Below are 141,868 nucleotides of genomic sequence, written 5' to 3' on the forward strand. Positions count from 1 at the left end.
GGAGACGGGTGGGGTCACCAGAGGATTTGGAGGCAATTTTCCGAAGGGCAGAGAAAGGGAGCCGAAAAATTAGGATGAGCCAAACACACACACACACGTAGGCTCTTTATCCTGCTAGCAAGCTCCATTCACATGCCTATGGTCACTCTTACCTGGCTCCCCCTTCTACCTGTCCATTTGCTCATGCCCTTCCCTGGGGCTCCCAAGGCTCCATTTGCCATACAGACTGCATATAGACACCCATCTGCAGCCCATCCCCCTCCCCCAACCCCAAGGAGCAAGGCGTTGCCTTCAAAACTGAAGATTTCAAAGATTCTGAAATGCAATCCCACGTCAGGGGGTGGGGGGGATGATGTGATAGTCTCTGAGCAGGTAGCTGACCCTACATCATTTAAGGTGTCACCTCTCCTCTGTGAAACTGTCCCTGATTCTCCTGGGCACAGTTAAGGGATTCCTCCTGGAAGTTACCTTTGCCTTGCTAAGGAACTCTTCCTCTGCACATCTCTCTCCCTGGGATGCTGACCTGCATAAGAATGGGGACTGAGATTTAAATCCCAAGGATCCATCCGGTACAGACCTTGGCACGTAGCAGGTGCTCAGTAAATGTTTGTTGAATAGATAAACAACAGTAATTACATCTCCTATTTATTGAGTTCCTGTTACAAGCCAAGCCCTGTGCCTTGGCATACATTATCGTTAATATGCACAAGCACACACATCGATTTTAGTATCTTTGATTACAGGCTGCAAAACTTGGCTCAGAAAGTTTAAGTCACTTGCCCAAGGGCACACAGCCAATACAAGGACGTTCTGGGAATCGAGGCATCCCTAAGGAGCTCCCAGCTTGGCCTATCACACCAGTGGTTCCAACCTTGACACTCTCCACTCCCTTAACTTCTAGGTGCGAAGTTCCGTGACCCTGTCTCCTAACTATCTCTCCTCCTCTCCTCCCTGCTGCCACTGCACTAGTCTAAGCTTGCATGATGTTTCACCAGATTCAGCCTTGAAACTGGGGTCCGCATGTTCAGATCTGACCCCACCATCAATCCTCCACTTGACTGCCAGAAGGATCATCCTAAATCACAGACCTGGTGATACCTCTTTCCTCTGAAATGCTCCAGGTTGCCTTGTATTGTCAGGAGAGGGTCCTGGCTCGTTAGCCATGGTGTACATAGAAGGGTCTTCAAAATCCAGCACCTGCCTCGCTTTACGAAGTCACCTCCGGCCCCACCAACTCTAAGCTCTGGCCTCACAGAGCTGTGTAGCCGTATCTTCTCACCCCTGCACTGTGTACATCTTATCCCTGCTGGAAAAACAGAAAAGCCCTTCCTCCCCCCATTGTCCTCTCATCCTGTAACCCTCAGTTCAAGCAGAGCCACCCCTCCAGGCAGCCACAGCTCTAACCTTGGCCCTCCACCCCGGAATTGGTCACTTACTGCCCCATGAGACGGTGAGCTTTCTGAGGGGGAGGGCTGCATTTCATTCTTCTTTCGTGCCCAGTAAATTGGCCGTTATTTGGCATATAAGAGATGTTCAGAAAACTTTGTTGAAACCTCTTGACCTCACCCATCCCCCTGGTTCCTTTGGCTTCATTCTCTCTAATCCTCTAAAATACAGTTGCTTAGCATAGCTCCTTCCCTGCCTCTGCATGGACTCCTCCCTGCAACCCTAGTATTCTTATCACACACGTGGATTATGGAGCCAAGAAGGTTGCTTCCTTTCCTGAAAGCCTGGAGACTCTGGATCCATCTGCTCTTTGCAACGCTTCAACACTCGGCAGTTTTATTCTCAGAGTGCATGTGCCCAGGAAATCTGCATGCCCTGGCAGGGAAAACATAGGTAGCAAAGAGTTGGGAGGCCCTTTGCCAGGTGGCCCTGCAGACTACCCACAAGTCACTCTCCTGATGGGCCCAGTGTCTTCCTTCTCCCTCCCAAGTCCAAGCCCTGTGGAGTTGCGAGAGATCTTGTGCTACAGGTTGGATGCAGGCTGATGTTGGAGGGCAAAACTCAGGCCCATGTCTTCCAGAAAGAAAATTTTCCTATCCTCAACAACTCATTCTCTCTAGGGAAAGGGCCCCAGGCTCAAAGCCTAGGACTTAAGAAGTGGCATTCACTTTTGATCAATCGTCAGAAAGTGTTCAACAGAAACACATCCCCACTGTAGACTACCCTTCCTCAAGAGACCCCTGACAGGTCCCCCAGACTGCAGAGGCCATGTCCACTGGCAGGTCAGAGGCCACAGACCTCCCTGATTTGGTGCCCATCTCTTCTTCAGGAGGAAGCAGGGCTGGGAGGGGCCCAGATGGGGCCACTTCATTCCATCCCAGTTTTCCTTCGATCCCTGAAGTCTGATGGTTGAGGGAGAGGAGGAGAGGCCACTGGCTTGGATCCTAATCATGGCTTGCCACTAACCCTGTGGGACTTTGGGCCAATCCAATATCCTTTCTGGGTCTCAGTTTCTCCTTCTCTAAAATGAAAGCTGGACTAGAACTAGCTATTCTGTAAGGCTTCTTAGATGATTCTCAGTTGGCCTGCGGGGTTTAATTCCAAAAGGACAAACTGCATTTCTCATCAGGGGAGGAAGTGGGAGTGATGATTACCTTTACTTACCTAAAGGTAAGTGACAAGTTCCACTGGACAGGACAGAGGGACAGCCCTGCCAGGAATACTGTTGTCAAGAACTCTAAGGGCGAAAATGACCAACAGGACCTGGCCACGCACATTAGCTCCTGCGGTGCCAGGTGCTGGGATCCAGGTTCAGACTCAGAAGGTTGGAAGGGCTACACCTAGGGGTGGACACTCAGCAAATCACCCCGTGCCCTGGCCCCAGTCCTGGGTGAGTCCGGAGGGCCTCATCCCCTAGTGTAGGCTCTCAGGGCCAGTCCCACAGGGCTGGTAGAAGCCAGGCCTAGGAACGAAACCGGAAGAGGCACTTGGACCCTGGTTCCCAGAGTGGGAGAAAGGGGTGGGCACCCGGGCAGAGGGAGCCCTGGGGATTGGCAGCGGCAGTGGGCAGGGCGGGAGGGACGGGGGAGGAGTCAACTTGTACGTGTGAAAAACTCTGGCGGGGGCCGGGCTCTTCCCTTCCTCTTCCTCCTCCCCCTCCCTCCTCTTCCCCACCTTCCTCCACCCCTTCCCTTCCCCTCCCCTTCTCCCTCCTCCTCCTCCTCTTCTAGCTCAGGTTGCAGCTTCTCTGGGGAGCCGCTCACCTTTCCGGAGCTGGGGAAGCCGCCCCGAGCCCGGGCAGGGACCCCAGCAGGGCGCAGGGCACGACGCCCAGACCCGCCGCACCCCGGCCGTCGCGGGCTGGAGCTGGCGCGCCGCGGACCCCAGGACACGCGCGGTGAGTCCCGCGGGCGGCGCGCTGTGTCCGGCCGGCTGGGCGGGCGGCGTGCCGGGGGAGGAAGGGGAGGTCGGAGGAGGGGGCACCGCGGCGCCGGGTGAACGAAGCAAAGGTAAGCGGAGCGGCTCTTAAAGGCGCCGTTCTGCTTTTGCCCTGGGGAGAGAGGTTGGAGGGAAATACCGGAGCGACATGGAGAGGTCCGAGATCACGAGGCGAGTGGACAAGAGTGTTGGGGGGTGGGCGATGCCCTGCAAAGGCCAGTCCCATGTTCCAGGTGCTTAGGAGGGAGGACTGTTTTGCCTTCTCAGATCCTCCGCCCACCCCACCCCCACCCCCCCACTCCCGGGAGTCTCCACCGGTACTCACTTTGGCCCCCGGGCTCCTAGGAAGCAAAGTTTTCCACCCCATCGGGAACCAGGCGCTTTCTCAGTTCCCTTCCTTATGGGAAGGGCAAGCTTCAGGAGTCTCCGGTAACGGGAGAATCCGCCAGTGTGGGACCACATCCCGCCTTGAAGGCCTTTCTGGGCTCCGGTGAACTTTCCAGAGAGGCAGACTGTGGCTGGGTGGGAGGCCAGGGCCCCGGGGTGAAGGTGGAAGGACAGGACACGTGAAGCCCTGCAGGTGCCAGCGCTGAGGGGTGTGTGGGGGGCTGAGTGGGGGCCTCTGGGGTTTACTGTGCCTCTTCTCTCCCTGCCCACCCGGGAGCCCAAAGGGGCAGTACCACCTCCCCACCCAGCAGCAGCGGGCAAAGGGTTAACGCAGCGGTGGGAAAGGGTGGGTGGCCTGTTGGGAGATGTGGCTTGAGGATTCTTCTGTCTCTGGGGAGATGATCAGGAATCAGAAATCTGAGGTCCGCTGTGCTGGAGGCCTCTGTTCTCTCCCTGTTAGGGGCGGGGGGTTTCGGGAGCTGTCTGCAGGCTTTGTGGTGGGAGTCCGGTTGTTGAGACAGTAACTGATCTTCTGTGCTTGGGGTCAACGCCCTGCTAGGCACCAGTGACCTCTTTCTCATTCTCTCTGAGCCCCTTCCCGACAGCAAGGGTGGGAGAGTTGGGGCTGTGAGGAGTGGGGGTCAGCTTCCCAGAACCTCAGCCCCACCCCCAGCCCAGCCCTCAGCAGTTCCCCAACTGTGTCCTGGGCCCTGTGACTCACTGACACCACCAGCCTGCCCCTCCTTTGTCAGCGCCCTGTGAGATTCGGCATGTTCGTGTGACGTTTTCCACTGGGCACGGGCACACAGCACATTCCCGGACACTGGACTGAGGGAGTAGAATCCTCGAGGACGAGGATGCCTGGAATGTCTGGCTGACAGAAATGTCCTCAGAGATCCCCTACCTTTCCTCTGCCTTGGCCAGGGGGCTGGGACCACCTTGCTTAGGGTTGGGGGAAGGCGAAGATGGTCCCAGGCAACACTGGCTCCTGGGTTTGGGTCTGCATCTTGAAGGTGTTCTGGAGAGAGGGTCACCTTGCTACAGCAGAGCTACTGTCTCGGGTTACCCTGCCCCAGTCAACCTCCTGTGCCGCTGATGTGCCCGTGAGGCTGACCTCCCCCCGGCCCTGCAACCTCATTGCCCACTGGGACTCTCCCCGCTGGCTGCCCACGCCCCACCAGGAGCTTTCATTCTTCCCAAACTTCCTGGGGTTTCCAGAGCCAGAGTAGACTTCAGTAAGTTGCATCCGATTTCTGAATGCCTCAGTGGCTACCATTTTTTGATTTTATTTTTGACTGGGCATTTATTATTGATTGGGTGCCACACAGCTTTATGAAGTAGGTATTATTATCTTCATTTTATGGTGAGGAAACAAAGACTCTGAGATACCAACCTTCCCAAAATCCACAAAGGTGGGATCCAGCCCACTTCATCTGACCTCAAGCCCCCTGGCTCTTAGTTCCTGCCGCATCAAGGGAGATGCCAGCCTACTCTGGAGTTGTCTGATTCTATAGCAGTCCTTGGAGAAGGAAGGATGGGGCTGGTGCTGTGAGTAAGGAGGCTCCCCCTTATCCTGTGTCAGGCAGAACCAAGCTTCTCCATGGATCGCAGGAGAGAGGGTACCTGGTCTGAGGAACAAGTAGGTTTTTGGTCTAAGATCTCATGGGACTGATTGAGCTGCCTGCCTTGGAAGCCTTCCCATCGGGCCTTGAGGAGATGAAGCTGCCTTTATGGCTGCATTTGTTTTCTTGACAGACCCAGACTGTCCTCTGCCAAGCTGGCCTTCCTGTGCCCACGCAAACAAGCCCCATACTATAGGGCAGAGCCTCGCTTGGCTTCTCCCAGCTCCTACTCCAGCTGTGCCTCTACTTTCTGGGGTCACCCGGTTTTGGACTTTTGTCCAGCATCTCCATCCATCCCTCCGTGGATTTCTTCTTTCCTTCCCTGAGTTTGAGGCCTAAAGGAGAGGGCCAGCCCAGCTCCTGCAAGTATCAATACCAGCTGTGTGACTTCTCTCTCCCCAGCAAACTCTTGAGCTTCTCCCAACCTCAGTTTCCTCATCTGTGAAATGGGGATCATAATAAGGAGGTTTGTTGCATGAATTAAATGAAGTAATGCATTGGCACACGGCAAATACTAAATAACCGGTAGCTGTATTTGTTATTTGGAAGGGAATTCCTAGTTATCACACTGTACCTGGCTTTCAGTAGAGACGGAGGCAGGCTTTCCTGATCCCATCAGGCCAGGCCCTTAGAGAGTATCTTTCCTGTTCCTCCAGGTTGGGGAGGAGGGCTCTGTGTAAGAGAATGGCGGGTGGGGTGGGATACCAATTGGATGAGAACCTGCCAGGAGAGGACCAGGAGTCTGTGCTGTGGGACTGTACCTTACCCTCTATCCCAGTTTCTAGGATGAGTGAGGTAGGACCTGGAAACGCAACAGCTCCCTTCTCTGAGGGCCTCTGGCAGGGCCTCCTTTCCCTGGGGTAAGAAGACCCTCCCCCAGTACTTAATTAATTGCAGTCCCTGCTCTGCTCTGTTGTCCGGGAGGGAGTGGCTGGCCTGGATCCAGACTCACCTGATTAGCTTCACCCTGTTGGGTGTGAGTCACATTTCTCTTCCCCCGTCCACCCTGGACCCTTCGCCCTCCTGGCATTAGCTGCTGAGTAGGCATTTTCCCATCTCCAGGGGGTGGGAGCAAACCGAGGTCTTGTCCTGGTCCCCACAGCGCATGTGTGCGCACACACGGAACCCAGCTCTGAGGCTGGACTCCTGGCAGCTCAGGCGGAGGGTCTGGGACCCAGGATCATGACAGAGCCAGTGGCTGGGCCTGGCAGGAGCTGGCCAGTGGCGCAGCAGCAGATCAGGAAGAGGGAAAGCTGTAGGCGCATCTCAGCCAGACCTCCTGTCTGAAGGAGAGCGCATCTGTTCCTGAAATCTCCACGGTTCTGTCTGCGGAGGAGGAGCAATGAGGAGGCGGGTGTGAGAATTGCCTTTGAACTGAAAAGGGTCTTGAGGCTTCCTGACAGCATGAATTACCCTGGTGAGACAGGACACCCTGGTCTTGGAGACATTGGCCCAAACTTTTGAAGGGACAGTGGTGAGACCCTCTTTCTTGGAACTCTGGATAATGGTTTTACCCTGTGCTCCCACCCCACCCTTCAAACATTAAATAAAGTCTTCCCTGGAAATAGAGGGGTCAGTGTAGACAGCATGACCCGACAATGGCCAGCTGGTGCGTTCATCAATTTTTTTTTTTTTTTTTTTTTTTTGCGGTACGCGGGCCTCTCACTGCTGTGGCCTCTACCATTGTGGAGCACAGGCTCCGGACGCGCATGCTCAGCGGCCATGGCTCACGGGCCCAGCCGCTCTGCGGCATGTGGGATCTTCCCAGACCGGGGCACGAACCCGTGTCTCCTGCATCGGCAGGCGGACTCTCAACCACTGCGCCACCAGGGAAGCCCCTCATTCATCATTTTTGTGTGTGGAGTGTGTGTCTCCTGCTCACCGTGGGTGGGGGCAGTGTATGGACTCCAGGGTCAGTGCAAATCCTGCCGCTGTCGCTCAGTAAGTGGTTGCCTTAGGTGAAGGAACTTGCTCACCCGAGTTTCAGTTTCCTCATTTAGAAAATGGAGAGAGTAATAGTATTACCTCATGTGGTTGTGAGAATTCCAATGAGATAATGTCCACAATATTCCTTGAATTTTGCCCTGCCTGGTGTCATTATCCAGGGTGGTGGCAGATGGATTTAGTGGCCACATTTGGCAGTTCTCAGGACCCTGGCCTCTCCTTGATCCCTGTAGAAACCAGGGCTCAGGCCCTCATTTGGGCAGGAAACTCTGTTCTTAAAGCATTTCTACCCTCCCTTACCCTGAGCACCCTCTCCATTTTATCATTATTGTGGGAAGCTCTGGCAAAGTTCCAGAATGATTTTTGTCCTCACACCTTGCTTCCCTAAAGGAGCCTCCCCTTTCCTGCCTTTGGGGATCCCCTCAGGAACTGGGGCTCCTTCTCTCCTCTGGCCCTAGCCACCCAGCAAAGGAGATTCTTGCTGGGTGACCAGGCCCAGGAGGGGACGTGGCTGTCCTTCCCCACATCCTGGCAGGATCCAGTGCCTGGAAGCAGGTAGGTGGTAGGTCCTGCACTGGAGGGCATCACACTCATGACATCAGCGGTGCTGGGTCTCTAGACCCCCTCTGCTAGCAGGGCATAGGCTGAGGCCAGGAAAGGGGGCCCTGAGCCCCTCCCTGTTCCTGGCATGGAGCCCAGCTGGCAGCACCCCTTGCCACGGCTGGGCCGGGTGCCACATTCTGGGCTGACGCCAGACCTGCCTGGCTCCTTCCCTGTGCAAGGCAGCCCTCCAGTGGGCTGCTGATTTCCCTGATAATGGTGCCCGGTGCGGAGAATGCCGTCTCCGGCCGGGTCCTTGCCATCCTTTCCATCCCTGGGTGAGCAGAAAGGGCATGGAACTCAAAGTCACGAGCCCTCAGTTCTAGTCTCGGCTCTGCCCCATCAACCCAGTGGCCTTGGGCAGCTCGCTCCCCTTTCTGAGTCTTCCGTTCTTCACCCGAAAAACAAGGACACAGACTAGGGGATTTCTAGAGCTCCGTCCAGGATGGCTGGTTTGTGGTTCCAGCTTTTGCCAATCCTGCTGGCAAGGTGAGCTGTGCTCGGAGACCCCAGGAGGGACTCTGCCTCTGATCCCCCAAACTCTGCAGCACAGGGCCTTCCCCCAGCTGAGGCCAGGGCAGCTGGTCCTTGCTACAGCTTCAGTGGATGAGAAAGGTCTGGAAGACCTCCTCCTTGTCAGATAAGAGGAAAATAAGTACTTCCCAAAGGAGTGGGTGCCGGATTCAAACGCCATCCAGGCACTTATGCCCAAGGGCAAGGCTTGGCGAACCATGGCTCTTGGCCAAATCCAGCCTATATTACTCGACCCGTGAGCTAAGAATGATTTTTATAGTTTTAAGTAGTTGGGAAAAATTCAAAAGTTGAAAGTAATATTTTGTGACACTTGAAAATTACATAAAATGCGAAGTTTCGTGTCCACAGTGAAGGTTTACTGGAACACAGCCACACATTCATGTACATCTTGTCTGTGGGTCCTTTATGGGGATAGAGCTGTGTAATGGCAGAGACCATATGGCCACAAAGCCTAAAATACTGACAGTCTGGCCTTTTACAGAAAAGTTTGCCGACCCTGCTGAAGAAAACCATAGTTCTCCCAATGTTTGCACTAAATAGTTCTGGAATCTACCTAAAAATACTTTTTTTCATTTAAAAAGAAGCGTTACTTCTTCTTTTTTTTTTTTTTTTGTGGTATGCAGGCCTCTCACTGCTGTGGCCTCTCCCATTGTGGAGCATAGGCTCCGGACGCGCAGGCTCAGCGGCCATGGCTCACGGGCCCAGCCACTCTGTGGCATGGGGGATCCTCCCGGACCGGGGCACGAACCTGTGTCCCCTGCATCGGGCAGGCGGACTCACAACCACTGCGCCACCAGGGAAGCCCCGTTACTTCTTCTTTTAACATTAGCAGTGAATGTTCATTATGGAAATATTAGAAGATGCAAATAAGCAAAAAGAAGGTATTAAAATAACCCATAATTCTGCCACCCTGTTATATAACTACTGTTAGCATTTTAACTTAGATCCTTCTGGAATATATATATGTGTGTATGTGGGGGGGGTATATATACACACACACACACACACATATATATATATTTATATCCTTCTGGATTATATACAGTGTATTTACATATATTTATATAGTGTACATGTATGACACATGTATATCTAGCACACATACAGCTTTTACAAGTGGTACACAAATGCCCTTTTCATTTAAATACACATCTCAAACTATTTGCTGTCTCGGGGACTGTCCTAGGCCCAGTGGGGTAATTCTAGGATCTCAGACCCTAGGGGAAGATCTAGACCGAAATGCCCAGCAGGCAGTTGGGCCTGTGTGTGTGAGGCTCAGGGGCTTGGTGGGGCCAGAGCTGTGGATCTGGGAGTCATCAGCACATGGGTGGTGGTTTCCACCGCAGGAGAGCATGAGGTCACCAGGATGAGTGTAGATGGGGAGGAACAAAGGGCCAAAGAGGGAACTCTCAGGAACACCGACATTCAGGGACAGGTAGAGGAAGTAAGTCCACCAGACAAGGGAGGGAGAAAGAAGCAGGAGAACCAGAAGGCTGGGGGAGGGGAAGACAAGCCAAGAGCCTGGGACAGTGCCTGGTGCTGAGTGGATACTTGTGAAATGAGAGAGGGTCTAGGAGAAACCAGCGCCACCCCTGAGCTCTGGGCGGTGGGTGCCGCTGATGGGACGTTTAAAGAACAGGTGAACAACTGCAGGATGTTCAGAGGCATCCCAGAGGGGGCCTTGGAGACAGAGAGGAGCAGGGAGGTGGTCCCGGCCGAGGCGGCTGCCTGGACCCAGCCTGGTGAGAGGGCGGCCATGCTGAGTGGCCCACTTGCCCTAAAGGATGGAGAATGTTGGCCAGGGTCCTTCAGAATGTGGGCCTGGCGTTGTTGGGCCAAACTGGTGGCGGTGGAGGCCTGGGAGTGCAGTATAAATAGAACTGTGGTCTGGAGGTGCTGGGAAACCCTCCCCTCCTGCCCTCCCTGCTCATGTGACTGAGCAGTCCCCCGGGATGCCAGAGCTTGAAGGCCCCTGCCGTTCTGTTGCTAAAGTTGGGCATGGCGAGAAAACCAAAGAGATGTTTACAAAGATCCCATGAGAGGTTCTTCAACCTGCACAAGGGAAGGCTGAAGGAGAGGTGACCTGGACGCTCTTTATTTCTCCTCCTACTGATTGTATAGAGGATGGTGGGCATCAGCAGCTGTCCTTAAGCAAACAGAGAGGGAACAGTTGTGAGCTGTTTCCATTGGGATTCAGGAAGAAAGACCTAAGAAGAGGTTCCAGACTCTGGAATTTTAAAAACACTGTGTAGTAGGTGAGGGACCTTCCTTGAGGGTCTTTAATGGATGCTGCTAAGAGGAGTGGAAAAGGGTCTTCTCTGTCTGAGAGGTGAGGCAGGCCTGGTCTGGAAGCAGACATGGGAGACAGAGATCTTGCCTGCGCTGGCTCCTTGCTCCAGCCTCTGGCCTGGGATGTTATGCACGGTCAGGACAGAAGGGCACCTTGTCCCATCATATCACTTAGAAATCCAGAGCCTCCACAGAGATTACAGGCCAGCCTTAGCTGGGTCTCCAGAAAAGGCTAAAAAGAAAATACCAGAAGATGATATATGTGGCTTCATTCCTTGAGCCTTAGGAAGCCAAAAAGAACAGAGTATCAGCGGGGCTGATGTGGGGCCCACACCAATGGGGCAGGGGGGTCAGGAGGGGTCATCTGTAGGGGTCGAGGCCAAGGTCTGAGCCTGGGTAGTGCACCTGACCTGTGAGGCCATGGAAATCTGCCCCTAGGGGATGGGAGCCCATGAGGAGGGCCCCAAGGTCTGCCAAGCCCCTCTCCACAAGCCCTGGAGGCCCCAACTCGGTGCATGTTCAGTTGGTACCTCTCTTTAGGATCATTTCCATCCCCTGTCCATCCCTCACTGTGCTGTGGCACCTGCCAACCCTGAGGCCTCCACAGACCTCACTGGGGGAGTTGCTGCTGGGCAGGAAGCTGCCCCCTCTGCCCCAGCCCACACTCCCCCCACTACCATGGGGAAGAGTTGGCTGGAGAAGGAGGGCTAGGTTACAGATGAGGCTTGGAGTCCAGTGGGCAACTGACAGTCTCCTGGCAGCCCTCTTACCTCCAAACAGCTCCCAGAACCAGGAATTTTCAGCTTTTATAGATTTGCTCACTGATCATTTGAGGGTTTGCTTGGTGCCAGGCCCCATGTCAGGCACATGGGGGTGTAATGATGAGTCAGACCCAGTTTTTGCCCTTAACAAGCCCGCAGGCAAACTAGGGAAACAGACAAGCAAGCAGTTACAGTACAGGGAGCCAAGGGTGCTACTTGGGGACGTCCAGAATGCCGTGGGAGCACAGATGAGGGGCCCGCACCTGGCTGGGCCAGCAGGGTTTCAGGCTAGAGAGGACATGAGGGGCATCGTAGAAGGCGTCCAGGAAGAGGTCATGCCTGACTGGAGCCTTGAAGATGGGAACACTTTTCTGGCTTTCCCCTTGTCCCGGGCCCGCAGGTCCCTGGGTTCCAGTTCCCACTGAGAGCCAGGAGAAGCGAGGAGGAAAGATGTCCCAGAGAGTCCAGGGCTGGTTGACGGACCCCCGGGCTTGCTCTAGTGTGCCCAGAAAGAGGGCAGGACCAGGCCATCCCCGTGGGCTCAAGTCCCACCTGAGAGTGGGGCTGGCCTGACAAGGAGAAGATAGACGTAGGAACAGGTCCCTGGCCTGCCTGAGAGTGGAAGGGGCTGCACACAGACAGACAGTGTTCTGGAGGTTCAAGGTGCCAAAAGGCCTTTGTCTTCAATGGCCCTAATGTTTAAATGTCTATAGAGGAAAGAGGCTTGAACGAGTCATTATGGTGCACTGGCTACGGTCTAATTCAGCCGTGTGTTCATTCATTCCACAAACACTGGCTGAGCACCTGGTAGGTTCCTTCCACCGTGAGGCGCTGGGGAAGCAGAGCTGCCTGAGACCATGCTCTTGCCATGAAGACATCACCATCTAGTTACGAATGTGCACAGGCTGCTCTGGAAGCATCTCATTTTACCTTGAGGGAGGACGGGTGGCCACGTGCGGCTTCCCAGGGGAAGCAACACTTGAGTTGAGCTTGGCAGCGGTTTTTACCTAGGGAAAAACGAGGAAGGGCATCCCAGGCCAAGTGAAGGTTCATGTGGGCCGTGAGTGTGGTTTACCCTGAGAACGCCAAGTACATTTCATAAAGCTGGACCCCCCGGGGAGGGGTGAGAGCTGAGACAAGGAGGAGACAGGGGTCAAAACACAGGAGGCCTAGTCTTCTGGCCACTGGAGTTTGGACTTTTTCCTGAGGGTGGTGTTAATATTGAAGGATTTAAAATAGGGAAGTGACATCATCAGAAAGCAACTGAGAAAGTTAGGTCTCGCAGCCAGTGGCAATTGGATAGGAGGTTAGGCATTATCCCCATTTAGCAGAAAAGGAAACTGAGGCATCGGTGTCTTCCCAGGTCATAGTGCTAGTAGGTGGGAGAGCTGGGACTTCTTCCATGACTCCAAACTGCGGAGGATTTTGGAGAGCAGGGCTGGGCAGCACGTGGCCCTCACTGCGGGACTTTTGCATCAGGTAGGACGCCGTGGAGGCTAGTGGTGCATTTGTCCAGGGCAGGGGCCACCCTGAGCCCCAGACGCTTCGCCTCCTGACCGGCTTCTCGCAGGTTAGTCCTGCCTGCTCCTGGAAGGCCTTCCCCGCCTGCTTCCCGCATTCCAACAGGGGCTGTGAGAATCTTCCCTGAGCTCTGTCCCTGTGTCCAGAGCATCTGTTCGCTGGCAGAGTGACCACAGGCCTGCCTGTCCCCTTGATTCTGACCACTCAGAAGGCCCCAGGCTGACAGCCTCTCTCATCCAGGCAGAGCTCGCGGAATGAGGCGAGTGATGAGGGCTCCGGGGCTTCTGCTTCTGCCTCTGCCTCTGCCTCTCAGCTCCAGCCAGTCATGCGGTGACTGGCTTCTCCTGAGGTTTGTCGCAAACTAGGGAAACTAAAGCCTCAAGCTGTGCAAAGCAGGGTCAGCTAGAAGATGAAGGAAGAGATGGTATCTGCCGGCTCCCTGCAGGCACACTTCTACTGCAAGGAGGGAGTGGCTCTGAAGTCTCAGCTCATGACGTCTGCAGACTTGGTCAGCTGTGGCCTCTAGCTGTTTTGTAACCCGCCCAAAGGCCCAGAGTGGCTGAGTGGCTGAGGTGGGGGCAGGAAATGGGCAGCCGAGAATGTCATAAGGATCCTAGCTGATGGTCAGCCTTTGGGACCAAGGGTCAGACCCTCTGGGCTTCAGAAAGTGGGCAGCTGGAAGTTACATCCTTCCTCCCCTGTCCCTGAACTCACAGAGACTGAGCGCTGAAAGAAAAGGAAACAAAGCCAAAAGAGGGACTTGGAAAAGTATCTGACATGTGCCTGGAATGCAGCAGGTGCTCCATGTGCTGGTGAAACAGCCAGCCAGGCCCGCTGTATGTGGCCAGCTTTAGGCACTGGAATCAAAGCACCCCTGATGAGGGAGGCACGAGGGAAGTCCTCACTGTGATCCCGTGGATGATGCACTTGCATGGAGTGTGCCCATCAGATGGGCACCCTGCGGTCCTAGGGGCTCTGGGAAGCTTCTGAAGACCCAGGACCTGAACTGCATGCTGTGTTGGGGAGTGGGGAGAGCAGAGCCCGAGAGGAACGGGGGGGCAGGTCTTGAAGGACCATGGGTTGCAGGCTTTATTGTGAGTGGGACTTTATTCAGGAGGAAGGCAAAGGGGCTTCTCATAAGGGTTCCCTGAGGAATCTCAGAGCCTGGCTCCCTGGAGGTTAGGAAGTGAAGCTGCCCTCCTCCCTCTGCACCAGTCTGCAGCCAAACTTCTGTGAGAGGGAGGCTGTGGCCCAGCTTCCCTGGATGCTCTTGTCAATCTCCTTTTCTGCCTCCATGGTCTCCCGGCCTGGGTCGCCCAGGTGTCCCAGCCTAGAGGCAGGTATTAGTTCTGGGGCCTGGCAGAGGTCGTCCAGGGGGTGGGGAGCGGCAGGCCACCTCTGCACTACCTGGATGGTGGGCCCGTGGGCCGGCCTGGCCTGCCCCGTGGATAAGAGCAGTCAGCTAGGAGGCCCAGGTCCCCTGCCCGGCGTGGCCCTGCCGAGTTGCGTCAATAATTGGGGGGACCCCTCCTGCCTGGCCTTTCCGTCTCCATCTGGTGGCTCAGGCCTGCCGATTGCCAACCATGTTCCCTGTTCCCTGGTCCTCTTCCATCCCAAGGCTTCAAAGTGCCTTATGGGCTCTAAGAACGTCTGTGAGGGATGTGTCTGATGCGCTTTATATGGGCCTCTTTTCTGGTACATTTTTACATCTGTGCAGGAAGTCGAGAGAAAAAGAAAAAGAGAAAAGAGAGCTAACATTTTCTGGGTGTCTTCCTTGTGTCAGCTCGCTCAGCATCCCCACTCAGACATCCACTGGACATGAAACACATGCCTAAAACCCCACCCAGACCTCCAGTCCTAGCGTCCCTCATCCCCACTATGGCCACCCATCCTTCCAGTTGCTCAGGCCAAACCCTTCAGAGTCCTGCTTGACTCCTTTCTCACACACCATATACAATCTGTCCGCAAGTCGCTCTGGCTCCACTTTCAAAATATACCGAGAATCCGGCCGCTTTTCCCCAACTCCACTGCTCTACGCTCCCCCCAGCCGTCACCTCCTGACCGAGCTCCCTGCTGCAGCCAGAGGGAGCCGATTAAAACCTAGATGGGATCAGATCACTCAACCCCGCAAAGCCTCCCAAATCCCGAGGGGCCCCAACACGATCAACTCTCTTCTCCAGCCACACTGCTGTTCCCAGACCGTACCAAACTCACTTCTGCCTCAGGACCTTTGCACCTACCGTTCCCTTGCTGACATGCTTCCCCCAGATTCTGTATGACTAGCTCCCTCCCCGGTGCCTACTCAGAATTTTTCCCAGAAGATGTCACCTTCTCAGGGAAGACTTCCTGAACACCCTATTTAGAACTGCAACATCCCACCTCTCACACCCCATCCCTCTTTCCTGTTTTATTTTTCTCTGTTGCGCTTGTCACCATCTAACATACCATATATTTTATTTACTTATTTTCTTTGTTGCCTCTCCCCACCCCTTTTAGAGTGTCAGGATTAATGAGGGCAGGATTAATGTCTGTTTTGTTCACAAGTGGATTCTCAGGGTCAACAACAGTGCCTGACACATAGTAGATGTTCAATAAAGAATTGTTGAATGAAAAGCTACGAGCGATGGTGTCACTGAATCTCCGTCATCAGCCTGCTAGTGGTGGCACGGGATTGGAAGCTGGGGTTGTCTGACTTTAATTCAGGATGGCGGTGGAGGAGACCTGGAAGGTAGAAAACCGTACTTACAGCCTAGGCCGCAGGGAGGGGCAGGGTGGGAGAGTTCCAGTTAGGAGAAGAGAGGAGCAATGTGGTCACTTGAGTCTGTGTACTTGGCAACAGTCAGGAAATTGCTGCATGATTCTGAGCAAGTCAGTTCCCCTCTGGGAGCCGCGTTGTCCTCCACAGGCGAGCCAGGGAGGATTAGAATGGTGGCTCTGTGAGTGCCCGTTCCTGCTAACACTCCAGGAGTCCAGCCCTTTCTTGCGGGGCACACGGTGGCCTCGGGGCAAGTGTCAGTTTCCTCTCGGTCTGGCTCCTCCTTCCTCCTGAGCTACCTGCTTCTCTGGCACCAGCAGGAATTGCTGGGCTGGCTGGTGTGTGCCCAGGAGGAGGTGATGGGAGGTAGGCCGAGAACTCTAGGGACTCACCTGGGCAGGAGGGAAGACCTGGTTGGGGGTCTGCCTGCCCACACCTGCAGCTCCTGAGGGGGCCTTCTCCTTCAGCATCCCCCCATCCCACCCGGCCAGGCCAGCGTCCTTGGACGCCCGTCTCCCTCTTCCCCTGACACCAGTTGCACGGGGACAGCCCCAGATGGCTCCCTGGCCCTGGGGACAAAGGCCACACTGTGCCCAGCCCTGGGCTGGCTTCAGGCCGGGTCACACTGAGCCCTTCTGTCCCCAGATGGGGGTGAGGGGCAGACCGCACGAAGGTAACAGGCCTTTTTCCTGTCGCCCTTCCCCCCTGACCCTCAAATCTGAGGAACTGACTCTCCCAAGAAAGAAGTCACAGAGGCATCTTGTGTCCTGAGGTAGGGAACAACAGACCATTCACTGCCCAGCCTGCCCTGTCACACCCAGACCCTGCCGGGTTCAAGGCCCCAATTGTCCCCGTCCGAGAGCAGCGTCCACTCTCTGCGTGGTCACCACCCTTGCCGCCTGCTCCCCTGCCACCATCAGGAAGTCCATCCCTACATCTGACCGCCATCGCTCCTGCTACAGTGACAGCCACTTCCTCTCGGTCTCTTCTCAGGCCGGGTGCAGAGCAGCTGGTTCCCATCGTCCGCGTTGCTTGGTCCCCCATTCCGGCTCAAGTGAGCCGTCCCCAGTTTCACCGTCCACATGCTTGCTGGTCCCACTGATGTCTCCTTGCTGCTAACAAGGAGGGCAGGTGCAGTTCAGGCTGCTTCTCCTTTGTCTTGTAGAGATTGGGGGCCTCCCTCCCAGAAGGCTTTTGATGAGCTCCCCTCTCCCTCCCCTACAGGCAAATGCAAGGGCGTGAGATATATGGCCGCTACTGGTGGATTCCCGAGCCACAAACCCTATGTGCCATCCCATAAATCCCAGACTGTAGGATGGCTTTATGGGGAGGCCTGTTTTTAGAAGAGGGCGTGACTGGCCGCTCTTGGCAGAGCCCAGACCTCAGGGAGCCAAGTGCCCACTCGCCCCACCCCCTAGGATGAGCATGACTGAGCTTGGGGTATCGGTTTATGCAGGGCAGACATTTTCTCCCCTTCTGGTGGGTCTTCAGCTCCACTCAGCATTCCTCCACCTTCCCGTGCCTCCGCAGCTTCGAGGATTCCTCATCTCAGCACATGAGTGCAATCTGGAAACCTGGGCAGATTACCATCCCTTACCTAGACCTCAGATGCTTCCCAACCATGGCTCTAGTGTTCAGATCATTGGGCGTGGGTTTATTTTTTTCATTTGTGTGTTTGGTTTTGGCCACCCCCTGCAACCTGTGGGATGGGGGATGATTTTTTAAAATGCATTTTCCCAGGCACCATCCTCAGAGCCTCAGTTCCAGAATCTGAGGGCGAAGCCCAGGAATCTGAATGTTTCCCAGAACTCCCTGCTGATGCTCATGTTCAGCCAACTTGTAAACAGTTCATCTGTACAATGGGGACATCTCCACTCTCCCGTTGTGTGGGAAATATGAGTCAGCAGGCAGGGCGTGTCGAGGTCCTCTTGTCACTGGAGGCTACACGCTGCCACCATCATGAAGCCCCCCTTATGCCCCCCCATCCCCGGCTGGCTGCACACAAGAGTGAGGTGAGTGGCAGCCTGTGGGAGCTTCCTGTCCATGAGAATCCTGCAGACGACAGGCCCGGACATCGCACAGAGCCAGGAGGAGTGGCTGAGGTTGGCTGGCAGGAATGAGCTTGGAGATGGTGAAGTAAGAAAGCTCCAGGCTGGTGGGCTTTGCAAGGAAGCTGGAAGAAGAAGACCTTTCAGCTACCTTCTCATCAAAGGAGGCCTCACAGCCCCCAGGTTCCTTGAGAAGAGGGACCAGGCTTTACTCACCACTAACCCCAGTGCCTAGTGTAATGCTTGGCACTTCATTTGTTGAGCCGAACGGAGTGAGACTTCACGGCCCACTGACAGAGATAGGCTCGGCTGGCAGTGCAGACCCAACGCCTGTACTCTGAGAGGTGCCAGCCTGAGGAAGGAGTGCCTGGCCATACCCAGTCTCTGGGCTGAGAGGAGCTGGAGGGCCACAACTTAGCTGCATTTGGGGGTAGCCAGGGAAAGGACCCTTTCCAGGCTGGCTGAGTACAGAAGGATGTGATCCTTAAGCAAAGTAAACATGCTACTGACCCATAATCCCTTAAACCAGGATTCAGGAGGGGCCTGGTCGCCTTGGCAACTGGTTACTGGCCAGTGACAGTGCTGAGAGCATCCTCTGGAAATGGGCTATGCTTGGTGCATGGGTAAAAGCTGGGAGAGGGTGGCCCCCTCCCATCACAGGGCTAGCCCTGATGGCTTCACGGCAGGCGTGGGTGGGGGCCCTTGTGAGGCCTCTTGATCCCAGCCCCACTGTAGCTGAGGGAGAAGGAGGCAGAGTAGAAATGAGGGGGTGGCCACACTGGGAGCTTATGAAACCATGGAGGGGAGGGGAAGGGGGGAAAGGGGAGGGGAAGGGGGGAAAGGGAAAGGAAAGCGTGACAGCCCCACTCTGAGTTTTCAGGGCAGAACAGAGAAGGGAGGGTCTATGGGAAGAAGCAGTTGCACAAGTCTCACTGGGAGGCCAGCGGGTGTCCCCTCACTCTGGGCAAGAGGAGCCGCAGGGAGGGAACCTCTTCTCGCTGGGGAGCGGGCCCTGGGGTGAGCAGAGCAGCCCACCCCTCTCTGCAGTAGACACCCTGCCTGCTGGGGTTCTGGTGTGGGAGGGGCCAGCAGTGTTCAGCCCCTCCTCCCTGGGGGCCCCGTCTGTTTCCGGTAAATTTCTGTCTTTCCCTTGAGACATTCAACTGCTCCTGACCTCCCATATTTCAGCAGGAGGGATGGGGCTGGGCCAGCTCAGATGCACACATCCTCTCCCTTGTCCCTTTCCTCTCTTTTCCTGTCTCCTGGGGACCCAGGACAAGCCAGAGAGGGACTCCCAGGTGTCAATATTAGGATGAAATGGGGTTGGGACCAGACTGCGTTACAAGGGTGTAGGCTAAGTTATGTTCAGCTTATGGGCATCAATCAGTACGGCTTACTGGCTGTTGACATATTCAGCCTCTCCCGTGCAAGTTGGTAAAGAGCTGCTGGCCCTAGGGTCACCCGGTTCTGGTGTCTTCCCTGCCACCCCTGGCCTCCTTCCAGAACTCTCTAGACCTCCGGCAGCTGGAAGGTTACCATGTGGCCCTGGGGAGGCCTTCAGGATCCTATTGGCACTTCCAGCTGCTGTTATGAGCAGTACTTTGCTGTGCTTCTTAATATCCCCTGTGAATATCTCCCCCAGGGACAGGGAGTCCTGGGGGGATGAGATTCCCAAGGAGGAAGAGGGTTAGGAAGCTGCAACCCTGGCCCCTGAGTGCGGGGCGACAGAGCTTGATGGGAAGCTGGTGTCGACCGGACCCATTGCCCTGTTCTCACCCGCTCTTCTCACTTCTGTCCCAGGACCCTGCGGCCTGCGACCTGCTGATCTTGAGCAAAATGAAGAGCTTCAAGCGCCGCTTCTCCCTGTCAGTGCCCCGCACCGAGACCATCGAGGAGTCCTTGGTCGAGTTCACAGAGCAGTTCAACCAGCTCCACAGCCGGCACAATGAGGGTGAGGGGTCTGGGGCCCTTCCCCCGCCCCTCCCCACCCGGCATCCCCCCCCCGCCCCTCCCCACCCTCCCTGACACATCGGGGAAGGGCAGAGTGAAGTCTCCTCCCCACCCCCATGCCGGGGCAGAGGCAGGGAGGGTGGCTGATGTCTCTCCCTCTCAGGCCTGCAGCTCCGTCCTCTGGGCAGAGACCCGCAGCCAGAGTCCAGCACCTTCTCCCCCACAGACAGAGGGGAGGACCCCGGGCAGCTGTCCCCTGGCATGCAGTACCGGCGGCAGAACCAGCGCCGCTTCTCCATGGAGGTGAGGGGCTCCAGGCTCTACGACACATCCACAGATGTATGCCCGGGAAGGTGGTTGCCTTGGAGCCAGACTTCATGGGTTCAAATCCCGGCTCTGCCATTGATTAGCTCTGTGACCTTGAGCAGGCTACGCAACCTCTGTGTACCACAGTCTCCTTGTGTTAAAATGGTCATCGAGAAGATTAGATGAGAATATATGCCACGTGCTCTGAACATTCCTGGTACATAGCAAGGGCGAGACAATTTGACTATTGGTCTTATGACCCATATACATGTGCCCAAGTGTATGAAAAACATGCTTACAGAATCGCAGTGTCTGCAGGAATCTCATTCTACAGATGGTGACTCTGAGGTCCAGAGAGGGGAAGGCACCTCCTAAGGTCACACAGCAACCCCTGGATGTTCATATATGTCTCAGCACATCTTTGAAGCCTCACAGCCCATGGTTCAGTCCTGCTGGGGTTGTTCACAGGGAAAGCCAGGCCCAGGGCCAGAGGCGAGGGTCCCACAGCCCTGGCTACCCTGGAGCAAACACTGGCACCCCTGTCTCATCCTGGCCGCTGCAGGACATCAGTAAGAGGCTCTCTCTGCCCATGGACATCCGTCTGCCCCAGGAATTCCTCCAGAAGCTGCAGCTGGAGAGCCCAGACCTGCCCAAACCGCTCACCCGAATGTCCCGCCGTGCCTCCCTGGTGAGTCCCAAGAGGGTCAGAGGTCGCCTGGGTGGAACACCCTCTCCCCTGCAAGACATCAGTCCTGGTTTTGCCTGTCCCGGCTGAGGCCTGCAGCAGTTTCCAGGGAGGCTTCTGGGCCTCTGGCGCCACCTTCTGGCCGAGAGGATTCCCACAGCTGGTCCTCTTGGTCAACCTCCATTCCCTAGTTGAGTCCCACCAGTGCTGGAGCTGAGCTCCAAGCCCCCTCTGGGTTCCAGAGTCTTCACTGGCGTGAGGTCAATAAACCAGCTGGCCCGTGTTTCCAAATCTTGGCTGCCTATCAGATTTCCCTGGGAGTATCTTACAAAACACAGATTCTGGTCCCCAGTCCAGATACCTACAGAATCAAACTCTGGGTGGTGGGGCCCAGGAATCCGTATTGTTAAGGGTTGGGTACTACTGAGCTGGAGCAAGTGTGATGATGAGAGAGGCTGTAGCGAGGTGGGTTCTGAACTGGACCCCCAAGGTACAGTGGAGTAAAAGGCACAGTTCCTGCCCTTGAGGGGCTTCTGAGCAGGATGGAGACAGACAGGTGATAAAGGCCTGTGGCAATCCCAAGACTACAACCCTGGGCTCTGCACCCACCACTGCCACGGGAGAAAGAAGCTCACACTTCCAAGGCCTCCCTCCTTTATCACAGGGACAGAGAGAAGTGGAGAGGGAGGATTTGGGGCTGCCCTCACCCTGCTAGCCTCAGACCCCCTGGGGGTCTCATTCCCTTTCCACCTGGAGGCTGGGGGTGAGGAGGTGCACTCTCTGTGGGACTGCTGGGGCCTTCAAGCTCACAGAACCCTATGTCTCCCCCTCTCAGTCAGATATCGGCTTTGGGAAACTGGAAACATACGTGAAACTGGACAAACTGGGGGAGGTAAGAGGCTGGGTTGGGTTTTCTCCAGGCCGCCAGGCAGGATGGCGAGGAGGAGGAACAGGGTCTTCCCCAGCCTTCCCCAGTCTGCGGTCACACTACCCCTGTCCCACAGATCTTGCCCCGCAGTCTGGCCCAGCCTTTGGCGGGTGTTAAGCTGGGCCCAGGTCCTGGAGGAGGGCATGAGGATGGGGTGGCTGATGGGCTCTGGGGCAGAATCCAGTCTTTTTTTCCCCTGCTAATATTTCTTGTCTGGGATCAAATCCCAACTCCTCCGTTTACCAGCTCTGTGGCCTGGTGTGAGCTATGTGACCTCCCTCTGTGCCTTGGTTTCTTCCTCTGTCAAATGGAGATCCTAATTGTTCTACCTCGTAGGGTGTCGTGAGGCCTGAGTAGGTCACTGTAAGCTTTTGTGCCGTGTAATTATTAGCTATTTCCGTAAACACTGTGCTGGGCTTTGTGTTCCAGGCTGGGGGGGGGGGGTGGGCCGTGGTTTACAGAGCGGAGGAGGATGTGGCCCTTTCCTTCCAGGAACCCAGAGGAGACCTACACATAAACATCAACAGAACATAAGGAAGAACAAAACTGGTGTTATAATAGAGGGACACCTTGCCTGCTGGGGGCTTACAGGAAAGACAGTTCCTTCTGACCGGGAAGGAGTTAGGGATAGCTTCACAGAGAAGTGGGCTTTGGAAGAAACAGAATTTCAGTGAAGGGGTCGGGGGGTAGGGAAGGGCGGTCCTGCCAAAGTCACGGCCCAAGCAGAGGCACAAAGAGGAGGACGTTGGACAGAGGAGAGCGGGGCCTGAATGTGGCTGGGCTGCTGGGGTTCTTGTTCCCAGGGAACCTATGCCACAGTCTTCAAAGGGCGCAGCAAACTGACAGAGAACCTCGTGGCCCTGAAGGAGATCCGGCTGGAACATGAAGAAGGCGCGCCCTGCACTGCCATCCGAGAGGGTACAGCATCCTAGGGTCCTGTCGTCTTGGGGCTCCTGGGAGGAGGGGTTCCTGGCCTGAGCCCTGGTGGCAGCCTGGGGGCCAAGAGTCATTGCTGGAATGGGGACTCCCGAGGCTGGTCCCAGGAGGAGAGGGTATGAGGGGCATATGGGGCCTAAGGGACACAGGCAGGCCTGTCTCCCCATAGTGTCTTTACTGAGGAACCTGAAACATGCCAATATTGTGACCCTGCATGACCTCATCCACACGGAGCGCTCCCTCACGCTGGTGTTTGAGTACCTGGTGAGTTGGGGTAGGGGTGGGGTGGGGGAGAGAGGGGGGTGGCCCAGGCCTTGTTCTGGAATCAGGTTCTCAGATGCTCCCATTCAGGAATGGCCGAAGGGCCCAGGCTTAGGGGCAGCTCAGAGCCAGGGACCTGTCCCACTCCTTGGCTTGGGCCCTGCCCAGGGAAGGGCGCCTGGCCAGGCGTCAGGTCAGGGCGAGGGCTGAGCCAGGCCCTGTGTTCCAGGACAGTGACCTGAAGCAGTATCTGGACCACTGTGGAAACCTCATGAGCATGCACAACGTCAAGGTAAGAGCCTCTGTGTCATGGACCTCCCCGCTCTAACGCTGAGCGTCAGGTTCCCTCTCTGTCAAACGGGAGCGTGAGTTACCTGCCAGGATGAAGAGAGACTTCGGGGAAATTCAGAGGGATGAATGACGTCTTCTGTGTGCGTACGTCCCCACACAGGCAGGCTTCCTGGCCCAGTGTGGTGCCTCTCAGCTCCCCGGCTGGGGTACTCTCTCCTCCCCCACCCTCCTGCCTCCTCTGTACACCTGGTGCCCTGCCCTCTGGATGGCATTTCCTGGGGTGGATGGGGCCCAGGATGTGGCTTCCACGCGGGCAGGAGAACCAGGTAGCTCTCCAAGTACCTCACCTCCACCCAGTCTTGTCCCCATCCCCGTCCCAGCCACGGGGAAGAGGCGCAGGGTTCCTCCCTTCCCCCCTCCCCTCCATGGGACATGCTCCCACCTTGCACTGCTTCCTTTCTTTTCCCTCCCCCAGATTTTCATGTTCCAGCTGCTCCGGGGCCTTGCCTACTGCCACCGACGCAAGATCCTGCACCGGGACCTGAAACCCCAGAACCTGCTCATCAACGAGAGAGGGGAGCTGAAGCTGGCCGACTTCGGTGAGGGCCAGAGCCTACAGGGCTGGGGCGGGGTAGTGGAGGAATCTGACACAGTCTCCTCAGGATGTGGGCACTGTCGCGGGGGTGGGGGTGGGGGCGGTTCAGTGACGGGTCTGTCCCTAGGACTGGCCCGGGCCAAGTCAGTGCCCACAAAGACCTACTCCAATGAGGTGGTGACCCTGTGGTACAGGCCCCCCGACGTGCTGCTGGGGTCCACGGAGTACTCCACCCCCATCGATATGTGGTAAGCAAGCACTGTGGGACTGGGCGGGAGGTTGGGGGCGTGGGGCAGGGGCTTCTGCACCTGCGACTCGCTTTTGCTGCCCCAAAGGCCTCTGCGAAGGACTGTCTAATGTCTTTTGAATAAAAGCCATGTGGCGTCCTGCTGAACTGGATGTTAAAGAATTGAGGGCTTCCCTGGTGGTCCAGTGGTTAAGACTCTGTGCTTCCAGTGCAGGGGATGCGGGTTCGATCCCTGGTGGGCAAACTAAGACCCCACATGCTACATAGCGTGGCCAAAAAATAAAATAAAGAGAAGCAAGTTTAGGGGGAAAATAAATAAAAGATGCATTTAAAAAAAAATAAAATTAAGTCAGAGCTACATTGGGGTTTCCCTGGCTCTAAATAGACTCTCCTAGGCTGTGCTTCTGAAATATTCGCCCAGGGGTACATAGGGGGTTACCAGAGGGCACAGGAGGGCGCCCACAGTAAACATGATGACTCTTACCCACGCATCAGTTCTACTGAAAAATTTAGAAGGGATACTTTTTTTCTTAAAATTAACGCACATATGATTCAGTGTAGAAGGAAAAAATTGCCGAACTTTAAAGGTAAAACACAGTTTTCTGATGAATGGCTGCTGTGCCCTACACCAGGGGTTTCCTTGGAGAGTGGATTTGTGGACTTCTCTCGTCCAGAGGGGCACATGACGGGAAGTTTGAGACAACACTGCTTGAAGAGCTGCCTCATGGGTGCTGGCTATGCAGACCCAAATCCTACAGAGTGAAAGGAGAGAGATCAAAGCGTCCTAGAGCCCTGAGAAGCCCCCAGAGGGAGGCTGTAGTGGGTGGCTGTGCTGTGCTAGGAGCCTCTGCAGCTCTGGGCCACCCACCCCGGTGCCATGACCCATTTGAGTCACCGTGGCAGGGCATCGTGGTGGAGCAGCGCTAGGAAGCGCGGGTGCAAGGAGGTCCAGCCTAACGCCGCCCATGCCCATTGCTCCCTGCAGGGGCGTGGGCTGCATCCATTACGAGATGGCCACAGGGAGGCCCCTCTTCCCCGGCTCCACGGTCAAGGAGGAGCTGCACCTCATCTTCCGACTCCTCGGTCAGTGTCCTGCCGCTCCTCCCTCTCACCACTAGGGGGCGCCGGAACTCTGTCCAGCCCGGGCGCATATCCGGACTGGGAAGAGCAGCTCCCACCGGATCTCTACAGGGCCGGGGGCGGGTTGGACTCAGTCATTCTATGACCCCACCTCCTACCTTGCACCCCTCCAAGTCGCCCTCGGCCCTGGCCTCTCACCCCTCGCCACCCCTTCTCATCTCCCCAGGGACCCCCACGGAAGAGGCGTGGCCTGGTGTGATGGCCCTGTCCGAGTTCCGAGCGTACAACTTCCCCCAGTACCTGCCCCAGCCTCTCATCAGTCATGCTCCCAGGTAGCCCTTCCTCCCCACTCCCCCTCTCTGCCTGTGGGCCTGGCTGTCCCTCCCGGAGGTGGCTGTGAGCCCCACCCGTCCCACCCCGCCCCCATAGACCAGACTTGTGCCAGCTCCTTCCTCCCGCAGGTTGGACACTGATGGCATCAACCTCCTGACCGGCCTCCTCCTGGTGAGTGTGCTCCCACGCCGACCAGGGCCAGGCAGTCAGAGAGCTGAAGCCCCAAGATCCCAGCCCAGCCCTCCGTCCCACCTGCGTGCTGGCGTTCCCCACGTACCCTCCACCCACTGGGCCCGAGGGGAGTGCTGGCTTCCACAGACTTCAGAGTGGGTGCACTCCCAACTCAAACCCCAACCCAGACCCTAGCTGTGTAGCTGTGGGCAAGTTACAGAGCTCTTCTGTGCCTCAGTTTCCTCAACTGCAAAGTAGAATGAATCATTCACATTTTGTAAGATGGTCTTGAGGATAAATTGAGGTTATGGAATACACTTAGAATGGTGCCTGTCTTGAATAAGCACACGATAAAGGGTAGTTGTTAGCACTACATGTTAATATTACTGTTAAAGTTGTGATCTTAGATGCTTCAGCATCTGTATTTCCATCCCAAGAGGAGGTCATTCTCTGAAAGCCCCCCTTCTGGTTTTCTCCTGGTGGCTGGAGATCTGAGACCCTGAGTTCTGAGACTGCCTTGGCTTGAGCGGGCAGCTGACCCCAGGGGCTTCTCAGGTTAGACTCTGGCCCTTCCCTTCTTCGTCATATAACTTAGCATGGGAATAGCATTGCCCAGAGGGGTCCCTGCAGTCCCCCACCCTCTGCTTTTCAGTACGAATCCAAGAGTCGCGTGTCAGCAGAGGCGGCCCTGAGGCACCCCTACTTCCGGTCTCTGGGGGAGCGTGTGCACCAGCTCGACGACAGTGAGTGTGTAGGGGAGGTTGGGGGAAGGGGGCAGGGCCACCCCAGAACCAGAGAAAGGGAGCAGCTGGTGTGAGTGGAGGAGCCGGAACGAAGAGGCCAGAGGCCCTGGGTCTAGCTGAGCAGCCTGGCTGCCCCTCTTTGGGTTTTCGTTTGCAACGAGGGGAGGAAACCCTGTGGATCCAAGGTGCTGCCCGAAAGGCCCAGTTAGGTACTCCTGGGCCAGTCCTAACTAAGGGGGTGCTCGATGGGTGTGGGGGCCTCAGGCTGCAGGAGCAGGGCCAGCTCCACTCAGCTCTCTCCCGGCCTTTTCCCTCTCTCACCCCAGCTGCTTCCATCTTCTCCCTGAAGGAGATCCAGCTCCAGAAGGACCCAGGCTACCGGGGCCTGGCCTTTCAGCAGCCAGGTAGGGGCTCATGCCTCCCCCACCTCCTCCTCTTATTAGAGGAGGCCAGGGCAGGCGGCTCCACCCTCTTGAGGAACAGAGATAGGGCAGCCCCTCCTGCCGTGGGAATCAGCGTGGCCTCCCTGACATTGGCCTGTCTTCCGGGGGCCCGTGGGGAGCAGGGAAGGGACTGGTTTCCCTATCTCCTTGCCAGGCTTCCTCCTCCTGCGTTTCCCTCCTCAACCCCCACCCTAGACAGAACGCTGCCTCTGACAGTAGCCCTGAGGAAGGTGCACGCTTTTCCTGATTCATTCTCTCTGCAAATTCTGAGCTCTCTGGCCTCCATCCTGGGAGAACTATACTTTGTTTCTAGACTAGCTGATGGCCTCAGACATGATAAGTGCTTTCTGTGGAGTATCTCATTTAATCCTAAAGTACCCCTTGAAATTGGTACTATTAGTTAATGCTCCCCATTTCACAGGCAATGAGACTGAGGCTCTGGGAGGCTAAGGTGCAATTTCACATAGCTAGTAAGTAGCAGAGATGGGATTTGAACCCAGGGCTGACCAGCTCCCAAGCACATGCTCTTGCTGGCTCTATCAGAGTAGCTCTGGAGGACGCCCGTCCCTCCTGATCTCAGGTGACCTTCGGCCCAGCTTCTCCCTGCAGTCCCACATCTTTCCTTCCATTCTCCAGGGCGAGGGAAGAGCCGGCGGCAGAGCATCTTCTGAGCTGTGCCCACCCTGCTGTGGCCCAAGGGACGAGAGGTCACACTGAGCACAACTGCGGCAGGATGGGGCCCGTGTGGCCTCGGAGGACTGAGGAGTCAGGGCTAACGGCCGGTCCAGAAGACCTCTCGGCAGCCCTGCTGGCCACGGCTGTTTCCTCTCCCTTCTTCCCACATGCCTCCCCAGTGGCCTTGGCCTGGACACCAACCCCTCCGTCACCTTCCCTGGGGCTGGGCATGAGCTGCTTCCCTGGGAGGAGGTGAGGGGACAGGGAGCGATCTCAGACACTTTCCCACCCTAAAGTGCTCAGACACCAGCATGGAACCCACATGGACAGAAGAATCTAGAGGCCGGGCAGAGCGCTATGCCTTGAACATGGGCACCACCATGCCTCCCCACCCGGGGTACCTGCCTGCCTCACCAGTTTGGTCGAGTCCCTTTCAGGCCCCTTGGAGCCCACACGTCTTTCCCCTTTTTCCCCCGCTGAGAGCAGGAAGCAACGTGGCACCTTGTCTGGGACTCTGGAATCCTGGGTGCCAACGTGTGTGCCAAAGCCCACCCTCACCTGAGGGGCGGGTGTCCCCAGAGCAACAGAGGGAGTTGTAGCCCCACCCCCTCTTCTCATCATCCCCCACTTGTTCCCATTCCCCACTCCTCGCCAGAGGCCCCGTATGCTGCTGGACGCCCAGTTGAGTCCAGTGGTGGCCTGGTCCCGCCAGCTGCACTCCTGCCAGCTCAGCCGGGCCCGCCCGTCTCCCCAGTCCGAATGGGATTGCCTTAAATTGGCAGGTGGTAGAGCACGCACTGCCCTTGGAGCTCTGACCCAAGCTGCTACCTCTCCACCCTTTCCCGAGAGTGGTTCCTGCTTATCATTCCTGAGCGCTGGTAAGCCAGCCCTGGGCCAGGGTCCCAAGGACGGTACCCAGATATGCAGAGTCACCCTCACGCTGCTGCCAGCTCCCTGGGGCTGGCACAGCCTCCCTCGTCCCCTCCTTCCCGGCCCCCGTGGCTCTGTCCTTGCTCCACCCTATCTGGGCACCAGCCTCCCCATGCCCCTGGCCTCCCCAGAGGGCGGTCACCAGAGAAAGGATCAGCACCGCAGTCTGAGGTACAGGAAGGTGGGACAGGACGGGATAGACTTTGATCCCGAGCCCTGAGCCCCAGGCCCCAGGGGACTGGGAGTGTTAGGGCCTGCGAGAAGGCCCCGCCCCCCACCCCTATGGAGCACACCTGTCCTATTCCCAAAGTCTCCTCAACACTCGGCTGAATCTTGGATGGCGAGGCCAGGTCCCCTGCGCACCCCCCTCAGGCTGAGGAGCAGCCCTGGAGGGTCTTGGCTTCCCCACAAGTCCCTCCCCTCCTCCCCCACCGTACTGTGAAAGTCCCGTGACTCAGCGCAAAGACAGATAATATATTTAATTCATGTTGTACAGAAAGGAGTGAGCAGTCTCATGCTGAAAAGCTGGTTTTGACAGATTGATGCCAAAGATGGAGGACAGAAGGCCCCCTGCGGGCCTTCTGAGTGCAAGTGGGGCTTGCTTGTATGTGTACGTAAAGTGGAGAGAGAGTTTGGTTTGTATGTGTCCCTGAACCCACCCTGGGCTATGGGCATGGTGCCCTGCACCCTCCCTGCTGTATTCCAGATGCTGCTGCATTCAGAGCTGGAAGTCAGCTCTGGGTGACCTGGGGTGGGAGCAGAAGAGGCCTGGGACTCTGTGCTCGGGGTCCCAGCCGTGGCCCAAGTTGGTGCCTGAGGGGTGGGGCCAGCCAGGAGTCCTGGGGAAGGGTCTGGGGTTCTGGCTACTGTCGCTGACCCTTGTGCTCCCCCAACCAAGTGGCTCTCTGACTTATTGGGGGGGGCAAGGAGGAAAGTTCAAGAGAGGGTTGACATGGGGGATGGTCAAGGCCAGGGCAGCAGAACTAGGATACAAACCTCCCTATAATTCTGGCCCAGCAGTAATTGCACAGACCCGACTCCCCTTCCCGCTGCCCGGATGGCCTCTTACCTTGGGTCTGTCCATTCCTCCTTTCACACACATCTCCCAGAGCTCTCAGCATCCTGCTGCATTTTCCATTTCAGTGTCCAGGTTTGTTCTCCCCAAGACCACCCTGAGGATGTCAGGCCCCAAACCTCCTGGCCTTACCTGACCAGTGGCCTTATGTCTGGCCATAAGAACTTTCCAGTTTGCTGGCACAGTTGAGGAGGCTCATGCTGAGAGGTTGGGTGATGTCCCCCAAGATCATGGAAGTAAAGAGTGATTCTCAGCATGGATTCTGCCAGCCTAGACCTCCTCACCTCTTAAAGGCAGCCAGTCGCTAAACTGGAGGACAGTAAGGGCAGGGGCCAGGAGACACATTGGTGGGCATCTGAGTCCGGCCTTTTAGTTGAATGTGGGAGGAAGCTAGCGAAGACCTAAGGTTTGCTAAGCTCCCTACTGTGTGCCAGGCACTATGCCTCTCATTGAATCCTCACAACAAGCCCCTTTCTCCCCACTTTGCAGGTGAGGACAGTAAGTTTCTCAGGGGTTAGAGGACTTGCCTTGGGTCATGTAGCAAATTAGAATCCCAGGTCTGTCTGCCACTCCAGCCCGTGGTCTTCAAAGAGGAGAAGGAGTGAGGAGGGGAGGTGTAGACCAGGCAGAGCCCCAGGAGCCAGAGAAACAAACACACAGCAGGGAAGGCCCCAGAGCAGACACTGCTTTGCTGGCGTGCCGCTTGACACCAGAGGCCACCGTTGTATCATAGAGAGCAGTACCCACCAGTTTACAGAGGCTTCTGCCCCTTTAAGAGCCCACTCCCCCAGGGAGGCTCACTTGGGTGGGGGGACTTTGGAGGTCTCTGTGGAGACATTAAGGCACTCTGAGCTTCTGCCCTAGAAAGCTTGGGGATGTTCAGCTGGACAGGCTCCTACCAGCCCTTGTATGTAGTTAGTGCTCAAAGAAAAATGATGTTTCTGGAGAAGGAAGCTGGAGGGGCGGAGTAACCGGTTATGAGCTGCTGGGGCAGAAGGGCTTCGAGGGTTGCCGTCGGGCTCTCCGGTGGCCAGACTGCCGCCACACAGGGCACGTGTCCTGGAGCCCTCTGTTTCCTGGGTACCCCCAGCTTCATTCCCACATTCCTTATGGCTGGCTCTCACAAACAGCGGCCTGCCCCATACGCTGGAGTCCCGGGCCAAACCTGCCAGCCAGTCATTTCCCCCTCTGACCTCACTTTTGCCATGGGCTCCTGGGATGGGTCAGGAGTGCCTGGGGCCCCCGACTGGGCCCACTCAGCGGGGTCGTTTGTGCTTTGCAGCAGCCCTGCAGCTGCTGGACAAAAGGTCCTATTTGAGGGTGACAGCAGCTCTCATGCTGGGCTCTGCCCCAGTCCTCTCCCACCCTGGTGGGACCTGGGGCTGGCTCTCCCCTGCCCCACCCTTCCTGTGGGCTCTCAGTCACCCTGTCCCTCTGATCTGGGCCCAGTGGTCAGGGCTGATGCCCCACAGGCCACTGCTCTCTTTGCCCTGCTAGGCTACGTGGGCCAGCCCGGTGTGGGACACTTGCCAGACCACCTTTCCTTCCTCCTCAAAGCAGCTCAGCTCCTTTTGGACCACCTTTCCACCTTCATCTTTGCTTAGACCCCTGCTTCCAGTCTTGACACTCCACAGCACCCCTTGAGCCCCTGTCTCCAGAGCAAATCATCAGCCCCGTGAATTGGTCACAGCCTGGCCCTGTGCTGGGTGCCAGGACACCGAGGTGCAAGACTCTCCACCCTTGCTTTCCGGCAGTGGGAGCTCAGACCTCCTGGCGTTGACGGCCTTTCTCTCAGCAGATTTTTATCAAGCACCCACTGTGTGCCAGGCACTGTGCTGGGCACTGAGGATGAGGCAAGACCTCCATGTCCCTGCTCTCACAGAGCTTGCATTCTAGTGAAGGAGGAAGCATCACGCAAATAAATGTGACACGTCAGGGGTCAAATGTGATGACACAGAAGCAAGCAGAGTCAGGGGAGATGTGAGGGCACAGGGTGGGGGCCTGGCACACGGTATGGTCAGAGGCCTCACTGATAAGATTGGGGAGCAGTGACTTGTAAGGGGGGAGCCATGTGGACCCCCAAGGACAGAGTATTCCAGCAGAGGTCCTGAAAGGAGGGTGTTTGAGGATGAACAAGGAGGCAGCCAGGTTGGAGCACAGCACCTGGGCGGGGTGACAGGAAGGCTGGCTCACGTGGAGTGGAGCAGTGGTCCTGCGCGTTAGATCCACCAGGGAGCATTTAAGAAGTACGGACGCCCGGCTCCAGCTCCAGTGATTCACACGGATTTTCCAGCGGTGAGGCTAGGCATCAGTAGTTTCTTAAAAGCTCCGCAGGTGACCCCAACGCGCAGCCAGGGTTGAGAAGCACTCACGTGGGGTGCTGTGGGGCATGGAAGGGACTCTGGATCTCGTTCTGAATGGCGAAGCCACTGACCTCTGTTTTTAAAGGCTCAGAGAGACGAATAGGAGAAGGCAGCCCCCGAGAGGAGGGTGCTATGGGCGGAGGAGGGAAGGACCCCCCCCGCACACACACACACACACACACACACACACACACACACACACACATACAGGCAGTAGGAGGAGGCTGCAGCTGAGGGGCGCAGGAGGGGAGGAGGAGCCTCTTCTCGGGGGCGGTGCCCTGAGGTGGGGGCTGTCCTCGCACTCACCGTGAGGCACCTGAAACTCTGGGCAAGGTAGCTTGCTGGGCCACATAGAGCAAGGGAGAGTGTCAGAGTTCAAACCCAAGTCTGCCTACCCGAGCAGTGCAGTGCTTGCACGATACCGTCTGCCTCCCAGGTGGCTGTGGGCGGGTACAGGAGGCGCCACCTTACTGTGTGCTGGGTTCCCGGGAACTGGGAACAGCACCCTCAGCCTCCGGTCACCTACAGGCATGGCTGAGAGGTGACAAGTAGGTCCCAGTGAGTTAGCTGAAAGTCACTGTGCCCACCCCACCACATGTGCCCTGCCATCACCCAGCCCCTCCTCGGGACCCTCCGGACCTCCCCACCACTTCAAAAGGCAACGTTGAGTACCGGGGGCCCAGTTCCTGTACCAGAGCTGTGACCGGCGTCCTTTCTGATGGTCGGTGCCCAGCTCCGGAGAGCCGGCGCCAGCTCTCCTCAACAGGATGGACAGGGTGGGTGGGCGGCTCCAGAGGGATCGCAGATGCCGCTTAGCCACTTCCTTCTCTCTCCTGTCCCCGCTTTCCCTCTGCTACCCCCTCTTTCTGCCCCTCACCTGTCCCTTCCTCTTGCTGGGGTTGCCCTGAGTAACACAAATGCAGAGATCGATCATCTGGCCGGGCCTCTTCCCGAGGGAAGCCTCTCCTAGCTGTCCACCCCCGCCCCAAATCCCTGAGAAGCTCTCTTGATGCCAAGCGGCATCTCTGTCCTCCTGCACGCTTGTCCGTCTCATCCTGGTGATGTCAACACGAGGCATGGCGGTGCTATGGCAGCAGCTGTGTGAGCAAGCGGATCCAGCCAGAGTGGTGGATACAGGGCTCGACCCTCTGGGACGCAGTCAGCGCTCCTCCCTGCTCAAAGCTTCTAGCCCAGCCCCTCATCTTCCCGTCTCCTTCTGAGCTCCTCCCTCCCACATTCACTCATTATTCACCTGAGACTTCCTGACTACATGCCAGGCTCTGTTTCCAGTATCTGGGATACAAACTTGACCCTTAGACCCCACTTGCAGGAGCTCAGAGCCTCAGCATCAGATAGGATGCGATCTTTGCTTCCCTCTCATGAGGTCTCAGTTTCTTGGGGGAAGGGGAGTTGTCCATTAGTCACTTTTTTCAAATTTACCAAGAATTTTTGTCTTTTACTTTTTTTTTTTTTTTCAGACACAACAAAGACTTTTTATACCATCCATGTTTTCCCTGGAGGAGAGATCAGCTGGGTCCCGGGTCCCTGGGGAGGCATCTTGCACATCCAAGGCTCCAAAATCCATGAATCTGGATTCAAATCCTAGCTCTGCTGTTTGCAAGCTGTGTCACCTTGGGCATGTTTCTTAACCTCTCTGTGCCTCAGTGTCCTTCTCTGTAAAATGGAGTTGGTGACAACACCTTTTCCATGGGATTGGAAGGATTCATGAGAGAATTCCCGTGAGGGGCCTGACACGAGTGCTCAGTGAGCGGTAGCATGAATATCACTCTGCACATGCCCAGCCCCTTCTCCACCAGCAGAAATTCCATCGCCCTCCTTCCCCCAGGGATCCTAGTCCTGGCATTTAAATTAGATCATATTTTTTCTTGTTTTGCATTCTTCACCCTTGATAAGATCTCAATTAGCAAGAATGTATTAAGCATATTCTACCTAAAAGATTTTGCAAGACTTTAAGATTACCTCATCCCAGAGCTTTGTTTCCACAGAGTTTAAAATGTAGCTGGGGAAGTAAACATGGAAAGAGAGTTTAGGATAAAAAGCACTGGGTCACAGGTATCACTCAGTGGATCAGCTGCCTTCTGAAGCAGTGAGCTCTCTGTCCCTGGAAGCATCCAAGCAGAGGCTGGGAGACCACTTGTTGGGAATTCCAGGGGCATGCACTGTTTCTGGTAAGTCCTACCAGGTTGCAGAGGAAGGAGCCGTCTTGGGATAGGCCAGATCTGCCCCTGGTCTGACCATGTTCCTTGGGTCTCTACTTTGCCAAGCAGGGCGGCAAGATACAGCCCACAGGTAAGAAGCATTCCTCAGAGATGCCGAGAGGAATGTGGCCAACGGTAGTTGCAGGCTTGCAAACACCCTTCCACTGGGTTGCAAGATGCCTGGAGCATCCGATTGGGCCATTTGCTTTGAGGCCAGACTGCCTTGGCCTTTCAAGACCTGGGGCTGACTCTCGGGTGTGGGAATTCCTAAAGCTGGAGCTGATGAGGACAGGAGGGAGGGCTACCTTGCAGCAGGGGGATGGGCCCAGTGCCGTTTCATGCCTTGAGGTGATGACTTGAAGTTTACCCTCAACCGCCTGTGATGCTACACCTCTGGCTAAATGCTCTACTCAGTAATGGAATTGACTGCCCAGCTTTAGGGCACCAGAGGAGGGGGAAAGGTTGGAATTTCCAAGCAATAGAGGCAGTGCCGTGTGGAGGTCAAGAGCAGAGCTCTAGTGCCTTGGCTCGAATCCTGGCTCCATCACTTCCTAATTGTGGGATCACATAAAATGGCTTCTCAGTGCCTCAGTTTCCGCATAGGTAGAACGCGTGAAGATTAGATGAGTTAATACATGGAAAGTGCTCAGAATTTATTGGCCACGTAGAAAAGCACCGCCTAAGTGTTGGCTGTTGTTTTGTTGCCTGTCCTCTAGGGTGGAAGCAGGCATCACTCTCTCAACGGGGGAAGGGTTGTAGGGGACACAACAGTGAATAAAACCCCTCTGTCCAGGGGAACCCACCCATCCTCCCAAACTGCCACCAGAGTTTCAGAATTCTGATGTCCCTTATCCTAACAGATGTATGTTAGGCAAGGTACCGTGAACTTAACAAACATTATTTAAATTAAAAAAAAATTTTTTTTTAATTTAACAGACTTTTTTTTTTAATGAACGCACCATTTTACTCCAAATTAATTTAAAGAAATAGTAAGAGGTTTACAACAGTTGGGGACAGAGATTGTCACAGTGGCACTGTTATACCCAATAAAAAGATGGAAGCAACATAAATATCTCACAAGAGAAGTATAAATACATGTTTTTCCATCCATTACATAGCTAGTATGGAAACATTTGTATCTCACTTTCTTCTCAAAGCCTATTTCAACTCATGGAAAACTGCTTATGACATTCTTATGAAAATTATTTACAACATAATTATGTTATGACATAGGTGAAATACACTGGTTGTAAAAGTACACAGTATGTAAAATGTATAGTCCTAATTTTGTATTTATACAAGTATCATGACAAAACAACTAGAAGTATGTATACAGATGAGTGATTATCACTTTCTCCGCCATGAATTTCTCCATTTTCTCAATTTTTCACAATGAACATGGGTTATCTTTATGGTCAATGAAAAGGACAACAAAAGCCATTATTATGATTATATTGTCGCTATCAGTTGGGTTTCCATGGCTCTAGAGTTTTTACTCCCATTTCCCCTGATGTACATGTCTGGAGAGATGCTCACAGAGAGGATGGCTCTGTGTTCCCATGACCAGGGCTGGTCCCTCCTGGTCACTGCCCACTGCGAGAAGGATCCATGGGGACCACATTGGCTCTGGGCTTGGAGGGGCCCCTAACAGACGTTTATTAAAAATCTCCTTGGTCCAGATCACTCTGTGAAGTACTAAAGATTCAGAATTAAGTAAACAGTTCTCTTTCCTCAAGGAACTCACCGGCTGGTCTGGGAGAGAGAAGCCGATTGCAGAAATGTTGACAGTAATGGGCAGTTACCTGCATCTGCAGGTAATCCCAGAGGGTGTGAGCGGCCTGCCCAGGGAGCTTGTCACTTGCCTGCCTCCCCGCCCCTTCCTCAACCTCTGCCTACCTATCAGTATTGCAAGCCTCAGAAAGTGAGTTGGACCTCTAGGCTTCATAGTTCATATTAGTGAATGAAAATGAATTAACATAGAAATGAAACCTCTGATACGTTAGGAACCTGAAGGAACCCACCTCTGCAAGTCCTTCCCTTCCTTGCCTGCACCAGTGAGCACCCCCAGGTGACGCTCTACTTTGAGCTTAGACCTCTCTAGACACAGTGCCATTTAGTCAGGTGGTAAAGCCGGTCTTGTTTCTAGGTGTTTCCATACTCCTCCAACCCCCATATCCACCCCCCACCCCCGAATACTCAAAAGAATGTGGCCCTGGGCTGCAGAGGAGCTCCTGGAGGCCTCAAGACATCCTGTTGACTGTCCCACTGTCATCTCTAAGGGGCTGTGCCCATCCCCAGCAAGTGCCCCAGCGCTGTGTCCCAGCCCTGACCCTCCTCTCTCTCCGGTCCCGTACCTGACCACCCACTGCACACTCCTTACTCCTGCTAGCAGACCAAGGACCACCTTTCCCCGAAGGTGCCTCTTCCTTCAAGCCTTCGTACCTCTGCCCGGACATCCCCTCCCACCTCCTGCAGCAGCTCAGTCAGACTCTGGGCCTCGGGCAGGTGGTGGGACTCAGTGCTCCTGTCCCTACAGTGATGGGGTTGGGGGGTACAGATGCCCTCAGAGGGTCCTCCCTGCTCCTGATTTTACATCAACCTGTCTGTTCTCACTTTAGGGTTTTGTGGGAGCCATTTTCCTCTCTCCTCCTTTCAAGCATGCCTCAAACCCTCCTCCAGGAAGCCTTCCCTGATCAACTCCTTGAGCACTATGTGCTCAGTTCTGCTGGCACCAAATAGACGTACACCAATGCTGATGCAAGGGCTTCATGGGGGCCTTAGCCCTTCGTAACCTCCATTTCCCAAAAGGCTACCCAAATATACACAACCTAAGGAAAAACAGAGAGCCTAGTGTGGAAGTGTGACCTCCAGGTAAGTTTTCCAATAACTGCCCCCCGACCAGCCACACTCCACCCCATCCTAGCCACCACCACCACCCCCAGCCCGACTGCCTAGAAATTCTCACAGCCTGTGGTCTGCGCTCATGTATCCAGGTTTCCAACGTGTTAGGTCTCTTCTCTGGGTTCAGGTTGCAAGCTGCCTGGGTTGAAGAGGGCCGTGTCCTCTTGAGTGTGCCTCCCCCAGGCGTGCCATCCCACTCCCCAATTGCTTTGTTAGGGCAATGACACCAGTTGGTGACCAAGTAATGTATTTATAGTTATTGAGGTGCTTTCATGCATGGTAGCCCATTTTGCTCTGAAAACACCCTGTGTGGTAGACAGGGCATGTGGGATGACCCCATTCAATGGATGTGGAAACTGAGGCCCTGGGAGGTTTAACACCTTGCACATAGTTAATTAAGTGACAAAGCAAGGCCTCCCACCAGGTATGCCTGCCTGCCTCACTGCCCTGTGAACTGCTTTGCTTGCCAGCTCAGGTTTTATTCCGTTCCAGTGTCAGGGCTGTTGAGCAGGGACCCCCAGGGCTGACGGGGGAGCCAGAAGAAGCAGATTTGACTTCTAATCTGACTCACGCAGCTGGTTCAGAATGCAGCCAACATGGGGGAATTTGGTCCTGCTTCCACTCCCCTTCCCCTCTTCCACAGCTGCTTTGACATCCTCTTGCCTCCCTCTGCACCCCTCCCTCCCCACCCCCAACTTTGGGAGCCGTGGGGTGGGGTCCCAGGAGGATGTGAGCCTATGGACAGGCGGGATGTTTTTCCTACTCTGTATTGTTCTGCCCATGCCCATTGTGTGGGCTGAGAGCAGGACGTCACCAAGTCGCCTGGCAAACTTTCAGCAGAGCTGGGGAACATTTCCGGAGGGAACTGACCCATTATAAATGGCTGAAGCTTTTTACAAGCTTTGGTATTTCTCTGGATCGGCCGGACTGGGGGAGCCAGGGAAAGGAAAGACTTGAAGACTTCCGGTTCCTGGCAGCCAACTGCAAGGCTGAAGGTCCCAGGGACCTTGGCAGACCTGAGGTGTGCCAACACCTAACCCCAACTTGGGATGGCTCACACCTGAGGGTAGGAATGGACCTAGTCACCTTGAAAAGCTTCACTGTGCTCACCCAAGGGGAAATGCAAGGTCAGAATTGTTTTAAAGCTGTTCCGTGTTTGCTGTGGGGTGAGTAATGCTCAGTGTTTTCAACTCACAGCTCTTCCTTCCCAGGGGAGGCATTTATTTATGCATCTCTCTTTACCACTAGACTGGGTGTGCCTTCAGAGAGGTTCCTGGATGCCAGGTGCTTTGCATCAGTTTTCTCATGGTTTGACTGAATCCTGGCAGCAAGAGGATTATAGGCAGGTATAGTACGCCGCTTCTTACAGATGCGGAAACTGAGTCTCACCAAGGTTAGGAATTAGTTCCAGCCCACACAGCTATTTCATTGCAGAGCTGGGATTTGAACTCAGGTCTGTGACACTCCACAGTCCATGATCTGCAGCAGGATTTCTCAAACATTCACTTGCATAAGAGTTGACTGTTGTGCTAGCTAAGAATGCAGATTTTGGGGCCCTGCATTCTCCCCAATTCTAATTCAATAAATCAGGGTGGGGCAGGAAATCTGCATTTTTGCCAAATAACAGGGGATTCTGAAGCACTTGAGCCGCAGGTTGAGAAACACTGCCTTGGGGGTTGGTCTCCGTTTTATGATTTTAGCCAAGAGAGCAGCATCCTGGACTAAAAACAGAGGCGCAGCCCCAGGCCCCTACTGAGACCTCAGGAGGTGGCCCTGTCCCCTCACTTGTCCCTGCCTATGTGTGAAACCCAGGAGAAGCAGCCTGGAGCCTCAGAAGACAAAGGGAACCCGTCTGCAGCATAGAAAATTCTCCCATCACCCTTTATAACATTTGAAACACACAAGATAGGAAACTGAGCAACAAAGTCAGAATAAAGGGGCCCTCGTTCACCCCTCAGACTTTTATGGACCCCTGCTATGGGAAAGGGCTTGGGACAGACTCCTCTGAAGTTCTGAGGTGGCAAGTACAGCTGGATGCATCAGGAACCTCCTGCTTCAGAGTTACCTGGGGGTTTGCTAAGATGCAGAGTCCTGGGGCCCATCCCAGACTTCCATAGCCAGAATTCCTGGGGGGTAAACTCTAGGTGAACTCATTTTGCTTTAAATGTGTTCCCCAGACAATTCTGAAGCAAATAGAGGTTTGAGAACTGGTGGCCAGAGGGCCTGGGAAGGAAAGGAATTCCTGAAGCTGAGGACCCCAGGAGGGCCCCAAAGCTACAGCCTGGGTGGGAATCCCTGGGGTGAAGCTGTGGACTAGTGAAAGAGGTACCACACTTAGTGTGTGGAATTCTGGGTTTGAACCCTGGCTTGGCCACTCTGCACTCCTGGGCAAGTGACAACCTCCCTGAGCTCAACTCCTCACAGGTCAAATGAGGATAATCCGGTCCACCTCTGCGCCTGGCTATGAAGACCCAGTGAGCACACAGTGGGCACTGAATGGACAGCAGCAGGTGAGCGGTGGAAGAAGCTGATTCTAAGTTTTCAGGCAATGCTGACAGGGCTCCCAACAACATCCAGCTGCCACAGACCCACTTCACTCTCTTGGAGAACCAAGGACTGGGTTGGGCGATGGGGGTTAGAATTCAGAATCTTGACTTGTGGACTCTGATGGAGTGGCCTGGGACACCCTCAGAGGGTCAGAAGCCCTGAAGCCCTGAAGCCCTGTGGTCTGAAGGACCCTGAAGCCCAGGTCGTGTCTGGAGGGCTGTTTCCACCACTCCACTCCCCTGTCCGCCCACTTCCCAAACCCTCAATTTCACACCAAGAATCACACCATAAGCATGGGCTCTGAGAGGTCAGCCCAGGGGCCCTTCCCCGTATGACCCTCACTGCTACTCAGTCTTGTTTCCCTGGAGTTGTCTCTGTTGAGCTGAGGGACCTAACTGTTCCTCTCCTCCTTCCCATCACCCTTGGGTGCCTCCAAGGACCCCTATCCCCTCTTCCTTGACCATTATGCCCTCTTTAGAGACTCCTTTTCCCCCTCTCCCTCTCAGGAAGCCCAGGGGTCATCCTCAGGCCAACTGCTAACTCCCTCCGGGGAAAAGATCTGAGAAACCAATTCATACCCAGTGGGTACACTAAGCAGGCCAGAGGCCCTCCCCTGGAATAGGTGCACTTTACAAGCAGCTGTAAGAAAGCAGTCCAGGGAGACCTGAAGAGGGCCTCTCCCCTGGCAGTACCGCCTTGAGGTTAAGAGTACAAGCTCCGGAGACAGAGGGTTCGTCCTGGCTAGACCATGCATTAGCTGAGTGACCTTGCGCCACCTGCTTCATTTTCCTTATGTATCAAACAGAGAAATAGCAAACGTATCCACTTCTTTAATGCAGGCACGTATTAAGTCTCAACATGTCTGGCACATATTAAGTACTCAATAAATGTTAGTCATTATTGCTCATTAGTGGAAGGATTTGGGACATTTACTATTCTAGATTTCATAGGTTAATGCCTGTGTCCATCCGGGGCTGTGTGCCCACCAAGTCCAAGCTCAGCCCTAGCTGTCATCTAAAGGGAATGCTGCACATGGGGCCAAGTGTCTGAGTTCTTGAGCTGGGATTCATCCTCTTGGTAAATCTCCTTGGGAATAAGGATGAGGGCAACAGCGGCTGGATTAGGGGAGAGTCTCTATTAGTATCTCTTAAGCCAGGGCTTAAGGGAAAGCATAGGTGGATATGAAGGGAATTTGACATCTGCTTCTCTCTTAAGGTTCAGTTGCCTGTGAACTGGGGGTAGGGCTTGGTAAATCACTGGGTTTCTGCACTCTGAGATCCTGGGAAGGAGTGGGATTCTCTGACAGCTTTGTTCTTCTGTACCAGTCTGTGAGTCTGCGAAAAGGCAAGTAACAGGCTCAAATCCTCCAAGAAAGGGGATGGAGGGTGGGGCCTGTTCTTCCTGCTCCTATCATCTCCTTCCCTTCTGGCTAATTTCCCTCTCGATAGGAGCAGGCAAGAAGACTCAGAAGGCTTCTGGAAGAGATTGGAAGTCTTCAGGGCAAATGTCACCTCATCTCCCAGCCCCACTTTTTCCAACAGACATGAGAAAATACCTCCTCTCCCTTGGGCAGACCAGCCACCCTGGGGAGAGCCCTTTCTCCTCAAACTGGACCACTGGGGACTAATCCTTGCCCACCATTGGTTTGGAAGATGCAGCTCTCTGTGAAGAATGCCGCTAGGTAGAGGGCCCCACCAGGATGGGAGCAAAGACTGCGGCCAGGTCAGGCAGGACAGCAAGATCATGCCCCAGAAACCCACGAACAGAAAGGAGACACCAAAGTGAAGTGAGCACTGCAGCCAACAGTAACTCTCTTAGCACCTCCATCTCACAGAAGGTGGAGGAAACCACAAGAGAGCCGTTGGGCCCACACTCTCCCGACGTTCATCCTGAGTCAGCGCCTGGGCTGCTCCCGGAGGCTCAGTGACTCATAAGACAAGGGCCACAAGCATGAGGAATCCAGTCCAGAGGGAGACAGCGTGTCACCTGGGCACAGAGGAGGGCGCCACTGATTCTCTCTAGGCGGGAGAACATTGAAGCTGGACACTGAAGGCTAGGTTGCATTTCTACAGGACAGTGGGGAACAGCAAAGGGGACTTGTTCAGGGGTCACAAAGCCTCCTGTGGGGGGCAGGGGGAGGGGTGATAGGAGAGGATGGAAATGTAGGCAGGGCCTCGAAAGGCATATTGAAGGCACTGACCTTTACCCTGTGGACTGAGGGGAGTGGAAACACATAATTTTTTTCCTGATTATTAGGAGCAATATACCTTTGGCATAAAAACCAGAGAAACAGGGCTTCCCTGGTGGCGCAGTGGTTGAGAGTCCGCCTGCCGATGCAGGGGACACGGGTTCGTGCCCCGGTCCGGGAAGATCCCACATGCCGCGGAGCGGCTGGGCCTGTGAGCCATGGCCGCTGAGCCTGCATGTCCGGAGCCTGTGCTCCGCAATGGGAGAGGCCACAACAGTGACAGGCCCACGTACCGCAAAAAAAAAAAAAAAAAAAACCACACACAAAACACAAAAATCCAGAGAAACAGAAAAAGTATAAAGAAGAAAATTAAAATCACTCATATGTCAACTACCCAGAAATAACCACTGAGGTTTTCCTTTCAGACTCTTTCTTATAAATAAGAGACCTTTAAAAAGGGTATATGTAGGATAGATACAACATGTAATATATAGTCATATTAATATAGCAAAATGCATATTTCATATTAAAAGATTATGTTATGTTAGAACATAATCTGAATTCAGAGAATATATCAATTAACATACAAGTTATTATATAATAACTTAGTATAATATAGTTCATTTTAAAGAAAACTAAATTGAGATGTTATAAAGAGGGAGTTTTCATTTTTATTTGTTTATTTTTAATAGACAACACATTCGTGTGCTCCATAATTCAGAAGGCACAAGAGGTTATATAGTGAAAATGTCCTTATTGCTCCACCCCCTACCATCTAGCTCTCCTCCTTGGACTCAATAAATGTTGTTGTAACCTTCCAGGAGTTTTATGCATAGACAAGAAGATAAACATATTATTTTCTCCCCCTTTACACAAATGTTACACAATTGTTAGCCACTTATTCTGCATCCTTCAGTTTTTACTTAGTATATCTTGGATACAATTTCCTATGAATGTATAAAAAGTCCTCTCATTTTTTATGGCTACATACTTTTCCATCATATGAATGTATTCTAATTTATTCAGCAAGTCTCTACTAATAGTCATTTGGGTTTTCTCTAATCTTTTGCATTTATAAACAGTGCTGCCATAAATAACTCTACATATGTCGTCTTGCACAAGTAAAACTCCATATGCAGCATAACTTCCTAGAAGTGCAGTTACAGGTCAAGGGTCAGGTGCAGTTATAATTTTGATGCATATTTCTTAACAGCCCTCTGTAGAGCTGATACTAATTGCTTTAAAATGTCCCTCTTTTGATGTAAATGAGGGATAAAATCAGGTCTGAACTTAGAGTATAAGGAGGCTGGATTAGAAGTGGGCAGGCAGGAACCAGTTTGGAGGCCACTGCAATAGTGCAGGAGAAACCTGCCTAGAACTGAACTATGGGTCAGGACCATTGGACAGAGGAGCCGGAGCCCTGAATTCAAGAAACATTCTGGACTTAGAACTGATAGGATAGAGACACAAACTGGCATTTGGATGTGAGGGTGCAAAGGTCTCTAACAGAGTGACCCGGTGGGTCTGGAAATGGCATCTGAAGTAAAAAGATGAAACAAAAGCTGCAAACAGAGAAGGAAGGAGCCCCCTGGAGTCTCGAAGTGTAGAGACATTTATTATAATGATAATGCTCTTACTTTGTTTCTCCTACATCAAGGAAAATGACCTTCACTCTGGAAAAGGTAAAACAGACACATTAAGAGGGAACTGAAGATTCCCCTTTAAAAAGACAGATTATTGGTCACATGTGTTCGACACTTCTCCTTCCTGACCCCACGAAAATGATTATAAAGCAATGAGCAAATGTTACCCTCCCAGTGATGAAGAGAACAGGAGAGAGGCCACCGCGGATAAACGTTCTCAGCAAATATATAGGAGCTGAGAAATGGAGAAGAGAGTGGTCATTGATGAAGTGGGTGGAGGACAGTGAACCCAGAGGGGCAGGCAGCGAGAGAGAGAGACGGCTGCACATTACCGCAGCAGAACCACAGTGGAGCTCAGGCCTCCGAGATGCTATGAGGGTGGACGGTGTAGAGGAAGCAGGAGACATAGCCACCGCTGAAGTGAGGAGGACTGGCCAACGGTACATGGAACAGTCAATTCCCAAGCAACACACAGGGCAGCCAGGGATCCATCTCCAGTCGGAGGCTTCAGTTCAATGGTCCCAAAGCAGGGGCTTCCACCTCTAATACTGGAGTCCTCGTGTGATGCAGGCTCACTGCCGAAATGAAATGAAATCTGCCACCTGACCAGCCCAGCCTCACTCTTAAATATGAAAAGACAAAGATCATCAGACATTTGAAAAAAAGCCTCTGGCATGAAAAAAAATAAAGATAAATGGTGTGGGGGGGTAACATAATGTCCATAATGGACATATTCCATTATTTCTCTTTAGAGAAATAATTTAGGAAACAGAAGACTAAAGAAATTTTCAGTAACTAATAGGTAATCAGGGAGATTTGAGGAGGTGTTGCATCCCTAAACAAGTATAGGATGCTATGAAAGGAAGACCAGAAAATAAATGTGAGCTCCTGGAAATAAAAGATAGGATTATGGACATTGAAATTTCAATAGAAAGTGTTGGGACGTAAGAGAATTAGAGAAGTAGTTTCACATCTGGATAAGAGAAACATCCAGAAAAAAAGTAAAGAGAAAAGCAGAAGAGAAGAAGTTCTCAAATAAGAAAATAAAATAATTCCCCAAAGCTGAAGGACAACTTGTAAAGGGGACACCAAGAATACAGCGCAATGAGTGAATAAGGGACCCACATATGAGCACCATCATGGTGAAATTTTAGAATAGCAGTGATAAAGACAGGATCCTAAAATTTCCCTAGAGGAGAAGAAAATTTACCTCTAAAAATATAAGAATCAGACTGGTCTCAGGGCTCTCATTAGCAAAGACTACACTGATACCTTCAACATTCTGTGAAAAAAGCAATTTTCAACAAAGAAGTCTATATCCATCCAAATTATCATTCACGTGTGAAGGTGGAGCTATAACACTTTGAGAAGCTAGGGACTCAGAAAAATCTATGACATACCGCCCACTCCTTTTTTTCTTTCTTTCTTTTTTAATAACAATTTTTAAAATTGAAGTATAGTAAATTTACAATGTTGCGTTAGCTTCAGGTGTACTGCAAATTGATTCAGTTACATATATATATATATATATATATATATATATATATATATTCTTTTTCAGATTCTTTTCCATTATAGGTTATTACAAGACACTGAGTATAGTTCCCTGTGCTATATAATAGGTTTTTGTTGTTTATTTTATACATAGTGGTATATATACATTAATTCCAAACTCCTAATTTATCTCTCCCCACACACATACACTCCTTTTTAAGAAATTACCTGAGATGTGGTGTAGCAAAATGATAGCCTAAACAAAAACAAAACAAAAACAAAAGGAGGGAGGGAGGAAGAGAAGAAGGAAGGAAGGAAGGAAGGAAGGAAGGAAGGGAGGGAGGGAGGGAGGGGAGAGAAAACAGTGGGACCCGTCAAGGGCATTAGTGAAAAGAAGTCCCCGACCAACAGCTATGTAAGAGAAAAGCAACACGCCCAAATTAGAGCATATAACGGAGAGGGCCCCGTGTGAGGTCCCTGGGAAAAAGAGGAACCTCGGAAATAGAATACTCGATAAGCTGAAAAGTAGGAAACAAACATGAAGAAATAATCATGGCAAGTAAAGAGAAGAAGAGGAGGGGGAAGGGGAAGGAGAAGAAAGGCAATCTGAAACTATGAAAACTAAAACAAATAAAAGAAGGAAACATAATTATAGGACATCGCTGGCTCTGCAATAAACAACATTTACATTGTTACAAATGTAAACATTATTTATTGGTTTTAAACTTTTAGAACCAACTAATAGGCAAAGCACAGAAGACTTAATTATGGTTAGAAAATTATATATACAGGTAATCAACTTTGAGCATTTAAAGTAAATGTTCAGAAGACAGAAGCTGGGAAGGGGAGCTAAAAGGGAAAGGTAGGAGTGATATCCTTATCCTTCAAAATAGTGAGTCAAAACTACTATCCATAGCTGATGGTATGAGAAATAAAGATATAAATATGTTACTTAAAGCAACATACGTAATCAACAGCTTTATTTTTATTTTATTTAGAGGAATTAAATAAAAACAGTTATACAACCATGTTGTGAGTAGGGTGGGGGAGAGTTATTTGGATGATATATATGAACTAAATCCTTATTTTTCATAGTTATAAATAAAGAAAGGATGTTTTAAACTGAGAAATCCAGAAACGGCCACATAAGCACATTATTTAGAGATATAGAAGTCATTCCCAGAATAAAGAGCTAAAAGATTTAGAAGCAGTTGCCTCTGGGAGCAGGACTAGAGGGGGAAGGAATGAGGTGGGACTGTTCCTTGCAGGCTCTTCTGTTCTACTTTATTTTTAACCATGTACATGAATTACTTGGATATAAAAATTTAAGTACATCACAAGATAGATGAGAGCTTATGTGGCTGCAGATGAATTCTGGGGGCCAGATTCAGATGAATTAGACACAGGGTCATGAAATACCTTGCAGGTAGGACTGAAAAACAACCTGGGTAAATGATGAGGACATTGGAGATAAGAAAATGTTCATTTTCACAAAGAGACAGAAGGTATTTCTGGAAACTATATACCAAATGGCTCAATATAGAATCCTGGCAAAATTCTAGCACAGATTATTAAACAGATGGCTTGGGAGTGCTTTGTGATTTATTTATTTATTTATACTCTGCCTCCTTCCAAAAAGAAGGATTTGTAGTGGCTTATAGAGAGACGTACAATACAATAAGATTAAAAAAAAAATTTAATGAGAAAAGAGTCTCAAAAAGTTAAACTTAAAAGTACTATATGATCCAACAAATCCACCTGTAGGTATATACCCAAAAGGACTAAAACATGTTCACATAAAAACTTGTAAATGAACGTTTGTAGCAACATTATTCATGATAGACAAAAAGTGGAAACCCAAATGTCCATGGAAAAACAAAATGTGGTACATCCATTTTGAACAATGGAATATTATTAGGCTATGAAAAGGAATAAAGTATTGATACATGCTACAATGTGAGTGAACCTTGAAAACATTATGCTGAATTAATGAAGCCAGACATAAAGGGCCACATAATTATATGACTCCGTTTATACAAAATGTCCAGAATACACAAATCCATAGATAGAAAGTAGATCATTGATTGCCAAAGGTTGAGGGGAAGAGGGATTAAGCATGGGTAATGGGGTGATGAAAATGTTTTGGAATTAGGTAGTGGTGATGTGAATATACTAAAACCCACGAACTGTACACTTTAAAAGACTGGATTTTATAGTATGTGAATTATATCTCAGTTAAAAAGCATTATTATGGGGAAGACTGAGGAAAGGAGGATGAAGAGAAAAGGACAGAAAATAAAGAGGAATCAAGTCAGTAGACAACACATATACCGTAAAATTCCATATAGGTGATAAAGGTGGATCACGACTTTGACCGTGAGCTTTCCAGCAGCTACTACAAGCTTGGAAAATAGTGTTAATTAAATGATTCCCAGCATCCATAAGACATACATGAAATGGTTGCTCAGGAGAATCACAGCTTTTCCTAGTGTCCAATAGAAATTTCTGTGTGTCTTTGTATAGTGGTCCGTTGGCAACAGCATCCCTACCATAACTCCAGTCACATATCTTCAAGTTGCTCAGACTAGGCATAAAGTCCAAGGATAATTCAGTAAAGGCACTTTAATGAGGGGCCTAAATGGTGTGGGATATGCAAGCAGCTCCTGTTGATAAAATGTGGATTCTCTGGAGCAGTGGTTTCCAACCTTGGCTGTGCATTAGAAAGCCCTGGGGAGCTTTTGCAAACTACCAACGCAAGACTCCATCAACCAGAAAGTCTGACTTTTCTGAGATTCCAACATACATACTGTCCCCAACTTATGATGGTTCAACTCCTGATATTTTGACTTTACAATGATGTGAAAGTCATATGCACTCAGTAGGAGCCATACCTGGAGTTTCGAATTTTGATTTCTGGGCTATCAATATGCAGTACAATATTCTCTCATGATCCTCCTGGGCAGTGGCAGTGAGCCAAAGCTCCCAGTCAGCCAGGGGATCATAGAAGTAAACAACCAATACAGTTACAACCATTCCTTACCTGTAAGACCTTTTTGTTTTTCACTTTCAGTACAACTTTCAATCAATTACATGAGATATTCAACACTTAATTATAAAATAGGCTTTCTGTTAGATGATTTTGCCTAATGGCTAATGTAAGTGTTCTGAACACGTTTATGGTAGGCTAACCTAAGCTATGATGTTTGGTAGGTTAAGTGTATTAAATATGTTATTGGGGGGTGGGGGGGCTTGCAGGATATCAGTTCCCCGACCAGGGATTGAACCTGGGCCATGGCAGTGAAAACCTGGAATCCTAACCGCTAGGCCTCCAGGGATCTCCCTATTAAATGCATTTTTGACTTAATGATATTTTCAGCTTACAATGGGCTTATGGGGACGTAACTCCATGGTAAGACAAGAAGCCAAGTCTGAGAACTACCGACTAAATACAATAGATGAGTTGAACATCCCTCATGGAGTCCTCTATGAATATCATTTCTTCCTCAGTTTTTCATAAGTTCAAGGTTATGACAGTTAAACATATATTCGCATGGCTAATATTTTCTGAATGCCTGCTATGTGCCAGGAAGGTGCTGTATAGTGCCCCTGAGAATTAATGTGTGACTCAACTTCTATCCTCGAGGAGCTGACATTTGATCCACATTATGAACACCCCAGCTGGTGACCACAAGAAAGGGAGGTAAGTGAGGAGATGGGGGGAACACAAGGCAGGCAAAAGAGGCATCCCTGAGCTGGTGGGGAGCTCCCGGTAGAACATATAGCTCATCTGAGCCCTGAAGGAAAGGTTCATTAGGAAAGAGGAGGGTGGAGAATGGTGCAGTGCGTTCAATATTTTTCTCAGTGGTTTGGGTGAGTACAGTCATCCCGTGGTATCGCAGAGGACTGGTTCCAGGACCCACCACGGATACCCAAATCTGTGGACGCGCAAGTCCCATAGTCAGCCCTCCATATCCCAGGTTCTGCACCTGAGGATTCAACCAACCTCAATACTGTATTTACTGAAAAAAAGCTGTCTATAAGTGTACCCACGCAATTCAAACCCATGTTGCTCAAGGGTCAATTGTATTAGTAAATATACATTATGCATGTGAGGTGCCATCTTTCTCTGGAACAGCTGGAGGAGCAGCCCTTCTGCTGCATGGCTGAATTGGAACCCGAAGCATGCTGGCAGGGAAGAGGAACCCAAAGAAAAACTAAATGAGACACGGGAGCAGGGGAAGGCAACGGAGAAGTGTGAACAGCACCGAAGAGTGTCTACCAGCGGCTTTGCATATGCTCTAATTTCATCCCACCATAACACTGTAAGAATTTGACATTTTACAATTGAAGAAAATTAGGTTTATCATGTCAAGCCCTGAGTTGTCATGGCCAAGTGTGGGCCCAGAACATAGTCCAGGCCTGACCCACTCCCAGGTCCAGATTCTTTCCATTATTCAACGTATACCAAGGCTTATACTTGGATTCGATACATCGACTGCTCATAAATGAGATGGGAAGACTTGGTTCAACAGCAGCTCTTGTGGGGGAAAATGTTAATAGCTATAAGCTCAAGCACAAGTCTTAGGTGTGTAAGTAGGAGTGTGAGGGGCAGATGGTGTCATGGGAAGGATCCAGTGTTTGGAATGGGGATACCTGGGCTCAAAATTCAGCTTCAATACTTACTAGGTGTGTGATTTGGGGCAAGATACTGTGCATTCCTGAGTCTCAGTTTCCCAATCTATAAAAGGGGATAATAAGGCCTATATCACAGGATCATTGTGAAGGTTACAGATAATGTAGGCACAGAAAAGAAGATATTTACATTACTCAGTTATTACACATAACTGAGAAAAGACATACCCGGAATAGATCAAAAACTCCTAAAGAAGTTTTTAAAAGACAGACAATCCAATTTTTAAAGTAGTCAGAAGACTTGAAGGGGCATTTCACAAAAGATGATATTCAAGTGGCCAATAAGCACACGGTAAGATACTGAACAGTATTTATTGTGAGGGAAATGCAAATTAAAACCACTGAGATAGCTTCTTTTCGTCTGGAACCGCCATCTTCCAGTAATTCGCCAAAATGACCAACACAAAGACAAAGAGGAGGGGCACCTGCTACATGTTCTCTAGGCCTTTTAGGAAACACAGAGTTGTTCTTTTGGCCGCATACATGCGAATCTACAAGAAAGGTGATATTGTAGATATCAAGGGAATGGGCACTGTTCATAAAGGAATGCCCCACAAATGTTACCATGGCAAAACTGGGAGTGTCTACAATGTTACCCAGCATGCTGTTGGCATCCTTGTAAACAAACAAGTTAAGGGCAAGATTCTTGCCAAGAGAATTAATGTGCCTATCGAGCATATTAAGCAGTCTGAGAGTCGAGATAGCTTCCTGAAACGGGTGAAGGAAAACGACCAGAAAAAGAAGGAAGCCAAAGAGAAAGGTACTTGGGTTCAACTGAAGCTCCAGCCTGCTCCACCCAGAGAAGCACACTTCATGAGAACCAATGGAAAAGAGCCTAAACTGTTGGAGCCCACTCCCTATGAATTCATGGCATGATGGGTGTAAAGAAAATAAAAGACCTGGACTGTAAAACAAACAAACAAACAAACAAAAAACCACTGAGATACTGGTATACTACCAACACGATGATTAAATGAACATGGCTGCCAATGCCAAGTGTTGGCAAGGAAGTGGAGCAACTGGAACTCTAGTAAGTTTGTACTCTGATACAATCACTTTGGGTAACTGGTAGCATCAACTAAAGTTAAACCAACCCCACAACCTAGCAATTTCACTTCTGGGCACTATCTCAATAGAATGAGAGCTTATGTCCACCAAAAGGCAAGTACATGAATGTCCACAGCAGCTTTATTTATAATAGCTCCAAACTGGACACAACCTGAATGTCCGTCGATAGCAGACAGGATAAATAAATTGTGGTGTATATGCATATAATGTTCTCCTATATAGCAATGAAAAATAATGAACTACTACTCTCATAGACATAACATTGAGCAAGTACAGTACTGCTTCTGGGGTGGGTGCTGGAAGTGTTCTATATTTTGATCTGGGTGGCAGTCACCTGGCTATGTAAATACATATGTAAAAATTCAGTGTGTTCACTTAAGACTCATGCACTCTAATGTATGAAAGTTTAACCTCAATAAAAAAAAGTAAACAGAAAGTTATTGTATGTCATGTGCTTGGCACAGAGTGGGTACTCAATAAATAGCTGTCAAAACTCTCCTTTTCTAGAGAAGAGGAGGCAGCAAACTCATTGCACTGTGTGCCGAATAGGCCACTTGGGACCCCCGGGTGTGGTGCTGGGAGCCTCCCTTTTTAAGAGGGTCACTGACAATCAGAGCATGACATGATGGGGAGATAAGGATGGCAAGGGGCCTGGAACACATAGTAAATGAGGAATGGCCTAAGGAAGTGGAGAGAATGTTGGGGACAATAAAACTTAGGAAGAACATGAAGAATGTCTTCAAGTAGTCAAGGGCACTCTGTAGAATGGGAATTAGACATTTCCTTTGTGGTTCTAGGGCAGTGATTCTCAAACTGAAGCTGCAACTGAATCCCCTGGAGGACTTATTAAAACAGATTACTGAGCTGCACCCCCAGAAATTCTGATTCAGCAGGACCAAGAATCTGCTTTTCTAGCAAGTTCCCAGGCCAAGCTGCTGCTGGTCCAGGGACACACTTTGCTAGTGTAACTGAGCAGGGCAGAACTCTCACAGCAAGTGTTTGCAAGCAAAGTAAGTGTTCGTTGCAGGGCACCAAGCAAGGAAGTGGAAGACAAGCCTAAGATCCACTCCCTCTTGGTCCTTGAGTTAGGGGTTTTTAAAAGGGAAAGACAAAGAAGCTGGGGTTAATCACCATCTTGTGACAGTTCTTACTCATAGTTTTGGGAGTCAGGATGCCTAAGGCTTATGAATCTCTTGTCCGGTGGTCCATGACCCAGGGGTCTTTTAGCTCATCTTGCCCAGGAGAAACTATCTGAGTCTGAACATTAATGACATTATAGACAACAGCAATTTTAGTCATCTGGCTCTGGGTGATCAGTGTTCAGTTAGGACACAACTGAGGTCAGAGGGGACAAGACAGGAAATAAAGTTTTGGATAGAGAGGTTAATCATAAACTCAGCAGGGGAACTTGGTTTGGGGGGACTCAGTTTCAATCCCTGCTCCTGTTTTGACTTTCTCCAAATCTTTGAGGGAATGGGGCAATGACTGCTCTGGCTACTTTCTGCTGAAAAGGGGCATAGTCCTGCCTCAATTTGGGGAATGGAAATATTGTACACCGAGTTGGAAATATTCCCACGTTCCAGGTTTTGGATCTAAATCTTGCATAATTAAATTCTTAGTGCCTTGGTCTACCCATTTTGGTGCAATAGCTTATAGCACATTTTATGCTCAGGTACCCAATTAGGAGTAGGAGGAAGAGTGACAACCTGAACTTTTTTTCCCTTTTTGTAACTTGAACTTTAAGAAACCTTGGAAAATAGATCTCCTTCCCTGAGAAATTCAAGAAAATAAGCCTGAAAACCAGTCTGAACCTGGCACTTCTGGAGAGACTTATAGTAAAGAGTTGCCTAATTTTATCTAAGTAGGTTTTAACTTCAGTTGTAGTATTAATGTACAAATAACAGGAGCTATTAGCCACTACACATATGACTCCCTTTTCTACTAAAATCTAATCTAAAGCAATTTTATTGTCTAGTACTATTCTGGCTAAAGAATCTAGTGCCTTCTGCTGGGAGGCTATGACTTGAGCTGTTTCATCTGTTACTATTCCCAAAGACGTAAGAGGAGAGTTTGAGACCGTAGATTGCAGTTGCTAGAAGATACTGTTTTTGAGAATAGCTGATGATGTCCTTGAGTCTGATACAGTTCAGAAAATTCAAGTTTCAATAATACAGGAAAGTGTCTAAAACCATATCCACAATGGCCATCCAGCTCTACTTTGGATGCCTGAACCAATGTTAGTCTATTTTTTTTTTTTTTTTTTTGCGGTACACAGGCCTCTCACTGTTGTGGCCTCTCCCGTTGCGGAGCACAGGCTCCGGACGCGCAGGCTCAGCGGCCATGGCTCACGGGCCCAGCCGCTCCGCGGCATGTGGGATCTTCCCGGACCGGGGCACGAACCCACGTCCCCTGCAACGGCAGGTGGACTCTCAACCACTGCGCCACCAGGGAAGCCCTGTTGGTCTATTTTTTATTTCAAAATGCATTCTTTTCCTTGATGGTTAAAGCAGACGTACAATGCGTGTTTGATAGGCCACAACACAGGTGGTTCTAATTAGCATAAAGTTTAAGTTAAATCATGTATAAGCCAGAATGACTTCCCTATTCTTCAATATGTGAAAATTTCTTCTATCATTTCCCCTTGTGTTTGCAAATCTTTCAATAGAAAGCATTGATGATCAAAAATACTTGTCCCCCGATGCCAGGGTGGTTGTTGCCTGCCCTAGGTTCACCATGTCCCTTGGTGCCTCCTTTTGTTTATATATATTTGCCTAGTTATCACGTTGAGAGAAAGCTAATCAGACACAGTGAACAAGCTCAGAGGTATGCTAATGGGGAAACATTTTATAGACTCTACATTTTTACCACTTATACCAAATTGTCGCACAGATATCGTACATGTGCTTCTAGCAGTAGACTTAAAGCAAGCAGTGATATATGTCATGGGTAGTCATACTCTGTGACAACTTCACTAGAGAATTTTCTTTCTATCCTGAACAGGGGTCTCCAAACCACAGGCCGTGGACTGGTACCGGTCGGTGGCCTGTTAGGGACTGGGCCGCACAGCAGGAGGTGAGCAGTGGGCGAGCGAGCGAGCAAAGCTTCATCTGCCACGCCCCATCTTTCCCCATCATTCATATTACTGCCTGAACCATCCCCCACCCATCCATGGAAAAATTGTCTTCCACGAAACTGGTCCCTGGTGCCAAAATGTTTGGGGACCACTGATCCTGAACATTGGAGGCAATAGTATGGTTACAAGTAAAATAATAGCTTCCACTTTTGATAAGGAGACATACGTTTGGTAAAAAGTTCAACTGAACTAGTAGGATGCGTCTTACGGGTCTGGTCTGGATTCTTGGGTCAGCTGTCTACTACTGCTGTCATTATCATTTTTTTTTTTTTAAGATGTTGGGGGTAGGAGTTTATTCATTAATTTATTTATTTTTGCTGTGTTGGGTCTTCGTTTCTGTGCGAGGGCTTTGTCTAGTTGTGGCAAGTGGGGGCCACTCTTCATCGCGGTGCGCAGGCCTCTCACTATCGCGGCCTCTCTTGTTGCAGAGCACAGGCTCCAGACGCGCAGGCTCAGTAGTTGTGGCTCACGGGCCTAGTTGCTCCGCGGCATGTGGGATCCTCCCAGACCAGGGCTCGAACCCGTGTCCCCTGCATTAGCAGGCAGATTCTCAACCACTGCGCCATCAGGGAAGCCCTGTCATCATCATTTTATGCTGATGTCACTTGGGGTTATCAGCCCTTTCTATAGATCTGATCAGGGCAGAGGCCCTTCTTAAAGGAAATATGAAGTCAAAAGTCAATTCCCTTCAGTTTTACTGAGATTGAGCTCCTTAGGACTACCTATTACGGGGCCTTTCTTCTAAGTTGGAGCAGTCCTTTCCCATATGCATAATCTCTTGGTTGCAAGTTCTGGGGTATCTGATCTTCATCCAAAGATAGATTGCTGTGATAAGCTTCAGAAACAAACAGAGTATCCTTTTAATAATTCAATTAAACTTTACAATAATGTAACATACCAAGAAGGAGCTGTCTGGGAAGTGAGTCTTAAGCAGTAAACACAGACCTCGATGAACAAAACTAGAATTTAATATCTACTGAAACATAATCGTTTTTTCTAAAATTACCCTAATTTCTACCAAATATAGCCAAATTAAGACCAATTTTTTTTGCAACATAAGTCTGGTTTCAAGCTTGGCTTGATTATTTACATACATGTAATTGATCACAAAGGCTATTTTATTTTATTTTATTTTTTTGGCCACACCACATAGCTTGCAGGATCTTAGTTCCCCGACCAGGGATCGAACCTGGGTCCCTGCAGTGAAATCACCGAGTCCTTACCACTGGACTGCCAGGGAATTCACAAAGGCTATTTTAAATTAGCTGTGTTGGAATTTTTCATAAGATACCTCAGATTGAACTTTTAAGAAGGCTCTCAAGACTGGGAAAGCTATGCCAAGGACTTGCCATCAGGTTCTGCCTGTGATATCTACAGATTTGGGTGAATTCCTCTCTTCTCAGTTTCCCTAACGTATCTTGAGATTCCTGCACCAGTAAGGAGGTGGCCTTTCTTGTTCACCTGTTAAGGCTATTGGGAACTTAAGCATTTCCAATTTCTAGAGGGATCAGGTAGAGAGAAAAGGTAAATGTTTCGATTCTGCTTACAAATGTATAATTTACCAAATTGCTGTTAAGTCATGATTAGCTTAAGGGGAATGTTTTCCTTACATTTGGAAAACATAGATTAAAAGCCAGCCGTATTTCAGACCAACAAAACATTAAAAATTATAACCATATTAATCAGATCACTCAGTCCTATGTAACTAATCCTTTTTGTTAACAGTTTTATGAAGCCATCAGGTTTTCCATTAGAATTCTTTAATTTCTTACTCAGTTCAGCAGTATGATCTGAAAGTTATCAGAAATCTGGACTTGTCAGAAAGTCCTTTCTATGAATCTTCTTGAAGATGAAGCATTTTTGCAAAAGCACTAGTGTAAAACAATAACTGTCCATGAATGACAAAAGACTTAAAAAGGCACAAAGATCTGATTACATTGCAATGACAAAGAAATCTGATTATTTTGGGGACATACGATATTAAAGGAATATAACATTATATCAGGACATATTCAAACCTTAGAAATTTCATATAATTTCTAGAAAATTTATATTAATGCCATTTTACCTACGAAATATAACCTAAGAATGTTTATTACCACTCATTTGACAATGTTTCTCATGTAATTTAACATTCCAAGTAATCCTAAATTAGTTTAATATCTCTCTCTCAGATGCCTCAGAGGTCCTTGGAAACATCCCAAAGTTAGCTGGAGGTCAAAGGAACTTCAATTAGAATTTGATATTTGGGAAGTTTGTCAAAAATATTTTTTAAAAAATTTAAAACACTGGGTGAAATAGAATCATGGGTCACTGTGAAACAATACTTATTCACTTAACCAAAGTGATAGTAAATGATTTCAAAGGCAAATACAGAAAGTTACAACATGTTGCTTAAAAGGTGAAGAAACTTACAGTCTGTTATCAAAAGCAGCTCAATATTCCAAGAAAACTTTGTACTCTTAACACAGGGGAAACAAATTCTAGTTGTGCACCGTTTTATCTTTAATATTAAAATTTACTCAATCAATTAAATGTACTCTAATTTTAGTCAGTCCTGACCACACATGGAATTCCCTTCTAAAGACTCTTTTTTTCTTATAAACCTTGTACACTTCCTATATTCATATTAATTTGTCCCTTATTTTCTTTCCCATTTAGAAATAATGAGGGACTTCCCTGGTAGCCCAGTGGTTAAGACTCCACGCTTCCACCAGAGGGGGCACAGTTTTGATCCCTGGTCAGGGAACTAAGATCCCACATGCTGCATGACGTGGCCAAAAAAAACAAAGTAAAATAAATTTTAAAAATTAAAGAAAAAAGAAATAATCACCTTTAGGACAAAATTATTCTCTTTTCCCTTAATAAAATGCATTTCCATTGCTTATACCTTCTTTTCCCTCACATACAAAGATGTTTTCCTTATTAATTTTTAGTAGTTTTTTTTTTTTTTTTTGCGGTGCGCGGGCCTCTCACTGTTGTGACCTCTCCCATTGCGGAGCACAGGCTCCGGACGCGCAGGCTCAACGGCCATGGCTCACGGGCACAGCCACTCTGCGGCATGTGGGATCTTCCCGGACCGGGGCACGAACCCGTGTCCCCTGCATCGGCAGGCAGACTCTCAACCACTGCGCCACCAGGGAAGCCCTATTTTTAGTAGTTTTAATTACATATATTAATTAGAATTCTTAACCTTTAAAAACCTTAGTTTCTGGTGAAAACTTAAAAGGAAACAGTTATGAACTGTCTTTTACATTAGCATTCTATCCATACTCATGTGTCTCTTCAGGTCATATAAATCTTTTGCCTTTTACATTAGCATTCTGTAGATTGGCAAACATAAATAGTACTTATTGTTTCAAAAAACACATGCTTTCTTATAGAAAATATCTTGTTGTGGCACCAAAAATATTTATTAATAGTCCTAAATATCTTTAGCTTTCTGTAAAAAGAAGCCTACATTCAGTAATTAATGTTCCAGTATCTTATTTTATTTGGAAGTGACCTAGATATTTAATAAACTTCCATCATTTAACTTAATTTAGCAAAACTCTAAAGCTTCAAGCTACCAAAAATCTGGAGAGACTTTTCTTTTTTTTTAACAAACACTGGTGAAGAAGGATCATATTTCAAGTCAGCAATATTTTCTCAAGGACATTTTATATAGAGATTTTTTTTCCTCATAAGTTTTTATTTTCTCTTAGATAATTCTATCATTTCAAGACTTACCACTTATTCTTTTATTTTCAATTTAATTTTATTTATTTTTTCTACAGCAGGTTATTAGTTATCTATTTTGGAGAAATTATTTTTAAGTAGACATTCCTAAAATATAATTATTCCTAAAGAGTTTACCTAAAAACTCTCATTTCATTTACATTTAATTTACTTATAAAAATTTCATTATATCAAGTTATTTTTCTTGATGAGAAATTTTTGTAACAGAAATAATAAGATCCCTCACAGATACAGAGAACAAACTTGTGGTTACCAACGGAGAGGGGGAAGGGGGAGGGGCAAGATAGGGGTAGAGGGTTAAGAAGTACAAACTACTATGTACAAAATAAATAAGCTACAAGGGTATATTGCACAGCACAGGGAATATAGTAAATATTTTATAATAACTATAAATGGAGTATATCCTTTAAAACTTGTGACTCACTATATTGTACACCTGAAACTTACGTTATATTATAAATCAACAATACCTCAATAAAAAAAGAAAAAACAGAAAGGAAGAAATAAGATCTTTTTTGACTTTCAGTAAACCTAGGTATAATAAAAGTATTAATGTTGATGCCTCTAAAGACATGTCTATGTTAATTAAACCAACAAGCTTAAACTAACTTTTTAAATTTTTTTAAATATAAATTTATTTATTTATTTTTGGCTGCGTTGGGTCTTCGTTGCTGCGCGCGGGCTTTCTCTAGTTGCAGTGAGCAGGGGTTACTCTTCATTGCGGTGCGCGGGCTTCTCATTGCGGTGGCTTCTCTTGTTGCCGGGTGCGGGCCCTAGGTGCGCAGACTTCAGTAGTTGTGGCACGTGGGCTCAGTAGCTGTGGCTCACGGGCTCTAGAGCGCAGGCCCAGTAGTTGTGGCGCATAGGCTTAGTTGCTCCTTGGCATGTGGGATCTTCCTGGACCAGGGATCAAACCCGTGTACCCTGCGTTGGCAGGAAGATTCTTAACTACTGCACCACCAGGGAAGTTCCTTAAACTAACTTTAATACCAGATAATAATTTAATACTGAATATTTTGCAGATCACATGAACCTGAAATTAATTTGGGTTAGTTTCTTTTCTCTTTCTTTCTTTCTTTTTTTTTGGATTTTTTTCACATTAGTTTTTAATTGAATCATATTAATGACAAAATAAATATGTGCTTTTTTTTATTAGTTTATTTTATATCTTTTCTATTTCTGAGAATTTAAATAAGTGCTTAATTTCCTTTCAGCCAATTAAACAGAGTTCACTTACAAATTAATTTTGATAATACCATCCAAAGGAAAAGACATATATTTGTAATGCACACATAGACATATAGACAGACACAATCTCATAGCTTCATTTTAAAACTTAGTCATGAATCAGGTATTATAATATAAAACTCACTAGTTTATAAATAACAGTTGGAATAAGTTAAGTTTAAAACGGTCTCTTTTCTCTTTTTTCCCTCAGTCTGAGGAATTGGAAATGGTGTAGATAAGAGGAAGATAAAATTTCCTGAGAGCTGTGGTAGAATATTTACATCTCAAAGGCACAGGTAGAGAAAAGCAAGTTTTTCCTAGAAGCACGTGTTCCCTTAGGGTCAGAATTCTGAAAAGATTTTTTATCAAGTCAGCAACCCAGTTTTGGGGAACTATAACTAAAGGTGGTCTAAATTTGTAGTATCCTACAAGGCTATTTTTAGGAACTGAAGTTTTGTTTGTCATGTCGGCCAATTAAAATACTGCATCTTCTTTGACAGAAATATACTTTCTCTCTCTCTCTCTCTCTCTCTCACACACACACACACACACACACACACACACACACACACACACACACGATAGATGTCAAACCAATTCCAAAAGGTTTAAAGCCAAACCAATTCCAAAAGCAACCTTAGGCTCATACTTTTATCAAACCCAATCCCTCCCCCAATACCCAGCAATGGGCCTAGGAGGGCATCAATACACAAACCTAAAAGTTTTTGGCCTACACCATTGTGCTGGTTGTTTACCGGTAAATGTCTTCTAATCCAAAAACCATTCCTTCACTGCAAGCCTGGAATACTGCCTAGGCTGATGCTTGGTCAAAAAAGGAATTCCCCAGTTGGATCTCCTGGCCAAAACAGCCTCAGCTGCCGGATCTGCTAAGGGAAGACTGCACTGGCAGAGGGCCACAGACCACAGGCACTAACTTCAGAGGAACCTGAGAGGTCCCTTCATGGTCGCCAAATGATAACCTAGCAAAAGGGCTCATGAGCCCACCATGTAGAAAGCCAAACTCTGAAAGCAGGTGTTGCAGCAAACTGAGTTTATTGCAGGGCACCAAGCAAGGGAGTGGGAGGCAAGCCTCAGATCCACTCCCACTTGGTCTTTGAGTTAGGGGTTATTAAAGGGGAAGGAAAAGAAGCTGGGATTAGTCATTTTACGATATTTCTTAATCATAATTTTGGGAGTCAGGATGCCAAAGGTTTATGTGTCTCTGGTCTGGTGGTCCATGACCCAGGGGTCTGTTAGCTCATCTTGCCCTGAAGAAACAACCTGAGTCTGTACATTAATGATGTTATCGACAACAGCAATTTTAGTCATCTGACTCTGGGTGATAAGTGTTTAGTTTGCACAGGATAGAGGCCAGAGGGGATAAGATGGGGAATAGTTTTGGACAGAGAGGTTAATCATAAACTCAGAAGGGGGACTCAATTTTAGGGGGATTCAGTTTCATTAGCCACTGTTCTAGCGTACAAGACCAGGAGATCATTTTGAGTTGTTGTTGATGATAATAAATATAATATTAACAATAATCTATTGAGAACCTAGGGTACTAGCTCCTGTGTTATACACTCTGTCTACATTTTCTCTCAGTAAGGGAGGAATTATTCTCCCCATTTCAGAGAGGAGAAAACTGATGCTCAGTTTTTCACAGGTCTTATAGATTCTTCTCACTAGATTCTTCTGACTTCAAGCCTGAGCGTGCTGAAGCTGTGGCTACCTGCAGGGATGCTATAAATGGAGTTCCGTTTCTGAGTGGGAGGTTGCACTAGATAATTTCAGAGAGTCCTTCCAACTCTCAAATTTAGACTAGCTTCAACTAGCACTTTTAAGCACCAACTAAACGCCAGGTGCTATGCAACATTCTCTCCAGGATGCGTGTGGCCACTGGTCTAACTCTTAAGATGCTTCTGGGCCATTTCACCTGCTCCTATCCCTCTTGGCATCTGCAGCGACCACCCCACTCACCCTCCATGCAGATAAGAACTCAGTTCACCTGGATATTTGTACACACACCCATCTCTGCTGTTTGAGCTCATGTGTGGTAGGGTGGCTGGGTCATCTGGGTGCAGTCCTTGGCACCAAGCTGTCTGCAACCTACCCCATGCCACCCCCAGACAGAGCCTGCCAATTCACTCTCCAAGTCTGGCCAGCCAGGCAACGATGTGGAGAACACAAAATCCGGAAGTAGGGGAGGGGCAGCCTCACGCCCTAGAGAGGCCAGAGGAACCGCAGGGTATGCTTAATGATCTTGAACTGGAGACTTCACTCTACTGCTCCTGCCTGGCCTCCTGAGAGTCTGGGAAGCAGAGATCAGAGGGCCCTGGGGACGAGGGCAGGTCCATGGTCACTTAGAGGATCCTGCCAAGCATGAAATCAGGCCCAAGTCCAAGTGACTCCCCTCTAGGCTGCTATAATCAGACCTTTTCTTTTTGTACATTTTCCTAACATTTAAGGTTTTCAATCCTAACAGAAACAGTAACAAAACCAAAATGCACATCATGTACATTTCTACACTCAGGAATCTGGGCAGCCGTGTTGCATGTAAAAGAATCACGGTGAGGGTACCTAGTTCTTATTTCACTTTGTGTTACATTATCTTGTTTGCTTTCTCCTTGAGTATTTCCAGGATGTTGATCACCTATCCATAGTCCAAGACATGCAGTTGATTTATTGCTTGTAAACTTCCAGGTGTTAGCAGGAGTCAGTGTAGTGCAAACATCTCTCACCAAGGAGTCAATCCCCACACCCAGTGAAGAACAAACCCCATGGCCCCTGCCTTGAAAAAGCAGCAGTAAACAGGTAATTAGCAATGATTTACGTTGGGAGCCCCAAGGAGGGACTCTAGGAAGGTCAGGGAAAGCTTCCTGGAGGAGATGATGCTTGAAGCAAAAGAACAGATTTCAGGAAAGAGCTTGAGAACACTTCTCTCCTTCAGATTCTTTCTGCCAGTCTATTCAGTCTTCCATATTTTGGGGTCTCAAACTGCTTTCCAGAGCTTGTGAGAGGGAAGGGTAATTTCCTTCCAATTTAGAAGGAGGTAAATCAGAGAATGGCTAAGGGACTACCCAATTTCTTTCAAATTTAAGAATGACCAAAGGGTGCCCAGCTAGGGCTAGACGTTTGAATACACAGCACAAAGGCAATATAGGATAGACTCTGCCCTTGGGAAACTTGTTATTACTGGAAGATATGGTACGTAAATGAAAATCAAAAATAATTGCAAAGGTGTTATATAAATAATTCAGTTCCCAGCTACTTATCCAGGACTTGCTATCTGCAAGGTGTTCTGTGAGGCACAGGGTAAAGGAAGGGAGTTAGAAATACAGGTAAGTATAGTCCCAGCCCTTTCTTAAGGAAGAACCCACAGTTCAATTGGCTGCAGGAGAGGCAGGGTGGCAGGAACAGGAAGCTAACACTTGGTTAGATGTAATAGCTGACACTTTGAAGACTGGAGGGTGAAAGGAGTGGAGGGGGCTTGCTGGAATTTGGGGGCTGGATAGAATTTTGCTGAGAAAGCTTCCTGGAGGAGGTGGACAATGTGATTCTGGAAAACAGAGGAGATAGAGAAAGAGAAGAAAGAGCACATAAGCAAAACCTTTTCACATACTTGCCTTTCCTGATTCAGTACAGTAATCACCTCTTCCATGACGCCTTCCCAGGCATAATTAGACACTGCCCACCCCCCCTCCAGGCTCTCAAAGCATGCCTATTACAAAATGTACCTTATTGCTTGTTTCCTTATCTGTTTTTCTCCGATCAAGGGCCCCACACCACCAAAGGAAGGAAGGAAGGAAGGAAGGAAGGAAGGAAGGAAGGGAGGGAGGGAGGGAGGGAAGGAAGAAGGGAAGGCCTTTCACTATAAGGTGACTGGGTACTGCATTCACAGTGGGGTGTCTCACTTTGTTTTTGTTTACTTATTTTTACTTTTTACTATTTTACTGAAGTATAACTCACATACAGTGAAAGGCACAAATCATAAGCATACAGCCTAATGAATATTTACATGTTTACAGCTGTGTAACCACCACCCAGATCAAGTTATAGAATGCTTTTAGCATTCCAGACATGGTGGGCTTCCTCACTGACCTGAGTCACTGCCCCTGTGGCCCGAGGATCTGAACCAGTAGGGTGATGTAACTGGGAAGCACCATCCAAGAAAATTATGAAAGAATTTCAGGAATTTGGGCTGGAAAAGCCAAGTGTGGTGGTGGGGAGGGGGGGTGGTGGTGGGTGAGATCACTATGTGTGTGAAGGGCTAACACGCACAAAGCAATAGTCTTGTCCTGTGGGTGGCAGTGGGGAGCCACAGGGAGAAGCATTTCAGTTCCACATAAAACCTTTCCTACAACCAGAGCTGAACCACATTGGAGGCAGCCCCCCAGGAAATGATAAGTAAGGTCCCCATCAGTAAGAGGTATCAGTCAAGAACAATACTGACAAGCATTTATCAGCAATGATGGGGTGGGGATACGGTACTGAACTGGAGATGGCTCCTTCCAACTCTGAACCTTCTATGGTTCTGGAATTCTTTGAGTGGCAGAGAGGACTCAAACATTTGTAGTTATTACTTAGTTTTGCTTTTTCCCCCCAGAGGATAACTTTTTACTTAATTGCAAGTACTGTGCAGGCCCATCATTATCACCACTGAATAAGTAACTGTCGTCACCTATAGACCAACTGAGCCAGAGGGACCCTGGGGCTCTCCTCCCTGGTGTTCACAACCTAGGGGAATGGAGCAGGTGCTAGGGTGCCACTGTGAGGGGGGAGGGTACCTGCAAGAGAAGCTGGTTGCCCCACCACATGCCAAGCTGTCATGGGGACACCCACCTACCTATCTCCTCAGCCCTTTCAGCCCTGGTCCCCTTGGTGGGCAAGTGGTCATGATGTCATGGCTCCTGCTACTACTAGGACACTCGGGCAGAGTGACCCTGAAGGACCTTTCTGCTCTGCTTCCAGGTGTCAGCACAGGAAAGGTGTCTGGCAGCCTCATAAGCAGGACTACACGGGACCCAACAGCCCCGTGGCCATTTGGGGGGAGTAACAGCCTGTGTCAGCTGCAGGATCCTGGAAGGACTCCCAGTCTGGCATATAGCACCCTCCCACTCCACCCTCCATCCAGCTTTTTCCAGCAACAAAAAAACAAACAAACAAAAAAAAGCAATTTTCTTCAGAACTCTTTTTTTTTTCTTTTCCTAGAGGGTTATTTCAGAATTCCTTCAAGTCACTGCCCTGCTCTTCCCGCCCTCTCCTCACCCCTCCCCCAACTAGGAAGAAGGGAGAGAGATGGAGTCTGGAAGAACGTCTACATCTTCCTCCATCCCGCACCTGTACAGGGCGCCAATGCGATGGGGCAGGTGAAGACCGGCTCTCAGGCCCTTCTGTGGAGCTAAGAGTTAGTACCTTTCCGGTGAAAGCCATGAATACTCTACCAAGAAAAAAACGTATGTATGAAATTTTGCCTTCTATTCCAGGGTAAGATGGGATGCTGTCAGACCCCGAAGTCCATCAGTGAAGCCCCTAGGTTTAAGGGGGGAGGGCTCGGTGTTTCCTTTACCGCCAAAGCACAGGCCAGATCGGTGTCTGGGGAGGGTTTGCAGCTGCCCCGAAGGAGAAGCGCTGGAAGATCCTGCTCCCCAGCCTCTCGGTGTACTTACAGGACGTCTCAGGCTCTCAGTTTGCCCAGCTCTAAAATGGGCGTCCAGGCCCTCCAACCCTGGGGGGCTGGATAAAAAGGCTGGAGAGACGCGGAGCTGGGTGGGAGCGGGGGTGGCGGTGAAGAGCGGCTCCCGGTTGGTCTCCCGAGGCCGGGGGAGGGTGGAAACGTGAGTTCAGGAAGGAGGGGAGGCCGGCGCCTGGCACCGCACGAGGAAGGCGCTGGCCCGGACGCGGTGCCCACGGGCGGCCCAGGCGCCCCCGGTGCTCCCTGGGCCCGAGGGCGGGGCCCCTCGCCGGGCGGCCCCTCCCCGCCCCTCCCGCCCCTCCCCGGCCCTGGCCTCTCCAGCCCTGCTGGCTCTCCCGCGGGCGAAGCGGCACTCGGCACCGCGCGCGCCCTGACCGGCAGCCGCCAGCCGGGACCATGGGCTGCGACGTCCGCGTGTCAGGGCTGCTCCGCCGCAACCTGCAGCCCACGCTCACCTACTGGAGCGTCTTCTTCAGCTTCGGCCTGTGCATCGCCTTCCTGGGGCCCACGCTGCTGGACCTGCGCTGCCAGACGCACAGCTCGCTGCCCCAGATCTCCTGGGTCTTCTTCTCGCAGCAGCTCTGCCTCCTGCTGGGCAGCGCCCTCGGGGGCGTCTTCAAGAGGACGTGAGTGCCCGGTCCGCGCGCCCGAGGGCCGCAGCCCCCCGACCCTTCCGACCCTTCCCGCCACGCTCGTCTCTGCCCCCGCGGGGCTCGGGCCGCTGGTTGTCCCTGCCTTCTGGAAGGCAGCGACCACCCCTCCCCGCTACGCTAGCCATGCGCAGCCTTAGCTGGAGGGCTGCCTCCCTCCCCCACCCCAGCTCTCCCCGCAAAACTCTCTCTGGAGACTGAAGGTGACTTCTGGATTGTTTATTCGCCTTCGCTCGCCCCTGTGAGGGCATAGACTCAGCTCTCACCCCTCTTCTCCCGCCCACACCCCGAGGGAGAGGGGTGAGGCAGTTTGCAGAGGTGGGAGGGTCGCCCTCTTGCACGGCAGACCTGAGGTTTGTCTGCAGCCCCTGCTGCCGGGGGTGGGCGACGGAATTGGAAGTGAGGTGGAAGGAGAGGGAGTGTCACCTCAGGGGCCGTGCCCAGTGCCAGAGCTGGCTGCGGCTGGACAGAGTGCCCTGGGGTGTGCTCCACTCAGATCCTCAGCTCCAGATCAGCTGACACAGGGTGTCCCTTCCCCTGGGCGGCCACAGGGCAGGTGGGTCCTGTGTGGTCCTGCTCCTGAGGGAGCCAGGGTTCCTGCATGGGCCCCTGGAGGTGGCACCCTTCTGCCTCTGAGACAAACAGGACCTTAGCACTTGGGTTCATGTAGGGGAGGCACAGGGTGACTCACCCATAGCTTAGTGAGGTGACACTCCAGCTCTGGTGCCAGGATCCCCCTCCGCTTTCCCCCACCCCATGTTACTCCTCCCTGGCCTCTGCCTGGCACGGCCCCCAGAGATGCCCCTTGGGATACCATTGCAGAGCCTCAATCTCCCGCCTCAAATTCGACAGGGCCACCTCCACGGAGCCCTTTGGAAAGGCAGTAGGATTCACTCTCCTAGTGCAACTGGGAGAGCAGACCCAAAGCAGGGGCTAGATGACTTGCAAGTCAGAGGCTGCTGGAGGTTTCCCTAATCCTGGCTTCTGGCTGGGTGGTTTCCTGGACTGCATGGACTCAAGCGAGCAGGCGCCTGGGAACAAAACCACAGTTGAAGCCTCTGGGGAGCCATTCTGCACCAAGGGCTCTGCCCTTTGGCTCACTGCTAGAGGTATCTGTGAGGTGGGTTTCCCCCTCCACCTCACTTCTGGAGCTGATGGAGAGGAGCATAGGTGTCTATACATATGGACCCGACATTAAGCGACCCAGCTGACAAAGCATCAATTAGGGAGTGATTATCCCCACTACCAAAATCCTCGTGTAGACCCAAGTGTCCTCTTGAGAAGCAAGTCTCCTTGTGTACAGTAGTGTTTCTGTGGGTTTTGTACAGGATTGCATGCATAGGGGACTCCGAAAATCTTAAGAAAAAGCTCCAGATCCTTTCTGATTCTGCCTAGAGGTTTAATTAGAAATCAGTCAGGGTATTTTTCTGGTTTTGTTTTCAAGTATTTTGACTTACAAAAGCTCCCTTACCTGGAACTTTTTAGGAGCCTGTGTAGTGCAAAGAACAGGAAAGGGAATGAGGATCATTCTAAATGGCAGGTTGGCACGCCAGGCTTTGTGAAAACAGCAAAGATACACAACAAGCTGGGCCAGCTCTTCCTTGCTTGCTTTGTGCCTCCCTCAGGGCTCCTTACTCAACGAGGGGCTCTGAACAGGCAGTGGAAAGGGTCTTGCCTCAGGAAACTGGCTCACAGAAAAGAATGATCACGGTAGCAATAATAACTAGCTTTATTGAGTGTTTAGGCGATGCCAGGCACTGCTTACTTAGTACCTCACTTGTATCAATTCATTTAACCTTCACAACGACCCTGCAGAGTAGTGCTATTGTCTCCATTTTGTGCATAAGGAAGCTGAAGCACAAGGAGGTTGAGAAACTTGCCCCAGGTCACACAGCTAATAAGCTAGTGAGGATATGAACCCGCACATTTGTGTCTAGAACAAGATACTTTGGAAATCCCTCTTGCTTTTTCATAGTAGTCAGCTTCAGCTCTGAAGGGTACAAGTTATAACCCATACTCACCAGGCAGAGGCATGGCATGAGTATCCCTGTGTGTACTCGTGGGCTGGGTATTCCTGAGCTGACACTCCTGGGAAGGAAACTATGGGCCTCTGGGGCTTCGGGCTGGGATCTGAGGGGTGGGGGTAGGGTGGAGTAGGGGGAGTAGTCCCATCAGTGGTTCAGGTTTCAATTCTGAACCTCAGTCCTCCCACCGAAAGACAAAATGTCTTAAAGAACCTCTTCCCTTGGTTAAGAGCAAAGTAGACTTCAGTGGAAATAGAGGGACATCACAGGGGTGGCCTGTGTGTAGACAGGAGTCGTCACCCAGCTAGGGCTGGACAGCTTATCGCAATCCTCCATCCCCCAAAGCAAACAGAACCTCCACCAGCCCTGAAACCAGCCTCTACAGCTTGATTCCTTGGGGCTTCACCACAAGTTAAAATGCTAATACCACTGCTAGTGCCTTCAGCTTACGTGATTACTGCTGGTGCAGCTAGTCTGGTACTGCGGGAGGAGGGTTGGTTTAACAAATTGGGACGGGAGGGCCAGCTGTCGCGCGGGAGTGGGGAGAATTGCAGGATGACACGCACCAGGCAGAGGAGAGCCAGGGGAGCACTCTTTCAAGTCCTGCCTACTCCTTGGCCCAGACTGAGTTCCAGGGCTGAGCAGAGTTTCTGGATGCCTCCAAAGGGACATGCATTAGAGGGACTGGGTGTAGAGAGCCTTGATGTTAGAGTGGGTGCGGAGGAGGGCAGGAGCCCTCCACTCAGGATGGGACCAGCTCTCTCTCTCTCTTCTGACATTGACAGAGATCTTGAAGGAGGCCACCACATGCAGGCCAAGAGGGAGAAGGGTGCAATTAGGGCCAGAAAAACGTGGACTAGACCTTCCTTAGAAAAACCTCGCTTATCGAGAGCAGGAAGCCTTTCAGAGAAGAGACAAACCCAAAGCCACCTGGTTGGCAGGGTGTATAGATATGTGCTTTGTCAGATAGGAAAGAGGAGGGGTATTTAGACAAAAGTTTAGGGTTTTGTTCCTGGTTTCATGGGGACCTGTTTAACCACCCTGGGCAGGTTGGGAAACCCCTTTATCTCAAAGGCATCAGGGCAGATAAATGGCTTTCAGAGTTTCCCCAACCTTTTCCCAGCCTCACCTGGGCCTCTCCTCTGCACACATGCTCTTAAAGGAAGGCTTGAGTTATTCTCTTTGCTATATTAACTATGTCTTTCTCTACCTTTCTTTTTTTCTCAATTTCCTGCAGCCCTGCCTTCCCAATGCCCACCTCCGACTCTCTCCTGCCCACTGCATGAAACCCAATCTCCATGCAGTGTTCCCCAGGCCACTATCTGACCTACTTCCCCAGGATGCTGGCCCCCTGTGGTTCTGGGATCTCAATACAAAAGCCAGTTCCCTTCTCTGAGCCAGACCCTGGTTAGTCTCCCATCTAGAAAGCCTCTGCCTCTCCCTCCAGCAGCTTGTCCACCTTTCAGCATGTAGCAAACGTGGGCTGAAGGTCTCCTAGGGGTCTGACACCAGACATGGTTCTTGCTTAAAAATCCATTTCTTCATGGGAGGTAGCATCTGACCCAGCAATTTCACTCCTAGGTATATTCCTCAAAGAACTGAAAACATGTCCACACAAAAACTTATACAGGGGCTTCCCTGGTGGCGCAGTGGTTGAGAGTCCGCCTGCTGATGCAGGGGACACGGGTTCGTGCCCTGGTCTGGGAAGATCCCACATGCCGCGGAGCGGCTGGACCCGTGAGCCATGGCCGCTGAATCTGCGCGTCCGGAGCCTGTGCTCCGCAATGGGAGAGGCCACAACAGTGAGAGGCCCGCGTACCGCAAAAACAAAAAACAAACAAAAAAACCTTATACATAAATGTTCATAGCAGCATTATTCATAATAGCCAAAAAGTGGAAACAAACCAAATGTTCATCAACGGATGGATGGACAAACAAAATGTGGTCTCTCCACACAATGGAATATTATTCAGCCATAAAAACGAATGAAGTACTGACTCATGCTATAACATGGGTAAACCTTGACAATGTTATGCTAAGTGAAAGAAGCCATTCACAAAAGACCACATACTGTTATGGTGTCATTTATGTGAAAGGTCAGAGTAGGAAAATCTATAGAGGTAGAAAGTAGATGAGTAGCTTCCTAGGGCTGAGAGTGGGGTGCAGAGAGGAATGGGGAGTGACTGCTAATGGGGAAGGGATTTCTTTTGGGGGTGATGTAAATGCTCTAAATTTAGATTGTGGTGATGAGTTCATAACTGAATATACTAAAAAAACCCCATTGAGTTGTACACTTTGAATAGATTAATTTTATGGTATATAAATTCTATTTCATTTTTTTTAATTAAAAAAAACTCATCCCACCCTTTAATTCACTCATTTAACAATTATCTCTGGAGCCAGACCCTGTTTTTGGGGTGAATATGACACAGGTCCCTACTCTAATGGAGCCTACATTCTGGAGGATCATTTTAGTGAAATGAAGGAAATAAGGCGGGGTAAGGATGGAGAGTTACAGAGTTGGGGGTTACTTTAGCTCAGTGGTCAGGGAAGGCCTCTCTGAGCTGACACCTGAATGACAGGAGAGAGTCATGCAAGCAAAGAACGTGGGGAGAGGTGTTCCAGGCAGACACTGGAACTGCAAGTTTAACCAGTGTGTAAGGAGCACTCCCTGCAGGTCCAGCACCCATTGAGCCAGGGAACATCGTCATGCGAGGGTGCTCCCCTGATCTGAGTCTAACAGGGATCCCCCAAAGACAGGCTTCCTTGCTCCTCCTTCTGGGTCCCCCCAGCCTTAACAAAGGGTGTCAAACAAGCTGGGGTGTCAGTGTGGGGGGACCCAGTTAGAGGGGGACCTTTCCGCCTGCCCCTCCCTCAGTCTGTCACCCCTTCCCTCTCGCCCTGGCTTGCGCTGCAGTCTCCAGCCTGCCCTCACTCCCAGCGGGTGTCCTGTCCCCTGGTTCCTGTCCCGGGCCCCGCTCCTCTCTTGGGAGACTGCCGGGCCCTTTTGGGGTGGAGGGGAGCTGGGGATGCCTCTGACCCCTCCTGGTTCTGCATTCTGCCCCTTTCCCTGGTCCTTCAGGGAAGGAAATTATCCAGGGTGGACAGGGGGAATCCCCTGAGGTAAAAATGTGAGGAGCATGTGAGTGCCGCCCTGGGGTCGCTCACCCCGGTGGCACGGGGCTGGCCCTCAGCAGCATTCTTCCCCACCCCTGGGCAGCGGAGGGCTGGACAGCTGGCTGACATCTTACTGTTTTGCTCAAGCCCTTCCCCTGCTTTGGAGCCTAGCAGCCCCTCCAATTATCACAGAACCAGGAAGGCCAGAGCAGGCACCCATGGCAGGACAAGGTGATCACGTGTGCCCTCTGGGTAAGGCAGAGCACCGGGGCTGACAGGTCCGCAGTGTGCTCAAGGTCACACAGCCAGCTGGCGGGGCAGGCACCTGGCTCCCTGCTCTCCCTTGCCCGTTTGCACCTTCCGTGTGGAGCCGTTACTAATAACTAACACACCACTGTAAAGCAATTATACTCCAATAAAGATGAAAAAAAAAAAAAAGTAACCTGGACGTTTCTCAGGCTTCCTGAGGAAGGGTTCCCTAGACTGTCTTGGGGGAGTGGGGCCCTTCCTGTCATTGGCCTGAATTAACGTCAGAACCCAGGGCCAGGGGAGGGACGTTCCACGACACCGCGCTGGCCTTTTCCTGGATTGGGAGTCAGAAACTGGGTCCCCACTCAGCATTACTCGCTCTCTTCCCTGTCTGGGCCGGCTTCCTGATCTGTAAAATGGGGGGTAGGACTCTTTGGTCCTCGATACCACTCTGGCAGTCAGAGGGCCCGGCATCAGGAGTGGGCGGGGCGGGGGCGTCGGGCAGGAGCTGGCTCCAGTTCTCTGACCCTTTCTGCCCAGCGAGCCTACTTCTCTGGGCCTGATGGTGCTCTTTGGGGCAGCCCAGGGCCTGCAGGGAGGGGGTAAGCTTCCAGTGAGTGAGCACAGGAGGACCGATTGTAACATCTCGCTCCCTCTGCAGGCAGCCTCTCCAGGCACTGCTTCATATCCCTGATTTAATAGCAGAGCACCTGAGGCTCAGAAAGGCTAAGTGTAAGTGGCTTGCCGTGAGCCGCCCGCTGGGAAGTGGCAGAGGTGGGCCTAGGACCAGTCTTCAGGTTACAAATCCCACCACATCCGTGCTGCCAAAGCTGCGATAACATTATTATTCTATAATTTTCAATTACCCACTTTCCTGGAAGGGGCCATTGACCAAACCATTAAGTGACCAAGACAATTAGTGTATTTCAGTCTGGCTCTGAGATGTGTCTAGGACTCCTTTTTTCTTGGCAACAACATACCATTCTAAAGAAACTTGTTCAGACTGATTTTTGGAATGACCAGGCACAGCCCTACTGAAACAACTGGGGAGGGTGGGCAGCCTGGGATCCAAACCCAGGGTTCGTTGTGGTGTGGCTGTCCCCATTTACTGGGAACAGGTCTCCATCTCCCCTGCCCCCACGACCTTCTCACCCCGCCCGATACCCCAGGAACGCAGCTGGCAGGCTGCAAGGTCAAACCATGGCCCTGGGGTTGGCAGGAGTCACAGGGAGGGGACTTCCCAAGCCAGCCTCCCTCCAGCCTCTCCTTTCCTCCTGTTCTCTTTTTATCCCTCCCTCCTGCCTGTCACTGGGCCTGGGAATGAAAGAGCCCCCTTTGGGCACCGAGTGTCCTTCTCTGGAATAACAAGGTGAGAGGGTATCAATTGGAGAGAGGAGAGGCCTGGACAGGGCTGCCCACTGGCCACCAGCCCTTCCCAAACCCCATCCCTGTCTCCTGAGCCTCCTGCTGTTCCAGTCAGCACCTTCCTGGCAACTTGGCCCACTAGATTCTTTATCTCGTTACCTCTGTCTCTGGCTCTCTCTCTCTGTCACCCCCATACTATCCCACATCAGCCTCCGAACAGCCTCTAGTCCCTTTCTCCAGGCCATGCTGTGTGGGGTGATGAGACAGGCCTTTCTCAAGCATTCCCATTTCACTAGCAACATCCAGAAACCCTGGGTCAAACACCTCAGGGCCAAACACAGTCCAGACGTGGGGTCCCACAATGAACAGGATACAGCAGATGCCTTGGGAAGCTTGCGACAGAGCCAGCAGTTATCCGGAAGCAGTTGGAGTTCCCATAACACCAGCAGAGGGACCACCGGGGGACTCATGTTCTAGTGGCTACAGCTGTTTGCCATTGCTTCCTAGGACCAAGGCTCTGAAGAATCTGGCCTCATGCTCCCTGGCTGCTCCCCTCTCCAGCTCGGCTGGGTCCGTGGCCCAGCATCAGCCTTTTTACACACACATGCACGTGCACACTCCATGGAAAAGCAGCATGGCACAGGGAACAGCAAGTCAGAAGCCCTGGGTTTGGGTCAAGGATCTGTCTGCTACTTTCTTAGCCCTTCTCAGCCTCAGTTTACTCGTGGGTCACACGAGGCACAATTGCAAGGTCTACCTCACAGCGTTGTCACGTACACCAAATGTCTTGGACCCTGTAAACAAGTATTCGTTGTTTTCATGTACCCTGTAATGTTAGTTCTCCTTTCTTTTCCCACACCTTCCCACAGCTCTTGCCTATCTCAGTTCACTGATCCCAGGTCCCGTGCCCTCAGGACTGTGCTACAGGACTGGTTAACCACTGTCATCCAGGTTTTTCAGGGCAATAATGATAATGTATTAATTCTTCAAGAGAGCATTTTTGTACCTGGGGTGTCGGTGCTTTACCGCGAAGTGGTGAGTGAGGTTGTGGCAGTGTCAGGCCCATGTAGCAGCTCAGTGGGGGGAACACTTGAGGGGGAGATGGGGACCCTCTTTCTATCCCTGAAGTCAGGCCACCTAGGAGGCTGCCTAGTCGATCTTGTGCAGGGAAAGGAAGGGGAAAGAGAGAGCTATTCTGAGAGGCCTGTCGATTGTAGCAGCCTGCAGAGGTGTGGGCATCGCCTCTGTGCCAGTACCAATGAGACAGGCCACCAGGTAGCAGGAAGCAGAAACGCATGAAGCTCGGTGAGCAGCCCAGGCTGTCGGTGCTGGAAGCCGGCAGAGCAGGGATGCTTGGGGAGCGGGAAGGGGGTGCTGGGAGGGGCCTGAACAGCCCTCTCCACAACACGAGCCTCTTGTTTTCCTTCCAGTGGCCGGGGTGAAGTGAGTCTCCCCTGCCCCCTCACACACAGCTCTGAGCTGGGAACAGACAGGGGTCCTGGTTGGTAATCTCCAATCAGCAGATCAGCCTGGAAACAAGAAAATGAGAAAATAAAGAACTGCTGCTACCAGCAGAGCCCTTCTGATAAAGGATTTCATCAAAGATGGGGCGAGATGAAGAGCTGAGAGCCAACAGGGTCAGAGGCAAGAACCTCTGGGAAAAGACAGTCTGGGGGGGTCTCTTGGGGCCTCTCCCTTTTCCTCGGTGAGCTGGAAACTCAGGTCTTCTTGTCACAGAAATACCAACACTCCCACCTCCACAGCTCCAGGTCCGGCAGCCAGACGGAGGCACCTGGGGCTCTCTACCTTCTCATAATCTGAGACACTTTCCTCTACAACCTCTCCCTTCCAGAAGCTGCTTGCTGCCCACTCTCCTTCCCCCCACGTTAGCCTTTCAGACTGGCCCCAGAAAATACGAGGCTTCCTTCCTTTCTCCGAGAGTCTGCTTACTGGGCGGAATGTACCCGAGAGACCGGACAGAGCCTTAGGCCTCCACCCATGTGTTCACTCATCCATTCACTCCCTCAGCCTGCTGCTGTGGGCTCCTCTGGGGAAGGTCACCACTCGGACACCTCTCAGTGGGGCCTCCCTTCTGGACACTTGCCAGGCACAGAGTCCAACAGCTCTGCCCATAGAGGGGTCACCAATTTCCCCAAATACCTCGGCTGTGGGCTTTGGTTCAGGCAGCTCAGGCCTGGTGCCTGCAGAGGGCCTTGGCGTGTTCCGTTCCTGTGTGGGGAGGGCAGTGCAGCCCGGCTCAGCAGCTTTCCCCGGCCCCCCTCCAGGCTCACGCGTGTGGCACGGCTCCCTGGAGGCGCTCAAAGCCATTCCCCTCACACCTTCCGTGAGAGAGATGGATATGTCTTTGCATATGATTATTTATAAGTAAACAATCTAAAGTTTAATTAAATGATACAAATTCACTTCTAAGTCCAAAATTAGCAGTTACACTTTGTGAAGTGTCCATTACATAGTTCTCACAGGTACCCCGTGTGGTAGGGATTGTTATCTGGGCAGACTCAAGACATCTTGCCCACGACCCATAGCTAACAAGTGACAAAGCTTCTGCCACAGCTCCCTTTGCCCTTGGACCAGAGGCGGGGGGAAGCGTCTCGGCTTCCCCGGGCGCCACCCAGTGAGTGGAGGACAGGGTGGGGGGGGTCTTTCTTCGAAGGGCTCCGGCCCCCCTCCACTGACTACACCCTCCGCTACTGCAGCCTGGCCCAGTCGTTATGGGCCCTCTTCACCTCTTCTCTGGCCATCTCCCTGGTGTTCGCCGCCATCCCCTTCTGCCGAGACGTGAAGGTGCTGGCCTCAGTCATGGCGCTCGCGGGCCTGGCCATGGGCTGCATCGACACTGTGGCCAACATGCAGCTGGTGAGGATCTACCAGAAGGACTCGGCGGTCTTCCTCCAGGTGAGCCCCCAGCAGGCGTGGGGCTGGGGGCGGGCAGGGCACAGGGGAGCTCCCTCAGCCCTCTCCCCCGGGCCAGGCATCTCCTCCCCGAGACCAGGACAGTGACCCAGAAAGAGTAGCAGGGTCGAGTTCAATGTGACCGTTTCCAGCTGGACCATACTGGGCTGTTATCTCTGGACTCAGGTCTCTTCATCTCTAAAATGGAGTGATGATCCTGGCCTGCAGGTGGTCAGAGGAATCTAAGTGCTAATGAGAAAAGGTTCTTTGTAAGTTGGAAAGGGCGTGATGGAAGGACTTGGCGTTTTCTCTCATCTCCTCCTCTCCCTGTGTTTCTTCTTCCTTCCTTCTCCCGGTTACCCAGGATTCCAGTCCAGCCCTTCCCTTTATTAAGCCCCCTTCCCTTTAGGGTGTTAACTGGTGGATGCTAACTTGGGAACAGCCCCCAGCTGGTGGTTAAGCTTTGGGAAAGAAGAGAGAGGGAGGAGTTGGCCACTGTCACCAAGTTATCCCAGGCAGGAAGGTGGTGACAGGAGCTTCATTCCTCACCTCTCTTGCCTCCCACCCTACTGCTCCCAGGCAGGGGCTCCCCAGATGGGACACAAGGTGGGGGGCAGGCAAAGCCTGAGCCATGCCTCCACCCACCCCGATTCTCTTCCCTTCCCAGGTTCTCCATTTCTTTGTGGGCTTTGGTGCACTGCTGAGCCCCCTTATCGCTGACCCCTTTCTGTCTGAGACCAACTGCTTGCCTACCAATAGAACAGCCAACGCCACCTCCGGCAGCCACCTGCTCCATGCCTCCAGGGTCCTGGCCCACCACCATACTGGGGCCCAGCCTTGGTCCAACCAGACGCTGACCCCACAGGACGGGGCAGGGGCCCGCGTGTCCTACGCCTTCTGGATCATGGCCCTGATCAATGTGAGTGCCACTGGGGCAGGGCTGGGTGGGGACTAGTGGACAGTCACCCATACCAGTCCATACCAGCTCCCAGTACAGATTCTTCTGTTTCTGAGAAGCGTACTAGGGCTGAGATATGCCTTCAGGAAGGCAAGAAGAGGGGAGAACTGACCCCCGGGGATTCATCTGAACACAGGGGGTTGCAGGAGATCACCTCTAATGTCCTTCCGTTGTGACATCCTGGGATTGTGATTCTCAAGGGAGATGAAACAGTGAGCAGGTTTAGTGCAATGAGATCAGGGTCAACTTCCAAGTCATCAGAGGTTCCCTGGGGAACCAGCTCTTTTCCTCCAAGGCCAGATGATGTAGACCCTGGGACACAGCACTGCAGGACATACCAGGCTCTTCTCCAGGGTCCTCAATCACTGGTGGGATTCTTCTGTGCCTGCTGTGAGGTGGCCCCCTGTGGAGGCTGGAGGATAGACAAGATGACCTCCAAGGGACCCTGCCTGCCAAGGCTGCCCTGGTGGGAGCAGAACAGGGGGACCACGTCACTGTGTCTGGGTCAGATACCAAGGCCCTCTGCACCCCAGCTCTCATCCTCCCCTGCTAAGTCAGGACTGACTCTGGTCTCTGGCTGGAAACCTCCTCTGGTGCCCTGCGGCCCAAGTTAGCCCAGGCTGGGCTCCTCCCCAGCTTGGGAAGAATGGTCGTGAACACCAGCAGCGCGCACTGGGGTGAGGAGTATTCCAGGTGGCCATCCACCTGGCTATGGGATGGAGGTGCCACATGGTTTGTCACCCCAACTTCGAGTCTGTCTTTGCTCTAGGCAGACTTGTTACCTACCCCTCCTGAGGCAGGCAGTCTGGGCCTCAGAGTGATGCTATACACGTAGCATCGAAAGAGGCCTTTGAGGGCACTCAGTCCCACTTAAACAGCAGGGCAGGGGTGTCATACCATCACTGGCTCAAGGGCCTGATGAGGGGCTAGTAAGAGGCTTGGCCAGGCTGGAACCCTGACCCCCAGCACAAGCCCCTAACAGCTGCCCTATAGTCACTGCTCATTTTCCCTTCTCTTTTGTAACTTTCCCTGTACGAGATTCTTCACTGGGGGCTCTGAAAGACATACCCCTCTCCCTCTGCTCCTTTTCCTTTCTGCCCATGCCCATCATTGTTTTGGAAACAATGCGGCTTTGGGCCTGTGCCCTCCACAGGGGACCTACGAAGGCAAAGAGCACTGTCCGTACAATGTCAAGGCTGAGACTCTGGGACCAGGAAGCCGGAAGGTCCAGGCAGCTTAAGCGTGAGGTCTGTTTTCTCTTGCCCCATGAGGTGCAGACTGGAGGCACTTTGTTTGCTGCAGGATTTCCGGAATTTTTCCATTGGTTTGTGTCTGAAGATAAACAGCCCACCCCAGAAGAGAATGGGCTGTGCATGCATGTGGGCAAACACATTCACACAGGCCAGCCCACCTGGCATTCTCTGACTTTTAAGGTAGAGCCCACATTCCCTGAATGGGCTTCTTATAAAGATCTGGTGTGTTCCTGCCAGCAACGTCAGCCAATCCTCTGTGAAGTCCTTCCCACCACCCACCTCCCTGGAGAGCCCAACCTGCGTGAGCACACCTCTTTTACAGCTGTTTCCCCTTGGCCTTCCCCCAGGCATTCTGCTACCACAGGCCTCTTCGTGTGGGTTTCCTGTTTCTCCCATCAGACTGGAGGGAGGGCTTCACCTCCCTCATCAGACCCAGGACTCCTGAGGGCAGGGGCTGTCCTGTCCATTCAGACCAGATTTATGGCTCTAATGCTGCTGGGGTGTGTCTGACTTATTTATAAGTGGAGGGAGGCTCCCAAGGTGCCCACAGGGAGGTGTCAGCGCAGGGGTGGCATTCAGGTGACTTGGGAAAATGTCTATGCGGGCCAGCCTTCCTCCGGGCGACGGGGAGGCTTCCCCAGGGCAGCACTAGGCAGGGGCTGGCAGCCCCTTGATGTCCGTCTACCAGGCCAGCTTCGCCTGCGAGCCCAGAGGAGCCCATTAGCCCCTGGGACACTTCCGCAGTTCCCTGGGCTTCCTCTCTTTCTGAAGCAAAAGGAGCCGGGATGAAGTTGCAGCAGGAAGGGCAGAGGTTAGACTTGATGAAGAGCTCCCTGGCAGCGAGGGTGGTTAGACACAGGCAAGGCACCTGAGGGAGGTGGTGAAGGCTTCTCCATGCAACCTCAGGAATAGGAGACATTTCCCATTACTCTGGGGAGTTCATAAAACTGAAGCGGCTTAACATAAACACCAGTGAACATGACACTGGGCTCTGCGCGTGTGTTGCTCACAGCATGCATTTTTCAATCCAAAGGAGTCCCTGTCTCTGTTTTCCCTAAGGATAGCCTCTGTACCTCCCTAAGGTATAACATCACCCAGAACAGCCCCTGACATGGAGATGGCACTGGTCAGAATCAGGTTGCCCGGGCGCCAGTCTAGCGCTGCCTCAAGTCAGCTGTGTGACCGGCACTAATGCTCTCAGGTCTCTTCCAGTTGTAACAGTTTTGACTAAGTAATAACTTTGAGCCTCAGTTGCCCCACCTGGAAAATGGGGTTAATGATTCCCCCCCAGCACGTTTTACAGAACTGTGAGGAACAAAAGCCAGACTTCTTTGTAAAGCATCACATGCTCTACCAGCATGAATGAGTGTGAGGGGCCCTGCTCCAGCCCTGCTCAGGACAAGGGTGTTAGAAAGGAGTTTAGCACCTCCTGTGCCAGCAGAGGCCCGGTGTGAGTCCAAGCTTTGCATGTGACAAGTACCTGTCTTTTCAGGGAAATGGCTGTGGTTAAAGTCGGGCAGCAATCTCACCAAGCCTGCCCAGGTGTAATTGCCCCTGGCTGCATTTCCCAGGTGGGCACCCTGGGAAAAGAGCTGTCTTCTCCCAGGACCGTGCAGACGTTTGCCACACAGCCACGTGGAGGTGTATGTGGCAGGCGAGGCAGGGGAAACGGGGACCCTAACGGGAACAGGGCTCTCCTGACCCTCTGCCCACCCCCAGCTCCCGGTGCCCGTGGCTGTGCTGTATCTGCTGTCCAAAGAGCGGCTGCTGACCTGCTGCCCTCAGAGGAGGCCCCTACTCCTGTCTGCGGATGAGCTCACCCTGGAGACGCAGCCTCCTGAGAAGGAAGACACTTCCTCGCTGCCCCCTAAGTTTCACCCAGGTGGGGGCTCTCATGAACTCTCAGGCTCATGGCCCCATACCGAGGCTTCCCTGGTAAGCCCTCCCACCCAGAGGGAGAATGTAGATCACAGGTGAGAATGGTTGGGGAAGAACCCTTGGCACTGCTGGTCTCGGGAGGCAGGAGATGGAACAAACTGGCCAAGAGGATGAGGAAGGCAGACTTCTGGCTCCAGCCTGCATTCTACCTAACCCCTCCTGTGTGACCCTGGGCGAGTTACCTGACCTCTCTGAGCCTTGCTTCCAACAGCACTGTGAGATGGACAGGGGCTGTTCCTAATAGACAGCTGGAAGCTGGAGAAGGTGGGAGGCAGTAAGTGGTCTCCCCTCTGCCAGGGCTCTCCTGACCGCCGGCCACCGTCCCTGGGTGCGCAGAGGAAGGGAGCAGGAGCTGAGACCTGTCCCTGCTCTTCTCGTATGTCATCCAGGGCACGAGGACCTGTTCCGCTGCTGCCAGAGGAAGAACTTCAAAGGAGTCCCTTCTTCTTTCTTCGCCATCCACATCACAGCCGCCCTGGTCCTGTTCATGACCGACGGCTTGACGGTGAGCCTGCCCTCAGACGGTGTCCCTTATTGGGCACCCCCTTGCGCCCCCTGAGCCTCAAGTCTGGGGATGGTAAGGGAAAGGAGGAACGTCAAGGTTTCCTAGAGACCTCACCTGTACTACAGTGGGCCCAAAAATTTAAACCAAGCACAAGTCCCAGGGGAGAGTCTCTCCAGAATTGAATACAGCCCCTTGGAACTGTGGTCTCCTGTCTCATTCAGTTGTTTTTATTTTCATGAACTCTGTGGATAGGGGCCTCTGGTTTGTTACTGAGTGTAGGCTCCCCACATTTTTTAAAGGGGCAGTGCCCTCTTCCCCCAGGTAGAGGTCATGCCATATAAACTCTAGGGCACTCTGCTTCCTGGAATACATTCGAAGCCTGGGCTTCTCAAGCCACGTGGTAAACAAACTACAGGTGGGATCTGGGCCCAGCTATTCAGGCCACTAGTGACCTCTGTTACTCTGTTTAGTGCCTTTCTCCAGAAATCTCTAAGGATTAGGACAGTTTTGAATGGCTGATTGATTAACTGGTTGCCATATGAGGGACTCTCCAAAGAAAAGGCCCTAAAAACCTAGATGACCTGGTGGAAAGTACTCGTGACGGTACTGGTTGACTTCCAACTCTCAGTGTGACCTTGGGCAATTCACTTCCCTCTGCCCTCTCATCCGTAAAATGAGACGCCTATACACACCTTTTTTTCAGCTGCAGCACCCTTTCTTCAACAAAAAACCTTCTGTGGAATCCTCATAAATAAGGCATGTAGTGGAACTCTGCTCTGGTTGAAGGGGGGAGCAGCGCCTGCATGACCAGACCCTTCGGGACTCCCGTGGGGACCCAGAGACACCTTCCCGGATCCCCTAGCTCCTGCAGGCACCGTCCGTAAGCTGTGGTGCCCAGGTTCCACTCTCAGCTCAGGCCTGTGTGTGCCGCGTGGTCTCAGCTCCAAGCCCACCCCTAAGCCTCTAGCAGCAGGACCAGTCCCTGCCAGCCCACACCACACCTGCCCCAGCTAGGCCTCCTCGGCGGGGGTGCGCTGCAGGTGTGCTCAGCAGGACCTGTCTCCCCACAGGGGGCATACTCGGCCTTTGTGTACAGCTATGCAGTAGAGAAACCGCTGTCTGTGGGGCACAAGGTGGCCGGTTACCTCCCCAGCCTCTTCTGGGGCTTCATCACTCTGGGTCGGCTCATCTCCATTCCCATCTCCTCAAGAGTGAAGCCAGCTACCATGGTTTTCGTCAACGTGGTAAGTGGCCTCCTTTCACTTTTTGGAGACCCAGAAGAACCCTTCACTCCTGGCCCTGGCACTGCCCCAGGACATTTGTTCGGAAGTGGACTCTGTCAGCAGGTGAGAAATGTAGAAGTAGAGGGAGGAGAGGAGAGGAGAGAGATGCTGGTGCGGAAGGGATGGAAATCCAAGGCGTGGAGCCTATCCGTGCGATCTTGGAAAAGTCCTTTGCCCTCTGTGGGCCTCTGATTTTGCACCCATGGAAGAAAGGGGCTGTAGGAGACGATCAGTGCTGCGTCTGGAGCAGATCCCAGCTGACAGCCTGCAAGGAGTAGAGAGAAGCAGGTGCTGGCCTTGATCCTCCCTTGTTCACCTTGGTGCCCAGCTGGTCAGAGCCCTATGGCCAGTGGAGGGCAGGGATCCCTTGGCCTTCAGAATCACCATCTCTGGGCTGGGGCCTGGGAATTTACATCTTGCAGCTCTCCCAGATGATTCTTTTTTTTTTTTTTTTTTTTTTTGCGGTATGCGGACCTCTCACTGCTGTGGCCTCTCCCGTTGCGGAGCACAGGCTCTGGACGCGCAGGCTCAGCGGCCATGGCTCACGGGCCCAGCCGCTCAGCGGCATGTGGGATCTTCCCGGACCGGGGCACGAACCCACGTCCCCTGCATCGGCAGGCGGACTCTCAACCACTGCACCACCAAGGAAGCCCTCCCAGATGATTCTTAAGTAGCCAGACTGGCATATAGGATGGCCTTCAAGGAACTGGTCTTCTCCGGAGGCAGGAGGTCTGGACCTGAGAAGTGGGTTAAGACTTTTACCCTCATGTGTGTCCATGCCACCATCTATGACAAAGAGGTCCAGATTACAGATTCCTGTAAGGTTGTCCAGCCCAACCTCCGACCAGGGATTGAATCACCTCTGTAATATCCCTTCCAAAGGGTCCACAGTCTGTCTAAACACCCCCGAGTGACTGGAAACTCACCACCTTTCCAGGAAGTCCAATCCACTGTCGGAAAGTACTTCCTTGAGTTGAGTTTCTAGTGGAGAGAAGGTTGGGAAATATGTAGAGGCTACAGAGGTCAAAGATCATGAGCCCCAAGAAAGGCCCTTGGATTTGGCCTTGTGCTGGTTGATGACTTTCAAGAAAGAAATTTCTGTTCAGTGTAGATGGGAGGTGGGGGGAGGGGGGGTAGAAGCCAAACTCAGGAGGTTGAGGGTGGGAATTCCCTGGCAGTGCAGTGGTTAGGACTCCGTGATTCTACTGCAGGGGGCACGGGTTTGATCCCTGGTGGGTTCGATCCCTGGTGGCCTGGGAACTAGGATCCCGCAAGCCGCACAGTGGAAGCCAAAAAAAAAAAAAAAAAAAAAAGAGGTTGAGGGTAAGAAGGAAGTGGAGGTGTGAGAATTGCAAATATGTCTGTGAAGGGAGTCTTGTTTGACAGGAGTCAGGTGGTATGAGCGTGTTTGTAGGCAGAGGAGAAAGGCAGGAAGCCTGTAAGGCGGAGGCCTGTGAGGATAGCACGTCAGAGAGTAAGTGAATGAAGAAGGCCAGGGGAGAGGGGACGGGGTCGAAGGACAGAGGCGAAGGAAGGGCTAAGCTTAATAAGAAGAGGGCCCCTGTTCTGTGGAGCTGGGGTGATGGTGACGTGATGCAGGCAGAAAGACTCCTGAGGTCCGTGAGGCGGAGAAGAGTGAGGGTACAGGGGCTGCTGGTGGCCAGACTCTCTAGCACACGAGGCCAGCTGCTTGGAGAGAAGACAGTGGGCATGACTCTGGGTTGGTGAGAAAAGGAAGTCTGAAGCCTCCACATGAGTTAGGCACTGATGATAAACTCACCCGGGGTGCTGGTTTTTAAAAAGGAAAATCAGATTTCTGGGTCCAGCTCAGACTTGGTGAATCAGAATGTCCAGGGGAGGGGGCTAGCAATCTCTGTATTCAACAAACACTCTAGGGGGTTCGTGTCATCAAGCAAGTTTGGGAAAACACTATCCTAGAGCAAGTGATTCCCTCATACATGAGACCCACTGGAGGTGCTTTTGGAATATACAGATTCCTGGGCCCCTACCCCAGAGATTCTGATTCGGGGAGCAGGGGGAAGTGTGGAGGGGAACCTGGGTGTCTGAATTGTTTTAAAGCTTTTCAGGTACTTTTCGTGGGCAGCCTGTTGGGACCACAGCTGAACAGCCCTGAGCAAGCTCCCAGATGCTGCAGCTGCCATGACTCGAATTCACTGCAACTTCTTCCCAGATTCCGCTCATTTTAAAATTAAGGGTCACTGTGCTCTTGATGTTCTCCTGGATCTCAACAACCACTTACTGGTTAATGAGTACACACGTGGGTCGGGGGGCCCTGCGGGGAACGGCTGGGGTGCCGAGTTCTATAGCATGAGGTCTCTGCCTTTAAGGAGCTTACAGTTGGCTAGGGAAGAAGATGGGCAGGGGAGAGGGAACGTGTGTGTCCCGGTGCAGAGGTGAGGATGAGGGTCTGGTAGGGAGGTGAGAAGCAGGCTGACAGCCAGTGTGCGCCACCGACTGAGGAGGGGGCCACGCCGAGTGGGAGCAGAGTTGGTTGGCAGTTGCTAATTCGCCCTTGGCATCCTCAGTCTTCTGTCATGCAGGCTAACATAAAAGAGTTAGGTGTTTTTAAAACTTCCCAAGTCTAGAGATCTTCCGGGCGACGCTTCAAAGCTTTGTTTGTAAGGTCGGAGCGGAGTAGGAGCTAAGCGTTTCTAAGGCATGCGCGGTAGGCTGTTTGCGAGATGTCTGGCTGGGCTCCCCTCCCCCCTTTCTCCTATTCTCAGGGTTTCCTTGGCCGACACCAACTGGGGAAGGTGCAGTTCCCACATATTCCACAGGGGAGCGCACGGGTCACACAGCGCTGCCCCTGCGGCTGGAGAGGAACTTTTCAAGTCTGCAGACGGACTGCTGGTTTTCCTTTCTCCGTGACCAGCCAGCTTTTCCCCAATTTCTCATCGCCTTCGTCTCCGCCATGACAGGTCGGCGTGGTGGTGACGTTCCTGGTGCTTCTTGTTTTCTCCTACAACGTCGTCTTCCTGTTCGTGGGAACAGCCAGTCTGGGCCTGTTCCTCAGCAGCACCTTTCCCAGCATGCTGGCCTACACTGAGGACATCCTGCAGTACAAAGGTGAGCCGGCGCGCCCAAGAGCGAAGAGGCACTCCCTCGGGCCGGGCGCTGCTTCCTCCCCGCAAGCCCCTCTTCCTGGGGTCTTCCAGCTACAAGGTCCCTGCCCCACCTCCTCACAGAAGTGAAGGCTCCCCTCCTGACTCTGGGGGTAACAGGCTTGTTCTGGCCCACGTGCCCCCCCCCATCATGTGATTTCAGACCACAGAGAAACAGTAAGCATCTCTTTCCCATTTTCTTTTTCCCCGTAGCGGTGTCTACAGACCCACAGCTGGCATCTTGTGTAACACCCACGTGCTGGAAATAACAAGTTCAAAGAAAAGCAAAGTTGCACAGGAAAAATTATAGCATAGGAAAGGGGTTTTATAACTTATCAGTAAAGGACCTCTGTGTTTTGTTGTGGTGCTGGGTGTTGTTCGAAACAGAGGAGTAGAACAATGACTCCACACCTGATTGAGGGTTGTGCCTAGCTTCCTTGATGTCGGAAACCTCTGATTCCCTCAACTAGTCTCCTTCCCTTTCCGTAGCCTCCCAAGGGCGTATAGCAAAGATCTTTTCTTTAAAAAAAATAAGTTAATTAAAAATAATTGTTTTGAACATTTAACGTTACCCTCAGAAGTAATCAGAGGTGCCCTAGAGTGTTGGAAAACCAGCACTAAAGATGAGTGATTTCTCTAGAGCAGAAGTGGGGGCCGTTGGTGTAGGGGGTTGCGGGGGGCGCCAGGCAGGGTCAGAGCAATGAGAGCTACATCCCGCTCATCCGCTGAGTTGCTCCTGAGACCTAGGTCCTTGAAATCAAAGGATGATCCCCGAACTTCAAATGAGTAAAGGAAGTAATGAAGTAATGTTGGTATCACCTGTCACATAGTATATCCCACAGAGGTTGAAGTGATTAACAAATGTTAGAGTTTAATAATAAGAAGAATGTTATGTTGGTTGGTTCTGCTGCAAATGATCACTCAAATCCGTCCTCTTCTTTTCTCACCATCCCCGCCTTAGTTCAACCACTCAACCTGTTTGGATTAGTTAAGGGTGCCCAGCTTTTCGTAATTTCTAATCACTCCCATCCCTGCCTTGGCAGGTCTTGGCTTGTCTCCTGGCCTTCAGATTTGCCTCCATCAGTGATTCTCACTGCTGGTTCCACATTAAAATCACCTGGAGCCTTTGTAACAAAGCCCAGTGCCTGGGCTTCATCTCCACGAAGTCTGATGTAACTGGTCCAGAGCTGCTGAGTGATGGTAATGTGTAGCCAGGGTGAGGAACACTTACTGGGCCGTCCTCTACACGGCTCCAGAGGGATTGCTTGGAAACACAGAGCTGCTCACAGCCTTCACATCTTCTGTGGAGCGCTTTTCCTTTCTCCAGCCTTCTCCCTCCCTGCTTCCCCTCAGAGCCCGCATTCTAGCCATGTTGAATTACGTGCTGTTCCCTGATGGCACAAAACCCATTCTGTATCTCCACACTTTGGCACAAAGCGAACCCTCTGCCTGGAATGCCCTCTCTCTTCTGTCCCACCTTCTCATCTGCCTGTTCAAGTCCCTCCCCTTCCACCCCCTCTGGGAAGCTTCTCTGACCCCACTGGGAAGGTGTGCCCCCCTCCTTTGTACCTGCCTCTCGTGTTTGTCCCACCTCAAGGCTTTTCTACCTATGTTATCTGTGTCCTCTCCTTGACAACACGCTCCCTGAATGCACCAGCAAGGGACAAGGGCAAGAGCATGGGCTTTGAGGTCATCAGCAGATCTGAAGGTCAGTCCTGTCTCCACACCTTCTGGCTTTGTGACCTTGTGCAGGTCAATTTCCTTCCCCTTTCTGAGCCTCAGTTTTCTTATGTGCAAAACTGGGATGCAAATACCTTCCTGTGAGGATTGTTTTGTGCACTAGAGGAAATGTAAAGCTCGACTTAGCAGCGTAACTGGCTCACAGGTGCTCAGTATATACGTTAACTCTTATTATTCATCTGAGTACCCTCAGTGTTTAGCACAGTACCTGATGCACAGCAGGTACTGAAAGGTTTTTGAACGTATGAGTGGAATAGACAGTGGGTACTGCTGACCAGTGTTGAATCTAGAGATAGCTTCATGGAGGGGAGGGAACGTGAACTGCCCCGGGGTTTGGAAAGTCAGAGGAAAAAGGAAAGGCATTCTGGGGAAGGATGGGGTGGGGGGCAGTGAACAGGGTGAGAGCAAAGGCACAGAGACAGGTATAAATGTAAGTGAGGAACTTGAAGGACAGAGGAGACAATGGCGATCTCTGATTCACACACCACTAAATGTCTGCCGTGCGTTGGCCGCTGCGTTAATATTACGCAGTGGTGTACGCCACTGAACTAAAATTCAAGGCACGTCCCCTCATGGGCTTCCAGCCTGTAGAGGGAGGCTGCCTGGTAAACAGGCGGGAGGTGGGTGAGGCACGTGAGAGTAGAGTACAGGGGGCTGAGGGAGCACAGAGGAGGAGCTAATCCAGGTTCAAGGACGGGGGCTGGGGGGAGAAGATTATGATGGAAAGCTCAACCTAAAAGATGAACAGGAGTTTTCCAGACAAAGAGGAAGAGGAGGAATGTTCAGGAGGGGGTGAAGGCATATATGAGAAGCTGGCGGTGAGAATGTGTGCAGGGTCAGGAAACGGAAGAGAGTTTCTCCTGACTGGAGGGTAGATTGTGAGCATATACTGTGGCAGTCTGAGCTCTCAGATTATAGAGGGTCCTGCAAACCACATTAAAGCATTTGGACCTGATCCTGATGGCAGCGTTGAAGGGTTTAAGCGGAGAACTGGCCAGCGCTCTGCTGAGCACTCACGTGTCTTGCGTCAGAGTTATCCACACAGCAACCCTGCGAAAGAGGTGTTGTCATGCCCATTTTACCGAAGGAAACCAGGGCCTAGAGAATGGGAAGGACTTGCCTAAGGTCCCATGCTAGTAGGTGATGTAGCGGGCTTGGAACCCAAGTCTGACTCTGAAGCTTGGGCTCCGAAGGTCTGTGCCATGTTGCCAGATTGACCAGAGGTGTGGCTGGTCAGCACGATGCCAGGGCAGTGAGGACACTAGCCTGCCTGGCAGAGGAGGTCAGGAAATCTTTCTGGAAAGGTAGTTGGCATTCCGATTGGGAAGGGCCCTGAATGCCAGGCTAAGCGACTTGGAGTTTATGCTGGAGACAATCGTGAGCAATTGAAGGTTTCAGAACAAGGAAGGGATATAATGACAGGTAGGACCTAAGCAAAGTTCAGAGCTAAAGTCTGAGAAATCTCAGGGATCCAAAGTAGTCCTCTTAGGCAGCTGTACCACTTTCCAGAGGCTTCCCGGAAACAACCTGGATTATGCCAGCCGACTTGTCTCCTTAACTTGCTATTACTAAGCCAGATCCTTCTCTTTTGGTTAGGCTGTGCGACCACAGTGCTGGTAACAGGGGCAGGCGTTGGTGAGATGGCCCTCCAGATGCTGGTTGGTTCGGTATGTGGGGAAACTCGGGGTGGGGGGAGTAATCAGGGAGCGCCCCTCCAGGCAGGTGAGAAGATGTGGCCAGCCCCCGTCTGTCCCTTCCCTGAGCCTCCCACACAGCAAGTGGGAGCCCCACTCTGTCTCCGTCACCTGTTTCCGTTTCCGAGCCACCCTTGAAAGCTGAGCCTCCAAATGTGGGACCTGGAGATGTAAAGGGATGCTAGGTATTGTCCAAAGCAAACACAAGCCATGTCTGGGAGCAGGGCCAGAGGGCCCCGTGGGAATGTTTAGCTCTCAGCCTGGGATGGGTTTGGGCTGCAGGCGGAGTTCCTTTCCATCCCTCTCAATCCACCACTCCCTGCCCCACCTCTCCTCGCCTCTGGCCACCCTACAAAGGGCCCAGCTTTCCTGCCCGACTCCTGCCCTGATCAAGGGCCCAACTCACCCAGTTCTCTTCAAACATACCCCCGTTTCATTTGTTCATCAGGAAAAAAAAAAATCCACCTACTTTTTATGGAAGACAGTAATGAAGATATTGTCATGCTTCCTTTTACAAAGGAGGATACTGAAACTCAGAGAAATTAAGCAACTTGCCTTCAGTCACCCCTGTAATAACCAAAAGAGATGACGTCCATACTTACGTCTTTCAGTCTCCAAAATCCCCCTAATCACTACTCAATTCTCCTTCCCTTTTGTCCTGCTGGACAGGAGGAAGAGCTACATCTTACGCTACCCTCTGCATTGAAATGACGTGATGTCATTTGCTTCAGTGTAATCTAGTGCAGGGAAGAAGGGGTACAGAGGAAACATACTAATTACTAAAGTTGGTGATGGGTCCATGGGAATTCCATATGCCACTTGAGTATATGTTTTAAATTTTCATAATAAAAGGATATACACACACACACACACACACATCATAATAAAAGGATATGTAGATATATCTCTCTCCTCTGCAGAGTTCTGGTCAGGGCTTGAGGGTATAGAAACAGCTAATATGATTGGAGTTTTAAGGAAGATACGGAGATTTTCAAAGGTTCCAGGACACAGAGCCGAAAGGGACTGCAGGGGTCACTGGGTCCAACCTCTGCCATACAGCAGGATTTCTGCCACCTCCAGAGACATAACCTTGAAACAAGGCCAAGATGTCCCTCCTACCAGTGTTTCTGTTAGCATGCTGGGCCAGAACTTGACTGAAAAACCTGCTGAGGCCCGAGAAGGCTGCTTCCTCCAATACATCTTTATGTGAGGTTTTGATGGCCTGTTTCTCTGTGTTTTCCCCTTTGGCAGATATTCCAGGCTCGGGGCAGCTATAGTTTCCTGGTCTGTGGCGTGATCTTTGGTGGCTTGGCTTTTACCTTCTATATCTTGCTCCTGTTTTTCCACAGGATGCACCCTGGACTCTCATCAGGTAAGGAAAGAATCTGTTTCTACACAAGAGGAGGAAAACAGAGCAGGGGGGCACGTGAGAGATGCTGTGGATCTTAGCACGCCACAAATGATGTTCTGTTCCAAGTAAAATGCAAGGAAATGTTTATTTTTCTACAGCTTCCTTTTCCCCTCTTCCTGCTTTGCCCTGCGATTGTCTGTGCTGGGCTCTCAGGGCAAGAGGGAACGGGATAGGCTGACTCATGGTTTCTCCATCAGGAGAGGGGCATGGTCTGTGAACTGGCTTCCTGCATCCCACCAGACCAGGGGACCATGGGCCAAGAATCGCATTCCAGCCTGTGCTGAGCACTGAGAGGCAGAGCCTGCCTCCTTGGCTGGAACTCGGCCCAGCAGCCTAATTGGCCATTTTTTTGCAGTTTGGGACTTGACCCGAGTCCAAATCTCTTTTTTCAAAAAGAAGTCCTTCAGGCCAAGTGGCAAAGAAAAGCTCCTTCAGGGCAGAGACACCTCCTAAGAATAGTCTCGCTCCTGGAGACCCCAGGCAGGGGGAGTCCCAAAGCTGTTTTCATAACCCTGAGCCCTCACCTGCCTTTCCGCCCAGAGCTCTCAAAGTCCCAGCAACTGAACCAGCTGTGCACACAGCCAGTTCTTAAGAGAAGCTGCCCAGGCAGAAACCTTATCCTCTTCATAGAAAGTAAAATACCAATCACAAAAAGACTGAAGGGTCAGGCATCCATGGTCCTGTCTCTCAGTAGGTGATCATACACTCCCTTTAAACATCAGTGTGGGCCCCCCAGTCAGCACACACTACATCCTTGTGCCTGAGGTGGCAGGTACCAGAGTTGTTCAGTCCAGCACTCGGCACAGGGCCTTCAGTTAGGCCACCGTTCAAGAAAGCTCTGATGAATATCCAATGAGTAAGACTTCATGAGTTCCCTGTTCACAGGAGACAAAAAAAAAAACAACAAAAAAAATATTCCCCAAGCCCTAGACACTAGTCTCAGCAAACTGTCTCCACCGACTAGTCTGCCAGAACTAGTAGGTCTGACTTTCCACTCGGCTTCCTAATGTGAGCCGTTGAATGGCAGAGACACAGAAACTAAGCTGTCGGGATGCATAAGGGCTAGTTAATCAGAACTGCTCAAACATGCGACCTGCTTTTTCTCTTGTAGTTCCTACCCAGGACAAAGCACTTGGAATGGAAAGCCTGGAGTGCTACCAGAGGTAAAAGTGAGATGAAGGAGGCTGGCGAAGACTTCCAGCCTCTTGCGCACCAGCTCAGGTCAAAGGGCTGAAGAAAGCTGGGGTGGCAGCGGAGGCAACCCCTCGACGCCTTGGTTCCAATCTTCTCTAATACTTGGTTGGGTAGAAGAAATTAAATTGAGTTCTGGTACCTGGGTCCTCCCTGGGCAAATTATTAGATGTTTACCTGGCTATTCAAGTTACTCTCCTCTTCCCTGGCTCAGACTTTTGGTAAGAGCGGGCTAGGATACCCAGCTGGGAAGGAAGAAGACAGCTAGATGCTTCACTCCACTGGCCGCCTCCTTCATGGACCACACCCTGGGTTTGAAGATCACTCTTGGTTGAAGTTTGAAAAAATAAGTTGAAATTATAAAGAGCGATGATCATTGCTATATGTAGATAGACTTTAAATTAATCAAAACAAATCCCAAGTTATTCCCTGGCATGCTCAAAGGATTTATGTGCTTTTACTTATTACAGTCCGAAGGCCCTCCAACTCCTGCTGCTGCTGTCAATAGTTCGTCTGTAATCTAAAACATCGAAAGGAAAAGCTGAATCTTGCTACCTTTGGGGCACTTCAGTGGTATGCTGGGCTAGCTCATACCAGCTTATAAAAGCCAATTGTTAAGTATTCATTTTGAGAGCTGGTTGTTAAACCCAGCCATTATTTAAAATTAAATTAGAGAAACTTATTACCTTTGTTTTTAATGTAATTTAACTATAACTACTACAAACTCATCACTTCCTCACTTCTTTATACCTATGCTCTTGAAGTTATTTATTGTGCCTGCAGGATAGAAATATAAAGGTATGCTTCCGTGTATGTCTTTCCAACTCCACTTTCAGTGATAATACGTTAATGGCTTGAGATCAGCCATGGTGGGAGTATTTACACCACAGAAATTGGCAAAAGCTACAAATCATGGCTTTATTGTCCCCTTGGAGAGCCACTTGATAAACATTTACCAGCATACCACTGCTAATCATCAATGCTAATTGGTCCAGAAGTTGTCTGGGAGAATGGGATAGTTTCTGCTTTTCTTACTGACATTGAATGGCTTATAAAAGGTATAGAAACAGCATGAAGAATTTCTCAAAAATATCTAATTTAAACTTTACATCTTCTATAGGGAAAAAAACTCTTTATATCACGTCAGAATTTTCTTTAACATAAACCTGGACGACTGACCAATTCGAGCTGTGCAGTATACTGAAAGCAGTGTCTGTCAAGGAGTATCAGCTCCTGTCCAGATCAAATCCTGTAGTAATACAGAGACAGAATGCAAACTCAGCCAACTTGGAGAGGTTAAGAGTGCTGAGACTTCTGTAAGTAGTGAAATGGCTATTACAGTGGCTGTTTGTGTGTTAGTTTACCAGCACTTTCTCTGTGTAAATACAAATGTACATGTATAAATATAAAATAAGTGGATCGTGGTTCTCAGTAACCTGTCCAAGTGGAGCAGTTCACATGCCCCACACCAAAGGCTTATCCTGGAACCATCAGCGTTGTCATGTTAGCCAGCTCCATCTGCTGTCAACATGGTGTCACAGTGAGAATCTGGCTATAGAGAGAGACCTGGTTCAAGCCCTGGCCTCACCTTGTAGCTATGTGGCTGGCCCTGGGCAGATCACTGAGGCTCTTCCAGCCTTGCTTTTTTTGTATCTTTAAAGTGATATTTCTAAAAGAACCTTACCCTACCTCAAAGGAATTCTGAAAGAATTAAGTGAATTTGTGTAAAGCAATTGCCATATGCCTGACATAGAAATTTGCTTAATAACTTAGCAATTTTTATTTTTAAAACCTCCTCGTTAGCAGCTTAGAAACTGTTCATATGTTTGGTACATATTTATTGTAAATCAAACAGATCCAAATTCTTTTGAAAGCTGGTGGTCTAGGGGTATAGTTTTAACTATGCCTGTAAATACTTGAAAGTATTAGATGGCAGCCAGAGTTACTTGTGCAATCTAACCAGAGTGAGTGACTGACCTGGGGAAAAAGAAAGCAGCTATATTTTTCTTGTGGTTTTTTTCAAGAAAACATCCTTTTTATACAGATTTAGAAAGAAGAATCAATAGCTATATCTAAGGTGATCATGATTAATCTGTGAATATAGAAAACAAGATTGAAACAAATCTAAGAGTACCTTTCCTAAAATAAAATATTTTAAATTTAATAAGCATGTTGTCCATTACGAAGGACAGTCGATCCTTTTATAAAAGCTCAGAAACAAATGACCAAATGTTCCCCAAAGACAGGTCTCTCTCATACTGTAGGTTCCCATGGCTGATATTGTAGAAGAAACAAGACTCTGAGGGAGGACTGAGAACCACTGTTCCCTCTTACATATGATCAGAATAAGGGGAAGCAGGTAGGTTTTATACCACACTTCAATATCAGTTACAGAGAAAGTAGGCTTTTTTCCTGATCTTCTTTGAAGGGTCTTGACATCTCAGAGTGCTGTGGAATCACCCTGTTCCCAGATTTCCTTCTGCCACTTGGATGTGGGAATCTAACCCATCAGTATACCAGAATCTGGAAGTATACCAGATTCACAGTGACATAAAAAGTCTTTTAGAGAATTCATGTATTCATTTAAAAAAGATTTATTGATCACCTGCTAGGTTTAAAGCACTGATCCAGATGCAGATACAGCAGAGAATGGGACAGAAGTCCCTGCCTCACAAAGACAGTAAACAAGTAACGTGCCACAGGGTGAGTGATAATTGAGTGCATAAAGAAAGATAAAGCAGGGAAGGTGGATGTGAAGAGGGAATGTCAAGAGATGCTCCGATGGCCTTTCTAAAGAGGTGCCATTTATGCAGAAACCGAAATGAGAGGCAGGAGCAACCATCCAAAGACCTGAGGTATTTCCTGTCAGGCTGGGGACACAGCAAGTGCAAGGGCCTTAGACGGAATATGCTTATAGTGTCTGAGGAACAGCAAGCAGGCCAGTGTGGCTAAGTGCGGTGAGGAAGCGGGAAGAGTGGCAAATAAGTTGGGGTGGTAGCTGGGGGCTCAGATCATATAAGCCATGGTAGGAATGTGGATTTTTTTTTTTTTTTTTTTTTTTTTTTTAGTTAGGTGAGGTTATTGGGAGAGTTGTGGGCAGCAAGGGACATGATCTGATTTACATGTTTAAAAGTAATACTCTGGTTGTTGTGTGAAGAAGAGAGAGGCTGTGGAACAAGGATGAAACTGGGGACACCAGAAAGGGTATAATTGCAGTAAACTATGTAAGAGATGGTGGTGGCTTGGACAATGCCGGTAGCATCAGTAGTCAGAGTGATTGGGTTAAAGTATATTTTGAAAGTCAAACTGACAATTTGCTGATAAATCAGGTGTGGGGCATGAGAGAAAGACGGGAATCAAGGATAACCCCAAAGGCATTTGACTTGTGTTATGGGCATGTGATAAGGCCATTTAAGGAAAACCTTAAATGGTCTTCCTTAAGGAAGACAACGGGAGCGCTCAAGAGTTGTTTCAGGACATGTTCATTTTATGACGCTATGTTGGATGTCAAGAAGGCTGACAGATATAAAATCTAGAGGTTAAAAGAAAAGTCAAGCCTGAAGATACAAACTTCGTGGTCACCTACATATAAAGAATGTTTAAAGCCACGGGACTGAATGAGGTCATCTAGGGAGTACACGTAGAGAGAGATCGAAGATTGAGCCTTGGGATTCTGCAACACCGAGAGGTTTGAAAAAAAGAACAGGATCCAGCAGAGTAAATGAGAGAAGCAACCAGAGAAGTAGGAGGAAGTTCAGGAGAGAACGTGGTTTCCTGGAAGGCATGCGAAGAATATCTTAAGAAGGAGGAAGTAATCACTGCTGCTACGAGGTCCCATGTGGACTGAGCATCGGCCACTGGATGTGGCAATACGGAAGGTGACCTTGACTAGAGAGGGGTTTCTATCAAATGATGTGTATTCAAAACATACGAGAATCATAAAATCAACTCTGTTCCAGCAACCTCCTTGCCACCAATGCTTGCCACCTAACTTGCACAGCTATTAGAAATTATTGTCCCTGTTTCATTTTTCATTATATAATGCCCTCTTATTGGAAAATTATTCCAAATGAAGTCAACTTCGTGGACTCCCTTCAGTTACAGGGTGTATTCCAGTAAGTGCAGTGCTTTGTAGTGACAATCAGTGTGAAATCTTACAACTGTTAATGATTATCTCCTACCTAATAATGCCAGTTACCCAATATTAGGATATTCGTTTTATCATTAGATGCATCTGTGAAACACAGAAAGTACTGATAATTGCAAAATAGGCATTATGCCTCTCAAAAGAGGACGTGTCACCAGTCAGAAAGGTTAGAAAATGGTGGATTAAACAGGTTGGTTTTTTTTTTTTTTTGCGGTACGCGGGCCTCTCACTGTTGTGGCCTCTCCCGTTGCGGAGCACAGGCTCCGGACGCGCAGGCTCAGCGGCCATGGCTCACGGGCCCAGCCGCTCCGCGGCATGTGGGATCCTCCCGGACCGGGGCACGAACCCGCGTCCCCTGCATCGGCAGGCGGACTCTCAACCACTGCGCCACCAGGGAAGCCCTAAACAGGTTTTTTTTTACTAAAAGATTTCTTAGAGCTTTTAATATTCTGATACGCACTTCAACTCTCCAAGCGGTGAAGACCCCATTTCCCAAACTTATTCGCCCTCGTGGGACTACTGTTCTAGGCAATGCATTTTGAGAACATTGGTTTAGGGGAATCCAGCAGTCCTCACAAGTGGTTACCACCCAGTGTGCTGAGTGAACATTGCCCCATCATCTGAAGGGACATCTCACCAGGGCTAGTGAACTGTCGTCCCCTGCGGAACAGTTTTTTCCTCTTATTTTCATCTAGAGATATGAAACAGAGCTCTGATGGGATTCTGCCACCTATTAACCCGACTTGCCCCCATGTATATTTTATCAGACCAGTTCTAAAAAGGCCTAACTTCATTTGCTGAACAAACTGAAGTCTCTAGTTTCTAATCTCAAAAACTACGTGAAGAAAACAGTGCCTAGAGCGGAAATAAGCAAGAGCTGCTTCTTACAAAGGACTGAAACAAAAGAACCTGATTAAAATTTAAATACTTTTTAAAAATGTAAATAAATTTTAAAAGTAAAATAAAAAGATTTCACAAGGAAAATAATTTTTCTAGCCAGTCAGTACTCTTTTAATTCCTTTTTGTATCAACAGTCATTTTACAGTTTCCCCTTTTCACTACCTATCTCAACACAGGCTTTAAATATTTTAATGTAGATACACATCAAATAGTTGAAGGCCAGGTTTTAATGATAACCTTTGGGAAAGCGGAACTCTCCTTACCCACATTTAGCATAGACGGGAATATAATACACAAAGACTACCTCAATAGATGTGAGAGGAGGGAAATAATTCAGAAAGTCATTTTGTTAGAAATATTTATTTAAAAAAATACAATTGTCCATATCAAGTTGCACATACATCTATTAACATATCTGTATAATTTTGGACTTTAGTAAATTTGATACAGTGCTTTCTTAAAGCCAGCTTGCCATTATACAAAGCAGATTCCTCTGACAGTTCTTATATAAAATAGTTTTTAAAAATGTATCATCTTTCTAAAAAGATGCATATCATCATTACAGAATTTAACAATATTTTTGCATAAAACTTGAAGCCATAGAAAAAAAAAGATCACCTGATTGGTTATTCAGAGCAACCCCTTACTATGTCTGGAGGTGCACTGAGTATCAACTACACTTTTCCCTCCTAAAAGCAGCATATTATAAAGCCCTCAAAGTGCCAGCGCATATTCTTCCTCGCCAACCTAAACTCTGTGAAGTTTTTCTGCCACACGCATGTCGAGCTGAAGGCTCCGGCTACAGCCATACTAACTACCCTAAAACAACATCCCTTAGTTTCCCAACACGTTAAGTCAGACTGCTTAGCTAGAAGATGTGGCAGTTTCTCTCCAGCTGCATCAGCAATTAATGTGATTTTAATAAATGTTAGCAGTTACCATCATTTGAATTGCTTTTTTAGGAAAAAGAAAAGAAAGTGATTTTAATACTTCAAAGGTCTCCCTCATGTAAATTAAACAGATTAATCAAGACAAGTTGTTAATGACACTTTAACAATAATGCAGTCTTTTGAGTAGGTGTGCACTGGTATTATATGTAAGTATTCTGTTTATACAAAAGTAGTGGATACTAGATCTTATGAGAGATAGATTTCAATAAAATAAACAAGGGGAAAAATAAACAATGAAGTAACTGTCTTCTCAGCTAAATGAATCGGAGTTTAAGAAAAGCACCCTGACAAGTTCTTATTACAGAGGCCAAACTAAGACGCTGAGGTAAAAGAATACATCTCTCTGTGTTAACACCACAGCAGACATATGCTCTCTTTCTGACTTACACATTGGGTGGGCGAAAATCAAAAGTCTAACAGTAATTAATTTTCAAGTGTTATCCATACTTGAAGATCCAATAGGGCTCACAGAAAATTATTAGTTTGTTCTTCAAAGGACAAAATTGTACACTTTTTTTTAAAGCCAACTTGATTATCTAGTGTAAAGGGCAGAATTCTAAAAAACTAAGTCAAAAATTTTATTTGCCTCAAACCAAAGCCAACCAGTAGCAAAATGACTGGACTGAGTTTCATATTTAATCTTCCCTACCCACAAAGATAAATGAAACTGCTAGAAGGTAAAAGTGAAGAAATACATATGATTGTGACTAGAAAAGGTCGAATGGCCAAACCAAAAATAGGCCTCAAGTAATCAAAAATTAATTGCATTCATTTCTATCTTTACATATATGCATCTCAGTTCACTTCACTAATACTGAACAGGGAAGTTCATACAATATGCTACTTTATCACATAAGCAATGAATGTAATGTACACTTAAAGGCCCTTGGTAATACTGCCATCAAAAACAAAAAGTGTGAAATGTCTTAGAAAGGACTGTGTCCCCTACCTGACAGACAATAAGCAACAATGATTAAACAGAAAAGAAACTTAAATTTGGCGAATTCACAAAGTTGAGTGTAATCCACCAACTGCAAACCATTAAAAGTCATACATTTCTACAAAGCAGAATATTAAAAGCTTGTAAATTATTTTAAAGCATCCTAGCCAAAACAGCATACCTTACAGAGCCTAGAAGGGCTCATTGGGTAATCCACTTACCCTTCTCCAAACAGTCAAGTTCCAGAAAACATAAGCAAGCAATAAACCTTAACTTCCCTGACCCTCAATATCCTCAAGGTGAAATTAAACAAAATAATCATTAAGTGCTTCCAGTTATTAAAAACAGAACAGTGCTAATAATGGTGTCCCAAAAAGTGCCAAGTGATTTCATACCAGTATATGGCATTCCCACCCCTGAACTCTAGGCAAGCTTGAATGATGGACTGGCTAGAACTCAGGCCCAGCCACAGGGAACCTCCCCACCCCCAACCCGTCCAGAAGATCCCAGGCCTGTCCTCGCAGGGCTCATAATCCTTGGAGGGGACAAGAACAAGAATGGGCCCTTATGGGAAACAAGGCAAAGTTGAGAAGACCATTCAGCCCGAGATACTCTTGAGTTTTCTGCTAATGCTTTTTATGTACAGTTCAAAAGGATGAATAAGCTACAATGCCAGAATTCCTCCACCACTATATCAATCATGGTTAAATCTGTATTTTAGAAATACTACGTCTAGTATAAACCTCCTCTCTGAGAAACTTAGAACCCAACGTAACAAGGATTTTACACAAAAATGTAGAAGTTTTTAGAAAGAACATTCTTATTTGCTCAATAATACATGAATATAAGAAAACAGTTTAAGATGACTTTGCTTAGAGTATGTCACATGTAGCACTGTACAGTATTTCTAAAGAGTAGACAAGCAATTAGTCTTTAAGGCCTATGATTCTATGCATTTAAAAAAACAAATGTGCAAGGCATTAATTTTTAAAAAGTGACAACTGCAAAGTGCAGCCAATTTTTGTTTTTAAGTTTTAGTATAAAATAGCCTAGGATCCATCCTAGACTAGGATGACCATATGTTCCCTCTGAAAAATAGATTTATTTATACACGTACACACAAACATATACTCAGTCAATACATCAGTATATATACACACACATGTATGCACTCAGCCAATCAGAATGACTTGGAAAGAAATGCTCTAGTTTCCCAAAACATTTTAAAATAAAAACTTAAGCCTCATAAAACTTCTTGATCTATATTATACTCAAAAGATTAGAGTTCAAGAGACTATGTTTGATTGTATCCCTCATAAATTTTCTTGTTAAAGGTTTCATTGAAAACGTTAACAACAGCCTGAATTTCCTGGTTTCTATAGAAAGCTTAGAGCCAACCTTTCCCCTCTCACGCAGACCACTCTGATTTCCATCTTCACAACAGCTAAGTGTGGATGGCGGCACCCTAGAAATTGCTATTTCTGGCAGGCTGTCAATCTATCGCAACTTTTTTTTTTTCAGAAAAGTAGCTTGAAGAAACTGGCAGCTTCAAATGGAACATTTATACTACATCGATAACTCACCTTTTCAGTTCTGCTCTGTTTACAGGTAAAAACATGACTTTCATCCTAACAGGTTCCACCAAGTGCGAGAAATGAAACCAAGCCCCGCCTTCTTTTCTTGCTTAATACACCAACACCCACAAGAGTTCTAGATTCTAAGATTAAAACTTCAACTTCATGAGCAGAGTTCTGATGACACAGAGAAATAACAGGGCACCTGTTTCAGGCAACACCAGCAGCATTAAAAACAGTAACAACTGTTTATTTAATTGTTGATTAATTGTTGACCCAAAACCAAGAAGATAATTAACCAAACACCTTCCATCGAACTAATTCTCTGGTCAGAGTACCTGCTCAAGATAATTATGGCTGGCCTCCACTTCACTATTATGAATTGAACAATTAACTTCTCAATTCCATCCTGTCACACCCTCAGATCACAGACTGCGTACTTCATGAAGAGTCTAGTTTTCCCGTTGCTGTGATCCTTCACTCAGAGCTCCAGGCTTCTGCACAGAGACCTGCACTTGTCGCCATACTTGTTTACACACCTAAGAACGGCACCTCAGCACAATTCTAGATTTCTGGCATGGGTAAATAAAATACATACAATAAATGAAGTGACAGATAGAACAGACCCATCAAGAAAATACTTATTTGTTCAGATGCCAAAATGTTACCAAAAAAATAATAATAATAATAAAAAACTTACCAATGCAGCAAGAAACTGGAGGTTGTTATGTATTTTAACATAAAGCAACTTGAAATAATTCTGAAATTGTTGGTAAAATGTAACATTAATAAGGCCAAAAGAAGTTTGAGAGCAGCTAGTAAAATAAAAGTAAATTATAAAGTCACACCTAATATGAAAAGGAAAGAGACAACAGGGTGTCAAAAATAATAAGCATGAAGCTCTGGAAAACATTTGGTAATGGGCTATTTGGCAATGTATGAAAAAGAAATTTCTCATGAAAAAGAAATAGGAAATTTCAGAAAGTTGATGACAGGCTCTGCTGAAAAATTCCTAATCTCTACTGGAGATTTTACATAAAAATCAAATCAAATATGTAAAGGATTTCCCCATATATCACAACCAAAGCTTCCACATTGTATTTTTCAAGATTAGACTGACAAACAAACCCTGAGTCAGGGGGCTTTAAAGTAGAGTACATGCCTCCAGGGGGGGTGCACAAGACAATCTACTGGATGCAGGAAAAAAATATTAGAATTTCTACTCAAGATTTATTTTTATGCCATCCTTAATTTCTGTTTTGTGTTACGTCTTATAGTGTATATAGGACTTTAGTATAGCAGTATATAACTTAACATATATACATATAAATTTGCAATAGGGTATTTGTGTTCAAAGCCTTTTATTGATCAAGGTGTGTGTTCAGAAAGGTTGGAGACTGCTTTTCTGAAATGCCAGTGAATGGCTCTAATGTGCATAAATTCACTAGAAACATACAAAACTGCCTTTGAGAACTTTAGAATCATAACACAAGTTCTGAGATCAGGATGAAACGATGTCATTAGACTAGACATCACACAATGCCAAGTGTGAATGGCACTGAAGTGATAATATCAACAGCCTGCAGTTACAGTTCCAGAATTCCAAGCCTCTGATTTACTGTCTCCTCCAAGCCTAAGTAACACACAGTATGGAGAAAACTAAAAATTGTGCCATGTAAATAGATTCAACAGTCAGTGCTGCCTTTTTTGAGCTCCACTATAGTATGTAAATCTTCAAGGAATTGTAAAAAAAAAATCCAGTGTAAAAATAAATCTAGTACCCTTTTACTATAGGCTCATGGGCTTATTTTCCCCATCAAAATCTAAAGAAAAAAATTACTGTTACCTGTATTTTAACCACCAAGATGTAGAAAAATTAAACCTATATTTTAACTCAAAGTAGCATAAGGCTGACCTTTTGAGGGTTTCTGGATTCTTCCATCATGTATAAAATTTTAAAAAATCAATGGAAGTTTCCACCTTTGAACACATAAAATATGCCATGAGGAATATTATATCACAAAAGCACTGTGACAAGCCAAAAAGAAAAAATTATTTTAGAAATTATGTGAAAATCCACCCTAGGGTGAAATAAATGCAGTGGTTCGCTGGCTGAGTGTGTGGCTCTGAGCCAACTGTGCGCCCCCCTTCTCAACTCCAAGGTGGTGGCTTAAAATCAACCACAGAGGGAGTAACTTACACGACGGGAATCAGCAAATGCTACAATTTAAGGGCCTTTTTTTTCCCTTCAGAGAGCCTGGTGGTTAAACATCTCACAGCATACAACTGACTAGATATCGGCCAGAGCAAATGAAAAGTTAAGCTAATCACAGCAGAAGTCGCAAAAACTCACTAAACCTGCTCCCCTATCTTAACTTGGGCTCCTTTGGCCAACCAGCATTCATCCTGGCAAAGTGACTAGTGATGGATACCAGCTACCGCTACCAAATATAAGTCTCTCCAGTGAATACTGATCTTAAGTGGTATGTCACCTTTTGATGCTAAGAAGAACTCTGTGGATGTTCAAAAAAATACAAAACAGAGACTTTTCCAGGAAGGAGGTAGTTTACAAATAGAACGATCTGCCTCATACACACTTGCACTATAGTTGCAGTTTCATTTCACTTAAAAAAGTGAACACATACATACACACAAACACACACACCAACTTCCCCAAAACAGTTGACCTCAAAGAGAAAGCAGATCATCACCAACCTCCTAAGGCCCACACCTCTCAGAGACTTCTGGGAGAGGTTTATAGGCAGAGGACTCACTAAAACTGGTTCCTAGGAAGTTGCTTTGACCGAGTTTTCATGACGCCCTTGGTTCCAGGCACCCCTGTGCTGAGACGGTTAATTATCAAAGATACTATCTATGAAAACAAACCAATGGCTTTTCTCCTTTGACTCAAAATAAGATACTTTTGTGCTTTAAAAATTTAAAATATCTAGTTAAATCAAGCCATCAATATTTACTTATCTAATGTTCAAAATGTGAACTAACCTAATAAAAACTAGTCCAAAGTGCTGCTGAGCAGTCTAATTTCAAAGAGGCATGCAAACGAAATGATTCAACGTGGGAAGAAAATCCAGCATGTCTGCTCCCCATCACTACTGAACACTACCCTTCAACACTGCTGTTGCACGTCTCAGGAACAGAACTTTTCAGCTGATAACCACAAATGAACCAGTAACAGTCTCCAACAGTACAAATATAAAGGCAGCTCCCTGAATACTGTCCTTCTGCTACTAATGAACTAGCATAGCCATCTTATGCTAGAGTTTCTCCATACTGTATAAAACAAAGTGAACTTTATGTATCTGGAAGATGCTGGTTTATAGCAGTGTCACTTTGAGCCCTCAAGTCCTTACTACTCCCTTATTCCATTTACTTCAGGTGGTTAATTATAGGAACTATTTCTAGGGTTAAAAGGCTAGTTTAATGGGCAGGGTGGTGGTGGTGGTAGCAGCATATCATCTGATCCTGGACTTTAAAGCCAAGTTTTTCAAAAGACTCAACTGTGACGTTGGTATCAAATCACTTTAGGGGATCAACAAATCTGTCTGCACCTGGCACTGATTACTATATGGTAATATTTTATAAATTTGGTAGAGATGAAGGCCTAAGTTTTTCACTACTAATATGAATAATCCAATCCCTATGTATGAGCATTGCCAAATGAACTCTGCTCCTTTCTTATTAAAAAAAAAAAAAAAAACTCCAAGAAATAAGCATATCTTTACTTCACTACAGATTTGGAGGCTTCACTTTGCTTTTCATCTTCCTAATTACTTGTTAAAACTATCACAACCTCTAACAACCTTAAATTTAAAAGACAAATATACGGTAGAAAATGGGATAAAATGAACAGAGAAAAGGGTCCTTCATGCCGGTACCTTCCAACTGAGAAAAGCCCTACATGTTGTTTCAAGTTATTCAATTGAATCTTCGACTCAGAGATGCCTCAAAATTTCAAACCCCAGGTTCATCTCCCTAAAAGCCATCATTTACCATACTGTATTCCGTGGGTGTGTAATCATACCACCTAGAGAGCAGATGACATTTCTGTGCCAGATATGGGGTCCCATGTTCTCACTGGTTGTTCCAAATACTGTTTTAAGTCCCCGGTTTAAAAATCTCCCTAAGTGGGAATAAACTAGCTCCATGCTCTGTTGACAGGTTCAGACAAGATCACACATATGGCTAAGAGATCCACCCTGAATAAATGTAAATAAGATGCCTTTTTGTGGAGTTGCTTACATATGTTATAGTTCATAGCAAAACAGAATCTACCCAATAGTCCTGCTCCAATCTTACTTTGTGTGAATAGGAATGATTCTTTTTCCTCTACTGCTTATGCACAACTCAGTATTCAACAGAGCACATTAAAGTCCTAAAGATATGGCCAATTTCATTTAAGTAGTATTTCTTTATATAACATGCTCAAAGCATAATTTTTTTCCTGGCCAAAGGGTCCCAATAAGGCAGGAGGAGTAACTTTGTTCTTAATTCTCTTGCAAAGCATAGCTAGCTGCTAAACCCCACCAAAAATTTCTTTAACACAAAGTTCAAAATATTTTTTAAAAAGAAAGAAAAAGAGGGAGGTGGAGTCTGGACTCCAATTAAGGCATTTTTATACACAGTCTAACTTGAGTCCTATTGAAAGGGAATCCTAAAAAAGCATTTTTAATGGAGAATGGCAGAAATCACAATAGTCTATTATCAGCATTGTGATGTATCAATTGCTCACTTTAAATGTAATCATGTTGGGTGTCTCTTGGGTGTTATTCCTTGGTTCTCTCATCCCACAAGTGCATAGGTTATGTTTTCTGTAGATCTGGGGAAAATGGGCCAGGGGTGGAAGGTCCATCCAGGCCAGACAGAGTGAACGGCCCATGACTGTTCAGCACAGAAGGAAACTGAGAAAGAAAATAAAACACATTATCGTCCTATTATGCAACCCTAAATTTCACTTTCTGTCCCTATTATATTCCCTGAGGCAGAACATGACATCCACCTGCAGTGGCTCACAGGACAAAGGCAGTAATTGTTTATCATGGAAGAATATGATGTCACAGAAACTTTTAAAAAATTGTTTGTCTTATATGTTAAATATTAACACCCTCCAGCGTACCTTGATGGAATGGAAAGAACAAACCTATACTTTCCCTCAGATGCTAAGGTACACAGGTTCACACTTGACTTCAAATGAAGGTTTTAGAAAGTTCAGTAAATGACAGTATGCACTACAGAGTATAATTCAATTGTATAGCAAATCACAGACTATCAAAAAGAGGTCCAGAGGAGATGCCCATCTCTTAACTGCTGCAAGTAGTTGTAGGGTGCTCATCCTACAAAAGGGCTCCCCATCATGTATTCTGAGACCAAATGTATATGGAGATTCCAGGCTGGAGCCACATGAGCACTATGACTTTCTCTCTATAATTCAATTATCTGTTTGTGAGAGGCAAAGAAAAATGTAAAATGAAATATGGAAAATTCTCAACACTCTATTCAATAATTTATAAGATTTTGCAAAAAACAAATTGCAGAAGTAGTAAGATTTTTAATTTTCTTTCTTTTTTTGCCCCTCACCATTCCATTTCCAAAAGAACAAATGAAAATTTAAATTACAAAATCTAAGAAAATCTCCCAGGGAGTCACCCTTGAATAAGTGAATGAATCAACTACAAGAAAGCCTACAAGTTATAAAGTCTAGATGTTCTGGGCAAAAAAATGGTTTAAAGCTGTGAGACCGGGACTTCCCTGGTGGTCCAGTGGTTAATTAAAAATCCACCTTCCAGTGCAGGGCACGAGGGTTCGATCCCTGGTCGGGGAACTAAGATCCCACATGCCGCGGAGCAACTAAGCCCGTGCGTCACAACTAGAGAGCCCAACTCGAGAGAAGCCCATGCGCTGCAACTACTGAGCCCGTGCGCTCTAGAGACCACGCGCCACAACCAGAGAAGCCCACACGCCACAACAAAGAGCCCACGTACTGTAATGAAGACCCAGCGCAGACAAAATTAAATAAAAATAAATAAATAAATACCTTAAAAAGAAAAAGATTAATAATACCTGCCTTGCAGGGTTTTAATAAATAAAGCAAGCTGTGAGACCTTTCCTAATATCTTGGTTAAGAGGTAATACAATATTCATTTTTTAAAATATATATATTTAAAATGCTGATGAATATCAATTCTGAATGAGGGGGGAAATGGGAGTATTTGATATACTATTCTCAAGAGTTTTCTCTATTTTTTTAAAGTCCTCAGTTAAAAGGGGAAACCCCTCTAAAAAGAAATATATGTATATATATATACATTTTCTTTTTTTAGAAAAGAGGATTTCTAGCATTTAAAATGACCCCAAAAAAATTGGATAGGCTCAAAATCTACTACAGTTTTAAACAATTCTTGATCTAATTCAAATGTATGGGATAGTAAACAATGAAAAGGAAACTCTGCCGTGAATATTTATCTGAGTTGTCTGCTGGCCAGAAAATTAACACTTAGAAATTCAAAAATAAATCTAAGGAATACTTATTAAGTAGAAGTTTTACAATGATTAACTGAAGAGTGGATACTGCCTTTTTGCCTCTTTCTTCATTTACCACACCCCAATTACAGAAGACAAGCTTTTATGTAATTTACCTGGAAAAGTGTGTTAGCACCTTGTAGCCTGGCTGGACTTAGGGGAGCAACAGGGCTGAGAGTACTCCAAAAGTGGATACTGGAGAGCAAGGGGCTCGGAGTCAGTAAGATGGGTGTCTGCAATACACAAACCAAAAATATAACTAAATGGCTTATCAGGATTATGTTTACCCTTGTAATACACAAATAGCTCGGAATCCAAATATTGTCCTATTCTCCACTCCAAGTATCTCCAAGTAGGAAATCTTATCATGAGGAAAAACTCAGAAATTACTTTTACAACCCAAGTAAGATAAAGGTCAAAATATTTTCTAACCCGTTTTTGGTAGAATCTTTTTCAAATAGAAAAACAAAACCAATCTGAACTTTGGTATGGAGAAATTATGGGTAACTGAGTCACAAACATATTTTCCCCTTAATAATGTGTAGGTCTAGGAGTAATCTAACTATTTAAATGTTATATGAGATGAGCAAGTTAAGAAATAGCTAATGAAAATAACTGCACAAACTTGTAAGGACCTCAGGATCTGTTGTCTTCTAACTTGAGATTATCACTGTTGTTTTATATGACCCCCCCACCCCCAAAAAAAGAGAGAGAGAGAGAATATACTTATTTTCTTTAGGAGAAAGTGGAAACACCAAATACTTATTTACTTGTAGAACAATGAATTTTTTAACACAATACTCCAAACCTTTTATTTTGACAATCCTAATTGAGGTGAGGAATTGGGTTACTTTCACAGGGTCATATAACCTTCTGTAAGGCAAGCCTATGTAGCCAAATGAGAACTTGAGGTTATAAATTCTGGATTTGTTTTAAAAGGTGAGTAAAAACAAACAAAACCAAAAAAATGCAGCACTAATAAGAAAGAAAGTGTTACCTGTGAAAAAAGTGCTGGCGTAAGAGAAGCTGTAGGGAGAGATGGGCTTAATATTCCCAGTGGGCTTGGATCACTGCCCGTGATCACCAGGGTTGGTGCCAGCTCTAACCCCTTGGGTTTCTTGGACCTTGATGAATTATTTGTTTTGTCCTTTTCTGGCAAAGCCAAATCCTGGTCTTTAGGCTCCAGGGACAAGTCCTCCGGAAGTTCCATTGGCTGAGAAGCCACTGATTCCATGTCTGTGTCCATGTCTGGGTTGGAACTCAGTGGTGGTGAAGGTGTTCTAGAAGGCTCCTGCAGAGGGGACACGGACGAAATAGGTGGTGTGGTGGTAAAAGCGGCAGTTACACTAGATGCAGAAGTTGGTGCTTCCAGAGAAGGCAGTCTGGGGGAAGCCAAATTCTCCAACGCTTGCATAGTTTCTTCTGAAGATGGAGAAATACTTGGGCCAGTAGAGATGGCAGCAGCAAGAGGTTCAACTGGTGGCTTTTTGGCAGGTGTGGTTACAAATTTGATAACAGATGGTGTTGGCTCCTGAGGAGATTTTTTCTCTGCCAGTTTCTCAGCTGGATTCTCAACCTTTATAGATTTGAAAAGCTTCCTGTTGGAGGAGCTCAAAGAGTTGAGAGTAAATGAAGAATATAAGCCGGAGTGTATGTAGTCATTGCGGCTAGAGGTCTTGGCACCAGGCTGTGGTGGCTTCTCTTTCCCGCCACTCTCCACATCTTTGGAACTGTTGCTGCTGAGTTCACTGACGCTGAAAGCCTCACAGTCTCCCTCAGCCCTGCCCACTGTCATCGGATCCATGTTCAGAATCTCTGGGTACGAGACAAACTTGTACACAAACTTCTGACCATTCACTTTTTTAATGATATTCTGTAGATAAATAAAATAAACACTCTTAGACTTTCTTAAACTTTTCTTAAGCATTTCTTAAACTTTACCCACCCCCCATGAAAAAGCTGACCAAATGGGGTTCTCTATTTGATAGGTAGTTTACTTGAAAGCTTCAAAATCATCTAAATTTATCTAGCCATACCAAACACAGTTCCTACTATTATGGAGTACAAGTTAAAAACAGTTAAATGTCTTATTAACAACTGAACTAATATGTTACATAAAAGCTGAAAGATTTTAATTGCTTAACACTGTCAGCCAAGTATCTGTATGAAGTCAAAAATTTCTGAACTGCAATCTCAAATAACTCCAAAGGTACAAGCCATTCACATGTTGAGGAAGCAAAAAGGAATTCAGAATATTACTTCTGCTAAGGTTCCTACTTCCTTCAGAAACTCCAGCTGCTTCTTACCTCATCTCTCCATACAGGAAAGCTGATAACATCAACCACTCAAAGGTGAGAGAAATTAAGATCCCAGCTTCTCACTTTAATTCTACCCATTTGAGCCATTTATTTCACTTCAGTGCCCAAGAATGTATTCAAAATAATAAGAAATTAAACAAAAAAGTTTTAACTAAGAAATCACATCTAGGTACTAACAGCTATTCTTTAAGGTATTAATTTGTGTTCCAGGTTAAACTAAAAAGTAAAAATTAAGTAGAGCTAAAAAAATGAGTAAATATGAGACAATTTTTAAAGTAAATTATGATATAAACAAGAGTATTCATCCTCAAGAATCTCAAAAGTTCCTTTTCCTTATTCCAACTCTATAATCATTTTTTCTTTAAAGACAACTGTAATTAGGAATAATATATGAGCAATGGGAGCTGGGTACTGAATAAGAATTTGCAGAAATACACCTGGAACATTTACATCTTTCAGCCTAATTCCAAACCGCTGAAGCTGTAAAATAAATTGAATTAAAATAAACCAGAACAGTGATCATTTCACAATGTATACAAATATCGCATCATTATGTTGTACACCCAAAACCAATATAACTTTATGTCAATTATACCTCAATTAAAAAAATTTTCTTTTAATAAATAAATAAACCAGGACATTAGTACCTCTAACCTCACCAGAAGAGAAGCATCAATTCTTGTTTTGAGGTGGATGTGTATTACCTTCACATAATAGTATCTGAGGGCTCGGCTGAGTTTGTCATAATTCATATTAGGCTTGTTCTTTCGAATCCCCCAGAGACGAGCCACCTCTTCTGCCTGCAAAAGCTTGAACTCCCCATTATTAGAGGTCCAGCAGATCATGTGATCGTTCTGAGGCTCCTTTAGGAGCTGAAGGAGGAACTGCCACAGGGTGATAGCACTGTCCATAGCAATGAGCTGAAAGAGGCATAGGGTAAGATACACAATTAACAGCCAACCGTATATGTCAGACACTGTTTTAAGTACTCTAACTGTATTAGACTAATTACTCATTTTATCCCCACAACAATCCTATAAGACAGATACTACTGCAGCCTCATTTTAAATGTGAAAAAACTGATTCATTAAAGAGTTAAGTAACTTGTCTAAGGTCACACACGTAAATGGTGGAGCTGAGATTTAAACGCAGGCAATCTGGATCCAGAGTCCAAACTCTTAAGCATGCCACGCTGCTTAAGAGAAGTCTTGCTGTGAGATAAAGCTAGTTTCATAAATTGCAGGAGCAGACTGACGAATGCCAACCAGTAGAGTATCACTGTTATTAAATTTTACCTTAAAAACTCATTGTCATATTCTCTGAGGAGGCCACCATTTCAGCACCTATCTAAATTAGCCCAGCTGGTTTATTTGCCAGGATATGTTGTGTGTCTCAGGGTGGCCCAGAGGTATAGGGAATAATCTGCTTTTGCTCCACTGGTATTTCTCCTCCAAATAGTTTCCATTATCATAAATGTAATTTACACACAAATTGGCAGCACTGAAAATTCAGCAAAATGTTCCCTAAGTTACAAGTCCTGTCACCATTCTGTCCACAGGGATTCCACCTGCACAGATCCTCCTTTTATTTGATTAGCAACCTTTATTTGATTATCAAGACTGGAACTGAAATATCTTTCAGTATCTCAAGTTTTAGGATCTCCCTATTTAGGCCAGAGTTTCCTAAATTCAGCACTATTGATATTTTGGGCCAGATTAGTTTTTTGTTCCTGGACGCTGTCCTGTGCATTGTAGTTTAACAACATCCCTGGCCTCTACCCACTAGATGCCAGTAGCACCTCCTGCCCAATTTGGCAATCAAAATGTCTGCAGACATTGCCAAATGTTCTCCTGGGGGGACCATATCATCTCAGTTAACAACCATTGGTTTAGGCAATGGAGCAGCAAGGAAATGTTCTCACAAAGTTATTTTCCTCACAAAAACTTCCAAACACCTTGTTTATAAGGAAGAATTTTTTAAGTATTTTTAAACATCTTTATTGGAGTATAATTGCTTTACAATGGTGTGTTAGTTTCTGCTTTATAACAAAGTGAATCAGCTATACATATACATATATCCCCATATCTCCTCCCTCTTGCATCTCCCTCCCACCCTCCCAGGAAGAATTCTTTAGGGCAGAAACTCTGGCCATATATAAGCACATTCTAAAAAGTCTATAATTGAACTTTACACACACACACACACACACACACACAAAACAAAAAACCTTCCTTTTTAAATCTATGAATTAGATCTCACTGGATCAGAACAGGACTTAAATGAAATCAATTCTGTTAAAATGCTGTAAAAACAGGTAAATTGACTACAACAAAATTTAAAACTTTTGTGCTGCAAACAATACCATCAAGTGAGGAGACAATCCTTGGAATGGGTGAAAGTATTTTCAAATAATAAGGGACTTTCATCAAAAAGTATAAAGAATCCTTACAATTAAAAAACAAACTGAAAATAAGCCAAGGTTTTGAAAAGACATTTCTCCAAAAAGTAATACAGATATCCAACAAACACATGAAAAGATGCTCAGTGTCATTAGTTACTAGGGAAATTAAAATCAAAACCACACAAGATACCACTTCACACCTACTAGGATGGCTACAATCAAAAAGACTAATGCTAAGTGTTGGCTAGAATGTGGAGAAAAGTGAAACCCTCATACATTGCTGATGGGAATGTAAAATGGTGCAGCCACTCTGGAAAACAGTTTGGCAGCTCCTCAAAATACTAAACACAGAGTTACCATATGACCCAGTAATTCCACTCGTAGGTATATGCCCAAGAGAAATGAAAATATATGTCCACACAGACACTTACACAGGAATGTTCACAGTGGTATTCACAATACCCAAAAAAGTAGAAACCACCCAAATATCCAACAACTGATGAGTGGAGAAGCAAAATGTAGTATAACCACAGAGTGGCATATTAGCCAGAAAAAGGAATGAAATACTGATATGGGCTACTTCAGTGGATGAACCTTGAAAACATTACCCTAAGTGAAAGAAGCCAGCCATTTATATGAAACATCCGGAATAGGCAGAAAGTTGATTAGTGGTTGCTTAGGGCTGGGAATGGGGAATGGGTGGGGAGAAGAAAAGGGGAGTGACTGTTAATGGGGTGGTGAAAATATTCTAAAGTTAGAGCGTGGTGGTGGTTATACAACTCTGTGAATATACGAAAACCACTCAACTGCACTAAGTAGGTGAATTTTATGGTATGTGAATTATTTCTCAGTAAAGATGTTAAAAACAAACACTACAAACAATACAACGGTGAGGCCTGAGAAACCTAACTCTTAACTATGTACAACTCACAAAGCGTCAACAATGTCTACTTCCAAAAAGGGCAAAGATGAGGAACTATACTAGAAAATATCTGAGTTTCTGTAACTTCTGAGACATTCAAAAAGTCCTCCAATTATCCTGTTATCACTTCGAAGCTGGTTATACAGAGATACTGTCATCCAAAAGTAGAGTTGGGAAAATAATAAAGAATAGAATAGGGGAGATGCCTCCCACATTTACAGAGTTAATGGCCATGAATGTAAGTCTCTTTCATCACAGTCATATACTCTGTTCATTAGGGAAACCACTTCCCTAGATGGACAAAAGCATTCACATCACCAGTGGGTTGTAAAGAAGTATTACATTATTAGATACTAAGTGATAATAATGTACAAATATGAAATGCTACTTTAATGCTAAATAACTATGCTCACTAGAAATCATAGTTTCCCATAGCCTCACTTAAGCTGGGTTAAAACAGAGGTTTTATATTATATCCATCAAGTATTGGGCAGGGAGGTGGGGGGGATGGTCCCTGCCATTTCTCTGACTTTACTGCAGAGGCTTTTCTTCTGATAATGCCTGTTCATGGCAAGTTACTTTTTAACTACATATGTTTCCCATTTAAACAATTATTTGTTAGTCTAAATCTGTTACAGCTACTTCCCAGTAAATTTCAGCTTAACCAGAGAACTCAGTCTCCACGTTTCCAAACATCATCTTCATTATCAACAATGCTTACAGCACTGTGTGAATATGTGTGAGAGAATGATAATGGTGATGCTGTTGAAGCTAGAAAGGAGGGGAAGAGGAGAGAGGAGGAAAGAAGAAAATGAACGGGGCAGAGAACCGGAATCTCAAGACTATTACACATTTGGTGCCTGTAATTCCATTTATTTTTGGAAAAATTCCCCAAACCAAATCCTAGAGTCTTAATGCCTATCACGCAGATGGTGCTTGAGCCCCTCAGGTTTATAATGGCTAAGCAATACACGCAACGAAAAGGAAATAACCATCAACAGCTCCACAATGAGTACACAAGTGCCATCCTGAGCAAATGGGAGGTGTTCCCAAGGTGGTGTCGGTTTACCTCTCGTTATTAGGAGAGAGTGTGTACTGAGCCAAACGCTGGTGGGGCTGTTGCATACTGCAGGGCAGAACCCAACCGTGTGGACAACGCTGCAGCTTCTCTAGTGTACTTCACAGTGCATCGGGGATGGGAAATGGCTGTGAAAGAAAATGGGCACTGTGGTTTTGGACTTACGTACTGGAAAAAAAAATTTCTTTTGCGAAAAGCTAACGAAGACATAAAATGGACATCCTCAGTGGGTACTTTAAAGGAATATTTTACTCATTCAATTTTGATAAGTTTATTCTTTGACTGAAAAGGTGGTGAACTACTGGGCATATAGTTAAGCTGAACCTCTTCATTTTAGTTCCTAGAAGTGTGCCATTAATATGAAATTCAACAATTTCTTCAGCCATAAAAGAGAATTAAAGGAAAAAAAGTTACAGAAGACAGTTATTTAAAATTACAAAGAGTGAAATAAAGTCAAAAATATGAAATACTTTTATTCTCAGTCAAAAGAACCCCAAACCCTTTCTTTTTCTTCTCACGAAAATCTCAATGTTTCTACAATTACAGTTTTTTCCAGGAGTTACAGTTTTAAAAGAGACTTTTAGTACAAGTATAATGAGGGAGGGAAATACTTAACTGATCCAAATGAAGGAATCTGATTTTTGAGGGATTAAATGTGGAAAACATAACTGATTCTAACTTAGCACTTCAAAGATAGTAGATTAGTTCCTGTGCTAAAATGAAAGGAGCATGTTGGAGTAACTCATTAGGGAAAGGAAGCCTCTATTAAGTGAAACCTTTCCCACCCTAAACATGTTTATAATACACATAGTCCAGTTGCTGTGGTGACCCATGGCCCAACTATTTTTCAGAAACAGTAGCTAAGACCCCCAAAAATAAATGTCTCTAAATTCATAGTGCTGCTTAAGTAAAACAAAAGCAAATTATGAAATGTATCAAGCCTAGTTTTGACTTAAAATCATCGTAGTTGTCAAAAAGTAATCTGGTGTATCTAACTGTACAGTATCCTATACTAACAGAATATTAAAAGTGTACTGTTACATTACCATAAAACTTAAAAACAACATTTCCCTAAATGGATTCCACTTAACGCAGTTTTAACATTTAAACAAAATTAAAGAGGGGAGAGTTCCTGAGGGGGAAAACTGAATCACAATACATTTTAATGAAAACACCACTGACAGTCTTAAATATTGAAGCACCAAGTTTTCCACGCAGTGGGGCGGTGAGTGGGAGATGGCAAAGAGGGAGGGAGGCTCTGATCCACCAACCAAAGAGATGGGTGAACCGTTCTGATGAGGAATAAAATTCCAGAGTCTTTCTTTAAATGCCCTAAACTTCAAATAGCAATAGCTTGGGAAAAAGCCGATTGTGTATCGTTTGACTACTTCAGCCAACAATGCCCTTTATTTCCTGTCAAAGCCAGTTAACATTCGGCCCCCAAAAGATGTTTCCAATTGATCTTCCTAGGGATGAAGAAGCCACCAGCCTCGCGGCAGCTGTACATTAAGCGGAAAGTAAAGAGGGGAGGGGGGTTGCGGGAGAGAAACAGAAAAAGAAATGAAACTTGACACCGGATGAATAGCGAGCTTGGGGACAGGAAGAGACACGGATGACCGTGTGCCCCCGAGGAGATCAAAGTCCAGGGGAAGAGCCGCAACCTCACCGGGCCTGGGTAAGCACTGAATTACTGTACTTTCACTTTCCAACTTCCTGTCACTACAGAAAGTCAGAATTGCTCCCCTTTTGCCCCCCCCCCCAAAATCACTGCCACCTTTTGCCCCAGGGACCTCGCGGTACCAAATAAGGGGCGAAGAGAGCGCAGCGGGTCGCGCCGCATCTACCTGCGCGCCTCGGGGCTAGGGCCGCCTGAGCGGGCGGGGCGGGGCAGGGCAGGGGCGGATCCCTAGGGGAGCGCGCGCCGCAGCCCCCGCGCCCGCCCCCACGCGCTCGTTTCCTGTTGTGCAGCGAGCCCCTCGCCCCCGCCCGCGTTCCCCGCTGTTGGGGGGCCTCAAGACCCCGACGGGGTGCGGGGTGGACGGGGCGTGCGGGGCTGGCCGCTCACCGAGGACGCGCGCGGGGCTCCCTCTGGGTCTCCGCCTCGAACACGATGCTCCTCTCCGCCCGCCGCCTTCTCAAGCTGGGAGCTCGAGGATGGCGCGGCAGCCGCTGCGACCCCCGCGGCGGAGCCGGAGAAGGCACCGGCGGCCAAGCCAAGCCCGCCGGGTGCCCGCAGCCGCCCGCATCTCCCGCCGCCGCCGCACCAGCCGCGGCTCCTCGCGCCCCGCCCTCCCCGCCCTCCCCGCCCCCACACGCGGCGGCGGCGGCGGCGGCGCGGGTCGTCGGGGCCGCTACCCGCTGGGCGCGCGCTCGGGGCGTTCTTCGCCGCGGCCGAGCCTGCCAATCGCTCCGCGGCCGCCGCCACTCTCAAACCCCCCGGCTGCGTTGGGGCCCCTCCCCGACGCCGGAGCTGCCGCGCGCCACTTCCGGGGGCGTGAAGGGAGGGGCCAATAGCACAGGGGCTCTGCCAGCCGCCGCCGTAGCAGTTTCCGCCGTCGTCCCCATCCCCGTCCCGGTTTTGGGGGGCCAGGGGTGCGGGCGCGGCGAGGGTGCTGTTTGGGTTCCTCCGCTTTGCACTCTCCGCTGGATTACTAGCCAGTTGCTGTTTACTGAGGCCCACGACCCGAAACCGCGCTCCGAAGCTGCCAGATGGCTCGGGACCTCGGAGGGGCCTGGGGCCCCTCCGTGTCTCCCCGCCCCAGGGAAGAGGTGGCGCTCGCCAAGCAGCCTCCAGGGGACCACTTCTGTTGTTGCGAAACTTAAATGTGAGGGCTTCTCCCTCCAGGCCTCCCGTCCTGCCTTCTTGGCTGGGTGTACGGAGAGGTCGGTATTGCCACAGCTTTCTCATCGAAGTGCCAGATCCCAGGGCACTATGAACACTTGACAAACATTAAATCAGCACTGTGGTTCTCTAGTGCCGGAACTGACAAATGGAAACACTGGTGTTCTGGCGTTGGAGTCGGAGACCTGGAATCCATCCGTGGCTCTGCCTCTCACTAACTCGTCAGTCTTAAGCAACTTTCTTTACCTCCCAAAACAGTTTCAATATACGTAAAATGGAGAGAACGCAATCTCTTAGAACTGTAATGATTAAAGGAGATAAGGTGCATAATCACCTCGCGGAGTGTCTAGCCCATAGGTTCTCATTAAATAACAATTTTTAAGGAACCAAGTCACACTTGGTACAAGAAACTGCTTGAACAATTTAGCAGCAGAAGGTATAACCTTATGCTGAACAAAACCTCCAAGAAATATACTGTGTATCCCATTTAACAGGAAACCAAGGACAGGCCAGGGTCTTACTAGCTGTGTGTCCTGCAATGAGTTGCTTCACCACTCTGAACCTCAGTCCCCTCATGTAAAATGAAGATAATAATGTGCAGCATTGCTGGGAAGATAAAATGTGATAAAGGCTGTAATGTGCTTAGTGCATTACCTGGCACATAGTAGACACCCAGTAAGTGGTGATGTCATTTATTTTTGCCTCCTCCTCGTCCCCACAGTTGAATTCATGGTTTAAAAAAAAAAATTTTTTTTTTTGGCTGCTGTAAGTAGCTTTCAGGATCTTAGTTCCCCGACCAGGGATTGAACACTGGCCACAGCAGTGAAAGAGCGAGTCCTAACCACTGGACCCCCAGGAGTTCCCCATGGCAGAATTAATTGAACTCACTGAGTGAAATGGGATCATCTCAGGGAGCTCTAGTCAATACTCTGTAATGACCTATATGGGAAAAGAATAAAAAAGAGTGGATAGGGCTTCCCTGGTGGCTCAGTGGTTGAGAGTCCGCCTGCTGATACAGAGGACACGGGTTCGTGCCTCGGTCCGCGAAGATCCCACATGCCGCGGAGCAGCTGGGCCCGTGAGCCATGGCCGCTGAGCCTGCGCGTCCGGAGCCTGTGCTTCACAACGGGAGAGGCCACAACAGTGAGAGGCCCGCGTACCGGAAAAAAAAAAAAAAAAAGAGTGGATATATGTATATGTATAACTGATTCACTTTGCTGTACAGCAGAAACTAACACAATATTTAAATCAACTATACTCCAATAAAAATTAATTTTAAAAAATAACCGATATCATAAATGAAAAAGGAGACATCACCATCCATCCTATAGATATTTAAACATGATAACAAAATACTATGAATAATTTTATGAAGATACATATGAAAACTTAGTTGAAGGGAAAATTCGTAGAAAAATAATTTAATAAAATGGACAAAAAAGAAATGTGATCCTATCATCCCTTTGAAGGCTTTTGGAAGAGAATCATCACTTTAATTTCCAACCTCCTCCATCATAATACAGAGTAATTATAACACATAGAGGTATTCGTGGAAAAGCAATGCCAGCTAAAGATGTTAGCTTTTCAAAAATAATTTTATGACATATTTTCATTAAGAAATATGTGTTTTATGAGACTGACATGCTGCCTACTGCGCTAAGGAGGCAACTAAGAAATAGGTGTTTTAAAAGGAACGTGCAACATCTGAAAAGCAATAGTGCTCTTGGCCCCCACTACAAGTTTTTTCCTTGAAAAACTTCCATCTTAGAAACCAAGAGGGGGACTTCCCTGGTGGCGCAGTGGTTAAGAATCCGCCTGCAAGGGACACGAGTTCGAGCCCTGGTCCGGGAAGATCCCACATGCCGCGGAGCAACTAAGCCTGTGCGCCACGACTACTGAGCCCGCGTGCCTAGAGCCCGTGAGCCACAACTACTGAGCCCGCATGCCTAGAGCCCGTGCTCCACAACAAAGAGAAGCCACCGCAATGAGAATCCTGCACACCACAACAAAGAGTAGCCCTCGCTCGCTGTAACTAGAGAAAGCCCGCACACAGCAACGAAGACCTAACACAGCCAAAAAATTAATTAATTTAAAAAAAAAAGAAATCAAGAGGAAAAAAATAAGAATTATTAAGGTAGGCTGCTTAAGGTACAGGCATTGGAAACATTTGTTTATGGGAAGATTTCATTTTAAAGCCCCGTACCAGGAACAGTTAAGGGTTGTAGAGTTCCTCTGCAAACTACCCTGCTGTGCCCAAACTAGCAGTAAACATCTGATTCAGCCTCAGGGCCTGTAGTTGTATCATAACCCTGAAGACTGAGCTGCCAGTATTGTCAATTGCTATGCCTTTTTGGAAAAGAGCCTACTTTGGGAGTTCTTAAATTAGTCATAGCAAGTCTGTCTGCTTTTAAATTGACTGGGTTTTTGTTTGTTTGTTTGTTTGTTTTTAAACACGGTATATGTTGACAGCAGAGAAACCAGAAGAAAAGTGGATTTCAGATTAGTGAATTGAAAAAAAAGTTTATTAATGTGCCTGTTTTTCCCACTCGGGATTCTATAAATACAGAATCTCTCTCCATGGTTCCTTACACAACAGATGGTTCTGTTTTTGCAAACTCCATGGTGGTTATATTGGTTAACCAAAAAGATTGTGCTTTTTTGTTATCCTGTTTGTCATTTTCCCATCAGATAGATGGATTCTCATGCTTAGCCTTAGCTACTCAGGGCTATCTCACATATAATTTGCAGATTTTTTGAGTGTTTAAACACATGTTTCCTGCCTGATCTGCCCTAGATTGTATGTTTTAACCTTTACAGTTATCCCAGCCCTGCCACCCCAGTTCCCCCAATTTAATTACATTTCTAAGAAACAATAACAATAAGTTATGATCATTTCTTCTTAAGGCAACTTCCCCTTCCCTCTCTTCTATTTCACTGCCTCATCATTACACCAAGTTAGCACAGTCAGTCCTCTGTATCCAGGGTTCCACATTCACGGATTCAACTAGCCTTCTGGAAAAAAATTCCAGAAGGTTCCAGAAAGCAAAACTTGAATTTGCTGCATGCCAACTATTTACATAGAGTTTACATTGCATTAGTATCACAAGTAATCTAGAGATGATTTAAAGTATACGGGAGGATGTGCTTTATATTCAAATACTACTCCACTTTATAAATGGGACTTGAGCATCCTCAGATTTTGGTATCCTCGGGCGTCCTGGAACCAGCCCTCCACAGATACCGAAGGATGACTGTATCCCTTTTTCCTAAAGAAATATTTCATGCACTCTGACTCATTGAGCAAGCATGGAGCCATCCAGTTGCCTGGTGTGTCTTTCAGGCATGTCTCGCAGCACACGAAATAAAGAAGAGATAACCTTTAAGTCAAAAGGAGCACCAACAGCCCCTAGGGATAGATGTGAGACAAAATTCACCATGTCTGAGATGAAAGAATAAAAATCAGGGATCTCTGGGTTCTAGCCTTTCAGTCTCCCAAAGCTTGATCCTCCTGAGGAAATCGTCTTGAGGAAATCCTAAGGAAATAATATCCTTATCTTTCCTGGGCCTCACTTTCAACATTTTTGAAGATAAAAGGAAGTCATACCTTTCGCTTCTAGTCTGTGGTGCATAGAGTAAAAGAAAAAGATGGTTGATCAGACTATGCCTGGACTCTTGTTAAATGATCCTATAGTTACTATATTTGTGAGAATTGAGATCTTGATAGAGGAAAAGTTATTTGAAAATAAAATACACGCTAGTTGTCTATAGAATTTGGCAGCATTTGCTAAGCCGCACTACCTATCAAGGGCCTAAACTTCAGCAAAGACAAACAGTGAAATGATGGTTAGAAATGTCTTTTCACCAAGACTGTTATCCTGGGCAAATACGTTTCATCCCCAATAATCAGAGAATATTCAAGGTCCAGAGAAAAATCCCTGAAAAGGTCCTTGAACGAGGTACTCGTGGCCTCTAGACTATGAGGAAAGCTCATGGCAACATCTTTCAGCCCCAGCTGTAATCTTCACACAACACATTGTTTTCCCAGAGAGGGAAACATGACGAGACATGAGTTATTGCAGTTACGTGCCTGGGGCATAGCAACTATCTAATACATTTAATGACCTGTCACAAACACACCTTCATATAATTTTCATCTTTAGAGCCTACACCCGGGCTACTTCTTTCCTCCTCCACTAATATTTTCAACCTAAAATAATTTTATTGGTTTTGGGGGACTTCCCTGGTGGTCCGGTGGTTAAGAATCTGCTTCCCAATACAGGGGATGTGGGTTCAATCCCTGGTCAGGGAACTAAGATCCCACATGCCGTCGGGCAACTAAGCCCGTGTCGCACGCCACAACTAGAGAGCCCGCACGCGGTAACTACTGAGCCTGTGCACTCTGGAGCCCTCATGCCACAAAAAGAGAGAAGACTGTGCCCCGCAACGAAGATCCCGCGCGCCACAACAAAAGATCCCATGTGCCGCAACTAAGACCCGACACAGCCAAATAAATAAATAATAATAAATAACATTTTAAAGTAATAATTTTATTGGTCTTTGATAAATGTGCTTTTCTCTAGGCTCATGAAAATTGATATGGAGTATGTTCTAGAGAAAGGGGAGGGAACTTTATTCCTAATTGCCCTTTAGAAAAGATATAACTTAATTGACAAAAGCTCATGAAATCCACCTTGTGTGTAACTGTATGATTCTAGGTGGCTTATCCAACTCCTTGTAGGATACATATTGCTCTGAATTTTAAATTAGAAGTTTTGTTTCCTCTCTTGTATATATTGTGATAACTGGCTGGAAATTTTTTTTTCAATTACAATTAATTCAGGAACCACCCATACTATTATTCAACATAATACTAAGCTGTTTACTGTAGAGGAAACTCAAAGAGGCTTTGTTCTTTTTCCTAGGAACTTTCAGTCTTGGACCAGTGACACTGACACCCTCAGAGACCATCTACGACTTCCATTGGTTTTAGAGTTCTTTCACATTATCTATGTTGATCCTATTGACATAGACAAAGAATTCAGCAAAGGATCCAGAGATGATGGGAAAAGCAAAGTCAGGCAGACAAATGAAGGGGTAAGTGCAGCTCTAAACAGGGTTTCTTGGGGTGAGGAGGCATTGGGAGAGGGAGTGAAATTACCACCTCCCATTGCATTAAGGAACATTTCCTGAAAGAGGTGGAGTTTGAAAGACATGGTGCCAATTCAAACATCTGTAATGCCAGCTTTTTTCTTCCTTACTTTATCCAGCTGCAAAACAAAATTAGTTTTGCTGTGCTACAGAACTTAGCTTGTGAGTTGTGTACCCAATTTAGAAGTGTGACACAGCCACCAGCTTCCCTCTCTCAAGGGAAGGAAATTTGAATTCTGTCTTGGCTTACCCTGTGAAGTGGGAAGATTGTTGGGTCTGGAGGGCTTTTTTTCCTCCCCTCTTTCTCTCAGCTTCTCCCCATTCCTGAGAAAATGCAGCTGTGTTGCATATAACTGATCAAATATGTCTAGAAGTCAGATTCCAGTGGGAGAACCCTAAAGTAGAGGGAGAATAGGGGGTTCTGCCTGTGACAGAAAAGAATCCAAAGGCAAGGTTCCGTGGAGCAGAGAGTTCTGGTTAGATTTGGTTTGGAATTGTATCCCTCGCCACCCTATGTACACTTGATCTTCGTTTCTTTGCTTTCTCCCCACCTCCCACCCCAGCCATCTCTCTCAGCCTTATTCTTCTTCCTATGTCTACTTTTCCTTTCCCTTTATACCTCTATTTGTTAACCTTGCCAGGGGCCCCTTGAAAATGTATTAGCCACGATAGTGGTCCGTGGGCTTGAGAAGATTTCATGTAAAAATTTTTTTAAGCATTAGCCTTGTGCTGAACACTGCACTAGATGCTTCAGGAGACACACAGACGAGGGGGTAAAAACCACTATGACACAGGAAAGCATGTTAAATGGGGGTAAAAATGGCAGGAGGCTCCTCATGTTCTCCACGGGCATCCAGGGTGTCTAGGATTTACAGAAAATTGGGGACGGGATTTGCAGGAAAAACATTCTGCTTGGAATGCCTTTTCCCCTGCCCTGCCCTGCCCTGCCCCACCTGGCTATCTTCTACTTTAGGTCTCAGCTCAGATGTCACCTGCTCCAGGGAGCCCTCCCAAACCCCAGGCTGGGTTTGTGACCTCCAGTGTCTCCCATCGTGTCCCATACTGACCCTGTCTGTGGCACTCACCACACCGACCTGAAATTTCTTATTTGTCTCTTTAACCCTTTGGACTGGGTCCTTGAGAGGTCTTGTTCCTCATTGTAGCCCAGCACCCAACACAGTCCCTACCCTGAGAGCTGCTCAATATACTCACGGAATGACTAGATCATCTGGGCGAAGGGCATGAACATACCTGACGCGGAGAAGTGCACTGGGGTTCAAGCCACCCATCCTAAGGGAACTTCCCCCTTCAATTCTCAGCCTATTTTTTCCTCTCTTTCCTTCCCTTTAGTATCAAGCTTCAAAAAATAATGGTTTATACTTGCCACCTATGCTTTCTCACCTTGTACTCACTCTTCAATCCACTGAATATGTCTATTGGCCCCACCATTGACTCTTCCCTAGTGGAGGCTACAGGCATCCTAATTGCCAGATCTGACCTCCCCTTTCCAGGCATCATCCTGTTCTCCATCTTTAAGACTAATTCAGACATCACCTCCTTAGGTAAACATCCCCTGACTTCCAAAGCAGGCTTAGGTGTCTCTTCCTGGCACCTTCCCTGAAACACAGTTCTCTCTTGGCTTCCATGATTCTCCTTCTATCTCTCTGGCCAGTTTTTGTCTCTTTGGGGGCTTCTGTTCCACCGCTCTGAAGAATGGGCTGTATCTTTGCCTTAGAGTTCTGTCTTTGGGCTGTTGTGCCTCAAGACACTCCCCACAAGGGACCTCATTCTCTCCAACACTTTGTTCACCACCCAAAGGCTAATGACCCCTAAACTTTATCTCTGACCCTTACTTCTACCCTGAACTCTGAATCCATGTTTCCTATTTCCTACAGGATTTTTTCACCTGATGTCCTCATGACCTGCCCTCCATCTCAGAATATACAACTTGAATTCATTACCAGCACCTGCCACACCTCCCCAAATCCTCCTTGCCAATTTCAGTTGAAAGCATTACCCAGACATTTCAGTCATCTCTAATGATTCCTTCTTCCTCACCCTCCACAACTGGTCACCGTGGTCTATTGTATCTAATCTTTGGAATATCTCACATCTGTCCCCTCCTCATGCCTGTCCCAAAGGCTCTCACCATCTCTTGCTAGGACTATTGCAGTAGCCTTCTAACTTCTCTCCTAGTATCCAGGCATTCCAGCCCATCCTCCACATTACCACAAGGAAATTTACTGAAACCCACATTCAATTATGTCACTCATCCATTTTAGAGTGTCCAGTGATTGATTTCTCTGCTGCTTCCAGGATAAAGTCCAAACTCTGGCCTGACAGGCCTGTGAAGAGCAAGGTTTAAAGGCCACATCATCCTTCAATGTTTCCTATTTCGATTAGTGATCCTTTACAGTCTAGCCCTTTTTCAGCCTAATCTCCAGCCTCACACACTAAAGCCCCTCAAACACATCAGGCACTTCCAGGACTTTGTGTATGTAGCTCCTTCAGCCTGGAATGCCTCCTCCATCGCATGGAATTCCTTTAAAGCAAGTACTGTGTCAATCATCTCTATATACCCAGTGTCTCCTAGCCTAGTGCCTGGTACATAATAGGGACTTTAGTAAGTAGTGAATGAGGAACTCGCACTTCAAGGAAGGCCCAGCTCTCAAATGTTACTTCTCTATTTCTCCTGACCACTGCCCACTTCCACCCCAATTAGATGTGATTGTTCCCTCCAGCCTTCATCACTTAACAAAAATTTCATGAATTCCTGCTAAGTACCAGGCCCTGAGCTAAGAGAGAGAGCCATAAGGAACCTCAGTCTAGGTAACAGATGGACCGGCAAACGATTAGAACACTGAGATAAGTGCTGCGATGGGGTCCTTCTGTCATACACCTTTCCTGTAGAGAAATTAACATGAAAAGCCAAATCATGACCATCATGCTAAGTGGTGAGCATGGTGTCTGGGCAGAGGAGTGGGCTAAATGAGTCAAATGTTCCGTGATGTCTTAGTCTGTTCAGGCTGCTATAACAAAATACCACAGACCGCGTGGCTTATAAACAACAGAAATTTATTTCTCACAGTTCTGAAGGCTGGGAAGCCCAAGATCAAGGCACCAGCATGGTTGCATTCTGGTGAGAGCCTGCTTCCTGGGTCAGAACCAACACCTCTCTGTGTCCTCACAAGGTGGGAGGGGCGAGGGAGCTCTGTGAACTTTCTTTTGTAAGAGCACTAATCCCACTCACAAAGGCCCCACCCTCATGACTTAAGCACATCCCAAAGCCCCCACCTCCTAATACCATCATCTTTGGGGATTAGGATTCTAATATACAAATTTTGAGAGGACACCAACATTCAGGCCATGGCACGTGGTAACTAGATATGCCAGCTGCATGACAGGGTACTGGCAAGGGAGCCCCTTCTGAACAGCACGGGACCGATCACCCCCAACACCTTCCTCATCTGGTCCCCCCTTTCAGCCTCCACGTGGCCATCTCCCTTCTGCTGACACGTTCTCCTTAGCCATCTTAAAACAATCTCCTGGGTGCTAGCCTAACTCTGCCTGCCCATCCAGATTCAGATCTCTAATAGAAGAGAAAGGGAAGTGTGTACCTCTTCACGGCCTATACAGCATTCCACTTCGTATTACAGCCGTTGGTGCCCTTGGGACGGGGACTTGAGTTTCTCATGCTGAACAGACTGCTTCATACACAACAGACCAATATGTTTGGTTGGATGAATGCTCGTAACAAGCTTCTTCAGACTCCTCTGTCCGTTACAACTGACCATCATCCATAGCTCCATATCAGAATCTCAGGGTTAGAAAGTGCTTAAAGATAATGTAGACCAACCAACCTTTAATGCTTACCCTGCACCAAGCACTCATCCAGCCCATGCTCCAGTGCCTCCAGTGCAGGGATCTTCCTACCTCCTGAAGCAGCCCATTTACTCTTGACTATCAAAATCTGTATTCCTGTAACCTTCCTCCAGCCCCCTGGCCTCGGGAGAACACAGAACAACTCCATTCCTTCCTCCACAGAACAGCTCTTTAAATAGCTGAAGGCTGCTCTCAAGTCCCCTGAGGAGTCTCTTCCCCAAACTAAACACATCCCCATTTCCTTCACCTTCATTGTGTAATGGAATTTCAAGTATCCTCACCATCTTGCCCGCTGCCCTTGCTCTAAACAGGAAGGACAATTATGATACTGGCCAGATTGACATAACACAGCTTTCTTTTTCAAGCTGTTGACCCAAAGAGAAAACTCAATCAGAAGCTTTATACAAGCAAAAAGCAGAGAAGTTACACATAAGGTTTGAAAATAGGCTTCTGGTCACCTCATGACTCCAAACAGCCTCTGCCCACTCTACCCACAACACATCCTAATGTAGCCAGGAAGGCAGACGCATGCACACAAAATGTTATTTTTTAAAAATTTTATTTATTTAATTAATTTATTTTTGGCTGTGTTGGGTCTTCGCTGCTGCGCGGGCTTTCTCTAGCTGCAGCGAGTTGGGGCCACTCCTCACTGTGGCGCATGGGCCTCCCACCGTGGTGGCCTCTCCTGTTGCGGAGCACGGGCTCAAGGTGCACGGGCTTCAGCATTTGTGGTGCATGGGCTCAGTAGTTGTGGCTTCAAGGCTCAGTAGTTGTGGCATGCGGACTCAGTAGTTGTGGCTCATGGGCTCTAGAATGCAAGCTCAGTAGTTGTGGCGCACAGGCTTAGTTGCTCCGCAGCATGCAGGATCTTCCCGGACCAGGGCTTGAACCCGTGTCCCCTGCACCGGCAGGCAGACTCCCAACCACTGCGCCACTAGGGAAGCCCCAAAATGTTATTTTTTTAAAAAGGCAAGCATTACTGCTAGAAGTCTGTATTTCCAGAAATTTCTTGCGAGCTCACTGAAATTAAGGATTGGGCCAGCTCCAGCCACTCATGCCCTCAGAAGTGTGAAGTCTCAGCTTCCCAGCACAACATAGACGACAGTGGTCTGGACCAGCTCTCAAGGTCATAAGGAGGTGAAGTCTGTGGGCCTGCCCTGCCCTTCTTGGACCCCACCTCCCACTGTCCCAAATGCCTCCTCCTTTCACTTTTATTTATTTATTTATTTATTATTATTATTATTATTTTTGCGGTACGCGGGCCTCTCACTGTTGTGGCCTCTCCCATTGCGGAGCACAGACTCCGGACGCGCAGGCCCAGCGGCCATGGCTCACGGTCCTAGCCACTCCACGGCATGTGGGATCTTCCCAGACCGGGGCATGAACCCGTGTCCCCTGCATCGGCAGGCAGACTCTCAACCACTGTGCCACCAGGGAAGCCCCTCCTTTCACTTTTAAAAACCAAACTATGCCCATCGTGCATGGCTTGCTCCTGTCCATCTCTGAAACTCTCATTCATCAAGAACCCCCTTTCTAAGAGGGTTGGAACTATGTACTCTTGCCTTCCCCCACCAAAAATTGCTCTTCAGAAAACATTTCATCAAGTCACATATTCTCTTATGAATTCATATCAGTATATTATTCTCCCAGAGATATTTGCATTTTAAGTATTCTTTGTAAATATGGTTTCCAGTTAAGGAGATTCCAAGCATCAGCTAAGTAGTGAACACGGTAGGTGGAGTATGCCACAGGAAGACCCTTCCTTCTTGGGCTGCAGTTTCATCATCCATAAACTGAGGGAGGTGTTTGATGCCCAGCTCTGGCATCTGTGAGTTGATGATTTACCTGGTGTTAGTAAGACCTCATTCTGTTAGTCACAGTTCTCCAGATAAACAGAACCAGTAGGATTTATATACAGAGAAAGATTCATTATAAAAAACTGGCTCACACAATTATGGAGACTGACAAGTCCTAAGATCTGCAGGGTTAGTTGGCAAGCTGGAGACCCAGAAGAGCCAGTGGTACAGTTCCAGTCCAAGTCTGAAGGCCTAAGAACCAGGAGAACGGTGGTGTAGCTCCAACCTGAAGGCCAGCAGGCTCAAGTCCCGGGAAGAGCTGATGTTTCCATTTGAGTCCAAAGGCAGGAAAAAAAGTTGATGTCCCAATTTGAGGGCAGTCAGGAAGAAGGAACTCCGTTTAACTCAGAGGAAGGTCAGCCTTTTTGTTCTATGCAGGCCTTCTACTGATTGGACGAGGCCCACCCACGTTTGCTTTACTCCACCTACCAATTTGTGTTAATCTCATCCCCAGACACCTTCACAAATACACCCATAATAATGTTTGACCAAATATCTGGGCACCCTGTGGCCAGCAAGTTGACACATAAAATTAACCATCACACTCGTAGAAGTAGAGTATGGTCACTAAAAAGGCCTGGCCCTGGTTGTGAACAAGAGAGATATCGGATGGGAAATGGCTTTGAAATCCTGGACATAAAGGCAAGGTCATCCTTGGTATTTAACTCCACCCCTTCCCCATACCTCCTGCCCACTACCCCTACAATTTCCTTCCACTCCCACTTCACAACTTTAATTTTTCTTTTTCTATGTTAAGAAAATTTTACAAGCATTTTAAGAAAAATACTATCCATAAAATTTACAGACATTGATAAATTAAATTAACTACTTCCTTCTATAGCATACTGAAATAAAAGTCACAAACTCTCTCCAAAAAAATGTGAAACCACTCACACAGTATGACTAAACTGAATCTAAAGGTCAAAAAGAAGTACTACAATAAACCATGCAAAGTGCAAAGGCAAAACACAGCCTTCATCTTCAGACGAACCACCTGGTATTTGAAGCAGGGGTGTTAAACTGAGGTTTTCCACTTGCTTAAAAGTAAGATGGCTTTCATTTGCCCATCGATTTTGTTTGCTTAACAATTCATTGAATCAAGCGAGCAAATCTACTGAGGACCCATTGACTACTATGTGTAGCTACAGACCTAGATATGGGGCAACACAACAATGAATAAGATGCAGCTTTAGCCCTGGAAAAACTTGCTGGGGGAACAGATTGCAAATGCCTGCTTGGGCCCATCTCATTTACCATTGCTTCTCCTGGGAAGCCCTCTCTGACCTGCTACCACCAAGCCTTATCCCAGACCGGGCAAGGGCCCCTCTATGCACTCCCCTAGCCCTGTGCCCCTTGTCATAGCATTGTCACACATTCTGTAATTGCTTCTGTGTATCTCCAAACTCCTCACTGGTTGGGGACCTCCAAGAGGGCAGGGATTGTTCCTATCTTTTCACCCTGCCACAACTCTGGCACATGGTAGCTACTTAAAAATTGTTTGTGAAACGAATTTTTAGATGAATAAGCCAAGCTTCTTTTTTTAATTTTTATTGGAGTATAGTTGATTTACAGTGTTGTGTTAGTTTCTGCTGTACAGCAAAGTGAATCAGTTACACATATACATATATCCACTCTTTTTTAGATTCTTTTCCCACATAGGTCATTACAGAGTACTGAGTAGAGTACCCTGTGCTGTACAGTAGGTCCTTTTTAGTTATCTATTTTATATATAGTAGTGTGTATATGTCAATCCCAATCTCCCAATTTATCCCTTCCCCCTTCCCCCCCCCCCGCCGGTAACCATAAGATTGTTTTCTACATCTGTGACTCTATTTCTGTTTTGTAAATAGGTTTATTTGTACTATTTTTTTAGATCCCATATATAAGTGATATCATACAATATTTGTCCTTCTCTCTCTGACTTACTTCACTCAATATGACAATCTCTAGGTCCACCCATGTTGCTGCAAATGGAATTATTTCGTTCTTTTTTATGGCTGAGTAATTTTCCATTGTATATATGTACCACATCTTCTTTATCCATTCCTCTGTCAATGGACATTTAGGTTGCTTCCATGTCCTGGTTATTGTAAAGAATGCTGCACTGAACATTGGGGTGCATGAATCTTTTCAAATTATGGTTTTCTCCAGGTGTACATGCCCAGGAGTGGGATTGCTAGATCATATGATAGCTCTATTTTTAGTTTTTTTAAGGAACCTCCATACTATTCTCCATGGTGGCTGTACCAATTTACATTCCCAGCAACAGTGCAGAAGGGTTCCCTTTTCTCCACACCCTCTCCAGCATTTATTATTTGTGGATTTTTTGATGATGGCCATTCTGACTGGTGTGAGGTGACACCTCATTATAGTTTTGATTTGCATTTTTCTAATAATTAGTGATGTTGAGCATCTTTCATGTGCTTTTCGGCCTTCTTTGGAGGTCAATGTGTATCTTCTTTGGAGGAATGTCTACTAAGATCTTCCAGGCTTTTTTTTTTGATTTGATTTGATTTTTTTTTATACAGCATGTTCTTATTAGTCATCAGTTTTATACACATCAGTGTATACATGTCAATCCCAATCGCCCAATTCAGCACACCACCATCCCCACCCCCCCCCACGGCTTTCCCCCCTTGGTGTCCATACGTTTGTTCCCTACATCTGTGTCTCAATTTCTGCCCGGCAAACCGGTTCATCTGTACCATTTTTCTAGGTTCCACATATATGCGTTAATATACGATATTTGTTTTTCTCTTTCTGACTTACTTCACTCTGTATGACAGTCTCTAGATTCATCCACGTCTCTACAAATGACCCAATTTCATTCCATTTTATGGCTGAGTAATATTCCATTGTATATACGTACCACATCTTCTTTATCCATTTGTCTGTCGATGGGCATTTAGGTTGCTTCCATGACCTGGCTATTGTAAATAGTGCAGCAATGAACATTGAGGTGCATGTGCCTTTTTGAATTATGGTTTTTGCTGGGTATATGTCCAGTAGTGGGATTACTGGGTCATATGGTAATTCTATTTTTAGTTTTTTAAGGAACCTCCATACTGTTCTCCATAGTGGCTGTATCAATTTACATTCCCACCAACAGTGCAAGAGGGTTCCCTTTTCTCCACACCCTCTCCAGAATTTGTTGTTTGTAGATTTTCTCACGATGCCCATTCTAACTGGTGTGAAGTGATACCTCATTGTAGTTTTGATTTGCATTCCTCTAATAATTAGTGATGTTGAGCAGGTTTTCACGTGCTTCTTGGCCATCTGTATGTCTTCTTTGGAGAAATGTCTAGTTAGGTCTTCTGCCCATTTTTGGATTGTGTTGTTTATTTTTTTAACATTGAGCTGCATGAGCTGTTTATATATTTTGGTGATTAATCCTCTGTCTGTTGATTTGTTTGCAAATATTTTCCCCCATTCTGAGGGTTGTCTTTTTGTCTTGTTTGTAGTTTCCTTTGCTTTGCAAAAGCTTTTAAATTTCATTAAACAATTTCATTGTTTATTTTTAATTCCATTACTCTAGGAGGTGGATCAAAAAAGATCTTGCTGTGACTTATGTCAAAGAGTGTTCTTCCTATGTTTTCCTCTAAGAGTTTTATAGTGTCTGGTCTTACATTTAGGTCTCGAATCCATTTTGAGTTTTGTTTTTTTTTTTTTTTGTGGTACACGGGCCTCTCACTGTTGTGGCCTTTCCCGTTGCGGAGCACAGGCTCCGGATGCGCAGGCTCAGCGGCCATGGCTCACGGGCCTAGCCGCTCTGCGGCATGTGGGATCTTCCCGGACCGGGGCACAAACCCCTGTTCCCTGCATCAGCAGGCAGACTCTCAACCACTGCGCCACCAGGGAAGCCCTGAGTTTATTTTTGTGTATGGTGTTAGGCAGTGTTCTAATTTCATTCTTTTACATGTAGCTGTTCAGTTTTCCCAGCACCACTTATTGAAGAGACTGTCTTTTCTCCATTGTATATCCTTGCCTCCTTTGTCGTAGATTAGTTGACCATAGGTGCATGGGTTTACCTCTGGGCTTTCTATCCTGTTCCATTGATCTATATTTTTGTTTTTGTGCCAGTACCATATTGTCTTGATTGCTGTAGCTCTGTAGTATAGTCTGAAGTCAGGGAGTCTGATTCCTCCAGCTCCGTTTTTTTCCCTCAAGACTGCTTTGGCTATTCGGGGTCTTTTGTGTCTCCATACAAATTTTAAGATTTTTGGTTCTAGTTCCATAAAAAATGCCATTGGTAATTTGATAGGGATTGCATTGAATCTGTAGCTTGCTTTTGGTAGTATAGTCATTTTCACAATATTGATTTTTCCAATCCAAGAACATGGTATACCTCTCCATCTGTTGGTATCATCTTTAATTTCTTTCATCAGTATCTTATAGTTTTCTGCATACAGGTCTTTTGTCTCCCTAGATAGGCTTATTCCTAGGTATTTTATTCTTTTTGTTTTGGTGGTAAATGGGACTGTTTCCTTAACTTCTCTTTCAGATTTTTCATCATTAGTGTATAGGAATGCAAGAGATTTCTGTGCATTAATTTTGTATCCTGCAACTTTACCAAATTCATTGATTAGCTCTAGTAGTTTTCTGGTGGCATCTTTAGGATTCTTTACGTATAGTATCATGTCATCTGCAAACAGTGACAGTTTTACTTCTTCTTTTCCAATTTGTATTCCTTTTGTTTCTTTTTCTTCTCTGATTGCCTTGGCTAGGACTTCCAAAACTATGTTGAATTATAGTGGTGAGAGTGGACATCCTTGTCCTGTTCCTGATCCTAGAGAAAATGCTTTCAGTTTTTCACCATTGAGAATGATGTTTGCTGTGGGTTTGTCGTATATGGCCTTTATTATGTTGAGGTAGGTTCCCTCTATGCCCGCTTCTGGAGAGTTTTTATCATAAATGGGTGTTGAATTTTGTCAAAAGCTTTTTCTGCATCTATTGAGATGATCATATGGTTTTTATTCTTCAGTTTGTTAATATGGTCTGTCACATTGATTGATTTGCGTATATTGAAGAATCCTTGCATCCCTGGGATAAATCCCACTTAATCATGGTGTATGATCCTTTTAATGTGTTGTTGGATTCTGTTTGCTAGTATTTTGTTGAGGATTTTTGCGTCTATATTCATCAGTGATATTGGTCTATAATTTTCTTTTTTTGTACTATCTTTGTCTGGTTTTGGTGTCAGCGTGATGGTGGCCTCATAGAATGAGTTTGGGAGTATTCCTTCCTCTGCAATTTTTTGGAAGAGTTTGAGAAGGGTGTGTGTTAGCTCTTCTCTAAATGTTAGATAGAATTCACCTGTGAAGCCATCCGGTCCTGGACTTTTGTTTGTTGGAAAATTTTTAATCACAGTTTCAATTTCATTACTTGTGATTGGTCTGTTCATATTTTCTGTTTCTTCCTGGTTCAGTCTTGGAAGGTTATACCTTTCTAAGAATTTGTCCATTTCTTCCAGGTTGTCCATTTTATTGGCATAGAGGTGCTTGTAGTAATCTCTTAGGATGCTTTGTATTTCTGCGGTGACTGTTGTAACTTCTCCTTTTTCATTTCTAATTTTATCGATTTGAATCCTCTCCCTCTTTTTCTTGATGAGTCTGGCTAATGGTTTATCAATTTTGTTTATCTTCTCAAAGAACCAGCTTTTAGTTTTATTGATCTTTGCTATTGTTTTCTTTGTTTCTATTTCGATTATTTCTGCTCTGATCTTTATGATTTCTTTCCTTCTGCTTACTTTGGGTTTTGTTTGTTCTTCTTTCTCTAGTTCCTTTAGGTGTAAGGTTAGATTGTTTATTTGAGACTTTTCTTGTTTCTTGAGGTAGGCTTGTATTGCTACAAACTTCCCTCTTAGAACTGCTTTTGCTGCATCCCATAGGTTTTGGATCGTCGTGTTTTCATTGTCATTTGTCTCTAGGTATTTTTTGATTTCCTCTTTGATTTCTTCAGTGATCTCTTGGTTATTTAGTAACGTATTGTGTAGCCTCCATGTGTTTGTGTTTTTTACGATTTTTTCCCTGTAATTGATTTCTAGTCTCATAGCTTTGTGGTCAGAAAAGATGCTTGATATGATTTCAATTTTCTTAAATTTACTGAGGCTTGATATGTGACCCAAGATGTGATCTATCCTGGGGAATGTTCCGTGGGCACTTGAGCAGAAAGTGTAATCTGCTGTTTTTGGATGGAATGTCCTATAAATACCAATTAAATCTATCTGGTCTGGTCTGTTGTGTCATTTAAGGCTTGTGTTTCCTTATTAATTTTCTGTTTGGATGATCTGTCCATTGGTGTAAGTGAGGTGTTAAAGTCCCCCACTATTATTGTGTTACTGTTGATTTCCTCTTTCAGAGCTGTTAGCAGTTGCCTTATATATTGAGGTTCTCCTATGTTGGGTGCATATATATTTATAATTGTCATATCTTCTTCTTGGATTGATCCCTTGATCATTATGTAGTGTCCTTCCTTGTCTCTTGTAACATTCTTTATTTTAAAGTCTATTTTATCTAATGTATTGCTACTCCATCTTTCTTTTTATTTTCATTTGCATGGAATATCTTTTTCCATCCCCTCACTTTCAGTCTGTATGTGTCCCTAGGTCTGAAGTGGGTCTCTTGTAGACAGCATATATATGGGTCTTGTTTTTGTATCCATTCAGCAAGCCTGTGTCTTTAGGTTGGAGCTTTTAATCCATTCACGTTTAAGGTAATTATCAATATGTATGTTCCTATTACCATTTTCTTAATTTTGGGGGGTTTGTTTTTGTAGGTCCTTTTCTTCTCTTGTGTTTCCCACTTAGAGAAGTTCCTTTATATTTGTTGTAGAGTGGGTTTGGTGGTGCTGAATTCTCTTAGTTTTGCTTTTCTGTAAAGCTTTTGATTTCTCCATCAAATCTGAATGAGATCTTTGCCGGGTAGAGTAATCTTGGTTGTAGGTTCTTCCCTTTCATCACTTTAAGTGTATCATGCCACTCCCTTCTGGCTTGTAGAGTTTCTGCTGAGAAATCAGCTGTTAACCTTATGGGAGTTCCCTTGTATGTTATTTTTCATTTTTCCCTTGCTGCTTTCAATAATTTTTCTTTGTCTTTAATTTTTGCCAGTTTGATTACTATGTGTCTTGGCGTGTTTCTCCTTGGGTTTATCCTGTATGGGACTCTCTGCACTTCCTGGACTTGGGTGGCTATTTCCTTTCCCATGTTAGGGAATTTTTCAACTATAATGTCTTCAAATATTTTCTCGGGTCCTTTCTCTCTCTCTTCTCCTTCTGGGACCCCTATAATGCGAATGTTGTTGCGTTTAATGTTGTCCCAGAGGTCTCTTAGGCTGTCTTCATTTCTTTTCATTCTTTTTTCTTTATTCTGTTCCACAGCAGTGAATTCCACCATTCTGTCTTCCAGGTCACTTATCCATTCTTCTGCCTCAGTTATTCTGCTATTGATTCCTTCTAGTGTAGTTTTCATTTCAGTTATTGTATTGTTCATCTCTGTTTGTTTGTTCTTTAATTCTTCTAGGTCTTTGTTAAACATTTCTTGCATCTTCTCGATCTTTGCCTCCATTCTTTTTCCGAGGTCCTGGATCATCTTCACTATGATTATTCTGAATTCTTTTTCTGGAAGGTTGCCTATCTCCACTTCATTTAGTTGTTTTTCTGGGGTTTTATCTTGTTCCTTCATTTGGTACCTAGGCCTCTGCCTTTTCATCTTGTCTATCTTTCTGTGAATGTGGGTTTTGTTCCACAGGCTGCAGGATTGTAGTTCTTCTTACTTCTGCTGTCTGTCCTCTGGTCCCAGTCATTTTTTGATTGGGTTGTTTTTTTGTTACTGAGCTGTTTGTATATTTTGGAGATTAATCCCTTGTCAGTTGCTTCGTTTGCAAATATTTTCCCCCATCCTGTGGATAAGCCAAGTTTTTGTCCAACATACATGAGTTGCACAGTAGCAGTATGTTATGGGAAGACAGAGAAGGAAGTGATTAACTTCAGGGAACAAGAGAAGGGAATTTTTAAGCTGAGGGTTGGAGAATAACCACGATTCCCATAGGCACAGAAGAGGCAGAGGGCTTTCCACAAAGAGGGTGCAGCAATGGCAAAGGCACTGAGGCTCATAAGAGCAAAGTTTGGTTGAGCAGTGGGAAGAAACTCACTATGGCTGAAGCAGGGTCTGGGGGAACCCCAGCAGGGGCTGGGGGAATGGGGAGGTGGCAATGAAGGGGATAAAGAGGTGGACGGAGCCACATGTGAAGGAGCCATGTTCAGGTGAGTCTCCTGAGGTTCCCCTGCCACCCAAGCATGGGGCTGTCAGCTCAGTGCATGGGAAACTAACTCAGGCTGCAGTACAAGCACGGACCTGATGGCGGCGGGAGTCAGGGTAAGTGGAGATTAGACCAGATAAAGGGAGATGGCTATGGTTAATGAATTGGTCCAGGAGAGGGACAACATGACAGTGGCAGTGAGGTTAGCAGTGAGGCAATCAGTGTGAGGGATATTTAGGATGTAGAATCAATATGACTTGGTGGTTTTCTTTATAACTAATGCAGGAAGCCTGAGAAAATGTATGTACTATCGATTGAAGTGCTCATGTATTTCAAAAGTGTTCATTAAGTCAAAAACACTGAACTTGGGGCTTCCCTGGTGGCGCAGTGCTTAAGAATCCACCTGCCAATGCAGGGGACGTGGGTTCGAGCCCTGGTCTGGGAAGATCCCACATGCCGCGGATCAACGAAGCCCATGTGCCACAACTACTGAGCCCATGTGCCTAGAGCCCGTGGTCCACAACAAGAGAAGCCACTGCAATGAGAAGCCCGCACACCACAACAAAGAGTAGCCCCCGCTTGCTGCAACTAGAGAAAGCCGGTGCACAGCAACAAAGACCCAATGCAACGAAAAATAAAAAAAATAAATAAATTAAAAAAAAACACTGAACTTGTTTTGTAGAAGGAAATAATCTTTCTCCCTATTAAAAAAAACATCCTCCTAGCAGTGGTTTCTCTCCCCATCTCCCTTGTACTCCTATGTATTGTTGGCACTTATCAAACTGCCTTGTACCATTAGAAATAACTTTTCATTTGAACGTGTCTTATTTTTCTATGGGGAAACCTAAGAACTCACAGAGAGCAAAGACCACATTTGATACATATTCATTACCCCCTTGGTTATATGTACCATGGAGCCTTATACCTATCAGGTGTTCAGTGAACAGTAATGGTTGACTAATTGATTTTGTTGGTATATTTCAGAATGTGGTGAGATGGGTCAAAAGACGAAAGAACCTTTTTATTTTGGAGTAATATTAGACTTACAGAAGAGCTGCAAAGATAACACAGAGGCTTCCTACATACCCCTCACCTCCACCATTTAAAATTGGTGACGGTAGAACAAAAACAGCCCTGAGTCAGTGTGCCCTTGGACAAGTCACATCATCTTAGCAAACCTCAGTTTTGTCACTGGTGAAAGAAGGATAACAGAGTCCCCTGCCTACCTGCTCTCTCCACGTCACTGGGAGAAATCATGCCAGACGGTGAGGTGGTCTCAGGGTGCGGGCGGCTGCTCACTGGCGGACCCACATCTTGCTTCACTGGAGCCCGCTTCCTCTCCAGGATGGAGGCCCCTCAGCGGGCAGGAGGCTGCTCCCAGTCTGCTTCCTCACAGCCCCATCTGAGCTGCCAGTGATTGAGTCTTCAGTGCCACAGCCCCAGGGCACACATAGAGTCCAGCATATAGGAAGATAGACAAATATTATTTGATGGAAGGAGGGAAGGGGAGAGCATTAACTGGGGACTATAAAGTGCTAAACAGTGTCCTGGGGAGGGGAACACAGGGCAGGGAACTGTGGAGCATGGAAGTCTAGAGCTGTGTCTGTAGAGATGGTCCATTAACCCCCTCATTGTACACATAGTAGAATGACTTGTGTTTTTTGTTTGTTTTTTTAAATTAATTAATTTATTTTTGGCTGCGTTGGGTCTTCCTTGCTGCGTGCGGGATTTCTCTAGTTGCGGTGAGCGGGGGCTACTCTTCGCTGTGGTGCGTGGGCTTCTCATTGCGGTGGCTTCTCTTGTTGCGGAGCACGGGCTCTAGGCACGCGGGCTTCAGTAGTTGTGGCTCACAGGCTCTAGAGCTCAGGCTCAGTAGTTGTGGCGCACAGGCTTCGTTGCTCCGCGGCATGTGGGAGCTTCCCCGACCAGGGCTTGAACCCATGTCCCCTGCATTGGCAGGTGGATTCTTAACCACTGAGCCACCAGGGAAGCCCTAAAATGACTTGTTGAAGGTCAAATGCTAGGAAGGGGCAGACTGAGGTCAAGTGACCCGGTCGCCAGGGCACACCAAGCAACCTCCTAACGTGTGTGGAGATCTGGTGACAGTGTTGGATGTCAGAAAGTTCCTACTCGGAACAGCCCTCCAGCCAACAGTGACAAAACCACCAGGCTGCTGTAATCAAATCTGATCCTGGAAACCAAGGGCTTTTTCCGCAGCTGCGCAAGAAGTAACCTGAGATCCAAGCTGCCCGCCCATGGGATGCTTCCACCCCTACTCTTCCTGCTCTCCATTCTCACTGTAACCGGCTCTGCAGGGAGAGGCACCCAGGCCAGAAAGGAAGACCCATGAATGTACAAAGATGGAGCACTGCCCATCTAACCCCACTCCAACCCCCCTTTCTCCAATTCCTGGGCTCAGACCACAAGCCAGGACCCAGGGCTCCATCCCCCTCTGGGAGATGGGCAGGATCCAGCATGATGAGGCCAGAGAGCCTTCCTCTCTCCACCACAAAAAAATCACTTTACCTTCTCTAAACTCTGTTAGTATCTTTGGTTCATGTTCTGAATTTTCCACGTACATCCCACCTGATACATCTATGAACATTTGATTCATCCATGCTTATTCCTTTCCACCTAAATTAAATTTTCCTTAAGGGCACTGGCCAGGTTGCACTCATCTGAGACCCCACATGAAAAGGACTCTGTAAATGTTATTTGTGACGTCTTTGAGCTTACTTGCAGTTTCCTCCTCCTTTCCAGAGTCCCCTTTCTTCCTGCTTCTTTCCTCCCCTTCTGTACTTCTTAGCAAGTTGGTGTTTCTGTGAAGAATGTAGTTTAAAACTGAGGAACTACCATTGTAAATCAACTATACTCCAATATAAAAAAAAACAAAACTGAGGTGCTACCAACACAAGGCCTCACAGCCTGTGAGCTGGCTTAGCTGGTCCCCAATATTGAAAACTTGTGCTAGAAAAGGCCCTCTGAAGTTAACTGCATCAAAGAGAGTGAAATACTTAGGAACAAACCTAACCACAGAGGTAAACGACTTGGACTTGGAAAACTATGACGAAAGAAACTGAAGACAACAAACAGATGAAAAGATATACTGTGATCAGGATTGGAAGAATTAACATTGTTAAAATAACCATACTGGGGCTTCCCTGGTGGCGCAGTGGTTGAGAGTCCGCCTGCCGATGCAGGGGACGCGGGTTCGTGCCCCGGTCCAGGAAGATCCCACATGCCGCGGAGCAACTAAGCCCGTGCGCCACAACTACTGAGCCTGCGCTCTAGAGCCCCTCCTCCACAACAAGAGAAGCCACTGCAACGAGATGCCCGTGCACCACAACAAAGAGTAGCCCCCGCTCGCCGCAACTAGAGAAAGACCGCGTGCAGCAACGAAGACCCAATGCAGCCAAAAAATTTAAAAAGTGTTTAATTAAAAAAAAAACACACACAGTGAGATATCACCTCACACCAGTCAGAATGGCTATTATTAAAAAGACAACAAACAACAAGTGTTGGTAAGGATGTGGAGAAAAGGGAATCCTAGTATATTGTTGGGGATGTAAATTGGTGCACCCACTATGGAAAACAGTATGGAGGTTCCTCAAAAAATTAAAAATAGAACTGTCATATGATCCAGCAATTTCACTTCTTGGTATTTACCTGAAGATGACAAAAACACTTGAATTACTGATTTTGAATTAAAAGATATATGCACTCCAAGGTGCATTGCAGCATTATTTATAGTAGCCAAGATATGGAAGCAACCTAAGTGTCCATCAATAGAGGAATGGATAAAGAAGATGTGGTGGGAATTCCCTGGCAGTCCAGTGGTTAGGACTCCACGCTTTCACTGCCAAGGGCCCGGGTTTGATCCCTGTTCAGGGAACTAAAATCCTACAAGCCATGCAGTACAGCTCCACACACACACAAAAAAAGAAGATATGGTATACATGTACATATGTGCATGCACTCACACACACGCATGCACACACACACACACCCCACTGGAATGTTACTCAGCCATAAAATAAAAAAGAAATCTTGCCATTTGTGACAACATGGATGGCTCTAGAGGGTATTATGCTCTGATATGAAATATCAGACAGGGAAAGACAAACACTGCATGATCTCACTTATACGTGGAATCTAAAAAACAAAACAAAACAAAACCAGACTCACAGACACAGAGAACGATGGATGGTTACAAGAAGGGAAAGGGGGCCAGGGGACAGCCGAAACAGATGAAGGGGATTAAGAGGTACAAATCTCCAGTTATATAATAAATAAGTCATGAGTATGTAATATACAGCATAAGGAATATGGTCAATAATATTGTAATAGCTTTGTATGGGGACAGATGGTCACTAGACTTATTGGGGTGATCACTGCATAATGTATGCAAATATCAAAGCATTATGTAGTACGCTGAAACTAACATAATATTGTATGTCAACTATGTTTCAATTTTAAAAAAAGAAAGAAAAGAAAAGCCTCTCTGAGCCCAAGTTTCCTGTTCCCTAATGATTCCCAGTCTCCTTTTGTGTATTCTGAAACAGTTTGCCCAAGTGTTCATTCTTTCTCCCTTGGATCAGGAGAAAGAATGAACATGGCTTCTGGGCCAGGTTCTACGTTCTGGTGGCACAGACAGGCTGACATTAATGACTGACTGGTGGTTCTTTTTGCTTCTTCTCACACATACACACATACATGCTGAAAGCCTTGGGCCAGGCCTTCAGCTCTGTTTCAGTGTGGTAGAAATTAGATACAGAAGTAAAATACATATGTATGTAGATATATAAACATATATAATCTATAATCCTGACCTTGAATTGGAAATATCAGCAGAAACTCACCATGTATTTACATTAAAAAATTTTTTTCCTAGCTTTGTCCACTGAAAAGACCTACAACCAATGATCAACCTAGTAACAAGTACTCCCAATGCCGATATTATGGTCTCCATGGGAAAAAACCCTTTTCCATAAAAAGCAATCAGAGACCCTTAGAGAAAATAGCTCATTCCAGGTCTATGGCAAGAAATATACAAGATGAGCCAGGGCATCTAGTCATGCCAGAAAGCAAAGCAGCGTTCAAAGACCACTTAGAAGTTTGTCAAAAGGACTCAAAGAAATCAACTTGAAGAGGCTCCCACTGGCCAAAGATGGGAAAAATTTGAACATGAATAGCAAATGCAAACGATTGAAACATATCACATATGTTTAAACACATGAATACATAATGACATTAAAGGGAAAAACCTCTGTCATCATTAGGAGTTAACCAATTCATTATTTTGAAAACTGGTAAATATAAGGAAAGAGTCCAGCATTTGTTTAGGAAATAAAAGAATATCATAATTTTCCAATGCCTATGAAAAAATGGATCTAAGATATCAATGTTACTAACATCAAAAAAGGAAGACAAGCAGACAATACATATTCCCTTCTATGGAGGTACACAAACCTATTAAGTATTCTTGCAAAAACAAAAAAAACAAATCTGAATAGGTCTCTGACTATAATTACCAAAATAGAAGAGCAATCACAGAAAATAGAAGGGCAATAAAAACATGTGAAATATCACTACAGGGATGCAATCAGCAAAATCCAGATGATCTATAGGACAAACAATCTAGTTCCCTTAAACAAATTGCAAAGAAAAAGATTAAAATTGAGGAGGTACCTGTGGATTACAAGAGATTTAAGAGACACATCAACCAACTGCAACATAAGGAACTTATTTCAGTTTGAACAAAAACTTTTACAAAAAAATTTATGAGACAGGGAAATGTGAACACTGACTGGATATTTGATTATACTAAGGAATTTTTTTTTTGGTCTGATAATAGCAAAGTGACTATGTGTTGTTTTTTTTTAAATAAGTGCTTATATTTTTGAAATACATCCTGAAATATTTAGGGATGGAATATGATACCTGAAATTTCTTCAAAATTATGTAGGAGTGTACAGAGGTATTAAGTTAAACATTTAAAGGCCTGTGTCCCTCTGATGGGACAATCAAGTCTGAATCTAACCAAGCCTCTAGATCTTATTACCAGATTATGGGGGGAAAGGGGGAAAGAAGGAACATTTTACAGTCAGCCAAACATAGAATGTAGACAATTTTGTAGGAAAAATGGCTGTTTCTTCACCAATGAATGGCATTTAAAAAAAAAAGAGGGAAACTGTTAGAGATTAAGAGAAACCTAAGAAGCATAACCACTAAATGCAAATTAATAGTTGTTTTTCTTCCATCTTGATTTGAACAAACCAGCTGTAAAAAGACATTTTCAAGGCAATTGGGGAAAAATGTACATGGGCTGGGTAATTGATGATAAGGAATTACTGTTTGTTGAATATATTCATGGTATCGTGATCAAGTTGTTTAAAAGCCCTATTTCTTAAAGATACATTCTGAAGTATTTTCAGGTGAAGTGAAATTGTATCTGCCATATGCTTTAAAAATACCCCCGGGGGGGGGGGTGGGGAAGGGTGGGGGAGGGAAAATAGATGAAATAAAAATGGCAGAATGTTAATAAATGTTGAAGTTGGGTTCATTATCACCAGGCTCATTTCTTGTGTGTGTTTGAAAACTAATAGAAAGTTAAATAAAACAGAACATTTAAAAAATAAAGCTAGTCCTTGCCTAGGGTGTTAACTATACTGACCACTTGAATTTAAGGGACAGGAAGGCCGGTGAAGTTTGGAGGGATGAGGAAATGGCAAGGCTGAGAAGACTGAACTTGACCTGAGCCTGGCAGGAAGGGTGAAGGAGGTGGGAAAGGGTGGGAACCGAGGCACAGTGGTGTCGAATCCTCACCCATACATGCCAGGGGCTTCCTATTGCTGTGGTTGATAATGGGTGCTTGCTCCATCTCCTTGGCCACACCGCGAGCCATTTGAGAAGGAAAATGCCCCCACTCTCTATACTTCTTACTCTCCCGCCCTCTCCCTCACCCTCAAAGGGACTCCCCAATTCTGGGGAAGCACAGCCACACCCAATCGCCAAAGGACAAAAGAGTGTTGGTCTATGGCTCCACCTGCTGGTGGTGCTGGGAACTGAAGCTGCCAAAACGGTCCTGATGAGAAGGAAGCTGAGGATAATTTGAGAGAGATTTGGTCTTTTCCGCTCAGAAAAGACACAAAGACCAATTAAACATATAAGAAGGCTTTAATTTCATCACCATAAACATTATACTCTGATTGCTCACATACAGTATAAAATATTTACTCCACTAAATAAATAAGACATAACATTATTGCAAACGGCACTTAAAGCCCCCGGAGATAAGACCTCCTTAGCCCAGGCAGGGGGTGCTCCTGAGTTTCTGTGCTAGATTCCCCAAGCACAGATATGCCCTGGGGGCTGAGACGGATAAAGGCTCAAGGAGCCACACTCTGTGCTTCTGGTCCCAAAACAGCCCCAAGGAGAGGGCTGTGGAGCCAGTGGGGAAAGGTGGGGTTGGGCAGCTCCTTCATCAGCCCAGTCCTAGAGGGAGCAGAGGGGAGCTGGGGGGGACGGCAGGGCCAAGAGGGGAGGTGAGGCTACGGAGGCTGCTGAGACCTGAAGCCCCACCCTTCACGTTTCCCCAGCCCTCCCCGCCTTGGGTAACAGGATTTGGGATATCAGTTGGGGTAAGCAGAGCTTCCAGGCTCAGGGTTAGGCAGTTCTGGGGCCAGACCAATCACTCCAGGAGAAGGAGATTCTGACAATTCTCAGCCCAATAACCAATCGTCTCAGGGGACCTAGTCATTAGGGATCTCATCCTACCCAACCCCTAAACACCTTGATTCCCCTTCTACTTAAATAAATAAGTTAATTATTTAAAAACCCGTGTCCCTGTGATGGCAACACAGGGGCCAACAAGCCAAGTCCTAATAAAATGCAGGGGAGGGGGAACAGGAGAGAGGTGGCGCTGTGGGGCTAGGCAGCTTCCCTTCTCCCCTCAGGACCGCGTCCCCCAATAACTTTCATACTTTCAAATCCTGTAGAGGAGCCGTTTCACATTACAAACTCCCATGCAAGAGCGACACTGGGAGAACCTATGGGATAAGAGGCCTTGGTTGTAGGAGACCAGGTGGCTGAGTTTTACTCAGCTCCCCAAATCCCTTCTCTGGGTATTTCTCAACCAGGACACTAGCTGTTAACCCTGAGCCTGGGTGATCCCCCGGCAGAGTCCTGCATTCCAGTGCACAGAGTTAATTAAATGCCCTGCCCTTCTTTCCTTGTGGAAGTCCAGACTGAAGCCTGCTGGAGAGCTTCCAGTCAGCCAGCCCTAAAGACTGAGGAGAGGTGGGAGG

General features: G+C 47.7%; 4 protein-coding genes and 1 pseudogene across 10 annotated transcripts in view; 3 read left to right on the top strand and 2 right to left on the bottom strand.

Moving 5' to 3' along the window:
* The first annotated feature begins 3,129 nt into the window (after positions 1 to 3,129).
* CDK18 (cyclin dependent kinase 18) lies at positions 3,130 to 32,036 on the top strand. Of its 3 annotated transcripts, none has more exons than XM_022593644.3 (16): positions 3,130 to 3,343; positions 19,646 to 19,796; positions 20,022 to 20,098; positions 20,664 to 20,789; positions 21,622 to 21,678; positions 22,518 to 22,632; positions 22,820 to 22,914; positions 23,141 to 23,203; positions 23,678 to 23,801; positions 23,925 to 24,045; positions 25,030 to 25,127; positions 25,351 to 25,456; positions 25,586 to 25,628; positions 26,281 to 26,371; positions 26,698 to 26,775; positions 27,451 to 27,598. In XM_022593644.3, exons 2-16 carry the CDS (start codon positions 19,682 to 19,684, stop codon positions 27,483 to 27,485), a joined length of 1,344 nt encoding a protein of 447 aa, XP_022449352.1. In that variant the 5' UTR covers positions 3,130 to 3,343; positions 19,646 to 19,681; the 3' UTR covers positions 27,486 to 27,598. The 3 variants fall into 3 exon arrangements, with proteins under 3 accessions (XP_022449352.1, XP_022449351.1, XP_022449346.2); XM_022593643.3 differs by having other exon boundaries at positions 3,131 to 3,343; positions 19,959 to 20,098; XM_022593638.2 differs by lacking the exons at positions 3,130 to 3,343; positions 19,646 to 19,796; positions 20,022 to 20,098 and having other exon boundaries at positions 20,105 to 20,789; positions 26,721 to 26,775; positions 27,451 to 32,036.
* Positions 32,037 to 48,963: 16,927 nt separating this feature from the next.
* LOC149750481 (large ribosomal subunit protein eL21 pseudogene) lies at positions 48,964 to 52,486 on the top strand (annotated as a pseudogene).
* Positions 52,487 to 64,699: 12,213 nt separating this feature from the next.
* SLC60A1 (solute carrier family 60 member 1) lies at positions 64,700 to 89,980 on the top strand. 3 transcript variants are annotated; one of them, XM_089908447.1, is made up of 11 exons: positions 64,701 to 65,025; positions 74,522 to 74,720; positions 75,385 to 75,636; positions 78,648 to 78,810; positions 79,256 to 79,371; positions 80,442 to 80,615; positions 83,594 to 83,741; positions 85,374 to 85,484; positions 87,113 to 87,183; positions 88,462 to 88,582; positions 89,733 to 89,980. In XM_089908447.1, the coding sequence occupies exons 1-11, from the start codon at positions 64,796 to 64,798 to the stop codon at positions 89,786 to 89,788; spliced, it is 1,641 nt and encodes a 546-aa protein (XP_089764573.1). In that variant the 5' UTR covers positions 64,701 to 64,795; the 3' UTR covers positions 89,789 to 89,980. The 3 variants fall into 3 exon arrangements, with proteins under 3 accessions (XP_089764589.1, XP_089764573.1, XP_022449341.1); XM_089908463.1 differs by lacking the exon at positions 80,442 to 80,615 and having other exon boundaries at positions 64,700 to 65,025; XM_022593633.2 differs by lacking the exon at positions 85,374 to 85,484.
* Positions 89,981 to 92,937: 2,957 nt separating this feature from the next.
* On the bottom strand, positions 92,938 to 113,878 carry ELK4 (ETS transcription factor ELK4). Of its 3 annotated transcripts, XM_022593634.2 has the most exons (6): positions 113,645 to 113,878; positions 111,571 to 111,707; positions 107,826 to 108,098; positions 105,858 to 106,733; positions 104,977 to 105,093; positions 92,938 to 103,242 (listed from the first exon to the last, which is right to left on the bottom strand). In XM_022593634.2, the coding sequence occupies exons 3-6, from the start codon at positions 108,087 to 108,089 to the stop codon at positions 103,144 to 103,146; spliced, it is 1,356 nt and encodes a 451-aa protein (XP_022449342.1). In that variant the 5' UTR covers positions 108,090 to 108,098; positions 111,571 to 111,707; positions 113,645 to 113,878; the 3' UTR covers positions 92,938 to 103,143. The 3 variants fall into 3 exon arrangements, with proteins under 3 accessions (XP_022449342.1, XP_022449344.1, XP_022449345.1); XM_022593636.3 differs by lacking the exon at positions 111,571 to 111,707 and having other exon boundaries at positions 113,645 to 113,877; XM_022593637.2 differs by lacking the exon at positions 111,571 to 111,707 and having other exon boundaries at positions 107,883 to 108,098; positions 113,645 to 113,875.
* A 26,705-nt stretch (positions 113,879 to 140,583) lies between these two features.
* The window catches only part of SLC45A3 (solute carrier family 45 member 3), a 6,881-nt gene continuing 5,596 nt past the window's right edge, over positions 140,584 to 141,868 (bottom strand). The window contains exon 4 of the mRNA XM_022593628.3: positions 140,584 to 141,868. This exon is cut by the window's right edge and continues 638 nt beyond it. The gene's annotated coding sequence lies outside the window, so the exon portion shown is untranslated.

The sequence above is a fragment of the Delphinapterus leucas genome, chromosome 1, assembly GCF_059928025.1.
Source record: "Delphinapterus leucas isolate spDelLeu-1000000601 "Yukka" chromosome 1, BTC_Dleu_Yukka2, whole genome shotgun sequence".
NCBI lineage: Eukaryota > Metazoa > Chordata > Mammalia > Artiodactyla > Monodontidae > Delphinapterus > Delphinapterus leucas.

Bases quoted from the DNA above. Each gene is read 5' to 3' on its own strand.
- SLC60A1 (XM_089908447.1), top strand. From the start codon at position 64,796: ATGGGCTGCGACGTCCGCGTGTCAGGGCTGCTCCGCCGCAACCTGCAG. The intron at 65,026-74,521 runs GTGAGTGCCCGG...CCGCTACTGCAG, and splicing joins GGGGGCGTCTTCAAGAGGAC to CCTGGCCCAGTCGTTATGGG. The intron at 83,742-85,373 runs GTGAGCCGGCGC...TCCCACCTCAAG, and splicing joins GGACATCCTGCAGTACAAAG to GCTTTTCTACCTATGTTATC.
- CDK18 (XM_022593638.2), top strand. From the start codon at position 20,436: ATGGTGACTCTGAGGTCCAGAGAGGGGAAGGCACCTCCTAAGGTCACA. The intron at 25,457-25,585 runs GTAGCCCTTCCT...TTCCTCCCGCAG, and splicing joins CTCATCAGTCATGCTCCCAG to GTTGGACACTGATGGCATCA. The intron at 26,372-26,720 runs GTGAGTGTGTAG...TTCTCCCTGAAG, and splicing joins TGTGCACCAGCTCGACGACA to GAGATCCAGCTCCAGAAGGA.
- ELK4 (XM_022593634.2), bottom strand. From the start codon at position 108,089: ATGGACAGTGCTATCACCCTGTGGCAGTTCCTCCTTCAGCTCCTAAAG. The intron at 105,094-105,857 runs GTAACACTTTCT...TGTGTATTGCAG, and splicing joins CGCCAGCACTTTTTTCACAG to ACACCCATCTTACTGACTCC. The intron at 103,243-104,976 runs GTAAATTACATA...TTTCTTTCTCAG, and splicing joins GTGCTAACACACTTTTCCAG to TTTCCTTCTGTGCTGAACAG.